This window comes from Oryctolagus cuniculus, chromosome X, assembly GCF_964237555.1.
Source record: "Oryctolagus cuniculus chromosome X, mOryCun1.1, whole genome shotgun sequence".
Taxonomy (NCBI): domain Eukaryota; kingdom Metazoa; phylum Chordata; class Mammalia; order Lagomorpha; family Leporidae; genus Oryctolagus; species Oryctolagus cuniculus.
The window spans coordinates 17,169,529-17,313,707 of NC_091453.1; the positions used below are offsets into that span (position 1 = coordinate 17,169,529).

The 144,179-nt window shown below is 41.4% G+C and overlaps 1 protein-coding gene across 14 annotated transcripts; it reads left to right on the forward strand.

Annotated features, from left to right (window-relative positions):
- Positions 1-8,145: 8,145 nt before the first annotated feature.
- Positions 8,146-87,202, forward strand: GK (glycerol kinase). 14 transcript variants are annotated; one of them, XM_008272484.4, is made up of 22 exons: positions 8,165-8,434; positions 18,443-18,516; positions 21,976-22,082; positions 30,874-30,951; positions 41,655-41,738; positions 44,999-45,075; positions 47,299-47,436; positions 50,635-50,744; positions 51,173-51,239; positions 52,331-52,348; positions 54,377-54,412; positions 54,808-54,875; positions 62,522-62,564; positions 63,745-63,825; positions 75,922-76,000; positions 77,122-77,218; positions 78,069-78,153; positions 79,841-79,961; positions 80,072-80,215; positions 82,704-82,784; positions 85,147-85,233; positions 87,001-87,202. In XM_008272484.4, the coding sequence occupies exons 1-22, from the start codon at positions 8,357-8,359 to the stop codon at positions 87,009-87,011; spliced, it is 1,764 nt and encodes a 587-aa protein (XP_008270706.1). In that variant the 5' UTR covers positions 8,165-8,356; the 3' UTR covers positions 87,012-87,202. The 14 variants fall into 14 exon arrangements, 11 of the variants coding, with proteins under 11 accessions (XP_008270708.1, XP_069923523.1, XP_008270710.1 ...); XM_008272486.4 differs by lacking the exon at positions 41,655-41,738 and having other exon boundaries at positions 8,146-8,434; XM_051827652.2 differs by lacking the exon at positions 85,147-85,233 and having other exon boundaries at positions 8,151-8,434.
- The last annotated feature ends 56,977 nt before the right edge of the window (positions 87,203-144,179 follow it).

The window sequence follows — 144,179 nt, forward strand, 5'->3', positions numbered from 1 at the left end:
CATTTTTAAGATTTATTTATTTGAAAGGGAGAGTTACAGAGCGAGAAAGAGAGACAGAAAGAGATCTTCCATTCACTGGTTCACTATCCAGATGGCTGCAATGGCCGGGCTGGGCCAGGCCCAAGCCAGGAGCCAGGAGCTTCTTCCAGGTCTCCCATGTGAGTGCAGAGGCCCAAATGCTCGGGCCATCTTCCACTGCTTTCCCAGGCATATTAGCGGGGCTCTGGATTGAAAGTGGAACAGCTGGGACTCGAACTGGTGCCCATATGGGATGCTAGTGTCACAGGCTGTGGCTTCTCCACTATGCCACAATCCTGGCCCCGTAAATAAATTTTTAAAAATATCTATTCATCTATTTATTTGAAAGGCAGAGCATGAGATGGAGAGACAGAGAGACAGAAAGAAAGAGAAGAGATATGCCATTCATAGTTTTACTTCCCAAATGATCTCAACAGTCAGGGCTGGGCCAGCGTGAAGCCAGGAACCAGAAACTCCATCCTGGTCTTTCATATGGGTGGCAGGTGCCCAAGTACTTGGGCCATCTTTTACTGCCTTCTCTGGAGACTTAGCATGGAGCTGAATTGGAAGTAGAGCAGCTGGGACTCAAATTACCATTCTGATATGGGATGTTGGCATTGAAAACAGTGGCTTAACCTGATGTGCCACAACTCCAGCCCCTAAATAAATTTCTTTTTAAATTATTAAAGTGGTAAGCTTACTTACCATGGTGCCATGGTACATCAAGAAATACCATGGTACATCAAAAAGTTATCAGAAGGGCTAGCGTTGTGGCTCAGTGGGTCAGGTAGCCACTTGCAATTACAGCATCCTGTATCAGAGCACAGTACAAGTCCCATTTGCAAGACTTTCTGTGAAGCTCCCCGGTAATGCATCTGGGAAAGCAGCAAAAGATGGCCCAAATTTTTGTACCCCTGCCACACATGTGGAGACCAGCATGGAGTTTCTGGCTCCTGGCTTTTGCCTGGCACAGCACTATCCACTGTGGCCATTTGGGGAATAAACCATTGGATGGAAGATCTCTCTCTCTCTTTGTCACTCTACCCTTCACATAAAAAAAAATTCACAGAAAACAGAATTAAAAGAAGTTTATTTTGATATGAAAAATTGAAATCCATGAATAGTTTTTTCATATTATCTATTTTTTTAAAAAAAGATTTATTTATTTATTTGAAAGGCAGAGTTACAGAGAGGCAGAGGCAGAGAGAGAGGGGGATGGGGGGGTCTTTCATCCACTAGTTCATTCCCCAAATGGCTGCAATGGCTAGAGCTAGGCCAATCTGAAGCCAGGAGCCAAGAGCTTCTTCCGGGTCTCCCACGTGGGTGCAGGGGCCCAGGGACTTGGGCCATCTTCTACTGCTTTCCCAGGCCATAGCAGAGAGCTGGATCAGAAGTGGAGCAGCCACAAGTTGAGCCAGTGCCCATATAAGATGCTGGCACTGCAGGCAGTGGTTTTTTTTACCCACTACACCACAGCGCCAGCCCCTCATAATATCTATTTTCCAAGAGCACTTTTATTATTATTAATATGCATGGATTTCTATCTGTTTTTTTTTTTTAAGATTCATTTATTTATTTGAAAGAGTTAGGCCGGCGCTGTGGCTCAATAGGCTAATCCTCTGCCTGCGGCGCCGGCAACCCGGGTTCTAGTCCTGGTCAGGGCGCCGGATTCTGTCCCTGTTGCTCCTCTTCCAGTCCAGCTCTCTGCTGTGGCCCAGGAGTGCAGTGGAGGATGGCCCAAGTCCTTGGGCCCTGCACCCACATGGGAGACCGGGAGAAGCACCTGGCTCCTGGCTTCGGATCGGCACAATTCGCCGGCCGCCAGCCGCAGCGCGCCGGCCGCAGTGGCCATTGAGGGGTGAACCAACGGAAAAGGAAGACCTCTCTCTCTCTCTCTCTCTCTCTCTCTCTCTCTCACTGTCCACTCCGCCTGTCGAAAAAAAAAAAAAAAAGAAAAAGAAAGAAAGAGAGAGAGTTACAAAGAGAGAGAGAGAGAGCCTTTGTCTGCTGGTTTACTCCCCAAATAATTGCAAAGGCCAGGGCCAGGAGCTAAAAGCCCCATGATTAGAAATGTAATGTGTGAATAATTGTGGTTAAGGCTTCATTTTTTAAAATCAGTATCCAAGGCTGGCATTGTAGCATAGGAGTAAAGCTGCCACATGCAATGCCGGCATCCCATATGAGTGCCGGTTTGAGTCCTGGCTGCTCCACTTCTGATCCAGCTCCTTGCTAATGCCTTGGGAAAAGCATGGGGAGACGGCCCATGTTTTTGGGCCCCTGTACCCATGTGGGAGACATGGAAGAATCTCTTGGCTCTTGGCTTAGGCCTGGGTGTTGCAGCCATCTGGGGAATGAACCAGGAGATGGAAGATCTCTATCTGTCTCTTCTCTCTCTGTAACTCTGCCTTTCAGATGAAGTAAGTAAATCGTTTGTAAAAATCAGTAGCCATATTTTTTACTTCTTTACATTCAGAGGCAAAAGGCAGAAAACAAAAAAGGACACCTTTGTCTCCCTTCTGTTAGCCACTGAAGGCTTTGATGTGGATATAGAAAAATGAAAGAAAAACAAGCACACATAGAAAGAGGAAGTATGAAGAGAACGAGAGGAATGTGAGACTGGAATGCCAAAGGGATGCTGAAGTAAGGAAATTAACCAGACAAAGTGGCCAGTGGCCCCACCTTAAGCACCACCTTGCCCTTAAGACATTCCAAGTGTCTCCTTGAACCAGAACCTTATCAGGAACAGATTTTTAGGCAAACTGAAAACAACTTGAACCAAACATAATTGGAAAATGAGATAACTTGTGAATGCTCATATTTTCATTTTTCTAAATGACCCAGTGCCTTGGTTATAACCAAATGTCACCATAAATAAAATTATGAGGAATAAGGATCACACCAAAATGAACCAATTGGGTTATTTATCTGCTGCTACATAAAAAATGCCTCCAAGGAGAGGGCATTTGGAGCAGTGGTTATGACGCTGCTTGGGATGCCCACATCCCACATCGGAGTGCTTGGTTCAAGTCCTGGCTCCACTTCTGAAACAGTTTCCTGAGAATTCGTATCATGGAAGGCAACAGATGATGGCTCAAGTACTGGGTTCCCTTCTACCATGTGGGAGCTCCAGATGGAGTTCCTGGCTCCTGGCTTTAGCAGATATGTGGGGAGTGAACCAGTGGATGGAAAAAAATCTCTGTGCCTTTCAAATAAAATTGGAAAAAAAAAAAAACCACCAAAACTAGATGGCTAAGTGCAACAACTGTTTACTATTTCTCATGAATGTGGACTAATTGGCTCAGCTGTGCTTTTTGTTGTTGTTGTTGATATTGTAGGTGATGTTGACTAAGGTCATTGATTCTATTGGGCCACTTGCTCCATGGCTATAATCAGTGGAGAGCTCAGCTGGGGCTGAAATATTCAAGATTTATTTCACATATCTTCAAGTTGTTGGTGGTCAGCTGGGGTGCTTTAGTTCTCTGCATGGCCTCTCATCTGCTAGCAGGTTAGATTGCCCTTTCTTATAGCATGGCAGCTGGGCTCCTAGTGGGAAAGGCTCACTTCTGCACATTTGCCTATCAAATCTCCACTTGAATCATGCTTGCTAACATCCCATTACTCACGCAAGTCACACAGCCCAAGCCCAGGGTCGACATGGGAGGGCACAACAGAACAGTATTATTAGTAGATGCCATGAGTCATCAATGGTCACCTATGTAGCAGTCCACGATTTTCATTCCTTCAACAATCACGTATAGAATATCCAGACTATCTGAATAAAATAATTATCAGGACAAAGTCCCTGGCATCAAGGAGTCCAGCTCATTGCATTTAGGGAGTATCAAGATAGGAGACAGTGGTCAGGAAACTGCATCCTTTACAAGCACCCTAGGCGATTCTGACATAAACTAATGTTTGAGAACTTAGCAGCAAGCCTTTATCTACCAGCACTTTAAGTGAACTACTTGATTGTTAGCAGAGATCTATGATTTGAGAGAAACGGGCACTAGCAACTCATGAAACTGAGTTCCTCTACCTCATGGTTTTGCTGCGGCTTTGTCAAACTCCAGAAGACTTCAGGTTCCAGCACAAGCATAGCCCAGTGATTCTCAAAGTGTGGCCCCCTGTACCAGAAGTATCAGCATCACCTGGGTACTTATTAGAAATGTGAGTGATCAGAACTCACCTATTCTAAACAAAAAATTCTGGAGCTGAGGCCCAGAATAAACAAATCCACTAGGTGGTTCTAATGCAGGTGAAGCTTGAGATTCACTGCTACATCCTAACCCTATTACAATCACAACATTGCATATAAAGAGACACACAATTTTGAGTTACACTTACATTATTAATATGCATGTGAGTGGATTTTTCAATTTGCAGGGGGAAGAGAATTTTTATCAGGTTTATTAAATATCGATATTAAATACCAGGGGCTTTTTTAATCAAGTATATTTAAATGCCTAATCTGTCATTAATTCCCTCAGGAATTAGGCAAATAATTTCATATATCTGGTTACATCATGCCAGTGTCATAAAATAACAAAGTGTGCCTGCTTTTTATTGTAATCCTTTTAGTATTAATTTCTCATTTTATACTTTCTGTATCCATGTCAGTACATATTCATGTAATCATTATAATAGCAAGAAGAAAATGAGGAAATGCTAGCTTTACTAATAGATTAGACTTGGGGCTGGTGCTGTGGCATAGTGGGTAAAGCTATTGCCTACGGTGTCAGCATCCCATATGGGCACCGGTTTGATCCCTGCCAGCTCCACTTCCAATCCAGCTCCCTTCTAATGAGCCTGGGAAAGCAGCAGAGGATTGTCCAAGTACTTGGGGCCCTGTATCCATGTGGGAGACCCAGAAGAAGCTCCTAGCTCCTGGCTCCTGATCGACCTTGCACCAGCCATTGCAGCCATTTGGGAAGCGAACCAGTGGATGGAAGATCTCCCTGTCTCTTCTTTTTCTGTAACTCTGCCTTTCATATACAGAAATAAATACTTAAACAAAGAGAGAGAGGGAAGAACATCTTTACAAAAAATAGACTAGACCAGAAACAATAAGGGCTTCTTCTCAGGCAAACATTAAGACAAGAAGTCTTATTGGGTGGAAAAAAAGACTATCTAGGGAAATGTAGAATTTCTGGTTATGTAAATTCTGTGTAAGTTAACAAAGAATAGGAAAAAAACAGGAGAAATAAGTGAAACACCTAGAGATTCTCTAAAAGGGGTTGAACTTTGATTTCCTGCTTTACCAGTCAAAAATCACCACAGTAGCTTTAGATGACTCAAGCTATTTAAATCATTTGCATGAAAGAGCTTAGTTTTCACCTCTGGGTTTCTTTGGTAGAAACAAACACAACAGTGAGACTGCATCTTGGCCTTTCATGATTAACTTCGGCTTGTACAGTGCTTTCCTAGTCATTACATCATTTCAGTGTCGCATTAACCATCAGCGTCAGTGTCAGTGACATTTTCTCTATTTTACAAACGAGCAAAAAGAAACCATGGGAGGAAATAAGTTACTCACATTTGTAAAAATTAAGTGCTGAATAGCAGGGCCAAAATCAGACCAAGGTCTTTACCTTTCCAGTCAGTGTTTCTTCTACTACTTTGCCATCAGATCTGAGGTGGGAGGTAGGGAAACCAAGGTGGACCAACATCCTCTTTTCTTTCTTTTTATCTGTTTTCCTTCCTAGTTTCTTTCACCTTCCACTCCCTCAGGCTGCTGTAAAGGGGGCACTAGTCCCGTATGTCACTTAGTCTCTCCAGACTGTGGATGCCCCCATTGTTACTTCCAACTCTTTCTCAATGATAGGAAGAAAAATGGAATCTAAATATTGAATGGGTTGATTTCTATATTCATACAGAGTTTTCACAATGTGGCTAGGACTTGAAGGGGTGAGGAAGGGCAAGGAACAGGGAGTAAATCTACAAGGGTAAGAGAAAATAGACCTGTGAGAGTTCAGAGTAAATATTTAGGGTATGGATTTGAGGTAGACTGAGCTGGACTCTCCCATGTGGGACCCTTCCTCTGTCCTTCCCTAGTCTCTAAGAAGGCGCTTAGAGGTGTGTGACTCCTGAAAGCTCAAGCAGTTTTTTTGCGTTTTCAGTTTTGTTTGGTGAAAGGAATGAGGATGTGAAATACAAACTGTTGTAGGAACCACTGGATCAATAGATTTAAGACTCTCATGTACATCTAGCCCTACTTTTTCTGAAATGCCTGAATTCTGATCCCACTGTGCTGCTAAAAAAAGTAATTTGGTGTAGTTAGAATCTGACAGTCAAAGGTGTGTGAAAGTTCAAACATGGTTAGCATTTTTTTAATGGATCTACATGGTAGATTTTTTTGGCTTTGTTTTTACTGCCTTCCAGAACCAAGGAAATTCTTATCTCAATTAATGCCTTTCACAGATGTTAAGAGATAAGTTGGCCTAGATCCTTAACATTTGCCTATATGCCTGTTTCTTTCCCTCTTCCAGGAAATACAGAAGTACTGACTCAACTGCACTCCTATATTAGAGCAAGTCAGTTTATCAATAATTATAAAGGTCAGCCTCTCCATAAACCAGCCTTATCTGGGATACCAGAATCTAATCTCCAAACAGTATAGGAAAATTTGTTTCCAGGGGAAGTGTGGTAAAACTATATACAGAGATGGACAAGTGAAATAGTGGAGAATAAGGCAAGATCAAGACACACACAGAAATGATGTTCCAACCAATGAGAGATTTGAGAAAGGGAGTAATTAAAGAGTGGGGAATAGTAGAGTGCTTTTGAAATTGATAGCATGGTTATTTACAAAGTAAACTTAGTGATTTTTAAAAAAGATTATTTCTTTGAAAGGCAGAGTTGGGGGTGGCACACAGAGAGAAATCTTGGATCTGCTGGTTCACTCCCCAAATGGCCACAAAGGCTGGAGCTGGGCCCATCCGACCAAGGAGCCAGGAGCATCTTCCCGGTCTCCCACGTGGGTGCAGGGACCGAAGGACTTGGACCATCTTCTACTGCTTTCCCAGGTGCATTATCAGGGAGCTGGATTGGAATCCGAAGTGGAGCAGCTGGGAATCGAACCTGCACCCCACATTAGATGCCAGCACCACAGGCGGCTACCCGCTATGCCACATAGCTGACCCCAGTTTAGTGATTTTCAACCAGAATTTTAAAAATCGACATGCCTTAGAATACAGACAGCTTAGAAAAAATAGATAAGCACTGTTTTGGAAACGTTTAAATATATGTTTAGATATAAATATTTTATGTGTTCATATATAAAAACTGTGCATCATGTCCCATAAGTTGTTTTGTAAACTGTTTCACAATGTGGGTCTTCTCCAAAATTTGAAAGCCCCTATAACACAGGAAGTTCAAGGTCAGGGAAGAGTTCCCGTTTCTTTATCTCTGCGCCCGGAGCTTTTAATGGAGGGAGGAAATGGCGTGTGGGGGAGGGGACACCAGCGTGAGGGCAAAGAGGAGCAAGGGCGCGTCAGGACGAGTAGGTGCTGAGTGCCTTCTGCCTGGATGGTCAATTGAGCGATTTGAGGTTCATTGAGTGCTTTCCTTCAATCCTAAACCGAAAGAACTTCCGCTTCCTTCTCCCTGAAAAGCCTATAAAAGAAAGGGATTCGCGCTGCTCCCTGAGGTGACCCCATGTGGGTCAATCCTTACAGACCAGATTATTATTAGCATTATTAGGAGCCAAGTGCGGAAGAGGTGGGAGGAGCGTGGGAAGCGCGGGAAGGCCAGGACGAGTGGGTCCGCACAGCGACCCACGAGGTGCTCTGCTCAGCCCACCACAGGGAATAAGCAGTTCTGCACTTTGGGAGGAATCCGCGGGCGCGAGCCCAGGGCGCGGATGGAGGTGTACTCTTCCCGCGGGCCAGTGGCGCTCCCTTGCCAGTGGGCAGCACCCGCCTCCGCCCCCGACGTTGCAGCAGGCTGGCTCCGCCTGAGGCCCGTCGGCTCCGCCCACGTGACCTGCAGCGCGGGCCAACGCCTCCGCCGCGCCCAGGCCCCGCCCCCGTGACGTCTCACTGCCTTCTGATTGTCCGAACCTGCAACCCCTTTCCGCCTTCGCTAATTGGCTGACCCGGCAGACAGCGCCCCCCCTCGCCACGCCCCCGAAGTCGTGGGGAACGCAACGGGGGGAGGGACTTAGTCCGGAGGGGCGGGGTGAGAAGGTTCCGCGCGGGTAAAGGGGCCGCCTTAAGCGCGGTCTGAGCTTTCAGCGGACTCGCGCTGTCTGGCCCGCCGGACTCACCGCCAGCTCCTCCCCCGTCCGCCGCCGTCACCCGGGAAACCGGCCGTGCTCGCCCGCCGACCTGAAGCTGGTTTCATGGCAGCCACGAAGAAAGCAATTTTGGGGCCGTTGGTGGGGGCAGTGGACCAGGGCACCAGCTCGACGCGCTTTTTGGTGAGCCTGGGGTGACGTTTAAGGAGGCGCAGAGCTGGGGCGGGAATCCAGGGCTGGGGGTACTTCGTGTCGCGTGCCCATCTCTCGCCTCTTGCGGCCCTGGGCCCCGGGCTCTGGGCACCGGAGGGAGGCCAGAGCGCGACCTGCCACGCTGGGGCTGCCCCTCCCAGGCCTCAGGAACCTCGGCCTCACGCGACCCCCGCGGCCGAGTTTAGCTATCTCAGTGCTGGTGGTGGAGCTGGGTCACGTACTAATGGGGGACTCTTCCCAAAAAGGGACCTAGAACTCTGGAGCATCCGTGCAGAGCCACCCGCCTGCAGAGGGGGACAGGTGGCCACATTGACCGCCGCAGCGGTCTTCCCCAGGAGCATTTGGCCTGCCAGGCACAGGACGTCCTTGGATGGGGGAAAGCTGTGTCACGGCTGTGGTAGCCTAACCGCGTTCTTTGGAGCAGTAGAACGAAGAAAGTATTAGCGTGATGATGCGTTGTCATCCTCTCCCACAGGAATTGCGGAGAGTAGAATTACTTGGGGAGGGGGGAGCGCAGAATACATTAGGAAACAGTCGCACTACATTGCTTTCATCAGAATCTTCGTTTAATTTTGAAGACTTGGCAAATTTCAGTTGTGATACTTTGCTCATTACGAAAAAATGATTGTCTTCTGTGCTTCCCAGCATAATGTGACAGAAATTCTGTTTCCCTTTTTGTTCACCATATTTGATAAAGTTTTGCCATTACAAAGTGATATTTAAGTGACCCTCTGATGATATGTTTTCTGTAACTAGGAGACTTATAAAGTGATCTAGCACTGAGTTCAGTAAGATAATTTAAAGCTAAGTTAGATGAATTTGGGTTGATAAAAAGACCATGCTTTCAATGGACATTTGATTAACTTGGCAAGTTGATGTAAATACATAGTGATTCTTTAGCTCCCTCATTCCTTCCTTACTTAAAATTCCTTTTTTCCTACATTCTTTTGTGCATATGATAGACATATACATATGCTTATTTGTATATATACATATACATATGTGTATATTTTTAAGTTTTGTTTAGCCAACACCTGACTAAAAATTGAATTTGAGCTTTAACCTTGACATTTTTGTCGTCTAAAGTGAGATACTTTCAGTCCAGTTTTAGTTCGAATCTTATTTAATGACTTACCTTGATTTGAGCTGCCATGATATATTCCACTGTCTCTTGCATTATCTTGTGCTCACTCAGGGTAGATTTCACTTTGTCTTATCCATATAAACGTTTATAAAGTAACCCTGAATCAAAAGTTAAAAAGTCTGCTTAACTGGATTTTATTACTATATGAAATACTTAATCATCATTATCATCTTCCCACCATTTTTAGAGGATTTATTTATTTATTTATTTAGTCAGAGCTACAGAGAGAGGGAGAGACAGAGTGATCTTCTGGTTCACTCCCTAGATGGCCACAATGATGAGGGCTGAGCCAGGCGGAAGCCAGGAGCTTCATCTGGGTCTCCCACAGGGCCCCAAACACTTAGGCCATCTTCTGCTGCTTTTCCAGACCATTGCAGAGAGCTGGATCAGAAGTGTAGCAGCCAGGATACAAACCAGCGCCCATATCGCGGCTTTACATATGCCACAATGTTCGCCCTCATCTTCCCACCTTAAGAACATGAAGACAGTTGTACCAGTTAACTGAGTTGATTTTTAAAACTGTGCTCAAGAATTGCCCACACATATGTCTACAGGGCTCAAGCACATAGAAGAGGGACAAGCAGTCTGGAGAGCATACTCAAGCCAAGGGAGCAGCCAGTAGCTGCCACACAGGAACACAAGTCCAGTGCTACCTGACCTTCAGATTCTTTAAGAAAAACTGTAGTCTAGAGTTTTCAGTGAAATCTCTCAATTCTTACATGTTGACAGTCAGTTCATAAAAACACTGAGGGCCAAACCAAGCACACTGATTCTTTTTGTATGTTGGTTTTGTTTTTTAAGATTTATTTTATTTTATTTGAAAGAGTTACAGAGAGAGGTAGAGACAGAGAGAGGTCTTCCATCTGCTGGTTCACTCCCCAGATGGTCACAATGTCCGGAGCTGCACCGATCTGAAGCCAGGAGCCAGGAGCTTCTTCCCGGTTTCCCATATGGGAAAGGACTTGGGCCATCTTCTACTTCTGTCCCAAGCCATAGCAGAGAGCTGGATCAGAAAAGGAGCAGCCAGACTAGAACTCAGCGCCCATATGGGATGCCGGCGCCACAGGCGGAGGATTAGCCAAGTGAGCCACGGTGCCGGCCCCAACAAATGCCTTTATTTTATTGAGTAGACTTTTATTTCTCTTTAATAGATAAACTGAATTTGAATCTTTATTTTCTTTCTTTTTTTAAAAAAGATTTATTTATTTATTTTAAAGGCAAGGTTAGAGAGAGAGGGGAAGAGACATACAGAGAGAGGGAGAGAGAGAGAGAGAGGCAGAGAGAGGCAGAGATACTTCATCCCTTGATTCACTCTCTAAGTGACCCCAATGGCCGGGGCCAGGCCAGCCAGGAGCCAGGAGTCCAGAACTCCATCCAGGTCCCCCACATGGGTGGCAAGGCCCCAAGCAGTTGGGCCATCTTCTGATGCTTTCCTAGGTGCATTAGCAGGGCACTGGATCTGAAGTGGAGCAGCCAGGACTCTTAACTGCTGCCCATATGGGATGCCTGTGTCTCATCCTGCTGTGCCACAATACCAACTCTAGGTTTTCCTTCTTAACTTGCCAAAAAAAAAAGTTTAAAAACTTTTTGACTTGAGTATGTGTGATTATTTTATTTCTATTTTATTAGTAGACCTGCAGTTTTAGAACACATTTATTTTTCTGTCAAGTTGTCAAAGATTTCATCTTGGGGACCCTCTGCAAATACTTTATACTAAAGGAAAATTTCCAGTTTGTCTGAAAGGAAAGTGTCTGGGGGTTGGCACATGGTTTTTCTGATTGCAGAATAGGAACTTCTTGGAAAGAGTGTTAGTATAACAGGTTTTAAGGAGGGGCCATTTCTTTATGACACAAAAGTTTCAGCTTAAACAGTCAACTTCCTTCTTTGATTTGGTAACTTAATTTTTTTTCTCATTAAGTTGAATGTTTTTTTTTTAAAGGTTTGGAATGTGTTGTGACTTGAAGTATGCCAGATACTGTATTGAAGACTTTTCCAGCATTTTCTTATTTAATTGTCATAATAACTCTGTACTATAGGAAGTATGAGAAAACTCCTTTACAAAGATGATTAGCTTGTGGCTGAACGTTGCCTCCAAAGTTACTACTGAGTTAACCTTCAGCGTCCCTGGCTGCCTTGAAGACTGTGAAGGCAAGATGGGAGAATGGGAAAGGCCACCTTACTATCAATCAGATGTCACTTCTGATTATGGTCACAAATAAATAAATCTTCACCAAGAAAAACATACATAGAAATTGGTTCCACAATGTATACAAAATGTTGCCTTTGAATAAATGTTGCAGATTATAATCATTTTGTGACTTTCAGCAGGTTCTGGGCAGGGCTCAGATGTGTCACCTTGCATAATGATTGCATAATCGTTTTATTTCAACAGCCAGTGTATATGAAGAATGACTAGAATTGTATTTCCATGTTTGTTTTGGCAAGAAATGTTGCCTTGGATGCAGTTGGCTCATCATACTTAGAGATCTCATAAGGCTTATGGATGAAGTTCCGCTTTCTTTCATTTATTTATTCAACACTTATTTATTAAACCCCATTATGGGCCAGAGACTAAGGAACAATAAGTTTGGTGAAAATTAATTTGGCTCATAGCTAGAATGAGACCACTCTTTTTTTTTTTTTTTTTTAAGGAGATCTATTTATTTGAAAGGCAGAGTTACAGAGAGAAAGGAAGAAACAGATTTTCCATCAACTGGTTCACTCCCCAAATAGCTGCAATGGCTGGGCTGGGCCAGGCTTAAGCCAGGAGCCTGAACCTCCATCCAGGTCTCCCATGTGGGTAGCGGGGTCCTGAGCACTTGGGCCATCATTCACTGCGTTCTCAGGAGATTTGCAGGGAGCTCATTTGGAAGTAGAGCATCTGGAATTTGAACCAGTGCTTGTATTGGATGGTGGCATTGCATTGCAGGGGAATGATAACCTTCTGCCACAATGCTAGCTCTTGTTTCTTTTGTTATATATTTCGTCCCACTGCATTGGCTGTTTTCTTTCCCATCATATAATGCAAGTAGCATGAATGCATTCTCATCAGAGATCTGCCATTTGCTTCTGTCTTGTCTCTCTCAAGCCTTAGTTATGAGCTTTCAATTTTGAGCTCTTTGAGAGGCAGAGCCGTGTCCCTTTTTTCTGCCAAAGCATGTGGCAGGTTCTCATTGTGTGAATCAACTTCAGCAGCAAGGAACTTACAAGGTTCAGATGTGTTAACCAGGACTCTTGGATTATAAGAGTAGGAAGGCAAAACTTAGAGAATCTTGGCAACTATAGCTGTGTTAGATGTATGCAGATGCTGTTTAATACAATTTCATTTAAAGAAGAATATGACATTTGCTATGTTTTTACTTCAATGTCTTGTTGGAAGATGCCCCATCAGCCCTTTTCTGGTCAAATTAGCAATACAATATACGTATTTGTAGGTAGTATTTTTTTAGTTTCAGTCTTTCAAATATATGAACTGTCATGGTATTTTCAAGAGGGAGTTTACCTTCCTGAATAAAGTCTTATCACATAGCAAAGTTTAGTGTGCCATAAAAGAGTAGGCTTGTGGGGAAGTCATGTGGGGAGGGAAATGAATGTGCATGTTTATGATGGGACAGCTGAATTAGCCATAGGATGAGTGAGGGAAGCCTCAGGACAGTTACTTAGTAAGGGAGGGCATTTCATGTCTCTGTGTTGCTCCTTGTTATAAGACGGATAATGCATATGTTGTTTCAGAAGGCTGCTTTTCAACATTGTTAGAACATTTTTCCTTGTTTCTTCAGTTTTACTCTCTTCCTCCCAATCTAGAAGTAAGTCATCATTTAAGCATTGAGGTGATCCTAGAACTGTTGATTTCTAATTCTAATTCTACCACTTATAAATAATAGTAATAATAATAATGTAGTAGTAATAATAAGTACAGTAGTGGTTAACATTGGGTGTATACTGTGTGTCTGCACTGTGTTAAATTCTTTCCCAATGTTAATTTTCCTTATTGCTTCCATTTTAAATTGCCCTCTCCCCAAAGCAAAATCTGGAATTGAGACATGGTTTGGGCTTAGAGATGAATACTGAACTGGCGATCTGTAATCATAATTCTATCACCTATGGGTGATAGTGATGATAGCAGTAATAGTAGTACTAATATTGATAAAATTAGTAGCAGCAGCCATAGTGGTCACAGCTTGTGGATTCATATTATGCCTACCCTGTGCTCAATACTTTTCCTAAGTTACTTTATTTAGTCCTTTTGTAGATGGAAAAGTCAAGGCTCAGGAAAGTTAAAAGACAGCTGATGTGGGCAGGACTGGGGCTTGACCTTCTGGGGTCTTCTGGGGTCTGTGCTCTTTGCCTCTGCATTATACCAAACATGAATTTCTCATCTACCTTTCTGGCCCACAAAAAATTCTGAAAACAGATCTCTCTAACTGTTTGCCATCTCCTCTAAATTTCTCTCCATACTTCACTTTATTTTTCTTAACTCATGCTGCTTCTGCCCTTCTAGTGGAGCCCTCCACTGGTCTCACCTGGCCCACAACAGGTAGCTGTCAGCCACTCTCCCGGCCCCTGTCTCACTTACCTTTGATGTTTTCTCAGCAGTACTAGCACCATGCACCTTCGCCCACCTGAACGCCTATACTCCCTGTCCAACCTGAAGTTTTAGTTCAGAAATTGCCTCTTCTGAGGGCCCTTCTATGACTCCCACAAGTCTGGGTTAGGTTAGCCTTTGTCCTCTTTATAGCCCTGGCCCTGTAATGGATGATTCACTGCCACTTAATGGATGATTAAGAAATCATGTTGGTATCAGTATGATTTCAAATTGGAAAAGCACTGAATTGGTGTTCACCAAACTTGAGAGTTTAGTCTTGTTTGTCAGTATTGTCTAGTCCCTGGGCTCTCCCCTTTGTAAATATGAGAGCATTACATTAGGGCCTTGGGGTTCAGTTGGTGGTGTTTACTTTTCATCTTGGAACTCATTGTTAGCCTCATTTCTGGAAGAGTTTAAATGTGGAAGCTGAAGTCAAAATGTGAACTGTAAGCTGGGGCATGCTCCTGGGACTTGGCAGCGGTTCCTTGTCCCTCTTGCAGCTTCTGAAGGGTCCTAGAGAGGAGGGGAACACATTTGGCAAATGCTAGGCCAGAGGATCTCTAGCACAGTTTCCAGTGCCCATACACTCAGTGTGTCTTAAATATTCCTTTCAGCTTCTTAAAAGTAGTTTTCTATACTGTGCAGTTGTGCATCAGAAGTTTAGCAGGCCTTCAAGTTAGGTGAATTTCAAACTTGAAAGCGAGAAAAAGATGAGGGAGTATCTATAATTTGCCGCTGTTTGCCCCGTGCCCTTCAAATAATTATTGAACAAATGACCACATTAGTTTATAAAAGCAAGCTATACAGCCCCTGCCATCATTAATTGGCAATAGTTTTTTTTGAGATGTACTTGAAAATAACCTACTAGTGGCTGGCGCTGTGGCACACTAGGCTAATCCTCCGCCTGCGGCGCCGGCACACTGTGTTCTAGTCCCAGTCGGGGCACCGGATTCTGTCCCGGTTGCTCCTCTTCCAGTCCAGCTCTCTGCTGTGGCCCGGGAAGGCAGTGGAGGATGGCCCAGGTCCTTGGGCCCTGCACCCACATGGGAGACCAGGAGGAAGCACCTGGCTCCTGGCTTCAGATCAGCGCAGCACGCCGGCCACAACATGCTGACAGTAGTAGCCATTTGGGGGGTAAACCAATGGAAAAAGGAAGACCTTTCTCTGTCTCTCTCTCTCTAACTCTGCCTGTCAAAAAAGAAAAGAAAAAGAAAATAACCTACTAGTGTTCTTGTAATTGGGCAGTATGTTCTCATGGGGAATTAGTTACTCTCCACCATAGACTATTGCCTTCTTTGTACCTTTCTCCATCCACAAATGGACAGCCAAGAGGCTTCATTATGATTCTTGACATGAACCCAGAGGGAAAAAGTATTCTAAAATTCTGCTGTCCAAGATGATAGACACTAGTGATGTGTAACTGCTGATCAGTTTAAATGTGGCTAGTCTGGATTGAAATAGATGTAAGTATAGATATGTACCAGATTTAAAAGACTTAGTATTTAAAAATAAAAGATCTAATTAATAATTTTTATATTTATCACATGTCAAAATGATAATCTATAGGTATAGGCTTAAATAAATAAAGTGATATTAAGCTTATTTCATAGAAAATTTAAACAACATGGTTTGCTTTATATTTCTGTTGGACAATACTGTACTAGGAAAGTTGCAGATTCCAAAAATATTAAATCTGGAAAGTATCCCCAAAATTTGAGGGTGATGCTAAGGATCAGAGCCTAAATACCTACAGGCAGTAGCAATCTTCTCAGGTTCAGGGCTCTAATGAATTAGGAGGTTCCGAACTCCATCCTGGTAGGTCCAAATACTGTGTAATGGGATGGCTTCACTCTGTATTACATTCAATAGAATTTACCAATATCCTTCCCTTTGCATAATCCAAGATCTATGAATCCATTTTTAGAATGAGGGCTCAGAAGTTAGCATAGTTAAAACTTGGAAGTGATCGAAGAAGAATCCCACTCCATTCGTAGCCCCAAAGATCTATTGTTGAAGTCTTTATCAATCCAGCCAGCAAAAAGGGACACCTTGTTTTTTTTTTTTTTGTTTTTTTTTTTTTTGATGGGCAGAGTTAGACAGTGAGAGAGAGAGACAGAAAGGTCTTCCTTTTGCGTTGGTTCAACCCCCTAAATGGCCGCTACAGCCAGTGTACTGTGGCCGGTGCGCCGCGCCGATCTGAAGCCAGGAGCCAGGTGCTTCCTTCTCGTCTCCCATGTGGGTGCTGCAGGGCCCAAGCACTTGGGCCATTCTCCACTGCCTTCCCAGGACACAGCAGAGAGCTGGACTGGAAGAGGAGCAACGGGGACAGAATCCAGCACCCCAACCGGGACTAGAACCCGGTGTGCCGGCGCCGCAGGCGGAGGATTAGCCTAGTGAGCCATGGCACCGCCCGGACACCTTGTTTTTTAACCCAGATTCCTTTGGAATCTGTGAGTGGCAGGAGATTGGCAATAATATGAATAATAATATTATAGCTTTACTTTCTTATTGAAGTTTTTGTCACATAATTGTTTCTCATTTGATAATTTTTCTCCATTAAGTACCTATAATAGGCCATACATTTTAAGACATTCAAATATTTACTGAGTCACTCTGTGCCAGGCATTAGGGATACTTTAGAGGAAATGGTATAAATGGAGCTGACATCCTAGACATATATTGTAATGCTGATGTAGCTCACATCCTGGAGATATACCCTAATGCTAAGTTATAAATCACAGGATATTGCAAGGATTCTGTCAAGTGTCTTCTCCTCTTTATGATGTATCAAGTTAATCTTTGACTTGTTATATATTTTATCTCCCTAAAGAACTTCAGAATTTGCCCTCTTCTATTATGGTTACTGTTTTCTCTAGAAAAGAAGGTACATGTGATATGGAGAGAAGAAAGGAACAAGTCATAATGTTTCCTCTCTAGTTGCTGTCTCTTGTTTTATATATATTTTTTCCTTTCTCTTTTTTAGTCTGCATCAAACCAGGTACTTTTCTCTGACAAGAAACCTAGTCATGGAAATGCTTTTTAACTAATTGGAAATGACTTTATTGCTGCAATCATAGTGACATTGGAAGTAAACTTTAATTAAATATTCTTACTCTGAATAAGTTCTTTGGTAATCAAGTATAGATATTACCAGATGGAAAACAATATATATGAAAAAATGTTGCAAAGTTTTAAAAAGTGTTATTTAGTAGAATTAAAATTATGCAGGATTATACGGCACTTTTTTTGTTAGTTTTCATCCCTTGATTTCAATGTTTTATATCAAATATCAGCAATTTACAGTGTCAAAGAGAGTATTCAAATGAATGTGGCCAAGATACACTTTTGCTATGGACAGGGCTCTGGTTTGCTTCTTATGAGAGATAGATTCATTCCTGTAATTACCTTCAAAGGAATTCACACAGTACTATCCCTGTCTGGGCATCTATTTTGTGTCTCCATATTCAAGATGAATGGGGAGTAGAACCTTATGCCCTTGCTCTTATCCCTATGTCAGGTCTCATTTTTTTTTTCCTTTTTTTTTTTAACTTTTATTTAGTACAGGTCTCATTTTTTTCTTGATTTTTCCGTTCTCTAAAAAAGAATCTGTACTATTGAATGTGTTAACTTGAATACAAACAAAGAAGCATTTTGGGTTTTTAAAGAGTAAGTGATTGTTGGGGCAGGCTCTGTGGCGCAGTGGGTTAAAGCCCTAGCCTGAAGCGCCAGCATCCCATATGGGCGCTGGTTCTAGCCCCGGCTACTCTTCTGATTCAGCTCTCTGCTGTGGCCTGGGAAAGCAGTAGAAGATGGCCCAAGTCCTTGGGCCCCTGCACCCGTGTGGGAGACCTGGAGGAGGCTCCTGGCTCCTGGCTCCTGGCTTCGGATCGGCACAGCTCCGGCTGTTGCGGCCGTCTGGGCAGTGAACCAGCAGATCGAAGACCTCTCTTTGTCTCTACCTCTCTCTGTAACTCTGTTTCAAATAAATAAAACAAATCTTTAAAAAAAAGAGTAAGCGATTGTCCCTTCCTTTATTTTTGTCTTCAGTAGATTTCTGTTTACTTGAAAAGGCGTTATTTCTGATGCTGTCATAATTTTTATGATTCCACATGAAGAGAATACCTTGAATGGCATTTTATCTGACTGTACTTGTTAAATTTATGAATGAGAACTTCAGTTGCTAAATAATTTTAAATATCTTTGATATCTGCATATATTTTATACAATAATATTGCAATATGTTTTCCAGGTTTTCAATTCAAAAACAGCGGAACTACTTAGTCATCATCAGGTGGAAATAAAACAAGAGTTTCCAAAAGAAGGGTATGTTTCCTAATTTAATACATAAAGACACATCAGGTTTATTATTTCGTCTCACCCCACCTGCACTGTGGATTTGTAAAGTAAACATGACCAGACACACCCTCCTGAGAAGACTTGAGGGACTGGTATTAGTCAAGAAAAGAAGCAATAACTTGGTAGCTCAGCAAAAACATGTGAGTATTGATGGCTTAGGAATTCAGTGACAGAAAAAGAAGGAATAAAGTAATTTTAAAAGTATTAAATTTCAGAACTTCTGCATTGATTTTGAGGTCATTTAGCTGTATTTTCATCACTGCCAAAGTGCTGTTTTGCTGATATGAGAGCAAGTTTTTTAAAAATAAAAATGTTTACTAAAAAAAACCACACTCATATCTAATGCTAAATTCATCCTTTTTGGGAATAGCTCTCATGTAGTAATTGTGACTAAATATAATCTGAAGTATATTTAAAATTTAGTGATTTTTATGAAAAACTTTTTTTTTGACAGGCAGAGTGGACAGTGAGAGAGACAGAGAGAGACAGAGAGAAAGGTCTTCCTTTACCATTGGTTCACCCTCCAATGACCACTGCGGCCGACGCACCACGCTGATCCAAATCCGGGAGCCAAGTGCTTCTCCTGGTCTCCCATGAGGGTGCAGTGCCCAAGCACTTGGCCCATCCTCCACTGCACTCCCGGGCCATAGCAGAGAGCTGGACTGGAAGAGGGCAACAGGGACAGAATCCGATGCCCCAACTGGGACTAGAACCTAGTGTGCCGGCGCCGCAAGGTGGAAGATTAGCCTATTGAGCCGCGGCACTGGCCTATGAAAAACTTTTGAAAAACTAAGTTTCTTGTATAGTTAACTATACACCTGCTGTGTTCCACTCTTAGGAATTTGTCTAAAAGAAATGAAAGCAGATATCCAGAGAAGGACCTATATTGAATGTTTTTTAAAGATTTATTTATTTATTTGAAAGAGTTACACAGAAAAGGAGAGGCAGAGAGAGAGAGAGAGTGCGCGCGAGTGAGCTTCCATCTGTTGGTGCACTCCCCAATTGGCTGCAATGGCCAGAGCAGTGCTGATCCAAAGCCAGGAGCCAGGAGTTTCTTCTGGGTCTCACGCGGGTACAGGGACCCAAGGACTTGGGGCCATCTTCTACTGCTTTCCCAGGCCCTAGCAGAGAGCTGGATCGGAAGTAGAGCAGCTGAGTTTTGAACCGGCGCCCGTATGGGATGCTGGTACTGCAGGCGGCGGCTTTACCTGCTAGCCACAGCGCCAGACTCATATATTCAGTGTTTATAGCCACTTTATTCACAATAGCCCCAAACTGGGAACAACACAGATGTCTGTTACCAGTAGAATGGATAACAATGGAATATATTCAGCGTTTTTTAAAAAAGTTAAGTGATATATAAAACAGCATGGATAATATCATTGATATTATGGATGGTAAAAAGAAAGATTCTTTATCTGAGAATCAAAAATAGGTGAAATTAGCTTAGGGTGATAGAAATCAGAAAAATGACTTCATATGTGTATGACTGACTTGAAAAGGGGCCCTAAAGAACTTTCTGGGTGATGGAAGTATTCTGTACCTTGGCTGGGGTATTGGTTAGATAGGTATGTAATTTGTCAAAACTCAGCAAATTATACCCTTTAGATCAGTTCATTTCACTTTAAGGGTAATCTCAGTTTGAGAAAAGAGAAATTAATATGTTTCCAAATTGGTATTGTTTTCTTCACATGAAAAATCCTTTTTTTTAGGAATTCTTTTGTTTAATAATAAATCATTGATATGTTAGAAACATTAGAATGACTGTCCCACAGGCCTGAGTCCCATGCAGTTGGGAAAGAGGATACCTGGTCATGGAAGGATGAAAATTAGAAGTACATGGAAGGAGGTCTGAATTTTGAAAAGAAAGAACACAGAAAGCTCAGAGCTCAGGAAAGGGAAGCATTAAGCTAGGCGTGATGAAAGCGGAGAATGAAAACATTTTGAATTCTCTTGCTACTTGCAGATCGGGCTAGGATTCCATTAGTTTGTGTCATTTCTACTTTTGGGCTTCTGCATAGTGCCATTTGTTTCTCCCAGGCTTCATTTCTTTCTCATGTATTACCATTATTATTATTATTCTTTATAATTATATTTTGATTTTTAAAAATTATTTTATTTTATTTATTTGAAAGACAGAGTTACAGAGAGAGGTAGAGCCAGAGAGAGAGAGAGTGAGGTCTGCTATCCTCTGGTTCACTCCCCAAATGGTTGCAATGGCCAGAGTTGAGCTGATCTGAAGCCAGGAGCCAGGAGTTTCTTCCGGGTCTCCCACCCGGATGCAGGGACCCAAGGACTTGGGCCATCTTCTACTGCTTTCCCAGGCCACAGCTGAGAGCGGAATCAGAAGTAGAGCAGCTGGAACTTGAACTGGCGCCCATATGGGATGCTGGCACTGCAGGCCAGGGCATTAACCCGCTGCGCCACAGCACCAGCCCCACATTTTGCAGTTTTAAAGATTTATTTGAAAGGCAGAGTTACAGAGAAACAGGGAGAGACAGAAAGAGAAAAAGAAGAGAGAGATCTTCCATATACTGGTTCATCCTTCAAATGACCACAACGGTCAGGGCGGGGTAAAGCCAAAGCCAGGGGCCAGGAATTCCATCTGGATCTCCTACGTGGGTGCAAGGGCCCAAATACTGTGGTTCTCTTCTGCTTTTGCCAAATACATTATTAGAGAGCTGGATCAGAAGTGGAGCAGCCGGGTATTGAACTGGCATCCAAATTAGATGCTGGTGTCACAGGCCATGGCTTAACCCACTGCGCCACAATGTTGACCCCCTTCTCATTTATTATTAGCCTTTCATTCTTTTGAGGCCATGGGACCTTACCAGAATTATACTGTGATTGGCTCTGAACTTTGACTAATCACTTGTCAACATGAAATAATTATTAGAAGAAGTTTAATTTTTCCCTTCAATTTTCACAAAACATTTTTTGGGGAAAAGTGGCAAAAGAGATTAGTATACTTAATTGACTTTTCAGAATTTCTCTTGCTTCCCCAATATCTAATTCCTAAGAGTAATAAACATATTTCAGTCTACTCAAAAATAGCTAGTACATGTTGAAACCTGCAAATATTTTATCAAAATGTATCAAATGCTCCAGATATAAAGAATTGGAGAACTCATTTCTTTCTTACTGGACCTGAAAAATAATTTAAAAATAGGCAGAATATTTGTTGTCTATAGCCTTCTATTAGTGACCCTCTTTAAAATGATTAATTACTCTATGAAGAATAATAAAAATGTAAGGGAAATCGACTTTTCTTTAAATCATTTTTTTATAATGTGGGATATCCTTTGCTTGCCTGATTTCCTTTAATTTAAGAATCAATCACCCTTACAAGTTAATATTTCTATATAGATAGGTTATATTTGGATTGATTTCTTGTAGACTAACCAAATAATATTCTTTTGTTCAAAGATGGGTAGAACAAGACCCTAAGGAAATTCTGCAGTCTGTCTATGAGTGTATAGAGAAAACGTGTGAGAAACTTGGACAGCTCAACATTGATATTTCCAACATAAAAGGTATTTTTAATAGAATATTTTATTCACTTGGTATGACTCTGAATCAAATTTGTTCATCCATTCTTTCAGTTCACAATTGAGTGCCTGTTGGACTATTGATCCTATGAAGGATCATAAAATGAACATGGAGCCTTTATTTTGGTGAAGGTGAGAAAAACAATAAGGGAAGAAAAATACAAGCTAATTTCTTGTTAAAATATTAATTTATTTTCATTTTTATTTGAAAGGCAGAGAGAGTGAGAGAGAAACAGAGAGAGATCTTCCATTTGTTGGTTCACTCCCCAAATGCCCTTAATAGCCAGGGCTGGGCTAGGCTGAAGCTAGGAGTCAGAAAATCCATCCAGGTCTCCCACATGGGTGGCAGGAGCCCAAATACTTGAGGCATCACCTGCTGCCTCTCAGGATATGTGTGAGCAGGAAGCTAGATTGGAAGCAGATTGGGACTTGAACAAGGTACTTTGATATGGGATATGGCCAAACAGCAACATAACTGCTGTGTGAAATGCCTACCCACAAGTTTAACTTCAAATACAAATAAGGCCCATGCAGAATATAAAAACCAAGTGATATGGTGGGTTTGCCTAGAGGGGTTTACTTTAGATTGGGTAGCCAGGGAAAGCCTATCTGAAGAGGTGCCACTTTGGCTGAGATCTCATAGGCCAAAAGGAACAAATCATGCAACTATCTAGGGGAAGAATATTTGAGGAAAAGGAAGTAGCATATGCAAATGCTCTTAGATGCGAAGAAGTATGGCACATTATTGAGTCAGAAAGAAGTCCTGCATGTTGAAAGCAGAGTGAAAGAAGGTTGAAGGGGAAGAGTGGGTGGGCAGAGGGTTTCAGTAGGAGCTGAGATCAGGCAAATGGGTAGGGCTTGTCAGCCATAGTTTGGACGTTATTCTTTTTTTTTTTTTTTTTAAGATTTATTTATTTTGAAAGAGTTAAACAGACAGAGAAGGAGAGGCAGAGAGAGAGATGTCTTCCATCCACTTGGTCACTCTCCAGATGACCACAATGGCCGAAGCTGCGTCGATCCAAAGCCAGGAACCAGGAACTTCTTCTGGGTCTCCTGTGCAGGTGCAGGGGCCCAAGCATTTGGGCCATCTTGTACTGCTTTCCCAGGCCATAGCAGAGAGCTGGATTGGAAGTGGAGCAGCCGGGACCCAAACTGGTGCCCATATGGGATGCCGGCATTGTAGTCAGTGGCTTTACCTGCTACGTCATGGCACCGGTCCCTGGACATTATTATTATTTTTTTAATTTATTTGACAGGTAGAGTTATAGACAGTGAGAGAGACAGAGAGAAAGGTCTTCCTTCCGTTGGTTCACTCCGCCAGCTATGGCTGGCGCTGCGACGATCCGAAGCCAGGAGCCAGGTGCTTCTTCCTGGTCTCCCATGCAGGTGCAGGAGCCCAAGCACTTGGGCCGTCCTCCACTGCCCTCCTGGGCCATAGCAGAGAGCTGGACTGGAAGAGGAGCAACCGGGACTAGAACCCGGCACCAATATGGGTTGCCGGCGCCGCAGGTGGAGGATTAACCTAGTGAGCCACGGCACTGGCTCCCCTGGACATTATTCTTAAGATTCACAGGGAGCCTTGAGAAGATCTTAAGGTGAGAGAGAATGGCTTTCTGTTTGAAGACAACTTTCTGGCTGCTGTGTGGAGAGTGGGCCATAAAAGGCCTAAGTTTGGACAGGGAGACCAGTGTGGGGCTGCTGTGGAAGTCCTGAGAGGTTGGTGGTTTGAACGATGGTGGTGGCAGTGAAGGTGGAGAGAAAGAGTCAGTATCTGCTGATGGATTGGATGTCAAGTACTAAAGAGTAGTAAGGTGAGGGGAAGAGATATGTCCAAGGTGATTGTTGGCCTTTTGCTGAAGCTCCTAGATGGATAAGGATGCCTTTTATTGAGGTGAGAAAGACTGTAGAGGAAGTAAGGATTGGGGAGGAGTGTTTGGAATCCAGACACTTCATTTGTAAAATTTCCCTGGAATAATTGCCTGAGATGTTAGATAATGAAAGATCTCTCTGTGAATTCCTAGTAGTTTTTTTGAAGAGCTTGATATTCTTTTAAATATTTATTTTTTTGAAAGAGTTAGAGAGAGAGAGAGAGAGAGAGAGAGAGAATCTTCTATCTGCTGATTTACTTCCCAATTGGCTGCAATGGCTAGGGCTGGGCTAGGCTGAATCCAGGAGCCAGAAACTCCATCTAGGTCTCCTTGTGGGAGGCAAGGGTCCAAGTACTTGGACCATCATCTGCTGCCTTTCCAAGCACATTAACAGGGAGTTGGATGAGAAGCAGAGCAGCCAGGACTCTAACTGGTGCTCCAATATGGGCTGCTGGTATCATAGGCAGTGTCTTAACCTGCTGTGTCACAACACCAGCCCCTTCCTAGTAGTTTCTTTTAAAGAATGATTTATTTATTTGAAAGGCAGAGTTAGAGAGACAGAGATCTTCCATCTATTGTTTCACTCCCCAAATGGCTGCAGAGCTGAGCTGATCTGAAACCAGGAGCCAGGAGTTTCTTCCAGGTCTCCCACGTGGGTGGCAGGGGCCCAAGCATTTGGGCCATCTTCTATTGCTTTCCCAGGTGCATTAGCAGGAAGCTGGATGGGAAGTAGGACAGCCAGGACTCAAACATGTGCTATGACATGGGATACCTGCATCATGGGCTGCAACTTAATGCACTGTGACACAACACTGGCCTTGACATTTTCTTATTGACAATTTTTATATCCTGTACATATTAATCCTACCTTCCTTTTACTCCAGCATTGTAATGGAAATGCTTCAAACTTGTTTTAGAACTGCGATCACAAAATTTTAGATTACTTGTACATCAAAGTGATTGTTTTTGGTCATTTCTTTGAGATTATCTCACAGCTTCCAGTCTAAACAGTGTAAACAAATAATAGACATTCAGTAGCACCCTCTGTTATCAAAATATTCATTACCAACAATATAGGTATTTCAAGAAGCATAAAGCCATGTTCAGAATGTAGAATCCAGGTAGTTGTGTTATTGTTCTATCTCCCACACAGGTAAGGTAAATTGTGACATATTGCAGGGGGATAGGGTGAGAGAAAGAAAGAGCAAGTGATATCTTCTGTCCACGGTTGATTCCCCAGTTAGACACAACAGCCAGGAATGGGCTAGACCAAAGCTAGGAGCCAGGAACTCCATCCTGGTCTCCCACATGGGTGACAGGGGCCAGAGTACTTGGGTCATCTTTTGCTGCCTTCCCAGGTGCATTAACAGGAAGCTGAATGGGAAGCAGTGTAGCTGTGATTCAAACAACACTGTATGAGATGCTGTTGTCACAAGTGGCTTAACCCACTGTACCACACCAGCCCTGTGATTTGCCTTCAACTTGTACTAGCTAGTTTGCAAGAACTGAACATGCTGTTCTCTCTACTTCTTTGTGTCTTGCCATTGTGAAACCCATACATGAGCTAAAGTGACCTAGCACGTCCTTCTCTACAACCTCTAGTTTATGGCCAAGGAAGAGGATGTTCCACAAGCCCAATGCTAATTGTTTTTCCCAGATAATTTGTTGAATTGGCATCACCAAAGGCCAAGCTTTTGCTTGCTTATAAGAACTCTTTAGATCACATACTTCAAGCTGTAAAGAATCTGTAGTCTGGGGCCAGCATTGTGGCACAACAAGTTAAATTACCATCTGCGATGGTGGCATACCTTCTGAGCACTGGTTCAAATCCTGGCTGCTCCCCTTCCAATCCAGCTCCTTGTTGATGTGCCTGAAAAAGCACTGGAAGATGGCCCACGTTCTTGGGCTCCTGCTACCTAAGTGGGAAACCCTGATGGAGAGTTTCAGGCTCCTGGCTTTGCCTCTGGCCCAGCCCTGCCCATTGCAGCATTTGGGGAGTAAACCATTGGATAGAAGATCTTTCTCTTTCTGTCTCTCCCTCTTTCTCTGTAACTCTTCCTTTCAAATAAATAAGTAAATATTAAAAAAAATATGTCTGGAGTCACATAGACCAGCTCCCTCTTGCTGTGTATGAGAGAAGGGATTTATTGCAGGTCATGTAGCTATGTAGTGGTAGATAACATTAAATTACAGCTCCCTTGTTTTCTAAGCCAATGCTTTTTTTTTTTCCTGAGATACACTGATGATAATCTCACAAATCACTTCAGGCTTTATTTCTTGTATGGCAAGTAAATTAACCTTGGCATCTAAAGAGTGATATCATTTATAGTCCTATCTGATAATCATTTACAGACTTAATCATATTTAGTTTTATTTTTTGACAAATTCCTGTTTTATTGGTTTTAGTTGTCCTCATCTATCAGAAACTTTGTTGATTGCAAGTCACTATAAAACATGCTTCATCCTGATCTCCCAACCCTGCTTGGGTGCAGGGGCCCAAGCACTTGGGCCATCCTCTGCTGCTTTCCCAGGCACATTAGCAGGGAGCTGGATCAGAAGTGGGGCACCCAGGACTTGAACCAGTGCCCTTATGGGATGCCAGCATCGTAGGTGACAGCTTAATCTGTACTGCCACAACACCGGCCCCTTAAATATTTTTGAAAGATTTATTTTGAAAGAGTTACAGCAAGAAAGGGAAAGACAGAGAGATCTTCCACCTGGTTCACTCTCCAGATGCCTTCAATGGCTGGTGCTTGGCCAGGCTGAAGCCAGGAGCCAGGAGCTTCATCTGGGTCTGTCATGTTGGTTCAGGGTCCCAAAAACCCAGGCCATCCTCTTATGCTTTTCCCAGGCCATTATCAGGGAGCTGTATTGGAAGTAGAGCAACCAAGACACGAACCAGCACCCATATGGTATGCTGGCATTGCACATAGCAGCTTTACGTACTATGCCACAATACTCACCCCTTATTTTTAAATTTTACTATCGATATTCAGTGTAGAGAAAAACATTTCCTAAGAAAGAATGTATCAGTAAAGTATGAGCTTGCTAGATACAAGAGCAATACATGGGGTTTTGTATGTGCTAATGGTTATATTTGTAACTAAAAGACTTCAAGGCTAGGAGATGTGTGTTTTATGTCTGTACCTTTGATGTGCTCCTAAATGGTGCAGTTGAACTAAGATGAAGAATTCCGGAATCTGAATGTGCTGTTTGGGGAAAGAGGGAATTAGAATTTGGAACTATTAACAATGACACATGTGTTGGGATTAGCAGTCAGGAAAGTTTGCTTTAAAAAACATACTGGATTGTAGGGTAAAAATGACAAGAAGTTATAACATTGAAAATTCTCAGAGACATTGCCTAAATGACCTACAAGCCCTGAGGAAGACTGGTGATTTCGTGGCTGGGACAAAATCCTGAGAAGCTGTTTACTGGACTTTGTCTACAAGAAAAGCAATTTTACTTGGCATGAAGCAATGGACTTAAGATGGAGGAGGGGCTGGCGCTGTGGCACAGCGAGTTAAAGCCATGGCCTGAAGCGCTGGCTTCCCAAACAGGTGCTGGTTCAAGTCCTGGCTGCTCCACTTCCAATATAGGTCTCTGTTATAACCTGGGAAAGCAGTAGAAGATAGCTCAAGTCCTTGGGCCCCTGCATCAAGGTGGGAGACCCAGAAAGAGCTCCTGACACCTGATCTTGAATTGGTGCAACTCCGGCCCTTGTGGCCATCTGGGGAGTGAACCAGCAGATGGAAGACCTCTCTCTGTCTCTACCTCTCTCTGTAACTCTATCTTTCAAATAAATAAACTAAATCTTAAAAAAAGGAGGAGAAAGAAGGAGTGGTCAGGGACCAAAGAATCAGATTGAAATAGCTCTAGATTCCATTCTGATTACAAGTTAGAATGAGCCACTAATGAGAGGTAGCATGATTAGTGTAGAATAGTAGCTTAAGGACTGTTGCTAAGGGAGCAGCTGGTTTGTTTATAGGAAAATTAATGCATTGAGCAATAGGAGATTTCAGTGCACCATGAATTCATTATGATCCCACATTGCGAAGTTGTCACTAAAAAAAGTATCATGTTCAAAATATGCCACTTGAGGGGCCGGCATTGTGCCATAGCAGTTAAAGTCGCTGCCTGTGCTGCAGGCATCCCATATGGGTACTAGTTTGTATCCCAGCTGCTCCACTTCCAATCTAGCTCCCTGCTAATGGCCTGGAAAAGCAGCAGAAGATGGCCTAAGTGCTTGGGCCCCAGCATCCAAGTGGGAGACCCAGATGAAGCTCCTGGTTTCAGCTTGGCCCTGCCATGGCCATTGAGGCCCTTTGGGGAGTGAACCAGCAGGTAGAAGATCTCTCTCTCTGTCTCTCTCTCTCTGTAACTCTTTCAAATAAATAAATAAATCTTAAAAAAAAAAAAACAAAGCAATATGCTAGGGCCAGCACTGTGGTGTAGCGGGTATAGCCGCCACCTGCAGTGCTGGCATCTCCTGTGGCGCCAATTCAAGTCCTGGCTGCTCCACTTCCGATCCAGCTCTCTGATATGGCCTTGGAAAGCAGTAGAAGAAGGCTCAAGTCCTTGGGCCCCTGCACCTGCATGTGAGACCCGGAAGTTGCTGGCTCCTGGCTTCGTATCAGCTCAGCTCTGGCCATTGCCATCATTTGGGGAGTGAACCAGCAGATGGAAGCCCTCTCTCTCTCTCTCTCTCTCTCTCTCTCTCTCTGGCTCTACCTCTCTCTGTAACTCTAATAAATAAAATAGCTCTTAAAAAAACAATATTCCACTTGAGCAACCTGTTGCCATTGCTCCCCTGTTGTCCTCACAGAGCTTCTGGGAATTCTTTTGTTTGTCTTGCTTAATTTAGTCCCATTCTCTGAAACTGTTCTTTACTCTTTTTTAAAGATTTATTGTATTTATTTGAAAGGTAGAGTTAGAGAGAGACAGAGAGGGAGAAACAGAGAGAGAGATCTTCCATTCATTGGTTTACTCCCCAAATGGCCACGACGGCCAGGGCTGGGCCAGGCTGAAGCCAGGAGCCAGGAGCTTCTTCCAGGTCTCCTATATGGTTGCAGGAGCCCAAGCAGGTACTTGGCTGTTTTAGCTGCTTTCCCAGGCACATTAGCAAGGAGCTGGATCAGAAGTGGAACAGCTGGGACTTGAATCAGTGCCCATATAGGGTGTTGGTGTTGTAGGTAGTGATTTTTACCCACTACACCACAGCATCAGCCCCTGTACTTTACTTTTTAAAAAAAAAATGTTTATTTATTTATTTATTTGAGAGGTAGAGTTACAGACAATGAAGAGGTAGAGACAGAGAGAAAGGTCTTCCAACCGCTGGTTCACTCCCCAAATGGCCACAATGGCTGGAGCTGCACTGATCTGGAGCCTGGAGCCAAGAGCCAGGAGCTTCCTCTGGCCGGGTCTCCCACATAGATGAAGAGGCCCAAGTACTTGTACCATCCTCTACTGCTCTCCCAGGCCATAGCAGAGAGCTGGATCAGAAGAGGAGCAGCCAGGACTAGAACCGGCGCCCATATGGGAGACCTGCGCTGCAGGTGGAGGATTAACCCACTGCACCACAGCGCCGGCCCCTGTACTTTACTCTTTACTCAACAGTAGCGATGACATAGGAAGCATCAGGTAACATTTGTTGACAACTTACTGTGTGCCAGGCATGTGTTTTAATATATACTGAGTCTGGGATTCCTTACTGTAACCCTGTAAGTTGGGAACTTTTATTCTCCATCTTCCAGGAGACAAAACTGAGACCCAGAGTCACTGCTGGGAAGCTGAGAAACTGGAGTTTGAACCCCAGTCATCTGGCTTCAGGACCTGAACTCTACTGAATAGTTCCCCAAACTCTTGGTCTTAATTTCACACGGCCCACTTTCAGCGGATAACCTTGCCTGTTACTTCACAGAGAAAGTTGAGGCTCAGGGGCTTTACTTCCTCCATTTCCACTTCTGTGCATAATACCCGGATCTCCTGCTCCTTCTCCTTCATCACAATGGAAGTAGGAGCCTTCTGTATTTAGCTCTTCCAGTATGCTCCATATCACATTCTCCTTTCTCTATTTCTACAAACATTTTTGTATACTTCCTTAAGAAGTTTTTTTGAAGATTGATTTATTTGAAGGAGACAGAGAGAGAGAGAGAGAGAGAGAGAGAGAGAGAGAGAAAGACAGAGACAAGTCTTCCATCGGCCGGTTCGCTTCCTGAATGGCTGCAATGACTATGGTGCTGGGTCAGGCCAAACCCAGGAGCTGAGAATTCTGTCCTAGTCTCCCAGTTGGGTGGCAGGGACCCAACTACTTGGGCTGCCATCTGCTGCTTTACCAGGCACATTAGTTGGGAGCCAGATCAGAAGCACAGTTAATGGAACTCAAATTGGCATTTCAGTATAAGATACTGGCATCGCAGGTGGTACCTTAACCTGCTGTACCACAATGCCAGCCTCTGGGTATTCATGCTTGCCCACATCCATATAGGAAAGGGAATTTCTTGTAACAGTTGGCAAATAAATGAATGAGGTGATTGTTGGTCTGTTCAGAATCATAAATCGAGTATTATAAATTTGGGAAGTAATTGCATTCCTTAAGGCCACCTAGGAGATTTCATTTGGGTATTGATCTGGGTCCATGCCATTGTGTGCTAGCAGTGAAGCAGGAAGGAGTGTGTAGAAATAAAAGGAAAAATTTGATAGTGTGTTCATTTTCCCTGGGGCCGCTCAGGGAAGATAATTTAAATACTACTATGAATATTCCAGATGTTTTTTTTTTAATTGTTACATTTGGTTTGTGTGTGTCTATGTGTGTGTGCCTGTGTGTGTTTGTGATTGTATGACCTGTTCTCCCAAGGTAGTTCTCTATTTAATTTTCTGTTGTCTCTCATTTAACTTTCTCTTTAAAGCTATTGGTGTCAGCAACCAGAGGGAAACCACCGTAGTATGGGACAAGTTAACTGGAGAGCCTCTCTACAATGCTGTGGGTAAGTTGTCATGTACCAAGGTCAAATACAGGGCTTTTCTCCACTTGCAAATGTGTTCATACTAGAGTATCTTGCTTTAAAAGCATGCAGTCATGTTTCCATAATCATATGGGATGGGGGAAGTCTCCTAAGAAATTATTGTGTATCTATTGTATACTTACTTTTTTCAGACCATGTTTATTCACATATTGATTTAACTTTCTCCCATGTTCTGCTCTTTTGCTGATTATTTATATTACACAAATGGATGAATGTTGCCAGAACTGTTTTGTAATCACTGTGTTTCTGATTTCTAAAAGATATCACTTTTTACTCTTCTTACCCTGAGAATCAAAATTATAAACATTCACAGTATCTATCTGTAAAGTGCTTGTGAACTTGTTCTTTTCATCTACAAATTTCAGTGACTATTCTGAGATTATAAAAATTATCTGATGCAAAATTGACCATGAGTATATGATAGCATTCTAGATAGGATAACTGTTGAACAATAAATGACAGTACCATCTCCTAAGAAGAAAAAGTGTGTCCTAAATCTGCAACCAGTATAAATCTTCATTCTGTCAGAAATAGCAAAGTATTCTTTTTTCAATAAAATACCAAGTTCTGGGGGCACAATGGAGCCAGAAATTTTCAGAGATGGGATGATTTATAAAATGAACTAGTTTGCTTTTTAGTTATTTTAGTAATATAATTATTTTAGTATTGCTTAGAAGAAAGCAATATTAACACTAAAAACACAGGAAACACATGAAAAAGGTACATTGTAAGAGTATCATGAATTATTTGGGAATAAACTTTATAAAAATTAAAATATTTAATGTATAAGAAAACACTTAATACAAAGTTAAATCAAAATATTTCAAAGCAATTGTATTATACTAAAGCAAATTGTATTATATACAAAGCAACTGTATTATACTAAAGTACATCTTTTAAATCTATTTTGGTCTGATGCTTATTTATTATGAATATAATTAAGACTGCAACTGCAATTTTAATGACTAGTATTTATGAGAGTATTCTTTGTTAGATTAATGTTAAACTTCTTGAAGTAGTTAGTGTTTGTTATCATTTAGGATCTTTAAGATGGAGAACACCCCTATAATAACTGAGAGACACAAGATGGAAGTAAAAATTTTGTTACTTACAGGTCTTGTTGGGGGAGTGGCATGCCTAGAGGCCACAGGCAAGGAAGCCAGGAAGCACAGGCAGGAAAAAAGTCTGGCTTGTAGGCCAACACCTTTATTGAATCTGAGGCATTGTATATACAGATTTCCCATGGGTTCTAATTGATAGATTTAAAGAAAACCCAAGTTCCAGGAGGTCTTGCTGGGACTTATAGGTTTTTATTGTGGCCTATCTGGATGGATACCAAGGCAATATAAACTTTTAAGAATGCTCTATTTGGTTTTACTTTTTCCCTCTGTGAAAGGAAGGGCCTACTCAAGGAAACTAGAATGTTCCTTTGAAGTTCCAAACTTTGAATCATAAAAATAGGCCTTTGGACTTTGAGTTGTCATTTTAAAAGAATTCAGCTTAGGTTAGTTGAAGTTACATTCTCAGTGAAGTATTCAGTAAATATTTTACAGACAATCTTTCTGTGATATGCTTAGTTAACTTATCTCCTTTTTTCCTACCTTGTTCCTCTGCATCTCTCCCCTATTCTGTGTGCTTTGGGGTGTTAATTCAAATGTACTTGTAGGATATGAAGAACTTTTTATCTACTGAGAACTTCTTGTGGTTTTGATGCTATCTAAGGTGTTGTAGAGGATACAAATTATATTGATTATTTTTGTAACCACTTTATAATCATGTGTTGGAAGGAGTCTAGCACAAAATTAGGAAATAGTTGATAAATTGTGTACAACTAAGCTCAATAGGAATTAGAGCAAGTACAAAATGAGTGTGGATTGTGAACTTTGAGCATGCCTTTCATAGTGGAAATTGCCCCTCATTTGGGCCTTGAAGCATGTGTTTGATTAAATAAGGAATCAGGGGAGTTGAGGAAGGTGGAAATATGTACACTTTTTACCAAAGAGCAAAGAGATTGGATTGGAACATAGATTGATTTGCTTATTGAATTTAGTGGACCTGGCAGTGATAATAATGCTCAGTAAGTGCTAGCTGCTATTACTATGGAATTGTAAATACTTTAACCACATTGTTTATTCTCAGTGACCTGTGAAGCAGGTTTTACTAAACTTATTTTATTGTATTTATTTGAAAGGCAGACAGAAAGACAAACATATCTCTCATTTACTAGTTTACTCCTCAAGTGTTGCAACTGCTGAGAATGAACCAGGCAGAAGCCAGGGGCTGAAAATTCAATCCAGGTCTCCTGGCCCAAGTACTTGAGCCATTGTCACCAGCTGCCTCCTAGCGTGTGCAATTCAGGAAGCTGGAATTGGAGTGGAGCAGGGACCCTAACCCGGCACTCTGATAAACTTAGGGCAACACAGATGGTCCCATGTGGTGTCTTAAGCATTATACCAAATGTCTACCCCATTTAGACTTACTATAAAAATGAATTATGGAAAATCTGTGTAACTTGTCTAATTTCATGTAGCTATAAGTAGAGGTAAGGCCACAATTTGAACATAAACACTCTCCAATCTGAAAGCCTGTTTTGTAATTTGAATAGATAGGGTTTAGTAAGGTTATAGAGCATACTGAAAGTCATGAAGCATAGTGTAGACTTGATAAACCTGTGCAGCTTGGGATAAACTGATTATAAAGGAGTTTGGTATCCCATAATGGTGGAAAGGGGTCTCTCAAACACAACAGTCTATTGAGAACTGCTTAAAAAAAATACTGAAGGTCTTGAAGGCCACCAAGATAGTGAAGAACTGTGGGACCAAGATCAAGGAGAGAAGGAAAGCCCAGAGTTAAGCCTGGCATTTGGTGTTACTTACTCTCTAAAGATATCCGGAGGTTCTGAAAAGAGTATCAGAGTAGCTAGGCAGCACTTTATCACAGGTAGGGAGGCAAAGGTAAGGAGGCAAAAGGTAGAGTCAGAGGCTGCCAAGAATGGGGATGAGTATTGGTCAAACAGTGGGTTTGGGATTGGTACTATGAAGGGCTAAAAATCAATACAAACAAGTAACGTTAGAAACAGACTCATAGGAAATCCAGATATTAGTGTTATCCAGACATTAAAATAACCAAAATTAAAGTGTTCGAAGAATTAATTGACAAGATTGATAATATTGACAAAGAATTGGAAATTAATTTAAAAATGGAAATTCTGTAATTGTATTAAGAACTCAGTTGACGAGTTTTACATCAGTGTACACATAGCTAAAGATAAATTAATGAACTGAGAGATCACAAGTAAATATCCAGACTAAGGCACAGAGAAAAAAGGTGTATAAAACATAGGAAAGAATGTAAGAGAAATATGGGATGGATGAGAAGGTATGACATTTCTGTAATTGGTGTTCCAGAAGGAAAGGAGAGAGAATGAGGTATAAATAATATTTGACAGATAATGAGAGGAGGTTTTCCCAAATTGATGGGTAATATCAAGCTACAGATTCAGGAAACATTATGATCCCTAGACAAGATCAATATACAGAAAACCACACATAAACATATCCTGGCATCTGAAGATAGAAAAATGTTAAAGTAGCCAGAGCAAAAGATAGATAGATAGATAGATAGATAGATAATCTTAAAGAGAATAGTACTAAAGTACTAAGACTTTCAGCTAATTTCTCAATGAAAGCAAAGTACGTCAGAATGCAATGTCATGAAAATTTTAAAGTGCTTAAAGAAAATAATTTCTGCCTTGAGTTCAAAATCCAGCAAAAATACGAGTGTTCTTAAGAAATGAAGGTGAGATATGAAAGCAAAGACAAAAATGCAGAAATTATTACAAGTCAAGACCCATTGTCTTAGTCAGTTCAGGCTGCCATAATAAAATACCTTGGACTGGGTAATTTGTAAATAACAGAACTTTATTATTCATAGTTCTGGAGCCTGGGAAGTCTAGGATCAATGCCCTAGCAGATTCAGTATCTGATAAGTTCCTGTTCCTCTTAGATGGCACCTTCTATGTGTGCTCACATGGCAAGTGGCAAGAAAGCTTCCTCCAGCTGCTTATAATGCCATTCATGAGTGTTGAGCCCTTATGAATTTTTTTATTTTACAGATTTTTATTTTGTTTTTATCTGAAAATTACAGAGAGAGGTAGAGACAGAGAGCAAGGTCTTCCATCCACTGGTTCACTCTCCAGATGGCCGCAATGGCCAGAGCTGCACCGATCCAAAGCCAGGAGCCAGGAGCTTTTTCCAGGTCTCCCACTCAGGTGCAGGGGCCCAAGGACTTGGGCCATCCTCTACTGCTATCCCAGGCCATAGCAGAGAGCTGAATTGGAAGTAGAGCAGCCGGAACTAGAACTGGCACCCATATGGGATGCCGACGCTTTAGGCCAGGGCTTTAACCCACTATGTCACAGCACAGGCCCCGAGCCCTTATGACTTAATCACTTCCCAAAAGCCTTGCCTCTTAATACAATCACATTGATTATTAGGTCCCAACATGAATTTTATGGGACCTTGACATTCAGATGATAGCACCCAGTAAACGAAAAGCTAAATTGTGTTTTTTTCAGCCAAAGAAAAATGTCATGGTATGGAAATTTGGTAGTGCAGTGAGGAATGTAGAGCCTTAGAAAGGGAAAACACATAGGTCAATCTGGAGGAATTTTTACTGTATAAAACAGTAATGTATTGTGTTGTTTAAGATGTATTAAGAATTGAAATACATGCTAGTACATGAAAGGAGTCTGGGGTAAATGAGATTTAAATATTTTGAGATAACTCATTAAGGAAGTGTGTTGTAAGTGGTGAAGGAAGAATAAAATCATTTATAATTAATGAGCTTATAAGGGAGGGACAGATTTTTTTTTAAAAAGAAGACAAGGAAGGGAAGGAAAATGAACATGAAATAGGAAGGAAGGAAGGAAAATTGAAAGAATTGAAATCTAAGTATGTCTTAACTGATGCACCAACTGTCCTAAAATCTAACTATTTAAATAGTTATATTAAAAAGGATTAGATTCTTCTCTCCAGTACAATGTAGCAAAGGAGACAATTGGAACTGCTAATGAATTGCTGAGATTAGTGCAATGACAATGAAGAGAAGACCAATTCGCAAGACCTTTCATAGGAAAAAAGTATAATCTGTATGTTTGTATATTGTATAGAACATAAACATTAAGGGAAAATAAAGGCTGAAGATTTTCAGCCTGAGTAAACAGAAAGAAATGAAATATTTAAGGAGTACCAACCCAGTAGAAAAAAAAATGACTTTTTGTTTTGGATGAAGTAAGTTTTGGACCTGTGATTGAAACTAATTTCTGGGAAGTTATAATTAGGTTGTTTAAAGCGTAGAATTGATACCTGATAACACAGATGTGATAATCTCAATATATTATTCACAAATTCATCGTAGTAGTGAATGTAGAGTTCAGTGAGATTTTAGATGCCTTTCTGTATTCCAGGCTGTGTGATGATGCCTGGGCATATAGCAACAAACCAAGCAGGCCTGGTGCTTGTATTAGTGTCACAGAAGCTAAGGATAGAAATTTGAAAGCTAGAAGCAGAAAGGGAAATAGAAAAGGAAGAGCAAGCAGTGATGAGCTAGGAAGAGAAGGCATTAAATATTGACAAGAATTGATGCTATCTCCAAGTTTATTTCATCCAGGAAAACACTAAGGTATCATATCTCCATGGAGGTCTTTGGTTGAGAATATCAACATAATATAAAATCTTTAGCAACTTTATCCTAAAGCAATACTAGGTTGGATTAATGGAAACAGAATAAGATTTTCAAGTATATTTGTCTTTGAGCTTTTTTGGTTTTGTTTATTTCTCAGTCAGTGGGTTTTTTTCTCTTTAAGGTACCAAAAATATCATAGAAAGGTGGTTTATTCAGCTGTATCTCTCAACAGTTATAGAAGCTGAAGTTTGAGATCAAGGGGCCAGCAGATTGAGTGACCTGGTGAGGGTCTGCTTCCTTGTTTGCAGATGGACAATCTTCCAGTTATATCCTCATGTGGAGAGAGCAGAGAGAAAGAAAGCAAGCCCTCTCCTGTCTTTTTATAAGGGCAAGACTCCCATTCGTGAGGGTTCAAACCTCACAATCTAATTGCATCCCAAAGGCCCCACCTCCAATGCCACACATTCAGGGTTAGGATCTCAACATAGAAAATTTGGGAAGACACAAGCCTTCTGTCCATAGCCCTTTCTTTGTATGTTTTATTTCCTTCCTTGTCTGTCTTTCTTATAAATCTCTGTCACTCTAAGCCTATCATTTTCCTCTTCATTTTTGTCTGCCTTTATGTACTATGTTTTATAACTGATGAGAAATAATTTTTTAAAAATTTTTTTATTTTTTTTTTTATTTTTTGACAGGCAGAGTGGATAGCGAGAGAGAGAGACAGAGAGAAAGGTCTTCCTTTGCCGTTGGTTCACCCTCCAATGGCCGCCGCGGCCGGCGCGCTGTGGCCGGCGTACCACGCTGATCCGATGGCAGGAGCCAGGTACTTTTCCTGGTCTCCCATGGGGTGCAGGGCCCAAGCACTTGGGCCATCCTCCATTGCACTCCCTGGCCACAGCAGAGAGCTGGCCTGGAAGAAGGGCCACCGGGACAGAATCCGGTGCCCTGACTGGGACTAGAACCCGGTGTGCCGGCGCCGCTAGGCGGAGGATTAGCCTAGTGAGCCGCGGCGCCAGTGGAGAAATATTTATTACAAACAAATGAGAAGACTGTTTTATTTCTCTTTTTATGTAATAATTTGCTTTATGTGTTTTTTTATTGCTCTAGGGTACTTGATAAGCAGTAAATTCACTTATCTGCAGTACAGTAACAGAGAAACCAAGATAGGAGAATTACTGGTTACCATTGGTGGCCGTGGCATAGGCTTATTGGAGGAGTTAAATCCTGAGAAAGGCTATTGCTGCTTGCAATAAAGATGTGTTTGTTTACTGACATCTTTTCTAACAGTTATAAGCATAGAGAAAAGTTGCAGTGGGTCCATTGAATGAGGCACTGATGGTCTGTTTTAGAAGTCTCATGTATATTAGAATTTACAAAGTTTTAATTCTGTAATTAACAAGGTAAGCATTATTGTGGTATCTAAAATAAAGAAGTGACACATTGAGTCACTGCTTCCCATCTACTGTGCCATGACACAGCCATTTACTCTGATGACCTCATTGGTGGATTGGTGAGACCTTTGTGGCCCTGAATCTGAAGCAGGCCTTCGGCTTCTCTCGCCTCTCTTCAGTTATCCTTGTTCCCCTAGTGCTTTTCTCTCTCCCTTTTAGCATTCTCTTCATCAGCATTCTTTTCCAAAGGGAACTCCATTCACCCATTTTGCTAAGCATTTTCCTTCCGAAATCAACTTTTATTAGTGGTGTACATGAATCACTGAGTTCTAAGTATTATTGAAGGAGGTTTGAGTTTACAAATAAACCATAGACCACACTGATATTCATTTGGAGATTGAAGGAAGTCTTGAATCATGATATTTAATATGTTTATACATGTTTTTCAGTGTTGCTACCAGTAAAAATAATGTAGCCTAACCAGGATGACCCAATTGTTTTCCCCCCTTCTTGGCTGAGTTGCAGTATGACCCTCACTTCGGTAGCTTTTATTTACAGCACAATCCATGATTTAATATAAAAAACACCATTTGTAATAGGTACTAATATCTAGTGAGGCAAGTTATTGGTTTAAGACTTTTAGTATATTAAAGAAAGGTACCCACAAAACTCAATTCTTTGTCTATTAAATTTTTTTCTTATTGAAATGGTATTACAATTTTTTTCCTAAGGTGTTGGATTAGAATTCTTTATGACATATAACTCTTACTGTCGAATATTACCATTTTAAACATTGATCTTCTTTTTTGCCTCTTCTTTGTTAACATACTGGTTAACCTTGCACCAAAGATTAAACTTGTGTAATCATCTGTTGAGATCTGTTGAAGGAACCTTGAACTCAGTTGTTTTGTCATTTCTGGAACTGGGTTATCAGTTCCATGCTGGGAATCAGCATGTACGAAGAACAATAGGTGGCATATCATCTAGAACTCCTAAGTACACTTGGCTTTAAACAATAAAAGCATGGGGTTTGTTGTTTATGTAGAAGGGAGAATTTTTAGTTTTGTAAAATCTAAAATACTCAGCTTTATCAGGACCCACTTATACCTCAGTATTTCAAGTCTTTTTTTAATTTTATTTTTTTCAAGATTTATTTATTTGAAAGGCAGAGATACAGAGAGAGAAGGAGAAAGAGAGAAAGAGAAAGAGATCTTCCATCCACTGGTTCACTCCCCAAATGATTGCAATGGTCAGGGCTGGGCCAGGTTGAAGCCAGGAGCGAGGAGCCTCTTCTGGGTCTTCCACATGGGTGCAGGGACCCAAGTTCTCAGGCCATCTTCTACTGCTTTTCCAGGCACATTAGCAGGGAGCTGAATTGGAAGTGGAGTAGACATTTGGGATGCTGGCACTACAGGGGGAGGCTTAACCTTCTGTGTCACAGCACTGGCCCCTCAAGTCTTTTATTACACAGTTCTTTGAAAGCCTTATAGCTCCTTCAATCCTGGGTAAAGAAACAGTGCTGTATTTTGCAGTGATTGGATTATTCAACTCTGGTTAGTTTAAGTAGAAAGAAACTGACCTTGATTTTAACTTTCAAATTTCCAATATTTAATATTTTTATCCCATTTAATAAAGACTATTAATTCATAATGGTTGTACTTACATTGTCAAGGTTTTTTTTTAAAGATTTAATTTATTTATTTGAGAGAGATAAGTTATAGATATTGAGAGGGAGAGACAGAGAGAAAGGTCTTCTGTCTGCTGGTTCACTGGTTGGATGGAAAGAGGAGCAGCCAGGACTAGAACCAACGCCCATATGGGATGCCGGCACCACAGGCAGAGGATTAACCTACTGCGCCCCAGTTGTCAAGGTTTAACTCTGGATTTAGACCCTGGGTTCAAATACTACCTTTTCCACTTCCTAGCATTCTGTGCATATTCCCTTGACAGTTAAACTGAGGAAATTAGAAGTATGGTCCTCATAGGCTTGAGGTGAAGATCAGTGAGTTAAGACATGTAGAACCCTTAAACCAGTGCCTGGCGGACTATAAGGCTTCAGTGTCAACCACAGCCAATTTCTGAATTGATGATAGCCTTTTTAATCCGTAAAGCCAGATGAAATGATTGATTTATGCATGACAGGTGTTCCTAGGGAAAATGCAGAGTCTACCTAGGGTCACCCACTCTCAGATCAGTTATTGACAGGTTGGCAGTTGTGTACCTGTGAGATAAAATAGGTTTCAGTCCACACCTTTAGGTGTGCATGTGCCTGTGTGTATACACACACACACACACACACATGAATAATGGCTTTTTAACTTACTCATTCTTGTCCCACTCTCCATTTTTCATTTTAACCCACCATTTTCTGAAAATGTCATCAGGTGAGGGGCAGTCATCAATGTAGCCTTTTTCCTCTTGCAAAGAACCTCTTACCCAGCTTAATTAACAGTTTAACTTTTGGCAAACTAGTAAAACACAGTAACTAAACGTGTTTTACTATTATTAAGTCTCTTGTGGGGGAACAGCCCCATAACACTTTGTGTGACTATCAGAAGTCCTTGCTTAGGATGTGTACGATAGCCTGGAGTGTCAGCTTTGTCTCAGTTCAATTCAGACTAGAAGCTCCTCACGAAAAACCATCTTATAGGAGATTCATTATTTGCCTTTGTTTCTAGTCAACTGGAAATAATTTAGATGGTCTCCAGTGGCATTTTCTTTTAGTTTTTATTTTGTTTCTTAGATGCTTTCTCTTTCTATTATGATTATCCAAAAATGGTGCACTTTTGTGAGGTGTAGTTATTCTAAATATTCTCACAATAATGTCTTCCTTTGTACTTTTACTACATCACTAAACAAACCCTGGTCCATGGGGGTTGAGGGGAATACATTTCTCTTTGGTCTTTAAACGTTATTCAGAACAAACTAAGTTTATCAGACATATTTTGGATGTTATTTTATTTAATATAATGAGATTCAGATTATTCAAAAATTTTTTTTTACCAATTTGTTTGATGGTCTGGACCATTTAATTTCAATTTACTTGGTCTGCATAACAGGCCCTATAGTGTTCCAGATCACCTCTAGACTTGCAGTTCCTTTCTGCGGAAGTGGCTTTTACCTCCAGCCACCTACCAGCAAAGTGCTCTCTTTGGGTCTTCCCAAAGCAGCTCGTTCATGTCTTATTGCAGATGTCCACAATTCAGTCCTTTCTAACATCCCCCTAGGGATATACTCCCTCCATGCATTCATGCAACATTTCCATTCAGTGGCTGAATGAACTGCCTGTAGTTAATTGAGGCACTTTTCTAAATAGGATGCATAAACGTTGACAAGTAGCAAAGAGTCATTGTGAACCAGAAGCAGGTATTTACCTGGCCTTCATCCAAATGCCAGAGATTCAGATTGGACTTCCTTCATTTCCCCTTCTACTCCATGTCTCTTCCTTTTCTTTTTCTACACTCAAATATTCATTCTGGTGAACTCGCCCAAGGGATCTACCATTTCTTAAGTGATCAACAAGAATACATAGACCTTTTATCTGGCCATCTCTAGTATGAATTGCCATTATTTCTCCTAATACTCCAGCTGCTCCAGTTTCTCCTGGCCCTTCAGTTCCAGTTGCCGTTGTTCGCTCTGGCTCTTCAGTTCCAGCTGCTGGTACTTCCTCAGGTATTGGTGCTCTGGCTAACAGCTCACTTCCCAGCCTTCCAACTCAGACATGTTGGGGGAAATTGACCTCTGCTTCTGGATCTGGACCTGTCACTTCTTTTGATCTCCAAAATTACACACACAAGGGGCTTAGTCCTTCAGCTTGTGGTCTTCTCTTTGGCTTTTGGTCTCTTATTCTGCAAATCTAATTCTGCTGTATTAGCTTCTTTAATGAGTTTTCTAATTTTTTGTTCTTAATTCAATTAATTTTGAGCATTTGTGAATTGCTTGTTAGTGTACCAAGCACTGACATTTTTCTCTTTGGCAGTTTTACTAATTCATTCCATGTATTCTAATTGCCTTAAATTCTTTGGCTTAAAAAAAGGAACTATCTTAAAAGGCTTCTGTGATCATGGAACAATGGAAGGAGAGGGACTTTCAGGCCATATAGTCCAGCCTCCTTACTTACTTAATATTTAGTAAATCCAGGCCATGAATGATGAGATGACTTGCCTATGTCATGTAGCTGTTGGTGACAAAGCCAAACATGGAACTTTGGTCTCCTAATTTCACATCCAGTGTTTTTATTCATTGTGGTGACATTTTAACTCTGTGGATACTGCTCTGTGAGTCATAATTGCAAGCTTTCAAGTAAAGAATAAAGAGCTCAATTTTCTAAGGGGTCCTAATCGAGGAGCGGTAGTGTCACAGGGCCCCTAGGATACAGGAAGCACCTGGTCATTTTTTTTTTTTTTTTTTTTTAGTTTTGTTTTTAAATAAATAATTAGAATGCCTCTACTGTCCTAAAGAACATGCCTTAGAAAAGAGGTTCTCAAGTTTTAATATTATACTGAATAACTTGGGGTACTTTGAGGTTCAAACCTTGCATAGATAGACAAAGAATCCTGCAGAGCAGAGCCAGGGTGTGCGATTTCAAAGTTTTCCAGGTGTTCTTGGTATGCTTTCTAGGTAAGAACCATGGCTATGGAGTCTAGCAGTATTTCTCAAAGTGGGGCACCTATTTAAAAGGCAGCTTTTGGTGCCCCATTCTCAAACTTGCTAACCAAATATTTGGGGGGTTGGGGCCCGTTTTGAAGTTCCCTAGCAAGTGTTATGTCCCTTAAAATGTGGAAAAAAATGATCTAGAAGGATTTAAGTCATTAAATATGAAGCCAAGAGTGTGGCTTTCCAATGGATTTGTTCATGTCCTCTGATTAAAAAATGTTTTATGTCATGATTCTGCAAGCCCATATAAGTGAAACAAAAGTTTTACAAGTCGGTATTTATCTTACTGAGTGCAGCAAACTTCGGTATTACCATCCGAATCCATCCTGTTTCATTTTTTAAAGTGGGTAATCAAAACTCATTAAATTGATCTTTAATCTCAGCTCATTGTGGTTTGATAAACAGGATTGACATGTGCTTGTTAATTCTGTCACAGATTTAAAACTTTTCTCACTAGTTTTTCTTCGTTTTCCAATTACTTTTGTTAAACCAGTAACACCTGCTAGACTTTCTTGCCTGTGAGGAAGGTCCACTTTTGTCATAGTCATTCAGTACTGTCACTGGTAGAAAGTGCATTGCCTTTGTTCCCTGAACATGGGAGATTTTGCCATCTCCATGATGATGTCATTATTGGCTTGCATCAATCACAGTGTAGGTAATAAAAAACTCCAAATAAATGGAGTTTTTTTAAAAAAGGAATTGGTTTGCTTATGGAATTGGTGATCCAACGCTAGCTGATTTCAAATTTAGACGGTGTCCTCTGGGTCCCCTTCAAGTCTTTTTTGTGCGATGGCTCCAAATATGGCAGATTTAGCTTTCCCTTCATGAGGGGCAGTAAGTCCACATACTGCCAAGCTCAGCTTAGAACAGGTCTCCTGCAGACTTAGTACACTTCTCGACTGGGCTTGGGTACCACATACTGATTCCTCAAACGGTTCTGGGATCTGAACCTAATACTGGCACTGCAAGTAGTCTCAGATCTCGGGCAAACTCCATGATTGAGGTAGAGGGAGGGCTGATTTCCTAAGGAAAGTTTGAGGTGCTGGGCAGCAAACACAGATGTCAAGTGTAGGCCATCTGTTTTTATGGTTGTCTTCTTTTTTCTCCTCCTCTTTTGGCTGTGATGAGCCTTTTCTTGCTGCTTTTTACATCTACAAGAAAACATTATTGTGTTCTGAAGTCCTCAATTTAAATCTCCTGGGAAGTAGCCACTGTCATAGTCAAACACAGGGCCCTTAAGGGAAATGACACTTTAAGTAATTAGGAGGAATTGATTAAATTTCATTCCAGGAAAGAACTGGTTTTTAAATGAAGAGAATAGAATAATATAGTTAAGAGTGAGCCTTACTAGACAGTAATTGCTAGCATTGAGATGTGAGTGGGCAATCTTATATAATCTTCCCTGAGGTCTTTACACACACTATGGGTCTGACAGGTCTTTCAGGAGGCATCTGTACAGTTTGTGTTCTAAAAATGTCAAGTGACCACTCATAGATCAAAAGTTACAAAAGTAAAGTACATAACTGAAAAATAAGAAAGCTCAGCTTATTCTTCTGTTGGTTACCATTCACAATTGCTTTATATACTAGTTCATGCTTTTGCTTCCTCAACCCTTCTGTCATTAAGCAAAACAGATATTTTCTACTAGGTTCTCAGAAAGCAAACAATGGCTACTTAGTGGAAAACAAGTGTTGAATCATTAAAATGGGGATTTTTTTCCCTCTCACAATCCAGCATAGAGAAAGAATGGCAACTTCCAAGGAGTCTTGAGTCTAGCATACATGGAAGACTGAATCTTTTGTTTCTGCATTAATAGGATCAGGTTCTCTACTTTGTCTTTGTCACAAATTACTCCCAACTTTTCTAAGATAACACTTTACACATTGCACAGTGATTCTAGGCTGTGCATTTTGCCCTGCTATTTACCCGATCTAGTTTTTAGATCTCTGAACTCATGTATACTAACAAAATCTGTATTCCAAATATTTTTGTGGATTTTTTTCAATAAAAGAATTATAAAATAAGTACCCTAAGGTTTGTATTGTGTTTCCTAACTTGGTCCATAATTTTGCATAAAAACCTTAAATTCTTCCTCAAATTCATTCTCTTCTAACAATATGCCCATTCATTTCTAATTTCCTAATTTCTGTCCTTTGAAACTCTAGCATTTTAATTACTTATGGAAACTAATCAGTATCCTGTCCTTGGTAGAGATTTCATTAAGTCCTTATTTTTAATGAAGTTTTTCATGTATATTATTATATTTCGGTTTATAGTGTGGCTTGATCTAAGAACCCAGTCTACTGTTGAGAATCTTAGTAAAAGAATTCCAGGAAATAATAACTTTGTCAAGGTAAGAAAGAGATCTCTTAAACTATATTATAAGAATGTTTATTTCTTTAAAAGCTTATAAATTTCACCAGAAAGATTATCTGGGCACCACATCTTATGGCACAATAGTTATATGATGCAATTTATAGACTATTTCCCACAGACATTGTTCTTGTCCTGTGGTGAATTAGGACAATAATATCGCAAAGGTTATAGACTGGAGAGATTAAAATGTGTCCCATTGGCGTAAGCAGTACTCCCCCAATGGGTGCTTTCTGTAATTCAGCCATGATTTCTAAATTCATCCCTATTATTTTCACTGCCACATGAAGGAAGTTCTGAGGACTTGGGAGTTTTTAGGAAGCTGGATTCAAGGAAGAAAGTAGAAGACACTCTTAACTCTGTATTGAACTCTCTTCCACTTTCTTTATATGAAGAAGCCTAATAAAAATTTCCTCATTTTCAGTCATATAAATTTCTCTTCAGATAGATGAAGAGGAAGACAACTTTTGAAATAGGCAAGGCACTTTCTTAGCAAGATCAAAGCCAGATTCTTGTAGGACCCAAAAGGAAGTTCCCTGTTTTGTTTGTCAGTGGGATGCTCTTGGCATTTTCTTTTGGTCCTTGGTTGTGAAACTAGTTCACATCTCATTACTTGCAACAATGTAACAAATCATTCCCTGTTCCCTACCCCACCAACTTAAGGCTTATCCTGAATAAACCCTTAGGCATTCTCTATTCTGTTCTCTGTCACACTGCTAACCCTCACCCCTACCTCTGGTTGCACTTTGCTTCAAGGGATGCATGTTTTTCTCTTTGGTGCCATTTCAGGGATCTATCTATATCATGAAAATAATATATTATGTACAGCCCACTATTGCCTCTGTGGGATCTCCAAATCAATTAAGATTATTTCCATAAATTATTTCCTTCCATTTTTTGAACCTTTTTTTTTCTAGGATAAGAAAGTTAGAAAACCTAGTGTTAAGATTCTTAATTTACAGGTTGCATTAAAGTGTTAAATCTTTTGGGTTGAGTTTTCTTGCGAAACATACTCACCTGAGATAAGAAGGAAAAAGATATCAAGTTTTATAGCTGAGTGATAAATGGGAGTAGGGATCAAGGAGGGAAAAGATAGTTGCATTATTTTTATATATGTGTATTATGTTAACCATTTTAATTAGGCTTTATAAAAATATAGCATTTAATTACTACCATAACTAAGAGTTGGACCTAACCCATTCTCAAGAAAGACTGATAAGCCTTATGTGTTTCATTTTCACCCTATAACCTTTATTCAGTGCACTTCCCTCTGTTCAGTGTATTTGCTAAATTTAGGCACCTGCTTTCTTACATAGAACAATTTTGATTGCTTTAATCTGGCATGTCTTTGAGCTCTGCTTTCGTCTACAATAATTTCATAGTAGTTATGTTTGAATATATGTGTGCACACACAAAATATATTTTTAAAGGTTTATTTTACTTATTTGAAAGGCAGAGTTACAGAGACAGAGAGGGAGAGATAGAGAAGAAGGGGTCTTTCATCCGTTGGTTGACTATCCAGATGGCCACAATGGCCAAGGCTGGGCCAGGCCGAAGCCAGGAACCAGGAGCTTCTTCTGGGTCTCCCACATGGGTGCAGGGGCCCAAGCATTTAGGCCATCTTCCACTTCTTTCGTAGTTACATTAGTAGGGAGCTGAATTGGAAGTAGAGCAGCCAGGACTCAAACTGAAACCCACAAGGGATTCTGACATTGTTAAGATGGCAGCTTAACTCACTACACCACAATGCCAGCCCTAAAAAATATATTACTGTTTTGAAGACAAAATTTTCTGGCTGTGGTCATGAGTTTATGATTTGATATGCTCCCTGATTTATCATTGTTTATCACTTTCATGAAATATAAAATAAATAACAGAGATTCAGGCTAGGCTCTACACATAATACTAAGTTATTGCAAAAGTTAGCATGTACATTGTCACTGTGTAGTTGCAGGACATTGTGTCATTAATTTTCTCTTTGCCTTCTTACGTGGATGCTCTTTGATCTGTAAACATACTGCTTTGATCTTTGTGCATGAACATTCTTGTGTCATGAAATAGAAAAAATATTTTCTTTCATAATACAATGGGATTGCCTTTGGACCACTGAATGTTTTGTGTTTTGTTGAATTTTTTGACTTTGTGATTTTGTTTTAAACTGTAATAAAGTTAATTTGCTGACCGAACTCCATAACTGTTTTAGTCCAAAACAGGCCTTCCACTTAGTACTTACTTCAGTGCAGTGAAACTTCGTTGGCTCCTTGACAATGTGAGAAAAGTTCAAAAGGCTGTTGAAGAAAATAGAGCTCTTTTTGGGACCATTGATTCATGGCTTATTTGGGTATGTATAAGTACAATTCATGTATGGAGAGTTTTCAAAGAAGTTATTTTAGACTGCCTGACCTATTATTTTCTACTAACAGTTCTAAAGTTTTAGCACCATTAAGAAAAACCACTCAAGAAGGAACAAAATCATTTCAGCCTCTATTTGAGAGGTACCTTTGCCTACTTCCTCTTTATTTTTTCTTGATTTATTTCAGTGAAAACCACATCTCATACCTGCTATCTTTGGGATAAGTAATGTGGGTAGCCTTTTTCTTGCTTATCATATACTTCTTTCCCACTAACCATTTTTTAGAAGAGATAATTATTTTTTTTAAAGATTCATTTTATTTATTTGAAAGACAGAATTAAAGAGAGAGGTAGAGACAGACAGAGAGTTCTTCCATCTGATGGTTCACTGCCCAGATGGCCGCAACGGCCAGAGCTGCACTGATCCGAAGCCAGGAGTTTCTTCTAGGTCCCTCACGTGGGTGCAGGGGACCAAGCGCTTGGGCCATCTTCTACTGCTTTCCCAGGCCATACCAGAGAGCTGGATCAGAAGTAGAGCAGCCAGGTCTCGAACCGGCACCCATATGGGATGCTGGTGCTTCAGGCCAGGGTGTTAACCCACTGCACCACAGCGCTGGCCCCAGAGGAGATAACTATTTAACAGGACAAAACGCCTAGGATACTTTTATTATGTGGTTTCAGTATTAAACAGCTGTCTCTTGTGTAATAAAATCATAATGGGAAACTAAGTGATAGTGGAAATTTCTCTTAGATAATCTTTTTGCCTAAGCAGAACAAAAATGAGTAAAAACTTAACATTTCAAACCTTTCCAAGATACATCTTAAAATTACTATCCTGTGGTGCCTCTCTCATATTCTCTCTCTCTGTTTCTCTCTCTTTCTAGATCTCTAGAACTCTGGATTTCAAGCTCTCTAGATCTGTTATTTTTACAATGACATTTTCCACTGTTCCCCATAGTAGAGGGAATAGTGCAGTTAACCTCTTTCCTGGTGAGCCACATCCATTGATCATCAACCTATGGGCCACTTTGTTTCAGCTATACTCACATACTCTCCCCTCACAGATCATTTTAATGCAAATCTCAGACATAAAATTTCATTTGTAAATACTTCCATAAGTGTGTGATGATCTTTCCAACATTCCAGGGAATTTGAAGGGAATATTGTCCCTGTTCTCACTTGCCAGGTTCACAGATCAGATCTCAGAACCATTCCCAGGAAGAGGCACCTTTGCCACCCTCCCTGCTGCGCTTGGCCAGGGAAGGTTTTGGTTTGTGCTCCTGAGCAGTCATTTTCACATCTGTCAGTCACAGTTGGTGATTAGCTCAGACAACTGTCTTATGTGAGAGTGTGGCAGGATATAGGCAGTGTGAGCTATAGGAGACTAGAGGAAAGACTTTTCAGAGCTCACCTTTGTCTACCTTTGTTCTTTCTTAGCCTCTTGGTGTCTGCAGTTCAGGTAGGAAGGTGTTAACATGAGAGAGGTAAAAACTCTGCTTTCAGAATATATGCTTGGGCAAGTATAGACATAGCTCAATGCAGACTGTTAATCAAAAAATAAAAATACAACAAAAGGGGAGCAGTATTGTGGTAAGTGGCTTAGGCTGTTGCCTCCAAAGCCACATTCCATGTTGAAGCTCTCTGCTTCTGATTCAGCTTCTTGCTGGTACACAAGGGAGGGCAGCCGAGACTGTCCAAATGCTTAGGGCCCCTGCCACCTATGTAGGAGACCTAGATGAGATTCTGGGCTTGTGGCTTTGGCCTTGCCCAGCCCCAGCCATTGCAGCTGTTTGGGGAATGAACCAGCAGATGAAGGATCTCTTTCTCTGTCTCTCCCTTTTTCTGTGACACTCTGCCTTTCAAATAGATAAGATCAATCTTTTTAAAAAGATAAAAATAAGGGGCCGGCTCTGTGGCACAGCAGGTTAATGCCCTGGCCTAAAGAGCCGACATCCCATATGGGCACAGGTTCTAGTCCCGGCTGCTCCACTTCTGATCCAGCTCTCTGCTATGGCCTGGGAAAGCAGTGGAAGATGGCCCAAGTGCTTGGGCCCCTGCACCCACGTGGGAGACCCGAAAGAATTTCCTGGCTCCTGGCTTCGGATCGGCGCAGCTCTGGCTGTTGTGGCCATCTAGGGAGTGAACCATCGGATGGAAGACCTCTCTCTGCTTCTCCTCTCTCTGTGTAACTCTGACTTTCAAATAAATAAATGAATAAATCTTAAAAAAAAGAATAAAAAAGAAAAAAAGATAAAAATAAAGTGAAGGGATAATACAAGGTGCTGTAAAATTTTTAAGAGACAGGCATCTCAATTTATTTCATCTTGCCAAATTTAATAAGACTTTAAAATTTCTAAAGATCAGAGGAAGAAAACAAAAATATCTTATCTAACCATAAATTAACTGGAATTGCACTAATATGGTAGCCACTACCCACACGTGGCTGTTGAGTATTTGAGTCTGAATTGAGATATACTATGAGTATAAGATATGTACCAGATTTCAAAGACTTAGTACTAAAGAAAGAAAATAGAATTTTTTTTTTGACAGGCAGAGTGGACAGTGAGAGAGAGAAACAGAGAGAAAGGTCTTCCTTTGCCGTTGGTTTACCCTCCAATGGCCGCCGCGGCCAGCACGCTGTGGCCGGTGCACCACGCTGATCTGAAGGCAGGAGCCAAGTGCTTCTCCTTGTCTCCCATGGGGTGCAGGGCCCAAGCACTTGGGCCATCCTCCACTGCACTCCCTGGCCACAGCAGAGAGCTGGCCTGGAAGAGGAGCAACCGGGACAGAATATCTGGTGCCCCGACCAGGACTAGAACCTGGTGTGCTGGTGCCGCAAGGTGGAGGATTAGCCTATTGAGCCGCGGCGCCGGCCATAGAATTCTTTTAATTTTGGTATTGAGTACACATTAAGATGATATTTTATATATATTAAGTTAAATAAAATATACCATATTATTAAGGTTAACTTTACATGTTTGTACTCTTTTAATGTAGTTACTAGAAAATTTTAAATTACTTGTCTGACTCATTTTATTTTGGTTGGACACTGCTAAAAACTTTAAAAACTAAATAATTGAAATATTCCATTCTTTTCTTCTATGTGCTGCTTGTTATGGGTTTTAATAGTATGTAAATTAAGTTGCAAATAAGTATAAATATAACCTGTCCTTTTTATTCTGTGTAGAGTTTGACAGGAGGAGTCAATGGAGGTGTCCACTGTACAGATGTAACAAATGCAAGTAGGACGATGCTTTTCAATATTCATTCTTTGGAATGGGATAAAGAGCTCTGCGAGTGAGTTGGATTTTCCCTTAAGAATAGTTTCCCCATTATGTTATCTGTTTATAAGCTAAATTTTACTGTTTTCAGATGTCAATGGAGTTGATTTACCAACTGCAATATGCAAGTCTATACTGTATTTTATTAAAGAGTTTGTTATTGCTTGTAATAAACAGGCCAAATTAATTATTCCTTATGGATAGGTTCCTTTAGAAAAGTACTTTGATTTCTGTGTGCTTTTTCATTTTTATTAGTTTAGTGGCTTTATAAGTTGGAGTGTTGAATATCCAAGCATACAAACTATGTTCTTCTTATTTAAGTATTTACTGTTTATACTCAAATATATCTATGCTTTGTTATTTACAATGTTATGTTTAAATACATGTAAATATTTCTACATATTTATTAATAGTCTTAACATACCATATCTTGTTGTTTTTCAGATTTTTTGAAATTCCAATGGAAATTCTTCCAAATGTCCGGAGTTCTTCTGAAATCTATGGCCTAATGGTAAAAAAAGAGAAAGAAACAAAAGAAAGAGGAAAACAGAAAGAAAAGAAAAGTTTTGTTTGTTTTTCATTTAAACATTATTCAAAATTCAAAGCTCAATTGTGTTGTTTTTCATAGTTTGGGATTAGTGACTTCTCTATGAATGTTGATAATATGTAAAATAAGAATTTAGTGTTCAAATAGTTTTATAACTTAAAAGCCTTATAGTCTTTCTTACCAACTGATTTATAGTTATAACATTGATTTGGTTTTTCTTTTAATATCATTAATTTTAAAGTAATACTGGCATAATCTAACTCTAGATGATGGTGTGGGAGTGTTTGAGCCAGGTTATTCTTTCAGTCCTGCTGATTAGTTGTGATGTCTGCTTTGATTTCAGAAGAGGGACTCTTTAACATTTTAACAGTGTTCTTTTTCCTTTCGAATCTCTTTTTGATCAAACTATGTGAATATATTATAGTCTTTGTCAGCCTGAGCAAAATTTAGCAAAGGAACTGAAAACAAAGAGTCTAATTTTGGGATTTCTAATTAAACTGATTTCCCTTTTTATGACTGCTGTCATTGAAACCCAGGAAAAAAAGTAGTTTTAGCAAAAAATATACCTAGCATCACTGAGAGTCTGTGATTAAACACCAAGAATGGAAAACCCCTAGGAAGATGTGAATCCATTTTTGAGCATAAAAATCTGGAATTCATGATATAGCTTATGAAAAAAAATCTAAGAAATTACAAAAGAATATTTTAGACACTTGATGAAAAATATTAAAAACATTACTTACAGAGTTAGTAATAATTAAGTTGAAGACCAAGTGCTCTGAATAAAGCTTGAACAGAAATTTTCAACTATTTCATTTATAATAAAATTTTTTATGGCAATATGGAGTTTCTTAAAGGAGACATAGTCACTACTTAGAATAAAAGTGCTTTGGTAATTTCATAGCTATCAACATACTGACTTGAATCAGGGAACAAAACTTATTCTTGAGAAACAGTATCAGAGGATAGTTGAAAAAAAATTTAACTGATCTAGATTTCTCCTGAATTTAAAATATTATGCTTCTGTCCCTCTTTTTCCTCCTTGCTGACTATAGAAAATCTCTCATAGCCTGGTGAGTAGGTTGCCCAGCAATTATGTTACCCATTGATTTGGAAAAGATACAGTGCATTTCCATTTATTTTGAGACAAGCAAAAGTCAATTTGCTAAACAGATGTTTCTGGAATTTCTATGACCCTCCAAATTACTATTAAACACTAGTCAGAGTTTTTTCTAAAAAACTGTGATCTTATTTGTCTCCATAAGACTGGGAGTGAAGTTTCTAAAGTAAAAGATAGTTTCCTGGAATGAGAGCTTCTGATGGTGCCCATTACGAAGTACTGTTGTGATGTGCTTTGGGCTTTAGCATAACAGGTAATTAGACATAGTTTTCAAAAGTCTTAAATGTCTATCGTAAATGATATCTTGACCAGCCTTTCAGACCAGTTAGTTGGAAATGCACTGAAACTTTTTCTGCATGCTTCATCAGAGGATGCTCCAGGAATACTCCAGAGGCCCCTCCCAACGAAGGAAAAGGAGTGCTTTATGTGCTGAGCACACATAGTAGATCTTACTGATAGTCTGATCATTTCAAAACTATATGAAAACCTTCCTTGGGTATTTAAATATATGAATATATACAGAATCTAGGTTTCCTATTGATTCACTCTAAGCCTTTTGTGAAAGTTACCCTTTACTTCATGTCTGTCTAGGTTCAGTTTTTCAAAGAATATATACAATAAGTAAAAATAGCAGATCTTGAATTACCTTAAACATGAAATAAAATAATAGAAGCTATCAATTTTATGTTTTGTAAAGAGTTTCCACATATCTGCTATTATTTCCTTATCCTCATATCCATGTGAGGTGGATTCTTTTTTTTTTTTTTTTTTTTTTGACAGGCAGAGTTAGACAGTGAGAAAGAGAGACAGAGAGAAAGGTCTTCCTTTTCTGTTGGTTCACCCCCCAGATGGCTGTTACGGCCGGCGTGCTGCGCCAGTCCGAAGCCAGGAGCCAGGTGCTTCCTCCTGGTCTCCCATGCGGGTGCAGGGCCCAAGCACTTGGGCCATCTTCCACTGCCTTCCCAGGCCACAGCAGAGAGCTGGACTGGAAGAGGGGCAACCGGGACAGAATCCGGCGCCCCAGCCGGGACTAGAACCCGGTGTGCCGGCGCTGCAGGCGGAGGATTAGCCTTGTGAGCTGCGGCACCAGCCAAAGTGGATTCTTTTCTTACCCACAATTTAACAGATAGGGTACCTAAAGCTCCTAAAGCCCAGGAGGCAGGCTCACAAATGGTGGACCAAGGAGCTAATCCAAAGCTTTAGTTTCATGCTCTTCACAGTGCATCGCCACTATTTTAGAGGTCACATTCCTTAATTTCCCTGGTTCTATAATATCAGTAGAAATTGCTTTGCATTATTGTATGTTCTTTTTTTAAATTAAGTTTGTAAAGCCCACAATCAGCCACTTAAATCTCGTTTTTCTTCCTAGAATACTGGCCATATTGATCAAAATAAAAACCACTCATTATGACGTAAATGAACTGTTATCTATCTAAATTAGAAGAATGATGTTTGCCAATACCAGAACACTCTTGTGTTTTTTTACTTAAGAGCAGCTTGAGTAGAAAGAAGAGTTGATAAAATACAGCCTTCTTAAATAAATATGTTCCATACTGGTTTGATAGCTATTCATAAGATATGTTATTCATTTTTTTAATAATGGCAATAATAGCCAAGCACTAATAGACTTGGCAATCATGTAGCCTAGTCTTCCTTTTGTTCATTAATAAATTGAGGTATATAGAGGTTTCAGCGGCCTGCTCGTGGCATAAATACTAACTAACCAGGAGCAAAGTGTATGTCTCCTGACTCCCAATCCATTGTATGTGTTCATTCTCCAATACCGTGTACCTTCTTGTCATTCTAGGAATACTACTAGAATCTGTCTCTATACTACTCACGTAGTTAAGACACTTGCTTTGTCTTGTCTGCTTACGTTCTCTGGCACATCGCTATTAATGTGCATTTCTGTTGCGGTTATGTTAGCAGAACTAAAAGTTTGTGATTATTCATAATCTTTTTTAAAAATTTCATTTATTAGAAAGCTGGGGCCTTGGAAGGTGTGCCAATATCTGGGGTAAGTTTTATCACCAAACCTCTCCCTGCCACCTCCTCATCCCCACCCGCTTCTGTGTTACGACTTTCCTCGTTTACCTCAATTGATTAGTCTACCCCTTCCTAAACAGGGGAATATAAGTAAGAGCAGCAAAATTGCCTTATTTTTGTTCTTACGTGAAACTGCGAGTCATTGAGAATCTTTTGAGTTAATTAATTCTAACTTTCCCTTCCCATACCTTCTCTCTTATAGTGATATTAACAAATAGAAAATATGACCATATGGAGAAACTTTAAGAAACAGACAATTCATCCCTTGATAAATAGTAAAGGAAAAGTAAAACCTGTTGTTCTTCTAAAAATGAAATTAATAACATTGTCTTAGTCCATGTTCATCATTGTCATTTGTATTCTCAGTGTTTAGGGGACCAGTCTGCTGCATTGGTGGGACAAATGTGCTTCCAGGATGGTCAAGCCAAAAACACGTAAGTTTAAGAAACACATAAAAACTAGTGCTTTTCCCCTTAGTGCTTTGAAGCAGAAACACCTTTTGAAGTTTATCTAGGCCAAAATCCAATACAGATATATGCGTTTGTTAACACTGTTTTTTCTTCATCCCTCGCACATAAAATATATTATACCATATGTAGACATACTGACCATCATTTATAAAATTCAGAACTTTTCTTTAAATATTTTATTTATTTGAGAAATATAGTTACAGACACAGAGAGGGGAGACAGAGAGAGAAAGGTCTTCCATCCACTGGTTCACTCCACAAATGGCTGCAATGGCCAGAGCTGGGCTAATCCAAAGCCAGGAGCCAGGAGCTTCTTTTTGGTCTCCCACATGGGTGTAGGGGCCCAAGCACTTGGGCCATCCTCTACTGCTTTCCCAGGCCATTAACAGGGAGCTAGATTAGAAGAGGAGCAGCCAGGACATGAACTGGTGCCCATATGGGATGACAGCATTACAGATGGAGGCTTAGTCCACTGTGCCACAGCACCAGCTTCAAAATTCTATACTTTCTTAATTCCAGAAAATAAATTTTGGTTGAATGTAATTTTGGCTTTTCGGGGGGGGGGGGGGTTGGTGGGGGAAAGGAGGAGCCCTAGGAAGAGGTAAGGAAGAGCCTTCTAAAGTACAATTTTCAGCTTGTTATTCCTGCCCAAGTCCTTTTCACTATAACTATAGTTGTATTATAGTTGTATTTTTGTGGGATTTTAGCAAATGTTTGCTTGTTTGTTTCGAAAGGCAGAGAAAGAGACAGACATGGTTCTTCCATATGTTGTTTCATTCCCCAAATGCCCACAGTAGCTAAGGCTGGGCCAGGCAGAAGCCAAGAGACAGGAACCCCATCTGGGTCTCCCACATGAGTGGCAGGAACCCAAGCTCTTGAGCCATCATCTACTGCCTCCCAAGGTGCACATTAGCAGGAAGCTGGATCAGAAACTAAGGCTGAGCTCTGACTCGGGCACTTTGATATGGGATGCAAAAATCCCATGTGGTGGCCTAACCCTCTGAGCCGCAATGCCTGCCCCTTTTTTGGGGGAATTTTTAAGGTTATTTTCTTGGTACTTTGTTTTTCTTCCAATTATCTGAACTTTCACTTTTAACAAGAAGCTTTAAGAAAGATCGAATTACAGAAATCAGGAGCACTTGAGTTAGCATGAGCCTGGAAATGTATTCTTTCAATTTGGGTTCCAGTCAGCCAAATCAGGAATTAAGAGAATAAGGTATAAAATGAGGCTATTGGCTGGCGCCACGGCTCACTAGGCTAATCCTCCGCCTTGTGGTGCTGGCACACTGGGTTCTAGTCCCGGTCGGGGCGCCGGATTCTGTCCCGGTTGCCCCTCTTCCAGTCCAGCTCTCTGCTGTGGCCCGGGAGTGCAGTGGAGGATGGCCCAAGTGCTTGGGCCCTGCACCCGCATGGGAGACCAGGAGAAGCACCTGGCTCCTGGCTTCGGATCAGCACGGTGTGCCGGCCGCAGCGGCCATTGGAGGATGAACCAACGGCAAAGAAGACCTTTCTCCCTGTTTCTCTCTCTCTCATTGTCCACTCTGCCTGTCAAAAAAAAAATGAGGCTATTTTTTCCTTCTTCCCTTCTATGCCAGGAATAATACTCCTGGTAAATCAGATGCTATCTGTATTGACATGGTATAGAGTACATGGTAGGTCCCCAGCAATCTGCTTTTCCTCCTCTTTCTACTCCCTTCCTCCTGAAACATTATCAGCCGAGTCCTTAAATGATGGATGTAAGTTAGGGAATGCTTGTTTGAGCATTTCTGGCACTGCTGAAGATTGGAAGAGAAGATAACAAATTGTCAGGTCTTTGATCCCGTATTTCTCTCCTCAGGGAGGAAGAACACAAGAATGCAAGCGGTCATGTGTAAATCAGAACTTACCATAAGAAACTTTGAAGTGATGCTGTTTGGTTTCAAAGGGAGGGAAGAAAAACCACAAGAAATTATGTTAATAATGAGATCCTTTGAAGAATAAGCAATATTAGAAGGTGGAGGGAGCATTGAACAAAGACATACGTAGGGAAATTGAAGACTTTGGAGAATGTAGGGACCATTAGGGTAGGGAAGTGGTCAAAAATAAGGCTACAGTCATGTTATGAAGCCCTACATTTCAGGCTGAGAAGTTGTTTTTTCTGATAGGTGGTAGAAAACGTCCACAGGTTTGTGAGCTGGTGTTTAGCAATGACTGGAATATTATGACCATAGAGGAAGCTATTATGATGTTTCAATAATGAGAACATCAACTTCGAAGGACAGAGAAGCTGTGGGTGGCCATGCATGGCTGCAACAGGGCAAGGGAGAAGAAGTGGGTATGGAGTTTAGGTACCTAGACACAGTGGTTAGCTTAGCCAAAGGAAGGAATAGATATGAGTAGAAAAATTTGTTTGGGGCTATATTTGTTTGGTAGGCTATATGTTAAACACATTTGGAAATGTGGAATGAATTCACTACAAAAGTAGAGATTGTGAATTTCCCCTAGATAGAGGTGATTATTGAAGTGATAAGAGTAGATGACATTACCAAGATAAAATATTCAGGTAGAAGAGATATTTAGAAAAAGTGGGAGCCACTGGAATAGAGAAATCAGAAAAACAGATTGCAGTTGCCATTAGTATGGAAATCCAGGGCACAGGTTATTTAAGAGGGAGGTGTGATCAGCAAGGCAAAATAATAGAGAGAGGTCATGGAGGCTGAAGACTGAGACCAGACCATTGTATGCAGAAATTAGGTCTTCATTTTGTGACTCAAAGAATGAAGGCTTAATAGAATGATGAAGAGAGAAGTCAAGTTACAAATGGTCACAAAAGATGTGGGTGGACATAAAAATAGAGTAAGACAGAATATGCTTTACAAAAATGTAGCCATCCAGGAATGGTGAGGGAAGTAGGGTTTGTGAGGTTAACAAGCTCATGTAACACTTGGGGAATTTTGTTTGTTTTTAAGTTATGGTAAGACTAGAGAATGTTTGGAGTTTCAGTAAAGAACAGATGGAAGTTGTAAAATCATAGGAGATGGGCAGAACACAGTCCTAAGAGATTGGGGATTTAGGATTGAGAATTTAATCTCTTCCCAATTTTAGCAAGGAGAAAATGAGCCAGCTCAGAATTCAATAGAGGGGGAAATGTGTGGCATAATGGGTTAAGCTGCCACCTGCAATGTTGGCATCCCATATGAATGCTGGTTCTAGTCCTGGCTGTTCCACTTCTGATCCAGCTCCTTGCTAATGCTCCTGGGAAAGCAGCAGAAGACAGCCCCTGCCACCTATGTGGGAAACCTGGATTGGATAGAGTTCTGTGTTCCTGGCTTCAGCCTGGCTCAGCCCTGGTTGTTGCAGCCGTTTGGGGAGTGAACAGCAGATGGAAGATCGATCTTTCTCTCTCTCCCCCTCTTTTCTTCTTTCCCTCTCCTTCTTCCTCTCTCCCTCTCTCTTCTCTGTAACTCTGGCTTTCAAATAAAATAAATAATCTTTAAAAGAAGAAAAATAATTCAGTAGAAAACCCATCTCTGGTTCAGATCATGGATGTTTTGGGTTTTCTTTTACTTTAGCTGTATTTTCTAATTTTTTTCTAGAAAGAACATGGATTATTTGAACATTAAATTTCATTGTTTAAAAGATTTTTTTGAGAGACAGTCACAGACAGAGAGGGGGAGACAGAGAGAGAGGTCTTCCATCCATTGGTTCTCTCCCCAAATGGCCACAACGGCCCAAGCTGGGCCAATCCAAAACCAGTAGCCAGGAGCTTCTTCTGAGTTTCCCGTGTGGGTGCAGGGGCCTAAGCACTTGGGCCATCCACCACTGCTTTCCCATGCACAGTAGCAGGTAGCTGGATCAGAAGTGGAGCAACCAGAACACAAACTGGCACCCACATGCGATGCCAGCACTTCAGGCGGATCTTTAACCTACTATACACGACAGCGCTGGCCCCTAAATTTCACTTTTCATAAAGAAGACCTCAAATAGCTGCCTCATATCCCCAGGGGCATTGATGGGGTGTAATAAAGTCTTTTACTTCCTTCCCAGCTTTGCCAAGGGCTACCTGCCATGCCCTTGTGTGCTATCTTTGGCACATCTGTCAAACTGCTCAGCTATGATCTGATAGTCATGAAAGATAGCAAGCAGCCTCTACCTTCGCAGAGGTCAGAAAGGTCAGATATCTTTTCTGGTATATCAGAACACAGTACAATATAGAGGCAGGTTAGGTAGAACACATAAATTCTTAAAGTCTTTTTTTTTTAAAGGAAAGAGTTTATTGGGGGAAACTTGACAGACCAGAGAGAAGGGGTGAAGAAGGAAAAGGGGGAAAAGGAGAGCATAAGAGAGAGATCCAGAGGCAGAGAGAGAGAGACAGACAGCTCATGAGACGGAGAGAGAAAGAGAGCCTGTTCAGGAACAGGTCCTTTTAAAACTTTTCCAGGAGGCTGGCAGGGAAGTAGGAGCAGCGAATCCCATTAGGATGGGGGTGGGGCTGACACCAGTGGTTGGGCCATGTGTCCACCTGGCTTCCAGCAATGGCGGTGGGGCCTAGAGCCTAGGATGAGAGACAGTTACAGACAGAGAGGGAGAGACAGAGAGAGGTCTTCCATCCATTGGTTCTCCAAATGGCCGCAACAGCCCGAGCTGGGCCAATCCAAAGCCAGTAGCCAAGAGCTTCTTCTGGGTCAGGACTGTGCCATTTTACTAACATTCCCCCCTTTTGTTTTTTATAAAGCAGGAGTTGTATGGGATTACATTAGCCCAAAAAGTGCAGGAGGGGTAGAGGGATGATGATCTGTCTTTAGAGCTACTTCCTGCTGACATGGGGCGATGAGGTACTCTCTGCTGGCATGGGGCGATGTCTCAAGCCACTGTCTCCTGGGTGGGGAGCCGAGTATATCCCTGTAGCAGCATTTGGTTGACCGCCTGGTTGTTGAAGGCCTAGTAGAACACATACATTCTTTTTTTTTTTTTTTTTTTTGACAGGCAGAGTTAGACAGTGAGAGAAAGAGACAGAGAAAGGTCTTCCTTTTTTCTGTTGGTTCACCCCCCAAATGGCTGTTACAGCCGGTGTGCTGCACCAATCCAAAGCCAGGAGCCAGGTGCTTCCTCCTGGTCTCCCATGGGGTGCAGGGCCCAAGCACTTGGGCCATCCTCCACTGCCTTCCCGGGCCACAGCAGAGAGCTGGACTGGAAGAAGAAGAGCAACCGGGACAGAATCCGGCACCCCAACTTGGACTAGAACCCAGGGTGCCGGCGCCACGGGCAGAGGATTAGCCAAGTGAGCCGCGGCACCAGCCAGAACACATAAATTCTGAAAGCTCTTTGTATGCTTGAAAACTGGAAAGAAAAGATAATAAAATTTCAGAGGAAAATAATTGCCTGTGTACTGCTCTGAAAGCTGTGGCCTAAATGTAGCAATGAAGTCATCTTGATGCATTGATTTATGTGCATTAAGTACTTACTAAGTATACTAATTTAAGAATTTACTTTTGTTAAGTGTCTTGAGCCTTCTTAACAATTTTTTATTTTAAGACTGTATATGGGGCAGGTACTTGGTGCAGTGGTTAAGATGCTGCTTGGGATACCCAAGTTCCATATCATAGTGGCTGGGTTTGAGTCCTGGCCCTACTCCCAATTCTAGTCACCTGCTAATGTGCATCCTGAGAAGCAGTGACAATGGCTCAAGTAATTGAGTCCCTGTCACTCATGGGAGACCTGGATTGAGTTCCTGGCTCCTGGCTTTGGCCTGGCCCGGGCTTAGCTGTTGTGGGCATTTGGAGAATATAACAGTGGATGGGTGATCTCTGTCTTTCTCTGCATTTTAAATAAATTTTAAATATATAATATGTATGTGTGTGTGTGTGTGTGTGTGTATGTATTTGTACAAAGCCTCTCAGTATAGAGAGTATTTATTTGGGCACTAACTTGGTACAGCTTTCTCCTGTAAAAAGCATAATTAACATCCTTTTAATGAAAGATAGCCCTTGAAAGGTATACATTTGTCAGTGTTGTAGCAAGAAGGTATAGGGAGTTAGGTGCTTTAGCTTACAAACCTGTGCCTATTGTTATTTGACACTTTACAAACTTGAATATGCATTACTCTGCCACTTTCTGAACTTGTCACCTGTTTATCAAGCAGGCCAAGGATAATGTGGGTCAGAAGATACAGAGTATCTTGGACTAATCCTTATTCAGAATAATGATGCCTAGAAAAATGTTTATCAGAAAAAATTGTCCTAGGCTTGTATTTGTTGCACAAGATAAGTGTAGCTGATAGGATCTGTTGACTAAGTGCTGAGTGGTAGTAGGTTCTTCTGGGATCCTTCTGCCTGCTTCTGGACTGAGCACTGTCCCTTATCCCCCCTGCTGGAATGTCACTAACACAGTTAGAACCAGGGGCACAGAACACAGCAGCAAGGCCTCTGGGGAAAGAAAATGAACTTAAGCAGAGCCAAAGAGGACATAACAGCCTTGTTATCCCAACTCACTTTAAAACTGTTTCTCTGTGACTCTTATTGGTATCAGCTTGGAATGCTTATCTGTCTGGCTCAAGTCAAAAGTACGCATTAATGTTCAAGTGCTAGACTTGTTACAGAGTCCAAAGATTATAGCAATAAGGCTGCCACAAAATAAATTCAGTTCTTCCATATCAGCTGAATTACATCCTGGCTCTTCCCGCCACCATTATACTCACCTATTCTGCAGAAAGAATGGGAAAGGTAGGCCTCCAATAGTCTTTCCCCTTTATGCCACTCTAGTCTGGGCTACACTCTCTCAGCATTCTGCACCTAGCCTCCTCACCGGCTGATGGTCCTAAAACTTCACTCCACATGCATTGATAGTAAAATCACTATGACTGAACATGCTCCACAATCTGAAACTTTTTGAGTTCCTGCAGGATGATCAAAAAGTTTTGGTTTTTTGGATTAAGGATACTCAACTGGTAAAATCTATGCAAACAGTCCAAAATCCTAAAGCTCCCAAATCTAAAACACGTTCAGTCCCAAGCATTTCAGATGTGGAATATTCAAATTGCACTTTATAAATACAGCCCTGGGCTGTGACTGACTAAATGCTAATTTCCATTAATGTTATACTAAGTACATTTTTGTCTAGACTGATTTCTTTCTAAAAAAAAAATACTTATTTATTTGAAAGAGTTACGGAGAGAGAAGGAGAGAGAGAGAGAGGATGGCTACAACAGCCAGTGCTGAGCCAAGCTGAAGCCAGGAGCCAGGAGCTTTATCCATGTCTCCCATGTGGGCATAGGGACCCAAGCACTTGGGCCATCTTATGCTGCTTTCCCAGGCACATCAGCAGGGAGCTGGGTTGGAAGTCAAGCAGCTGGGACTCAAACTGTTGCCCATATCGAACGCTGGCATTGCAGGATGCGAATTTACCTGCTATATCCCAGAACCAGCCCCTTTAGGACTGATTTCTAAAACATTCTTCCATAAAGAGTGTATTATGCTTGTTAACTTTTAGTACTTTTCCTAAACTTTCATATAATGCCTTTTGTTGTAGTAAATTGTGTGTCAGTTTAGATCATTTGTATTAATATTTTATCATTTGCTTTCAATAAATTTGTCATACTGTTCATTTTCTCTCTCCCTCCTGACCCACCTACAGGTACGGAACAGGTTGTTTCTTACTATGTAATACAGGTCATAAGGTAGGTTTTTTTCAAATTTAAAGATTGATGAGTATCTTTTAAGTTTGTAAATACTATTTGAGCATAAGTTGCTATAAGTTACTTTTGAGTCTAGCTTTTTCTTAGTCTTTATGAAGTTTTAATTGAGAGCTCAATAACAATGATGAAAATCATAAGATTTGAATGATTGTCTATATTTTCTTGATTTAATCTTGGTAGGTTATATGAATCCAGGAATTTACCCATTTCTTTGAGATTTTCCAGTTTATTAGCATATAGTTCTTCATGGCCATTTCTTATGATCCTTTGTATTTCAGGGGTGTTAGTTGTAATGTCCCCTTTTTATCTATAATTTTATTTGAGTTTTTTTCCCTTTTATTCTTTGTTAGTCTGGCTAGAAGTTTATCTATTTTGTTTATCTTCTCAAAAAAACCAACTTTTTGTTTTGATCTTTTTTTTAGTTTCAATTTCCTTGATTTCTGCTCTGATTCTTATTTCTGTCACCTGCTGATTTTGGGTTTGGTTTGTTGTTTTTCTAAGTCTTCAAGATGCATCATTAGATCTTTAATTTGAGACATTTCTCTTTTTTAATGTAAGCACTTAATGCTATAAACTTCCCTCTTGATAGTACTTTCCTGTATCCCTGGGAGCTAAAATTTTTAAAAATTAACAAAAAAATAAATGTCTGTGTATATCAGTATTGCTGCAAATATAGTTTTGGGAGACTTTTATACCTTTGTCAAACCAGTGGTTAAGAATGTTATGCTACTATAGTTTTAATGATCTGTGATTACTTAAAACTTAGTATATATGGGTGAAATGGTCATTTTTCCACTTAATTATTATTTATACTATTATCTATATTCCCATTAAACTAGGGTCTCTTTGTTTTTTGCTTGTTAAACTTATTTGGTAAAGTATTAAGCCTTTTTCCTGTAATGTAATTTTAAAATATGTTATCTCAAAAACTAAAAAAATAAAACAGAAAGAAACAAAGAAGAAAAGAGGGTCGACGGGAGAGAAGAAGGAGGAGGGAGGAAGGAAGGCAGGGAGGGAAGAAGAGAATATCATTATGTTCTTAGAATTGTATGTGCAAAGCACATTGAATCTGTTAAAAACTAATTAAAACTTAAAAATAACAGATTTATTTTTAAACTTTTTTTAATGCATTCTTTCATATTTATGTTTTGTCTTTCTACAGTGCGTATTTTCTGAACATGGCCTTCTGACCACAGTGGCTTATAAACTTGGCAGAGACAAACCAGTATATTATGCATTAGAAGTAAGTTCTTTTCAGTCAATGTGGATAACACAGCAAATATTCAAAATTAATGGGAAATTACAGTGTTTTCAACACCTTTTCTGGTAAATCTTAATATATGGGACTCAAACAATTGCATTTTCTTCATATCAGTTGAGTGGAATGAACTGGGTCTCAGATGGGGGTCAAGACTCCCAGGAAACCTGGATTATATTGGTTCCTCGATTCTTGTACCAGTTACTTGGACACATTACTTGACCACTCTGCAATGTAAGGTGCTCTATCCCTAAAGTGTTATGAAGATATTGAATTTCTCTCCAATATTTCTTTCAGTTTGGAAATTCTGAATTTTATAACTAAAATACTTCCAGTGTTCCACAGGGAAACACTAGACACAAGAAAGCAGAGCAAGTCTTCACTTGTCTCCCCATAAAAATAAATTTTGTGTCACTTTTTGTTGTGGGAAAGAAAGTGAGGAGATGGATGCCAGTTATCACTAGAAACACTTTTTTCAAGCCTGTTTGTAAATTACAGTAGTCAGCCCAAGTTTATAGGATATGGTAAGTTTGTATTAGAAGCATTAATTTATAAAGTCCAAGAAAAAAATCTCATACATTTCTTATAAGCATTTCTGTACAATAAATTTTGAAATGGCTACCATGCAATGTGCAAGGACATAATTGACCTGAAATTTACTGAAGCTCATTTCCTGGAGTGCCTGATAACAATGTGATCACTCACTTTATTAGCTGTTATTCCTAGAGCATGAAGAATATTAGTTATTTCAGTCCCTCCCATAACTACTGTAATGTGCCTCTTTTCAACCCCTTTTTGTGTGGATAGAATCATTTGTGGAAAACTTGGTCTATGTATTAAAACATCTTAACACTTTCAGAACTTAGAATCCTATGAGCCTTTGGCTGGCGCCGTGGCTCACTTGGCTAATCCTCTACCTGCGGCACCGGCACCCCGGGTTCTAGTCCCGGTTGGGGCGCTAGATTCTGTCCTGGTCGCTCCTCTTCCAGTCCAGCTCTCTGCTGTGGCCCAGCAAGGCAGTGGAGGATGGCCCAAGTGCTTGGGCCCTGCTTGTCTCCGCATGGGAGACCAGGAGGAAGTGCCTGGCTCCTGGCTTCAGATTGGCACAACGCTCCGGCCCCAGTGCACTGGCCATAGCGGCCTTTAGGGGGATGAACCAATGGAAGGAAGACCTTTCTCTCTGTCTCTCTCTCTCACTGTCTAACTCTGCCTTTCAAAAAAAAAAAAAAAAAGAATCCTATGAGCCTTCTTCCCCTCTGTATATCCTTCTCTGGAGAGTGCTTAGCACAGCACTAGACACACAGAATATGCACTTAAATGTTATCTATAGTAGTAACAGTAGTAGTAGTAGAAGTAGCAGTAGTAGTAGTGGTTAACTATATATAGTAGCAGCAAGGTGCTCTCTTTTTCCTTACCTGGGAGAAAGTTAGTGGTTTAGAATTGTAGGTATCTCAGACCTGAAAAAGTCCTCAGGGACAGAAGTCACTGGGTCTTAACTTCTACCTGATGTGAAAGCCTTTTTTTGTCTCCTTTTTTTTTTAAAGATTTATTTGTTTATTTTATTTGAAAGACAGAGTTACAGAGAGGTAGAGACAGAGGTCTTCCATCTGCTGGTTCACTCCCCAGATGGCCACAATGGCCAGAGCTGGGCCAATCTGAAGCCAGGAGCCAGGAGATTCTTTCAGGTCTCCACATTGGTGCAGGGGCCCAAGCACTTGGGTTATATTCTGCTGCTTTCCCAGGCCATAGCAGAGAGCTGGATCAGAAATGGAGCAGCTGGGACTTGAACCGGTGCCCATATGGGATGCCAGCACTGTAGGCAGCAGCTTTACACACTACGCCATAGCGTGGGCCCCTCTTGTCTCCTTTACCAATAGCTTCCTAACTTCTGGTTGAAGATAGCTCTCAAAATTGCTTTTTTTTAAAATTGATTTATTTCCTTGAAAATCAGAGTTCCAGAGAGAGAGAGATTCTCCATCTGCTGGTTCACGCTTTAGATGGCCGCAACAGCCAAGGCTAGGCAAGGCCAAAGCTAGGAACCAGGAGCTTCTTCCATGTCTCCCATGTGGATGCAAGCCCCCAAGTACTTGGGCCATCTTTGACCACAATGGCCAGGGCTTTGCCAGGCTGTAGCCATGATGGCAGAGTCCCAAGCACTTGGTTCATCTTCTGCTGCTTTCCCTGACTGTTAGCAGGGAGCTGGATCAGAAGTGGAACAGCAGGGACTCAAAACAGGTACCAATATGAGATGCCGATATTGCAGGCAGTGGCTTTACCTGCTCTGCCACAACACTGGCCCCACAATATTCTACATGTAATCTGACCTGTGCACACTAGTATGATTCATGCCTGTCTTCCTGTAAAGCACTGCTTCTGCTACTCTGGTCTGAGAGTTCATTCATTTAGTCCAATAACCCCTTCATTCTATTGGTCCATGGAGAATATGCTAAAAACCTGGCTTTTTTTTTTAATCAGACCAAGTCTGCTCTTTCCTACATTTGTGTAGAATATTTTTTCTTAATCTAAATTCAGGTCTTTATTTATCTCTGTTTAACTTACGATGGTGATTTTTAGCCTATGCTGATGTAGTTTGATTTTTTTCATTTTTTAAAAGATTTATTTATTTATTTGAAATAGTTACACAAAGAGAGGAGAGAGAGAGAGAGAGGTCTTCCATCCGCTGGTTCACTCCCCAGAGGGCCACAATGGCTGGAGCTGTGCCAATCCGAAGCCAGGAGCCAGGAGCTTCTTCCGCGTCTCCCACATAGGTGCAGGGGTTCAAGGACTTGGGCCATCTTCCACTGCTTTCCCAGGCCATAGCAGAGAGCTGGATTGGAAGTGGAGCAGCCAGGTCTTGAACAGGTGCCCATATGAGATGCCAGTGCTGCAGGCCAGGTCATTAACTCGCTGCACCACAGTGCCAGCCCCGTCTTTTTCATTCTGTACTGTTATTAGTCTTTCAGTTTTGTCTCGTCTAGAGACACAACAAATATATTCTCTGTGACTTAGTTGCAATTCATGTCATTTTTGTTTAGATTCATAAAATTTCAAGCTGAGAGAAGGACATTAGATCATATGACAACATGACTGGTTAACCCTCCATTCCCTGTGTCTTATACATGCAGAGATTAGAAAAATGAAATTAGAGTCACTTGGCCAAGATAACTTTTGGCATCCAGTAAATAGCAAAATGAGGATGCAAAATGCAATTTGTACATGAAGGCCTCAATACCTAGGCATGCCATGGTACCATCTCCTTGTAAGTCTGGATATTCAGGGTTCCAGTGTTGGAGTCTGGCGGTGTTTTCACTGTGTCTTCTTTATGTCCTGTTTTTTGTCTGTTAACATAGCAGGCTGAGAGGCAGCAGCAGCAGCAACAACACAGTAATATGCTAACATGTTACCCCCTGCTGTTTATATTTTCTTAATATTTTTTGAAACTAACAAACATTAAAAAACATTAGGAAGTTAAACCAAACCAAAAAATAGGGTGGAGAATAATGCTAGACTAGTAAAAGTTCTCACTAAGTTCATGCTGATTCCATTTGCTCACACTAATTCCCCAACACTTTTTTTTCCTTTTTGTAAATGCTACATAGTATATATTTAATAACCATGACTTTAATTGACAGATTGTTGTTAGGATTAGAAATCAGGGTTTTCTTTTTTTTTGCTTTCTATTCTCTCTCTCTCTCTTTTTTTAAAGATTTATTTATTTATTTGAAAGGCAGAGTTACAGAGAGGCAGAGGCAGAAAGAGAGGTCTTCCATCTGCTGGCTCACTCCACAGATAGCCACAACTGCTGGAGCTGCTCCGATCCGAAGCCAGGAGCCAGGAGCTTCCTCCAGGTCTCCCACGCAGGTGCAGGGGCCCAAGGACTTGGGCCATCTTCCACTGCTTTCCCAGGCCACATCAGAGAGCTGGATTGGAAGTGGGGCTGCCGAGATTCAAACCAGCACCCATATGGGATGCCAGCACCGAGGCGGCAGCCCCACCCACCATGCCACAGCACCAGTCCCTCTATTTTCATTAAAACCTGAAATTAGTATCACCTATCTTCATTCTTTTAGTCTTCTTTCATTCTCCCTGTGTTGATTTTGAGTACAACATAATGTCATAATGCACTTCTTTTTTTGTGTGCGTGCGGGTATCTTTAAATTTTTTTAAAAATGTATTTATGTGAAAGGCAGAGTGGCAGAGACTGAAAGTGACAGATTGAATGAGAGAGATCCTCCATTTGCTAGTTCACTCCCCAAATGACCACAATAGCTAGGGCTGAGCCAGGTGGAAGCTGGGAGCCTAGAACTTCATCCGGGTCTCCCACGTGAGTGGCAGGCAGGCCATCATCCACTGCTTCCCAGGCACATTAGCAGGGAGCTGGATTGGAAGTGGAACAAAAGGGACTCAAACCAGCATTCTGGATATGGGATGCAGGCACCCAAGAAGTGGCTTAACTCACTGTACCACAACACCTGCCCTTTAAATATTTTTCTATCAGTGTGTATAGTTTAGTGTGCTTAATTTACAAAGCATGATGAGGACTTCAAATATTTTGCTACCACCACCTTTACCAGCAATCATTTTATTTCATTTAGCTTATATTTTTCCCTTTTTACTCAATATACATAAATTAGTACATTTTTAAAATAAATAGTGAATCATATTTATTGACTTAACTGTATACACTTCTGTGTTCAGTATCACTTCTTTGGTCCTACATGTTTTATTTCCCCACTCAGATTTTATTTTCTTGCTGAAGGACATCCTTTTATGGTTGTTTAGTATGAGTATGAGATGGTAAGCCTATTCTTTTTAGATTTGTCTTTGTTTTGCCTTTACTCTAGGAGTGGGTATAAAATCGTAGATTAACAGTTGTTTTTCCCATATGCCTCTGGCCATTGTTGACCTCTTTTGTCAATCTAAATGTGGTTCCATTATAGATAATTTGGTTTATTATCTGGAAGTTTTTAACATTATCTCTTTATCACTGATATTCTATAGTTTTACTGTTATGTGCATGGGTTTGGATTTATTTTTATTTATCCTGTTAGGTACTTGGATCCAAGTCTGTCTTCAGATCTGGAAAATTCTCAGCAATTATCTCTTCAAATATTGCTCCTCTACCATTACCTCCATCCTCTTCTGGAATTGCTATTGGATGAATATTGGACACTTTCAGCCCATCCTCCATGTCTCTTAACTGCCCTTTTATGTTTTTTTAATCTCTTTGTTTCTCTGTGATGCATCCCTGGTGAGTTTCTCAGTATCTACCTTCCATTTCCAAATTCTCTTTTTGAAACAAACATAACAAAACAGAACAAAAAAACCCTTTTTTATGTATCATGAAATGTAACACACATACAGAAAAAATGTATTGAACGCTAATGACAAATTATTATAAAGAGAAAACCTATGTAACTTATACCTAGGGCAGGAAATGGAACACTGCTAACACCCAGGAACCCCTTTCTGCTCCCCCAGCCCCATCAGAGCCTCTTCCTTCTCCCCTTGACTTTCATTACAATCACTTCCTTATTTTTCTTTGTAGTTCTAACACTTGAATGACCTCAAACACCAGGATTCAGCTTTGCATGTTTCTGATACTTGATATATATTTAAACTATAAAGGAAAGAGAGAAAGAGCTAGCGCGTGTGTGCATGTCTGAGTCATACAGTTTGTTTTCTTTATCTGGCTTCTTTCACTCAACATTATATTTGTGAGATTCATCCATGGTGTTAGATATAGCTGTCTTTTCATTTTTTCACATTGCCATATGAAATTAACACAATTTAGTATTTATTCAACTGTTGATGGCATTTGAGTTATTTTCAGTATTTGGCTATTATGAAAAATGGTGCTATAGCCAGTTTTTATATCTTCGGAATTATATGTGTACAACTTTCTGTGGGAATCGAATTTCCAGGACATATGTTGTGTATCTTCACTTTGAATAAATAATGCAAACTATTTTTCACAATAGATGTAGCAAGCAGTGTGTGGAAACGTTAATTTTCTCATCGTCTCTGTCTAGGATTTATCCAATTTATTACATTTTTAAATTTTATTCATCATTTTTGTTTTCAGGATTCTTGTATGGTTATTTTTCATGTCTACCTGATTTTGTTGCATTTCTCTTGTGATTCAAAATTTCATGTTTTAATGGAAATGATGCCTTAATTTGCCTCTTAGAACAATTTCAGCATACGTAAAAAGTCTCTCATCAAACAAGAATGAATTTTATTCCAGCTGTCAAGTTTTGTTGGCTGATTTCTTAATATAGATTTCTCCATATATTTTGAAGTTTTTGCTTCTAGCCCCATCTTCCTTTAAGACATACATTGCCTTACTCAGCAAGCAAATTGCTTTCTTTTTCCAGATCCCTACACAAGTAGAAAGCGCCACCTAGCCTCTGGCTTTAAGCCTTCAGCCTGATTCTATTCCCTGTCTGACACAAAGCATTTAGGACATCTTTGCTTTGGAGGACCCTTTTCCTGGCCACCACCCCTACTCTCTGACATAGACAGACAAATAAATGAGGCCATGTTGGTGGACTCAGTCATCTCTGTTGGGCATTTCTGCTTCTGGCCATGTAAACATTATTCTGTATTTGAGTCAGCATGTGTTGTTCTCATTTTCTCTTTTATATTTCGTTTGATATTTATTCTCTGTGTTCACAACAAATGAGGATTTTTAAAATACAAAATCACTATCTCTGGTTTATAGACATCAGCATCCTTTTTCTCACTCAGAGAACTTTTTTTCCCTCTCTCAAGCCCCCAGGAGGTTGTTCTAGGCCAGACAGTTAAAAAGTCTCTGAGTTCTTACTTTTGTTATCTGTAAAGAGGAATTGGAGCACATGATCCCTAAAGTGTTCTTCTAAGTTTAAACTTGTATTAAACTGCTAAACTTTGTCTCACCCCTACTACTTGGAAAACTTTTCTTGGTGATAGAAAAGACTGGAGCAAAATAGAGCAGTTAAGTGGCTCTGCCATCCCTGCATTGTCTGTGAATAGTACACTGTCTTACTGAAGTGGTGCTTCTCCATTTCTTTGTTCCTCTTCTTTTTCTAAATCTGTTTACAAAACAGAAATGCTAGAGGTAGGGTGGGGGAGGCTTTACTATGATCATGAAATTGAGCTTGTTCAGGATTTGAGACTTCCATGTTCTATATTCTGTCACTAGGATATCAATTTCCTGAGGCCAAGGTACTTGTTTGTCTTGTTTACTGAATGCCTAGTTGGCTGGCAGATGAATAATAGACCATACATATTGCTTAGATATCAAATTCTATGTTATACCATTTTTCTTTGTAATTGTGAACTTCCAAAAGAGTTCCCTCTATGGCACATTGGTTTCTTTAAATGTTTCTTCCCCATCTATTCTTTGGAGTGATTTCTGATTATAATAGTGTTAAGATTTCTTTTGTAGAGTTTTTCATACTTCTTGAAATAGATATTGTCTTATAGTACAAGCCTGTGTTGTAGTTATATATTTCTTTTCTTTTTTCTTTTTTCTTTTTTCTTTTTTTTTTTTTTTTGACAGGCAGAGTGGACAGTGAGAGAGAGACAGAGAGAAAGGTCTTCCTTTTGCCGTTGGTTCACCCTCCAATGGCTGCCACTGCCGGCGCGCTGCAGCCGGCGCACTGCGCTGAATCGAAGGCAGGAGCCAGGTGCTTTTCCTGGTCTCCCATGGGGTGCAGGGCCCAAGCACTTGAGCCATCCTCCACTGCACTCCTGGGCCACAGCAGAGAGCTGGCCTGGAAGAGGGGCAACCGGGACAGAATCCGGCGCCCCGACCGGGACTAGAACCCGGTGTGCCGGCGCCGCTAGGTGAAGGATTAGCCTATTGAGCCGTGGCGCCGGCCTATATATTTCTATATAACATAATGACATCAAATTTAAATGGGTTAAAATAATATACACTTTGGACATTATACAGTGTATACATGTATGGCAACATTGCATGGCACCCCATAAACATGCACAATTTGTTGATATGTCAGCCACATTTTATTATCTGTCAGTTCCAGTGGGTTCAGAGTTGAGGCTGAGCTCAGGTAAATTCTGTCCAGGGCCACACAAGACTGCGTGCTCAGTTGAGGCTCTGTCTGCTCCCGAGCTTACTCAGGTTGTTCACAGAATTTTGTTCATCATGGTTGTAGGACCAAGGGCTTGGGTTTCTACTGTTCCTTGCTACACAAGGGTCCCCAAAGTGGCCCTCTGCTTCTTCAAGGTCAGCAAGGGAAGGAGAGTGTCCAGTGCAACAGGAGCAGTACTCTCATGTAATGTGACATGCACACAAAATTGCATGTATCCTGTCACCTTTGTAAAAGACTGTCTACCAGACTGTAAACAGTGTATATGGGCTTTTTTTTTTGACAGGCAGAGTGGACAGTGAGAGAGAGAGAGAGACAGAGAGAGACAGAGAGAAAGGTCTTCCTTTTGCCATTGGTTTACCCTCTAATGGCCGCCGCGGCTGGCGCATTGCGCTGATCCGAAGCTAGGAGCCAGGTGCTTCTCCTGGTCTCCCGTATATGGGCTTTTGTAACGTGCTTTCTTGAAAATTATACCTTCTGAGCAATATATGCTTGTAATATAACTTCTCTAACTTATTACTGAAGAATACTGAGTGAAATGTATTATGTTCCAAACATAGTGTGGCTCAACTGTGTTCCCTTTCCCTCTGACATTAAAATGCGTTTGTATCAAATATTTACAAATTAATTACAGTATAAATCATACAGGCATAGATACATAATACTATAGTATGCATAAAACTATTTACTGTGCCTCATGGATATTTTAAGCAATTTACAGAAAATCTTTGTTTTATGATTTTTCTCCACATCCATCATTTTTAACATAGCTGCATTTTTAAGATACAAATCCACTGTATCCTAAAATGGTCTCATTTGTTGGTGGCAGTGGCAACCCCCAGGGTGCACATTAGCAGGAACCTGAATTGGAAGCAGAGGTGGGACTCAATTCCAGGCACTCTGATATGGGACACAGGTGTCTGAAGCACAGCTTAACCCCTGCACCATAAACAGCTGCCCCCATAGCCTGTTTCTTAATCTTTCACTTTCTAGACATGAGTATAATTTTTAAATAATTTATTCCTCTTGTCCTTTTATCATTCAATTTATTCTTCTTTATACTTTATCTCCATAGTGTCTTCTTTCAGTGAGCAACTATTTGTCTTGGCCTGTACCTCTTCCAGAGAGCCATGACTTACAGTTAAGGACTGACTTATCCATATTATATTTAGGATGTAATTTGTGGTAATTTAATTGATAATAAGTAGACCTTCTGTCTGTAATTTTAGATTTCCATTCCTGCACACTTTTCCTGTCCAGTTTTGAAGAATTATACCACCTTCCATTTTATCTACTGCTTCTGAATTCAGAAGACCATGTCTTCTGTGAATTTGTGGGTTTCTCTCATTTTATTAATTTCTTTAAAGGCTAAATAATACTCTGTGTTACATCCTTTAGCAAAACTAAGGACTTCTTTCAGATAAGTGTGGTTATCTACCTTTTATTTTCTTATACTGAATCTATGTCTTCAGTTTCAGTAAAACATTCCTGTTCATTCCTGATGACTGAAGTTAAAATAATTTTCTTCTGGAGCCCCAACAGTGGCTTGGGTGTTTTTTCATTTGTTTTAATTGAAATAATGCCCTCTGGTTCTCAACCTGTATTCAAAACTTGACTTTCCCATTGCTGAAACTATATTGCTTCCTCTCAAAATATAAGAATTGTCTAAGTGTGTGTAGCATCCTTCTCTTTTCAGTGCAAGCGAGGTACATCAGCAGTTGGTTTCCCAGAATTGTAGCTGATAGCCACAAACCACTCTCCTCCTGTATTTCTAGTACAGTGGCTTTTGTTAAATTCATAACTTCTACTCACCTAAAACTATTGAAAATATATATGGGTAGCTGCCATTTAGGGACAGTGTCTTTTGAGAGTATAAGGGAAAGGGGCATCTGTTTTTTTCAATTAGATCTAGAACTGTGCTATCCAGTATGGAAGACATTAGCCAAATGCAGCTATTGAGCTTTGGCTGTCCTGAATTGAGCAATGTTATCAGAGTAGAACATATACCAGAATTCAAAGACATAGGTACAAAACAACTCCATAATCTTAGTATTGATTATATGCTGCAGTAATATATATTAATATATTGATTAAATAAAATATAATTTACCTAATTCTTTTTGCTTTATAAAGGGGCAAAACTTTGAATTATATATATGGCTACATTATATTTCTTTCAGATAGCACCAGCCTGTCAGAAACTGATACATATTTACTAGTTTTTGGTAGCTCCTATCTTTGAATTGTCTGCTTCCTAAAAAAGGTTCTTAAGGCTCTTTTAAAAAACTTATTGTTTTTCTGAATGGTCTCACTAAGTGCCAAAATATGTAAAGATATCAGAGTTAGGAAGTGTTTTAAGAGCTTTTTAATGGAGTGGGAATGGGGCATGGTAGGTTAGAGTCCTTCATAAGGTATTTGTTGAATTATTTTTCCATTTTTAAAAGCTTTGTTATATTTGCATAGCTATAAACATCTATTCCTGCAATAATTTTTTATAGTTTTAAAAACAGCCATTGAATAAATAGAATAATCATGGCATTCTGCAGCTTTGCAGTAATTTACAGTGACTTTTCTTATAACAGCTATGGATGATAGAATATATCAGAATGTTCATATTCTAGTTTTTTGCATCCTAACAATTAACAGCAAGAAGATGTGACCATTTGTAATTCAGTTCATTGAGTTCAGCACAGGTTCCTACATTTAAGATCACAGGCCATTTAAATTGATAATTTATATCAATGAAACATCAGAGCAAAAGTTTGTTTTGGGAATTGCTAATGGCTTGTGCTCATAATTTTCTTTTGTTCTGAGTCTTTTAATAATAGCTTTATTGAGGTACAAATTATAAACCACACAATTCACTCTTTTAGGGTATGCAACTCAATGGTTTTAATGCATTCACAGATTTTTACAGCCATCACCACAGTCTATCTTTAGAAAATCTTCGTCATCCCAAAGAGAAATCTCATAGCCTAAACAAACCTAAGCAACCACTCAGCTACTTTCTGTCTCTATGGAGTTGCTGATTGTGGATATTTCATATAAATGGAATCATATCATGCAACATGTGGTGTTTTGTGCCTGGCTTCTTTCACTTTGCATGTTTTCAAGGCTCATCTCTGTTGTGGCCTCCATGAGTAGTACTTCATTCCTTCTTGTGGCCAGATAATATTCCATTGTGTGGATATTGCACATTTTATTCATTTGTCAGCTGATGGAGTTTGGCTGATACATTTTTAACACTTAAAAAGGTAATGAAGTTAATACATTCAGTAAGAACTTTCACATATGTTCTCATACTGGGCCTTACAGCGTGAGTTTAGGTGTTATAGTTAACATCATTTTATGGTTGAAGAAGTGAAGGCTCTTTAGAAAGCTCAAGTAATTTGCCTATGATACATAGTAATTAAATATTGAAACTGGGATTCAACCCAATTTATCTGACTCTGAATCATATGTTTTCATCCTTATTGCCACAGCCACTCCAGCCAATCCCTTGGTGATTTGGTTTTAAAAAATAACTACTTAGTAGCCAGCTTCTTTGCTATCGTTTTGTTGTTTGCTTGATTTATTATGCTATTAGATATTGGAAATAAACTTGAAAAAAACCTTTAATGTGACCTTTCCCAGTAACTTTGTGGATAACATGAAAATGTATTTTAGATGGACATATACCTCAGTAGCTTAGCAACACGTAGAAAAATTGTACAAGAGGTGAATTGCTCAACAGATTCATGTCCACTTAGACGAACATATCCAAGGGTATGCTGGAGGACTCACTACTTTTCCTTATCCCATGAAAAACTTGTTAGTGACCTAGATAAATCTATGTTTGCATTAGAAAACCTAGTTTGTCATATTTGTAAGAATCCCAAAGTTGAAATCATTTGAATTTTGTCTATCAAATAGTGTCATACATTCAATAAAAACCTTATGTAGATACAACATATATTCTATCTTGGATTCCTTTTTTTTCCCTTAGGGTTCTGTAGCTATAGCAGGTGCTGTTATTCGCTGGCTAAGAGACAATCTTGGAATTATTAAGTCTTCAGAAGAGATTGGTAAGTTTGTCCTAACATAAGGTTAAAAAAGCTTAAGGGTGAAAAATTGTAATATTTTCCCTCTACAGCCTGTAAATACTTAATGTTTTGCCCCAAATGTGATCTATGAATTATATGGATCCCTGTTGTGCATTTGGCTTATACAAAAAGGGCTGCCTGTTTTGTGAAGATTGATAAAACAGTGAATTGACATAATTAGTGGTAGTTATTAATAAACTGGCATCATGGGGCATAAAAATTACCCAAGTGTAAAATTGAACACTGGAGATTGCCAGAATCTGCAGGTAAAGTAGTCTAGTTAAATTTATCTGTTCGGAAAGAGGTTTAACTCCTAGATTGAACCTCTGACACCTATAATTTTAAGTATTAATATGACTTATTTTCAGTATGTAGATAATTAGCTTGAGCTCACATACTCATTCTTCCACTTGCTTAAGTTTGCCTGAAGGTAAGACAACCCGAAATATATTTCTGATTAGGGACACAGTAGAGACAGTTCTTCATCTCTTAGTCAGCAACCTTAAAAATGGTGGAAATGGGCCGGCGCTGTGGCTCACTTGGTTAATCCTCCGCCTGCGGTGCCAGCACCCCGGGTTCTGAACAGTCCCGGTTGGGGCGCCGGGTACTAGTCCCAGTTGCTCCTCTTCCAGTCCAGCTCTCTGCTGGGGCCTGGGAGGGCAGTGGAGGATGGCCCAAGTGCTTGGGTCCCCGCACCCGCATGGCAGACCGGGAGGAAGCACCCGGCTCCTGGCTTCAAATTGGCCCAGCACTGGCCGTGGCAGCCATTTAGGGAGTAAACCAATGGAAGGAAGACCGTTCTCTCTGTCTCTCTCTGTCTCTCTCACTGTCTAACTCTGCCTGTCAAAAAAAATGGTGGAAATAAGCTAAAATACTGTAAGGAAACAAATCAGGTTCCTTAATTTCTGGGTTACATTTTAGTGGAGGTGTTCAACGTAGAGAAAATTATTTTAGTTTCTCCTAGCATAGTGCTGTAGTTAGGAACATTTTGCTATACCAATGAATTAGAAACCCAAACACTGTCCTAACTTTTTAAATGGGCATGTTTATTCAATAAAGTAGGATATTAATGTGAGTTTTGTTTTTCTTTCTTTTTTTGTTAGAAAAACTTGCTAAAGAAGTGGGTACTTCTTATGGCTGCTATTTTGTCCCAGCGTTTTCAGGGTTATATGCACCTTACTGGGAGCCCAGTGCAAGAGGGTAAGTGTGATGAAAATATGGTATGCGTTTTAGGGTTTGATTTACTTACTAAATTAGTTGAAAATTAATTAATCACTTCCTGTCTATCAAATGATTTTTAAAGCTTATGAGGAAAACCTTTTCTATTTGGAGAGGAAAATTTCAGAACCTTTCGGCTCCAAGTAGTTATAAATCAGTTGACAGTAACCCCTACCATGGCTCTATTCATGATCTTCAAAACATCTGCAAGGTGTATTGCAAAGGGACATCATCCGAATGAATACTGATTGGGTTTTATGTTACAGTTATCTTTTCCTATGGATCATGAACTTTTTCATATGTGGATGCAGCATTGTAGAGTATAAGGACATTCCAAGTCACTAAATAATTCTGTGCAATATTCTTTCCCTGTACATTTATCTTTCAAGGCAAATTGACAAAGAAGGAGGAACACACAAACACACACACACACACACACACACACAGAGATCCTCCATCTGCTAGTTCAGTCCCCAAATGGCCAAAATGGCTTGGGCTGGGCCAGGCCAAAGGCAGGAGCCAGGAATTCCATCCTAGTTAGTCTCCCACATGGGTGTCAGGGACTCAGCTGCTTGAAGGGCCATCTTCTACTGCTTTCCCAGGCACATTAGCAGAGAGATGGATCAGAAGCAGAGCAACCAGGACTCGAACCAGCACTCTGATACGAGATGCCAACCTTGCAGGCAGAAGCTTAACCCACTGTGCCATAACACTGCCTGCCCCTCCCTGTACATTTCTATCTGTGAAATTCATCCTTTTCATATTCAGGACATTTCAGATCAATGACTCATTTATACCACTCTCATGTGAAAATCTTTCTCTATATTTTTAGGATAATCTGTGGACTCACTCAGTTCACCAATAAATGTCATATTGCTTTTGCTGCATTAGAAGCGGTTTGCTTCCAAACCCGAGAGGTAATGAATATGGGCTTGTTTTCTCAATGTTAATCCACTTTTCTTTTTCTTAATCTACTTTTGTCATTGTTAAGTCATATGCTACTCCCTAGCATTTGTTAAATACTGAAAATGTACTTAATCAAAAAGTAAGCCTCCTTCAGTATTAATCTAAATACGTATGTTTCCCTTTACCCACCTGTTGTTACCTTCCAAGTACCTGTTATCTGCCAGACCGTGGGCATTTTAAGATTAGAGGGAGGCTGAGTAGTATACAGGGTACTTCAAGTAAGTTTGTAGAAAATTTGAATTAAAAGATAAGTTTATTTTGGTGCAAAATTGGTTTTGAAAGTCATGCACAGCTTTATCATGTGCATTTTTCATGAACTTTTTACATATTTGGGGGTTCAAAATTATGTTATACCAAAATCTTTTTTTCTTTATAATGTTAAGCTTTTTTAAAGGTTTATTTATTTGAAAGGCAGAGTTAAAGAGAGTCAGAGGCAGAGAAAGAGAGGTAGGTCTTCCATCCACTGGTTCACTCCCCAGATGGCTGCAACAGCTAGAGCTGCGCTGATCCGAAGCCAGGAGCCAGGAGCTTTTTCTGGGTCTCCCATGTGGGTGCAGGAGCCCAAGGGCTTGGGCTTTCCCAGGCCATAGCAGAGAGCTAGATCAGAAGTGGAGCAGCTGGCACTCAACCTGGCACCCGTATGAGATGCCAGCACTGTAGGCGGCAACTTTACCCACTATACCACAGTGCCAGCCCCTTTATAACTTTAAATACTTATTTATTTCAATTTCTTTGAAAGGAAGACAAGAAACAGAGACACAGAGATCTATCTGCTGATTCATTCTCCAAATGCTCACAAGATCAGGGGCTGGGCCATTCTGAAGCCAGGAACCTGGAACTCAATATGAGTCTCTCACGTGAGTGGCAGGGACCCAAGTGCTGCTGCCTCCCAGGGTGTAGGAAGTAGGGTCAGGACTCTGATATGATACAAGACTTCCAAGCAATGTCTTAATTTCTTAGGTCAATATCTGCCCCTGCACCAAAACCTTTTAATTAGTTTTTTTAAACAATATTTATTTATTTATTTGAAAGGCAGATTTATAGAGAGGCAGAGGTGGGGGGGCTTCCATCCGCTGGTTTACTCCCCAAATGGCCACAATGGCCGGAGCTGTGCCGATCCAAAGCCAGGAGCCAGGAGCTTCTGGATCTTTCAGACGGGTGCAGGGGCCCAAGGACTTGGGCCATCTTCTACTGCTTTCCCAGGCTATAGCAAGGAGCTGGATCGAAGTAGAGAAGCTGGGTCTTGAACTGGTGCCCATATGGGATGCCAGCACTGCAGGCGGTAGCTTTACTTCCTATGCCACGGCACTGGCCCCATTAATTCACTTTTCTACAAACTTGTTGAAGTACCCTTGGATTAGGCAGAGGAAATAGCAGAAACAGTGGTATTAAGGCGGGAAATCAACATGCAAAATAGAGTTGTTTGGCTTGGCTGAATATCGGGGTGAATGTAGAAGTGTAGTAAGAGAGGTTTATGTTGACCAGATCAAGCAAGGCGTGGAAGACCAGAATACGATGTCCCAATTTTGTTCTGCAGACTTTGAGAAGCTCTTGAGGGTTCTTGAGTCAAGGATCGCCATTTGCAGAGATATTACCATGACGTAGATTCATTACGCTAATTGCATTGTTTTCTTTAAGATTTTGGATGCTATGAATCGTGACTGTGGGATTCCACTCAGTCATTTGCAAGTAGATGGAGGAATGACAAGCAATAAAATTCTGATGCAGCTACAAGCAGACATTCTGTATATTCCAGTAGGTTAGTAAACATTTGCTCCTTTCAACTGCAGGAGCAGTGTTTCTTTTGGAAGAACTAATTCTCTAGGAATATGCAACTAAAAAAATTGTTGATGTACCCTCTCTCCTCAGTCAAGCCCTCAATGCCTGAAACAACTGCACTGGGCGCTGCCATGGCAGCTGGAGCTGCAGAAGGAGTTGGTGTTTGGAGTCTCGAACCCGAGGATTTGTCAGCTGTCACAATGGAGAGGTTTGAGCCTCAGATCAACGCTGAGGGTACATTTAAAGAATGACACTTTTAATGGTGTACTGTGAAAGGGACCTTAGTGGAGGGGAGTTTGCCTTTCTATTTATCTGTTAGTTCAGGAGCAAAGTAAAAATTGCAAATGTTACTGTTGTTGCTCACTTGGCTACTCGGCATATATTGGGCTATGCTGAATAAGTGTGATTGAGAGATATAGTTCCTTATGCAAAGCTTTCTAAGATCACTTTTAAAAATGATTTATTTATTTATTTGAAAGAGTTACAGACAGAGGGAGAGCAAGAGTGAGAGAGAGACCAATATTCTATCTGCTGATTCAATCCCTATGTGGCTGCAATGGAAAGGGCTGAGCTAGGCTGAAACCCAGATCCAGGTCTTCCATGTGGATGCAGGGGCCCAAGCATTTTGGCCTTCCTCTGCTGCTTTCCCAGGCCATTAGCAGAGAGTTGAATCAGAAGTGGAGTAGCTGGCACACGAATTGTTGCCCATATGGGATGCCAGTATCACAGATGGCAGCTTTACATGTAATGCCACAATGTCAGCCCCTGAAGATTACCTTTTAAAACTATTCACTTTTGCTCTTTACAGGCCTTTCAATGTAGAAGAATAATGTTGCCACACTGTCAGTTGTACTTTGTGAGAACTGGCTTTTTATTTTTTTCTTTTCAACTTTTATTTAATAAATATAAATTTCCAAAGTACAACTTTTGAATTATAGCAGCTTTTCCCCCCATAACCTCCCTCCCACCCATAACCATCCCATCTCCCACTCCCACTCCCATCCCATTCTTCATAACAATTCATTTTCAATTATCTTTATATACAGAAGATCAACTTCGTATATACTAAGTAAAGATTTCAACAGTTTGTACCCACACAGAAACACAAAGTATAGAGTATTGTTTGAGTAATAGTTTTACCATTAATTCTCATAGTACAACACATTAAGGGCAGAGATCCTACATGGGGAGCAGGTGCACAGTGACTCCCGTTGTTGATTTAACATTTGACACTCTTATTTATGACATCAGTAATCACCTGAGGCTCTTGTCATGAGCTGCTAAGGCTATGGAAGCCTCTTGAGTTCGCCAACTCCGATCTTATTTAGACAAGGCCATATTTGAAGTGGAAGTTCTCTCCTCCCTTCAGAGAAAGGTACCTCCTTCTTTGATGGCCCATTCTTTCCTCTGGGATCTCACTCACAGAGATCTTTCCTTTAGGTCATTTTTTTTTTTTTGCCACAATGTCTTGGCTTTCCATGCCTGCAAAACTCTCATGAACTTTGTAGCCAGACCCAAATGCCTTAAGGGCTGATTCTGAGGCCAGAGTGCTGTTTAGGGCATCTGCCATTCTATGAGTCTGCTGTGTATCCTGCTTCCCATATAGGATCATTTTCTCCTTTTTAATTCTATCAATTATTTGCAGACACTGGTCTTATTTACGTAATCCCTTTGACACGTAATCCTATCTTTTTGATCATTTATGAACTTAAACTGATCACTTTAACTAGTAAGATGGCATTGGTACATGCCACCTTTGAACCATCCCTGCATACCAGGGATAAATCCCACTTGGTCTGGGTGGATGATCTTTCTGATGTGTTGTTGCATTCTGTTGGCCAGAATTTTATTAAGGAGTTTTGCATCTATGTTCATCAGAGAAATTGGTCTGTAATTCTCTTACAATGCTGCATCTTTTTCAGGTTTAGGAATTAAGGTGATACTGGCTTCATAGAAAGGATTTGGGAGGATTCCCTCTTTTTCGATTGTTCTGAATAGTTTGAGAGAATTGGAGTTCTTCTTTAAATGTCTGGTGGAATTCAGCAGTGAATCCATCCTGTCCTGGTCTTTTTTTTTTTTTTTTTTTTTTTTTTTTTGTTAGGAGAGTCTTTATTACTGATTCAATTTCTGACTCGGTTATAGGTTTGTTTAGGTTTTCTATGTCTTCCTGGTTCAATTTATGTAGGTTGTCTGTGTCCAGGAATCTATCCATTTCTGATAGGTGAGAAATGGCTTTTTAAAAGTGAGAAGGAAGACCAGGAGTCTTATCAGCCATCCACCCCTTATGTCCATACCCGATCATCATTGGGTGTGGATTACCCAGCTTTAGAACGTGATTTAGTGGGCCTCTGAGACACCTGGTAACTGTTAATTACAGCAGGTTGCAGCAACAGTTTAAGTAAATGAGCATTAAGTATCTGATTAATAGTACTAAAATACTAAGCTAAGCTATAAGGTCTGATTAACACCTTAATAAAATACAGTGACAAATCTCCTGAATTAATATGAGAATGAAAAATAAGGTATCATATGTTAAATTTGGTTTTACAATGTTTAAGAAACCTATGCAGGGCCAGCACTGTGGCATACATGGTGAGGCCTCACTGCAGTTTAATGTGGGCCCCAATTTATCAAGAATGCCAAGTGATCCTAAGTGTGATAACTTTGAACATGTCAGCAAACTACCTTTCACATGCATGTGTTTCCTACTTTCTAATTCTAGAAAGTGAAATACGTTATTCTACGTGGAAGAAAGCTGTGATGAAGTCAATGGGCTGGGTCACAACGCAGTCTCCAGAAAGTGGTAAAAGTGTTTTTATTGTCTCTTACTGACACTTTTTCTTAGTATACTCAACAGTTTAACTATCTAGCCACCTATACATAGTCAAACTGATTATCATATGTCCAAAGTTTCTCACATTTTGAAAACACTTTAAAGTTCTAACCATAAAATGGAATTTAACAGGTTACTCTACATACTTTTAATTCTGCCCTGCCGTATTTTTATTCATGAGTTTTTTTTTGGTACTTCCAATTGATAACTGAGTTTTCTAAAAATAAAATTATTTCGAGTTTCTTCTTAATGATAAAGAAATCACCTAGAGTCCTCTCTCGCCTTTCTCTTTCTCTTTCTCTCCCTCTCCCTCCCTCCCTCCTCTGTTTTACTTTGCCTTTTTGGGGGGCTGTCTTTATGACCTGAACCATTCAAATGCTATATTAATCTCAGAATATATTCCACTACTTCCTAGGCTGGTCCAAGTACTTAGGAAATGTACATAATGGGAATTTTTGGAATCAGAGAGGAAGAAATGTATCAAACACAGTAAATTAGAAGTATCATTAAATATTGAGAAATGCTCTTGACAGAAAATGGGGGACTGTGTTAGTTTTCAATTGCTTAGGTAAGAAGGTACTCAATATCAGTAAACCATTTAGGTTTAAACAGTCTTTTTTTTAAAAAAACATTTTACTTTATTTATTAGAAAGAGTTACAGAGAGAGGTAGAGACAGAGAGAGAGGTCTTGCATCCACTCGTTCACTCCCCAGATGGCTGCAACGGCTGGAGCTGTGCCGATCCAAAGCCAGGAGCTTCTTCTGGGTCTCCCACATGAGTGCAGGAGCCCAAGCACTTGGGCTTTCTTCCACTGCTTTCCCAGGCCATAGCAGAGAGCTGGATCGGAAGAGGAGCAGCCAGGACTAGAACCGGTGCCCATATGGGATGCCGGTGCTTCAGGCCAGGGCTTTATCCAGCTGCGCCACAGCGCCGGCCCCTTAAAAAGTCTTAAGTTGTCTTTAGTAGGGTATATATTGTAATTTTTGCTGAATGCAAGATTTGGAGCATAATGAATAGAACAATGGCTAATAACTTATTAAAGCATATATTTTAATAGAAAAGAGTTTTCAAAGGAAATCATTGCTGCCTTCCAACCCCAAAGTGAGTATAGAACCACTTTTTAAAGAAGCTTCTACCATAAAATACTGTAATCTATATTTTTAGTAATGGATGTTCCTACTTGAAGCTTTTGGCTTTTTTCCTAAGTAAGCTTAATATCCTTTTTCTTTAAATTATTTGAGACTCAGATTTCTTTTCAAAGATAATGTCAAAGCTGCTCTAAGACTATGCTTTTGAGAACCTCTACAATTAAACCTGTCAATTGTAACTTTTTTCTAACACTGCTAGTTGCTGTGTAAAATAAAATAAACATGGGCTCTGACTTCTTCCTTTTCTAGTTGTGCTTAAGTAATGGCTGTGGCGTAGTGAGTACAGCCCTGGCCTGAAGCGCCAGCATCCCATATGGGTGCCGGTTTGAGTCCTGGCTGCTCCACTTCTGATCCAGCTCTCTGCTATGGCCTGGGAAAGCAGTAGAAGATGGCCCAAGTCCTTGGATCTCTGCACCTGCATGGGAGACTGGGAAGAAGTTCCTGGCTCCTGGCTCCTGGCTCCTGGCTTCAGATTGGCCCAGCTCCAGCCGTTGCGGCCAATTGGGGAGTGAACCAGTGGATGGAAGATCTCTCTCTCTCTCTGGCTCTCCTTCTCTCTCTGTGTAACTATTTCAAATAAATAAATCTTTTTAAAAAAGTATTCTTTAAGGAAGGGATTTCAAGAGAATTTGGTTTAGAAAGTAACAAAAAATAATCATGTTCTCAGGTGATTTTTAAAATATAAATGAAAACAGTGTAGTTTTTCAGTTGGAGTAATATTGAACCAATATTTCAGCAAAAACAGGGTTTTAAATTCATTTTCAGTAGACTAATATAACTCTTCTCTGACAGCCAAAAGAGCCTGTATATTGAACTGTAGGGCAACTGAATTGCTCATCTAATATTTTGGGGGAAAGAATGAAGATGAAAGCTAAAATCAGCAGCCTCCCAAAAAGTTCTCCATAGCCTCTCTTTGGTTTTGCCAGTGGAAGGCAAATGTTGGTCTGTACGTATTATGTTCTTGACTACTTGTGGCATGCTATCTGTATTGTTTGTTAACTGTCATAAGCCTTCAATATTGATTATATTTTTGATTTGAAGTAATAACTCTTTGCTAGCTTTTATGAATATTACTGTTTTATAACTTGTTTTGCTATCACGTGATTCTTAACACAAATATTGTAATTATGTGTCTCTCTTTTGGTTTGCTTGACTGGAATTCCCTTCTGCTTGGATGACCACAGGTGACCCTAGTATCTTCTGTAGTCTGCCCTTGGGCTTTTTTATAGTGAGTAGCATGGTAATGTTAATCGGAGCAAGGTACATCTCAGGTTAGTTACTCTTTAAATTAGACAATTTTGTTAGTTAGTATTAATGTGTTTGTGTATAACTCAGCAGAAAGCTCCCATTGTTTTTTATTCTTCCTATGTTTAGGAACCTGGAAAATCAATTGAAGGTCTAATTAGTTAGACCACTTAATGTTTGGGGACAATTAGAATTAAGGACTGTGACTGTGCTGTATGTTTTTTTTACTTTTAGTAGATGATAATGTTTTTGAGGGGCTGCATTTAGCTGTTAGTTGCAGCAATAAGCAAAAGTGAGAGTACAGATGTTAATATTTACATAAAAGGACTTTCAGCGTTACTAATAAAAGTTAAAGTATAATTTTGACATCAATTAATTGGCTTTCAGCTGTATATAAATTGGTTCTCATACTCTTGAAAATTTGCTTAAGCAAGTCTTAATGTTTTAGTTTTAGAGTTCTAGAGGTCTTGTAAAATTTTAAAACTGAGGAAGATTTATATGCATTTTTATTTTAGTTAAAAGAATTCATTTCCTGAAGTTTTTTTTAAAAATCATTGCTGAAATAAATTGGTTAAAATGAAAACTGAATTATTATTTTTGCATATTAACTTCTACAGATATTCTTACAAAAGTAAAATGGTGCAGCATGTTGTAAAATGGTACTCTGTAATCTGGATTAAATCCAGTAGCTGTCATGGAAGCTGCTCCTGATGGTAGCTCAACTGGCTTAAATAGAAATGACTTGTTTCTTGTTCCATATGTTTCCATGAAAGTGAAACTTTTAAAAAAAACTTCATGGTTAGTAAATGATGTATTTTAATTAATAAGATGATGAAATGGTTTGAAAATATTAAATTTAACCTTTATTGTTGTGGGGGAGAACATCTGTGGAAATCTAACAAGAATTTATTCAGCTTGGTATCATCTGTCTAGTGTGATATATAAATAGAGAATGAAAATTATTTATATCAGCAGAACATTAGATCTTTTAATGAAAAATTTGGATCATTTGCATGAAAATTGAAAACTAGATTATCTTACCTTTTTCTATATTCCTTGTATTCAAACATGTTCAGGAAAAATTTGTTCAAAAGTCATCTGCTAATAATAATAATACCTTATTTTGGTATTCATGCTTTATACTTAAGGGCTTCTGTATCCATAAACTTATATGGAAGTAGCAAATGTCTGCTCTGTTTGTACTTCTGGGAGTGTTTGGTGAAAGACTAAATATTCCCATGAGAACTGTAATTGAAATTTATAAAGATACATACTGTTTCAGAAAAAGTTCTGTTACTTTCCATTATCCTAAGTACTTGTGGCTGCCTAATGATGATCTGGAAAAGGAAAGAAGGAAACAATGCAGCTGAAAGTTTTCATTGATTTCCCCCCCCCCCCCCCCCCCGTTTCTCTTTTGGTACCATGACAACATGAAAAGGCACGGTCTCCATGAAAATGGAGCATCTCTCTAAGCTAAAGGATACAATATGTGTCCAAACTAGTAAGGCTTCTAAAATATATATGGTCATCATCTTTAGGCTCTCCCTCTCATAACGTTTGCTGAGATTTCAGAGCAATGGAAATTGTTTGCCTTGATAAACAATGAACAACAGTGGTAATATTTGCTGATTTTGGAATTTGTCTAGTTATTTTTTGGTTTTTAATTGTGAGGCATTATTTAGAAATCCTAGGGAATTTCTAGCTCAATAAATGATTAAGTAATCTTCATTGCTATAGCTCCTAAATTGCATGTTTGTGTGATTGACATATATGGTTTTTGTCCCCCATTTTAGGTATCCCATAATTAATAGAACTGACGGATTCCCAAGATGCAAGCTTTTTATGTAATGAGAGAATCCAGCAATTCTATCTCTTAATGTGATGACACTATTCATAGACTCTGATTTTATTTATAAGCCACTTGCTGCATGACCTTCCAAGTAGACCTGTGGCTTGAAATAAAGAAAATGCAGCAGAAAGAATGCTGTGGAAACATCTGGTGTGTTTTTTATCATCAACAGTTAAGGATGGGCCAGCCACTTTTGGGGCTGACCCCTCCCATTGCCATAACATGCTGCCCTTTTCCCTCTAGGAGCTAGGACGAATTCAGATCCTGCCCACTGGAATCTTTCATCAAACACATTCAAATGCTAATAGACCAGGATTTGATTCCCTGTACAACACATGCTTGATGAAGCCAGGACTAACCTGCTAAAAATGAGTAACATTTTTTAGCAAACCCCCAAAGTCATCTTTTCTACCTATTAGAAGACCACAATGTCTTCACTGAATGTTTAAATGGAAATCTCTAGTAAATTATTAAAATGGAAATTTAGTACTCCCATAGCTTGGATGTTTTCTTTGAAAAGCATTTGAAGTTCCTCAGATATTTTACATGGTCTCACTAATTACAATGAAATTCTGCCTGTATCTTACAAGGAAGGACACTTTCTTTTTCTTTATTTTTTTTCATCTCTCCTTTTTATACATTTTATTTTGTATGTATCACATACATGCCTATATATATTTTGTATACTGTGAGGGTAGCCCATTTATAAATTAAGAGCACATTGTATTCAGGAGGTTATAACAGGGCTGTTCTTAAGTGGACTACTATGTATATAAATATTTTGGGAAAAACAGCTGTATACATTTTTGGGCAGTAGTTAGGCTTATTTTTTAGGAATGATTTTTTTTAAAGAGCCAACATTCAAAATTTATATGTTCTATGTGAATAAAAGAAGATGTACTTTATCGTGACTTCAACTATATTTCTTATATCACAACTTTTTATTTAATTGTCTTAGCTGAGTACATGCTACAAAAAGAAGAAAGCCTTTGGAATAGTGTAATAAATATTATTTTCAAACGCAAGCACTAGTCCAAATAAAATTTTTCCTTTGAATTATTTTTCACATATTTGGGATCCTTTTTAGAGGCTGTGAAAAGAGTTAAAAATCTAAACAAAGAAAAATTTAGCAACAAGGAATCTCTTTCAATCCAAATGTTATCAATTAATAAGAAATCATTATTTCTATCTAGGATGACAGAATGATCTCTGCTTAATATCATTACAACTAAAAATGATCATTAGAAATGCTTTCTTATAAAAAGAATTTTTCAAAATACATATTACATGTTCTTAAAAACTCACCTAATCTAGCTTCTTAGCATCAATTTTTAAAATATCATACAATTAATTTGTTATATAATAATAATACCTCCTAATTATTTTCTTTAATTAGTGTCAAATGGGAAAATATATATATGTTAATATAAAAGGTTTTGTTTTGTTTGGAACTGATGGTAGCCTGTATTTACTGTTCTGATGGTATTTATAAATTTTTGTGTCTGCTGGGTTTTATTCATGCAGTTGCCACTTAAGGGACATATTATAGAAAGGTACTGTGACATTACCACTTTGTGGAAACTATTATAAAAACTAGTTATGTTTCTACATAGGTAGGTTAATTGTAAATAGTGAAAAATCACTGTTCAAATAATTTCAAGATTGCATTGATTTTTCTATAAGTTGCAGGATTTATAAATGTTTGGAATTGTACACATTGATAATTAATGGCAAATTTACAACAAATAAATTGACCCCTGATTCTTACTAGCATTTCTCATTTACAGATTAGAACTTAGACCAAGTTAAATTAAGAACAATGTTGCAGAAAAGGTGAAACTCAGCTGCTAGCACTTGATCAGGCACATTCTGAAACATTATCCAACCGCCAAAGAAGTAGTTTCTGAAGTGATGAACACTTTACTCATTCTATTAGAACAGATTATACTTTTCCATCTCAGATTGCCAGAAAATATCTTGGCAAGATCAACAGCCATTATCAGTAGTCTCCCATGGCTACCCATGACCTTCTACTAGGTTCATTCTGTGCTTCAGCTTCTTTCTACCTGAGTTAGTGGAGTCTAGTACAGCATTGTTATATCAACTTCATAGCCAACACCTCAATCTCTTGTTCTCCAGCTATCAGTAAAAGTAATAATGCATCTTTACTTCCATAATAATAACTTAGAATTTTTTTGTGTTTTTTTCAAGTGCTCCAAACCCAATTATTTGGAAAGTTTATGGGTGTTTTATATCCTATGTGAATAAAGAATAATACTTATTTTGGAGAAATCACCAAATAAAAGTTGTCATAGCACAGAGACTAATGGCATTGACAATAGGGTAGGTAGTATTTACCATGTATTGTTTACCTAGTAGTAAATAGACGTATGAAATTTATTTTTAAATGTGCCTTTTTAATAGATTGTTTTAACTATAATATGTAATTAATGATGTTTACTTGATCCTTTGCTCTTTCAACTTAACATTCATAAGTTCACATAATAGTAAAAAACAATGACTTTTTAAACCAATTTGGTTGTTACTTTGTACTTTATAGGAACATATATTAATTCTGGCCTTATAATTAAATATAAGATGTGCAAATACAATAGACAAATACTCTCATAAGTACTTACTGAGAGTTCCTTGTCATCAAAGTTAATGGAAATGGCCCACTAAATTGAACTTCAGGACTATAAAGATAAATTTTCAGAAGATAGGTTAAAAACAAGTTGCTCAACTTGACTAATAATTTTAATTGCCAGTTTTCATTCTATTTCAAATAACTAATTGTACCTGACAACATAACAGTTGAGGGGAAGACAATTTTATTTTAAAAGGTAGCCTCAGGTCTTTTCTCATTTTCCTGTTTGGTATTAAAATTAAGTAGTTTGCTTTACTCATTATTACACCTGATCATATTTATCTCATGGTTTCTTACTATTGTATGCTAGTTTTATAAGTTTTAAAAATAGCAAATCATTTGAATCATCACCAAAACATCTGGCAAAAGGAGATTCATTGAATGAACTGTGATACAGCTACCAATAGAAAATCTGTACCTTTAGAAAGGAATATGAACACAGTCTAAAAATATATTTGTGAAAACATAGTTTTTTCATAATGTGCATTTCCCAAAAACTTTTTGAAGACTTCTCTAATAAAAGTTTGTGAGGAAACAAATTATGCCCTTTTGTTCATCTTCTCAAGGGCTTTTCTGGGCTGTCCCGTATAATACACTGATACTAGGGATGCCTAAGGACTTGATAAATGAGGAGCCAATCTTCTGAAAATCTTCACCACAATATATTACCATCATTATCAGTGATACAACTTTTCCCTAAGTGGAACATTTTAACTGTGCTGTTTCTTAATTTTCTTAAAGGCTTAACTTCCATCTGTCATCATCTCCCCAACCTCAGTTGAAATCTTCAGTCTTAAATTAATTTACACCACATCCCCTTTTTTTCTACAAAGCTTATGGGAGGAAACGAGGTTTGCTTGTAATCTGCTGTTTCAGTTAATTGTGAACTTTACTCGAATGGCAGTGAATATGTGCAAATTCACATTCTTTATCTTTGCTTGGAAATAAGAGTAATTTACTAGTAGACAATTTGGAAAAGAAAACAGGTTAGAAAGAAGAGTAGAAAATCATCCATAGCCTAAAATAATGCTCATCATTTTTCCCCCCAAAAAAAAATTTTAAGGGATTATTTCATAAGTGTTGAATGTTCATTAACTGTACAAAAAATTTGCACATGCAAGATCATATGTGTAACTTATGTGAACACATGCACATGAACTACAAGTATGAAAAATGCTTAGATACTGAATACCAAGTTTAGGGCAGTACTTACCTCTGGAAGTGGGGGGAGGGAGTCAGGGAAAGGGGGTTCCTAGGTCCTGAATAGTTTCTTTCTGAAAAAAAGATAAGAGATAAAGAAAAATTTGAAGGTTTGGCACTGATACAGTTGTCTTTATTCTCTACATTTCTGTATGCTTAATACATTTGATAACAAAAAGGTGCGTTGCCCTCCTGATTGTATGAATCTAAATCCACTATGCACTGTCCTTGGGTATAATTTTGTTTTGACAACCTACTCAATTAAAAAGGTTGGAACTTAATGATCTTGGTTTCTGGCAGAATTATTTTGCACACCTCTTACAAAGTGTCATTATGCAGAAGAAATGTGTAATGGGGGCCAGTGTTGAGAGTTAAGCTGCCGCCTGTGAGGCTGGCATCCCAAATCAGATACCCCACTTCCTATCTAGCTTCCTGCTCATGCACCTGAGAAGGCAGCAGATGATGGCCTGAGTACTTGGGTCCCTGCCACTCACCTGGGAGACCCAGGTGGAGTTCTAGGCTCCTGACTTCCCTGGCCTTTGTGGCTATTTCGAGAGAGAACTAGTGGATGGGAGACCCCTCCGTCTCTCCCTCTCTAACTCTGCCTTGCAAATAAATAAATCTTTCAAAAAGTGATGTGCATTAGAATAACATCTTTACTTCAGAATTACCTTTTTATGAACTGAATTTCAGAGATTTTTAAGTATCTATTTGTATTGTTTCCGATATACACCTTCCGTGAATAAAGTTCTATTTATCTGCACATGCGCCATGATGACAGGTCTGGGGCCCTGAGCCTGGGGTCAGGCCTCCCCCCACCCCACCCCGCACCGGGAGTTCTTTGACCCCTGGGGGCATGCCGCGCAGGGCATCCCAGCTGGGCGGTGCCTCAGAATGGGCCACGGAGCCACGTGGTGCCCACTCCTCGGAAGTCCATGCGTTTGGGGTGGGGCACGAGTCAGCGCCGAAGGCGGGAGAGCCCTGGGATGCGAGAGCGTGGGCAGTGTGAGTTAGCCTCAGCAGGCAAGGAGACTGCCTAGCCTATTCTGGGACCTGGCTGAGGGGATGATGTGCCACGGCTGCCAGGACCTTGGCATGGATCTTCAGCTCTCTGCTGTGGCCTTGGAAAGCAGTGGAAGGTGGCCCAGGTCCTTGCGCCCCTGCACCCACGTGGGAGACCCGGAGGAAGCTCCTGGCTCCTGGCTTCCGATCGGAGCAGCTCTGGCTGTTGTGGTCAATTGGGGAGTGAACCAGCAGATGGAAGACCTCCCTCTCCCCCTCCCCTTCCCCTTCCTCTTCCCCCTCCCCCTCCCCCTCCCCCTCCCCCTCCCCCTCCCCCTCCCCCTCCCCCTCCCCCTCAGCAGTTGTTTGAGCTAACAGATGACAAAGAGAACAAAAGACTAGTATGTGTTACCGTGTCAACCTAGAGTACTGAAGCCCTCCATGAACAGACTGATTGCAGTTAAAGCTCCAGCAAAAACAACACTGGATGTCCTGGCTCCTGGACAAGGATTTCAACAGGCATTAGGAGCACCATGGTCACGTACTTGTTTGAAGTGGAACAGGATCACTCAAGTAGTGAAACATCTGGCGGTGTGGGGCCTCTTCCAAAAGCAAATGTCCAGAACGCCCTGAGAAAGAAGAAAATCTTCCTTGGCAAGCTGAAGAATTGCTTGAAGTGAGCAACTGATTGCATTTGTGAATTCATCTATTGTGCTGTTTTTGGAACGTCCTAGGTGGATTAATTATGCCTCAGGTCTGACTCAGCAATAAATTGTCCGTGAAGTGTGCTCAAAGTACAGCGTTAAGGCAGTAGTGTCGCGGAATAGGTCGCTACCTAGATTCCTGAATAGTTATCGTTTCTGCATTTAAATACAACTCTTTATAATTACTCAGTGCTTTTTTACCCATGAGGTAGAGATCTTGCCTCCTGAAGTGTTCATCATAAAGAGTATGGTGAAAACAGACCATCAGGCCTGAATAGATGGTTCTCCATGGACACTCCCCTTCCCATCAATGATTATGTCATCCATCGAAAATTGCTTTAGACCGGTTCATGTTTGTGCTTAACTGCTGTACATTGGAGAGGTATACATATGAATCTAAATGTGATCTTTATATATATATATATATCTGTGTAATGTTTAGATGACTTATGACCCATGGTTAAGTGACTCTTCTCACCCTTTTATAGCCAAAAAGCCAAAATAATGTGTATATGGAAAGTGATAGACAAATGCTCTCGCTTCTTGGGTATCTATAATTTACAGAAATCCTCTGGGCAAGGGTTATAGGAGAGTTTTTCTTAGCTTCTACATGTAGAAGTATCATGAATGTGTGAATCAAATTCATGGACTTAAGTACTTTAATATAGTCCCCAATGCTAAAACGAATCAATACTTCTTAATCTCAGGCAGTCTACAGAATTACTGTGTCCCAGCAGATTGGTGGCTTTAGGACAAGGATAGAAATGTCATCTGGTAATAGTTTAATTCATTGTGACATGAATACAGTCATGGCAAAAATTGGAAATGATTTAAGCTTTTTTGCAGGCAAGTTGTTTTGTTTTGTTTTGACTATGTTTCTGTATGCAGCCTTGCTTTTTAATTAAAGAGGTTTTATGGTCAGTGATACCCTGCCCTCTCTCCAGCTCTGGTTCTGCATGTCCAAGTACCTGACTATTTCTACCTCACTGGGTAAGTCCTTTATCACTCTGTGCCTTAGTTTACCCAGTAGTTTACCATTAGACTGTGAGCTCCTTGAGGGATTTTTTTTCATACTCATTGTTATATTCCAGTGTCTTCCAGTATGCCTGGCCCATAAAAAGTGCTGGATAAATGTTTGAACGAGTCAGTGAGTGGATTGTAATATTAAGACTAGTAATACCTGGCTTGTCTATAATACAGGATTCTTGAGAGCTTTATTTAAATTCACATTTTAAGCCTCTCTTGCTTTTAAAGAAAGATGTGAAACAACTTGAAGTGAAACCCATATATTAAAATGTGGAAAATTGTTATTTATGTGCTTGAAAGGCAAAGTTACAGAGGTAATATTTAATCTGCTGGTTCACTCCCCAAATTCCTGCAACAGCAAGGGCTGGACCAAGCCGAAGCCAAGAGCCTGGAACTCCATCCAGGTCTCTCATGTGGGTAACAGGAACCTAAGTACTTGAGCCGTCATCTGCTGCCTCCCAGATACATTAGCCGAAAGCTGAACTGGAAGTGAAGGAGAGAGTATCCCAGGCACTCTGATATGGGATACAAACATCTCAAGTTTGTATTATGGTGGCTTGACCTGCTGTGCCACAATGCCCACATTGTGAATTTTGATAAATAGCTGCATATTTGCAAGCACACCAAATTCATGTTTACATGTTAAAGCTAGAAAATTTCTGGACAAAAAAGTTTCGATTGTAGGGAAAAAAAAAAACACTGTGATTGTCATATTGGACTTTAAGTTAGGCCCAAGGACTGTTTTATTGTATTCCAGCTTCTAGTTCATTACAATCTAAGAAAGCACTAAATAATAAAGTAGAATAAAATTTATTTCCTTCTGAATGTGTGTTTAAAAGACTACAAAGACGTGTAAGATAAAAGCCATGATTAACTCTTACTATTTAAGGGAAAATTGGGCTCAGAAATGAAACAATTATCCAGTTTCACCTATGATGTTTTATTAATTATGGTTTGATATGTGTATTTTAGTTCTCTTTGCTCACACTCAGGGAGATGTTACTACTAATTAGTTGCTTTAATAGATTTTTAAAATGTATTTTTAAGGAATTTATTAATTAGATTTTCAGGGTTACAGCAATTGCATGATATTACTACCATACAATTTTCATCAATTCTCATGTTAATGTAATATTAATACAAACAACAGATTCAATGTAGTTCATAGTTACAATTCTTTTTTTTAAAAAAACTATTTATTTGATAGAGCATGTACCCACTCACTGGTACCCATAATAATGGGCTGGGCCAGGGCAAAGCTGAGAGCTGTGAACTTAATCCAGCTCTCCCATGTGGATGGCAGGAACCCAATTGAACCATCACTTTCCCCCAGGGTGCACATAGCAGGAAGTTGGAGTACAGAGCCAGAGCCTGGTATCCAGTATAGGCACTCCAATGTGAGACATGGGCATCTTCACCAGTGTCTTAGTCACTAGGCTAAATACTCTAAAAAACGTAAAAAATCAACCCTGCAGTTCCTGAACTTAAATTTTTAACTAAAAAAAACACCCCAGAATACTTTTTTTTTTATAATACCTATCTCCATGTTATAATACCAGTGTTCAGTGGGGAACACACTTGCAGAATAGGCAAGAGGGCTGTGAGCAACCTCTAGCTCAAGTTATCTCAGACACACCTTAGTTGCTAGTTAAAAATGCAGATTCCTGGGCCACCTTCATGTCTTTATGAATTAGACTATGTAGGCATAGGAACTGAGAATGTTCATTTTAAACATATTGTCAGAGTAAGTTTGATAACCCATAGATACAATTCTAAGAATATAAGGACACTTCCTTTCCTCCCTTCCTCTCTTCCTCCCTCCTTCTTTCAATCTTTCTTTCTTTAATTTTTGAGATAACATTTCTAATTTACATTATAGTCAAAGGCTTAATGCCCCACTAAATAAAGAGTTCAACAAGTAAAAGACTATAGTTTAGCATGAATATATAGGGTTATAAATAATAATGAAATGTAAAGATATATATTTTATCCATATACAGTAATTTTTAAAATAATCACAGATCATTAAATTATAGTAGTATATCAATATATTTTAGCTACCACAAATAATAGAAAACATGATACTTTTCTTTTGGAGCTTGGCTTTATTTCAGTTAGCATAATCATCTCCAGTTGCATCCATTTTGATACAAATGTCAGTATTTCATTCCTTTTTTTTTCTTTGGCTGATATTTCATTGTGTATATATGCTACATTTTCTTTGCTTAGTCATCAGTTGATAGGCATCTAGGTTGGTTCTATGTCTTAGCTATTGTGAATTGTGTTGTTATGAACATGGGAGTGCAGGTAACTCTTTCATATGCTGCTTTATTTTTTTTGGATATATTCCTAGGTATGGGATAGCTGGGTTATATGGTAGATCTATTTGTAGTTTTCTGAAGAATCTCCTTACTGTCCACCATAATAGTTGTACCAGTTTATATTCCCACCAACAGTATATTGGGGTATCTTTTTCTCCATCTCTTTGCCAGATTTTTTAAAATTTTTGGATGGTAGCCTTTCTAACTGGGTTGAGGTGATACTTCACTGTGTTTTTTATTTGCATTTCTCTGATTGCTAGTGATCCTGAGCATTTTTTCACATGTCTGTTGGCTATTTGGATTTCCTCCTTTGCAAAATGCCTGGTATATCCTTTGCCCATTTCTTTCTCTCTCTTTTTTTAAAGATTGATTTATTTATTTGAAAGGCAGAGTTACAGAGAGGCAGAGGCAAAGAGAGAGATGTCTTCCATCTGTTGGTTCATTCCCCAAATGGCCACAATGGCTAGAGCTGAGCTGACTGGAAGACAGGAGCTTCTGGGTCTCCCACGCGGGTGCAGGGGCCCAAGGGCTTGGGCCATCTTCCATTGCTTTCCCAGGCCACAGCAGAGAGCTGGATAGGAAGTGGAGCAGCCGGGACTCAAACTGGGGCCAAATGGGATGCTGGCACTGCAGGCAGCAGCTTTACCCACTACACCACAGTGCCAACCCCTCCTATGCCCATTTCTTAACTGGGCTGTTGGTTTTGTTGTTGTGTTTCTTGAGTTCCTTATATATCCTGTATATTAATCCTTTATCAGATGCATAGTTTGCAAATATCTTCTCCCATTCTGTTGGTTGAGTCTTCATTTGATTGTTTCCTTTGCTATGCAGAAGCTTCTTAGCTTGATGTAATCCCATTTGCCTCTTTTTGCTTTTATTGCTTGTGCTTCTGGAGTCTTATCCAAGAAATCTTTGCCTATGTCAATGTCTTGCAACATTTCCCGTATGTTTTTGTCTATTACTTTGATGATTGAAGGCCTTAGGTTTAGGTCCTTGATCTGTAGTGAGTTGATTTTGGTATAAGGTATAGTAGGGTAGGGGTCTTGTTTCAAACTTCTGCATGTGGAAATCCAATTTTCCCAACACCATTTGTTGAAGACACTGTCCTTTCTCCAGGGAGTGATTTTAGCTCATCTGTCAAAGATTAGTTGCTTGTAGATATGTAGATTAATTTGGGTGATTTTTATTCTGTTCCATTGGTCCACATGTCTATTTTTGTGTTACTACCTGGCTGTTTTGATTGTAACAGTCCTGTTGTGTCTTAACGTCTTGTATTATCATGCCTCTGGCTCTGTTTTTATTGTTTAAGATTGCTTTGGGACCAGCACTGTGGCGTAGCTGATAAAGCCGCTGCCTGTAATGCCAGCATCCCATATGGGTGCCAGTTCAAGTCCTGACTGCTCCACTTCCTATCCAGCTCTCTGCTATGGCCTGGGAAAGCAGTAGAAGATGGCCCAAGTGCCTGGGCCCATGCACCCGCGTGGGAGACCTAGAAGAAATTCCTGGCTCCTGGCTCCTGGCTTCAGATTGGCCCAGCTCCAGCCATTGCGGCCATTTTGGGAGTGAACCAGCAGATGGAAGACCTCTCTCTCTGCTTCTGCCTCTCTAACTCTGCCTTTCAAATAAAATAAATAAATCTTAAAAAATATAAGATTTCTTTGGATATTTGGGGTCTTTTGTGTTTCCATATGAATTTTAGGATTGTTTTTTCTGGGTCTGTGAAGGATGTTCTTCATATTTTAATTGGAATCACATTGAATTTGTGAATTGCTTTGGGTAATATGGACATTTTGATGATGTTGATTTTTCCAATCTATGAACATGGAAGATTGTTCCATTTTATTATGATTCTTCTATTTCTTTCATTAATGTTTTGTGATTTTCATTGTTAGATCTTTCACATTCTTGCTTAAACTTATCACAAGGTATTTAAATTTTTTTTGTAGCTATTGTGAATGAGACTGATCTTACAAGTTCTTTTTCAGCCAGAACATTGTTGGTGTATAAGAATGCTATTGATTTTTGTGTGTTGATTTTGTATTCTACAACTTTGCCCAATTCTCTTATGAGTTCCAGTAGTCTCTTAGTGGAGTCTTTTGGTTCCCCTAAATAAAGGATCATGTCATCTGCAAAAAGGGATAATTTGAATTCCTCCTTTCTGATCTGTATTCCTTTGATTTTTTTTTTCTTTCCTAATGGCTCTAGCTGAAACTTCCAGATCTGTATTGAGTAGTAATAGTGAAACTGGGCATCTGTGTCTGGTTCCAGATCTTAGTGGAAATGCTTCCAGCTTTTCCCCATTCAATATGTGCTGTTTGTGGGTTTGTTGTATAGTGCCTTGATTGTGTTGAGGTATGTTCCTTCTATACACATTTTTAAAGTTTTTTTTTTTATCATGAAATGATGTATTTTATCAAATGCCTTCTTTGCATCTACTGAGATAATCATATGGTTTTTTTTAGCCTTCATTCTGTTGATGTGATGTATCACATTTATTGATTTGCGTGTGTTGAACCATCCCTGTATCCCTGGGATAAATGCTACTTGTTTTGGGTGGATGATCTTTTTGATGTGTTGTTGTATTCAATTAGTATTTTGAATATTTTTATGTTTATCAGAGATATTATTCTATAGTTCTCTTTCTCTAGTTTTGAAATTAAGGAAATGCTGGCCTCATAGAATGACTTTGGAAGGATTCCCTCTGTTTCAATTGTTTTGAGTAATTTAAGAATTGAGATTAGTTCTTCCTTAAAAGTTTGGTAAAATTCAGCAGTGAAGCCATCCAGTCCTGGGCTTTTCTTTATTGGGAGGCTGTTTATTACTGATTGAATTTCATTCAGGTTATTGGTCTATTTGGGTTTTCTATGTCTTCCTGCCTCAATTTTGGTAAATTGTGTGTGTCCAGAAATCTATCCATTTCTTCTAGATTTTCTAATTTGTGGTCCTGTTGCTGTTTGTAATAATTCCTAATTATTCTTTGTATTTTTTGTGGTTTCAGTTGCAACAGCTTTTTAATCTTTTATCCCCAGACCCCTTTTTTGGTTAGTTGAGTCAATGTCTTATCAATTTATTTTTTCAAAATATCACTTCTTCATTTCACTGTTCTTTTGTATGGGTTTTAAATTTCTATTTTGTTTATTTCTTCTCTAACTTTTATTATTTCTTTCCTCCTAATTGGGGGTTTGATTTGTTCTTGTTTTTCTATGTCCTTGAGATGCATTATTAGATCTTTTGGTTGATACCTTTTCAATTTTTTGATGTAGACATTTATTGGTATAAATTTTTGTCTTAACACTGCTTTTGCTGTATCCCCTAACATTTGATAATTGTGTTTTCATTTTCATTACTTTTAAGGATTTTTTTTTAATTTCCCTTTTGATTTCTTCTATGACCTACTGTTTGTTCAGGAGCAGGTTGTTCAGTCTCCATGTGTTTGTATCTTTTCTAGAATTTCTTTTGTTTTTAATTTCCAGCTTCATTTAATCGTGGTCAGAAAAAATACATGATATGGTTTCAATTCTTTTTAATTTGTTGAGATATTTTTATGGCCCAGTATATATGGTGTATCCTAGACAATGTTCCATGTACTGATACAAAGAATGTGTATTCTCTGTGGGATGAAGTTCTATAGATAGCTTTTAGGTCTGTTTGGTCTATAATGTGGATTAGTTCTGTTGTTTTATAGATTTTTTTTGTTTGATCTGTCCATTGATGAAACTGGGGTGTTGAGGTCTCCTACTGTTATTGTGTTGGAGTTTATATCTCCCTTTAGGTCTATTAACATTTGCTTTATAAAACTGGGCGCCCTGGCATTAGATGCTTATGCATTTCCTATAGTCACGTATTCTTGTTGAATTGCTCCCTTAATCATTATATAATGACTTTTTTTTTGTCTCTTTTAACAGTTTTTTCTTAAAGCCTATTTTGTCTGATATGAGCCTAGCTACTCCTGCTCAGCTTTTATTTCCATTTGTGTGGAATATCTTTTTCCATCCTTTCATTTTGATTGTGTATCTTTATTGGTGAAGTGTGTTTCTTTCAGGCAGCATATAGGTGGGTCTTGTTTTAATCTATTCAGCCAATCTGTATCTTTTTAAAATTTTTTTAGCTTTTTTTTTTTTTTTGACAGGCAGAGTGGACAGAGAGAGAGAGAGAGACAGAGAGAAAGGTCTTCCCCTTCCATTGGTTCACCCTCTAATGGCCGCCGCAGCCTGCGCGCTGCGGCCGGCGCACCATGCTGATCCGAAGGCAGAAGCCAGGTGTTTCTCCTGGTCTCCCATGGGGTGCAGGGCCCAAGCACTTGGGCCATCCTCCACTGCCTTCCCGGGCCACAGCAGAGAGCTGGCCTGGAAGAGGAGCAACCGGGAAAGAATCCGGTGCCCCGACCGGGACTAGAACCCGGTGTGCTGGCGCCGCTAGGTGGAGGGTGGAGGATTAGCCTATTGAGCCGCGGCGCTGATCTTTTTAGCTTTTTTTTTTTTTTTTTTTTTTGACAGGTAGAGTTAGAGAGAGAGAGAGAAAGAAAGGTCTTCCTTCCATTGGTTCACTCCCCAGATGGCAGCTACAGAGAGAGAGAGAGAAAGGTCTTCCTTCCATTGGTTCACTCCCCAGATGGCGGCTACAGTCGGCGCTGCGCTGATCAGAAGCCAGGAGCCAGGTGCTTCCTCCTGGTCTCCCATGTGGGTGCAGGGCCCAAGCACCTGGGCCATCCTCCACTGCCCTCCCGGGCCACAGCAGAGCTGGACTGGAAGAGGAGCAACCGGGACTAGAACCCGGCACCCATATGGGATGCTGGTGCCACAGGCGGAGGATTGACCTAGTGAGCCACGGCGCCAGCCCTTTTTAGCTTTTTTAAAATCTTTTTTCCAAGGATCCATGCACTAGCAGACCCTAAATAAAGTGACACTGACAGCAAATAAAATAAAATAAAATAAAATAAAATAAAATCTTTTTTAAAAGATTTATTTATTTTTTTGAAGGTCAGAGTTACACAGTGAGAGGAGCGGCAGAGAGAAAGAGAGAGAGAGATGGGTCTTCTATCCGCTGGTTCACTCCTCAGTTGGCTGCAGTGGCTGGAGCTGCACCAATCCGAAGCAAGGATCCAGGAGCTTCCTCTGGATCTCCCATGTGGGTGCAGGGGCCCAAGCACTTGGGCCAATTCTACTGCTTTCCCAGGCCATAGCAGAGATCTGGGTCAGAAGTGGAGCATCCAGGACTTGAACCGAAGCCCATATGGGATGCCAGCACTACTGGTGGCAGCTTTACCTGCTATACTACAGTGCTGGCCCCTAAAATATTTTTTTAAAAAGGTTTATCTTATTTATTTGAAAGACAGTTACAGAGAGAGGAAGAGACAGAGAGATCTTCCATCCACTGGTTCACTCCCCAAATGGCCGCAACAGCTGGAGCTGGGCCAATCTGAAGCCAGGAGCCAGGAGATTCCTCCGGGTCTCCCACGTGAGTGCAGAGGCCCAAGGGCTTGGGCCATTTTCCACTGCTTTCCCAGGTGCATTAGCAGGGAGCTGGGTCAGAAGTGAAACACCCAGGACTTGAATTGGTACCCACTGTGCCACAGCGCTGGCCCCCAGTCTATATCTTTTAATTGAGAAATCTGCTGTTAGTCTGATCCGAGATCCCTTTAAGGTGACCTGGCATTTCTCTCTTGCATATTTTAGGATATTAATTTTTGGTTTTACTTTTTTAAAAAAAGATTTTTATTTATTTGAGAGGTAGAGTTACAGACAGTGAAAGAGAGAGAGGTCTTCCCTCCGCTGGTTCACTCCCCAAATGGCCACAATGGCCGGAGCTGCGCCAATCTGAAGCCAGAAGCCAGGTGTTTCCTCCTGGTCTCCCACGCGGGTGCAGGGGCCCAAGAACTTGGGCCATCCTCTACTGCTTTCCCAGGTCACAGCAGAGAGCTGCACTGGAAGAGGAGCAACCGGGACTAGAACTGGCGCTCCTATGGGATGCCGGCACCACAGGTGGAGGATTAACCTAGTGTGCCACAGCGCCAACCCCATGGTTTTACTTTCAAAAGTTAGACTATAACATGTCATGGTGAGGATCTTTTCTGATCATGCCTATTTGGGGTTCTATATGCATCTTATATTTGCATGTTCATATCTTTCTCCAAATTGAGGAAATTTTCTGTTATTATTCCACTGAACAAGTTTTATAAGCCATTCTTTTTGTTTTTTCAATGTCTTCAGGAACTCCTAACACTAATATATTTGGTCATTTGATGGTATCCCATAGATCTCAAACACCATTTTTTGGTCCAAATTTTTCTTCTTTTTTTAGCCTGTGATGTCTCAAAAGACTTGTCTTCTAGATAAGGTATTCTTACTTCATCAAGTATGTTGCTAATGTTTTCCACTGTATTTTTAAATTTCACTTATTGAATACTTCATTTCTAATAATTCTTTCTTATTTTTAGTATCTCTATCTGCAGAATTCCTCATTCATTTCATGTGGGATTTCCTTTTTTCATGTAATTGTTTCTCTGTGTATTTGAGTAACATTATAATCATTCTTTTTTTAAGATTTTATTGATTTGAGAGGTAGAGTTACAGACAGAGGGAGAAACTGAGAGAGAGGTCTTCCATCCTTTTGTTCACTCCCCAAATAGCAGCAAAAGCTAGAGCTGGGCCCTTCCGAAGCCAGGAGCCAGGAGCTTCTTCCAGGTCTCCCACATGGGTACAGGGGCCCAAAGACTTGGGCCATCCTCTGCTGCTTTCCTAGGCCTTAAGCAGAGAGCTGGATCAGAAGAGGAGCAGCCAGGACATAAACTGGCACCCATATGGGATGCTGGCACTGCAGGCAGAGGTTTAGCCCACTGCGCCATAGCGTTGGCCACACATTCTTTTAAATTCCTTTTCAGCCATTTCATCTGTCTCCTCTTCTTCGTAGTCCAGGACTAATGTATTTTTGTGTTCCTTTTGAGGCGTTATATTGCCTTCCTTCTTCGTGTTGCTTGTGTTTCTATGCTAGTTTTTATACATCTAGGTAATCACTTGTTATCTCCTCTGAGAGTGGGCTTTTTTTAATTGATGGCTTTATTCTTGGAAATGTGCCAGTCTGGGTCAGTGGAGTGCCTGAGATGTGTGCTGGGTGGGGCCAGGGAGCGCTGGCCACTATTTGTGAGTTGGGTAAGAGTCCAGATTGACAGCCAAGTTAGTCATGTATAGTCAGTAGGGAAAGGGATGATGGTACTCACTATTGTGTTCACAGTGCTAGCGCTTCTCCGTGCCAGGGTGAATTTGTGGCCTAGACTGAGCTCATGGTGCCTGTGCACCTCAGCCACCATACAGAACACAACCTACCTTGTGGTGTGTCCCCAGTGCACAGGGGACTGCGAGTTTCCACAGACCACGAGGGTGCACAGGATCCCTGTCACAACCCGCATCCCTCTCAGCCCCCTGGCCTGTGTCCAGAACTCTCAGAGTCACTAAGTGCAGGGGGTCTTCTCTCCACCCTGCAAGCTGCCCTATCCCCGGTGCCAGCCACCCACCACTCCCAGAGTTAGGAGCTGTGGCTCCCCTCAGCAGATGAGACAGATGTGTTGGAGGGAGGAGGGGAAAGAAGTGATGTGCTCTCCCTTCATGGAGTAAAGTAGTTGCTCATCCCCAGACCGGACTCAAAGACTGTGAGGACTGTAGAATTCTCCCTCTGTCAAAGCCACCAGTGGCATGGGCTGTGGCACCTTCCTCTCACCTTGCCTAGGAAGATGGCACTTCCCAGCCTGGCGCCAGCCATGAACATGCAAGAGTTGTTGGTAGCACACGACTGGCAGCTGTATGTCTGTCCTCTCTCCTCACTGCCCCATGGAGTCTCTGTTCCGTACTGTCCATTCGCCACCAGAAATTTCTCTCAGTAAGTCCCCTGGAAACATGGTCCTTCCTTTGTTTTTCTGGTATCTGTCTGTGACTAAAGTCAATGTACCTTCTCCCTATTCAGCCACCTTAGATATTGCTTTAATAGATTTTAAAGAAAGAGAAATTACTAATGTCTGAAACTAAGTTGTTGGGAAACTTCCAAGACTTTCAATGTCATGTTAATGTATCCATCCCACAGATTAAGTTAGTTCTCTAATTCCAAATGTTATTATAACATAATAATACATATAACATTATATATGTAATATATAAAGATACTTCAAAAAATTCATAGAAAGTACATATTTTATGAAAAAACTATTCAGGGATTTCACAGGTTTTTTGCACCAAAGTACTTATCTTTTATTTAAAGTTTTTATTTTCTTTTATTTATTTGAAAGGCAGAGTGAGAGAGAGATTTCCCATCCACTGGTTCACGCTCCAAATGCCCACAACTGGGTCTGGGTCTTGCTGGAGTCAGCAGCCCAGATTCCATCTGGATCTCTTACATGAGTGGCAGGAACTGAAGTAATTGAGCCAACATCTCATGCCTCCCAGGGTGCATTGTAGCAGGAAGCTGCAGGGTTCAAACCTGCATGGGATGCATGTATCCCAAGTGGAATCTTAATCCCTGTGCCACAATGGGCTGGGTCACAATGCCTACCCCAAATCTTTTAATCCCATTTTCTACGAACTTTCTTTTTGAATATTTTTTTTTATTTTTTTAATTTGAGAGGGAGACAGACAGCTTCAATCAGCTCATTAACCCCCAAATGCTCACAACAGCCAGGTGTAGGCCAGGCCAAAACCTGGAGGCACAAACTCAATCCATATCTCCCACTACCTTGAGCCATCACTGCTACCTCCCAGGGTCCCCATTACCAGGACGCTGGAATCAGGACCAGAGCAAGGAATTGAACCTTGCACACTGATATGGGATACATGCATCTTTTTTTTTTTTTTTTAATTTATTTGACAGGTAGAGTTATAGACAGTGAGAGAGACAGATAGAAAGGTCTTCCTTCCGGTGGTTCACTCCCCAAATGGCCGCCACGGCTGGCTCTGCACTGATCCGAAGCCAGGAGCCTCTTCCTGGTCTCCCATGCGGGTGCAGGGGCCCAAGCACATGGGCCATCCTCCACTGCCTTCCTGGGCCACAGCAGAGAGCTGGACTGGAAGAGGAACAGTTGGGACTAGAACCCGGTGCCCATATGGGATGCTGGTGCCACAGGAGAAGGATTAACCAAGTGAGCCACGGTGCCAGCCCCAGATACATGCATTTTAACTGTTATCTTAAATGGTAAGCTAAATGCCTGCCCTTTTTGCAGACTTTTTAAAGTGCCCTCATATGTGTATCCTACATATTCACCCCTCAGCATATTCAGAGTACATTTTTTTTTTGACAGGTGGAGTGGACAGTGAGAGAGAGAGACAGAGAGAAAGGTCTTCCCCTTCCGTTGGTTCAACCCCCTAATGGCCGCTGAGGCCGGCCGGTGCACCACGCTGATCCAAAGCCAGGAGCCAGGTGCTTCCTCCTGGTCTCCCATGTGGGTGCAGGGCCCAAGCACTTGGGCCATCCTTCACTGCCTTCCAGGGGCCACAGCAGAGAGCTGGACTAGAAGAGGAGCAACCGGGACAGAATCCGGCGCCCTGACCAGGACTGGAACCCAGGGTGCCAGCGCCGCAGGCGGAGGATTAGCCTACTGAGCCACAGCGCCAGCCCATTTTTTTCTTTTGAAACTCAAATCTGGATTTTTTTTTAAATGGGAGTTCTTGCCATACAAAAATTCAATTTAAGAACTAAAAACAAATTTTAAATATTGGCACTAGTTCCATGAAACACAGACAAGCCCATTGCCTTGCTGTGACTCAAGGTCACTACCTTTAAAAAAAAAAAAACAACACAACAACTTGGGGCTTGTGCTGTGGTGCAGTGGATTAAAGCCCCGGCCTGTAGTCCCAGCATCCCATATGGGTGCCAGTTGAGTCCCAGCTGCTCCACTTCCATCCAACTCTCTGCTATGGCCTGGGAAAGCAGTGAAAGATGGCCCAAGTCCTTGTGCCCTTGCACCCACATGGGAGACTGGATTGAGTTCCAGGCCCTTGGCTTCAGCCTGACCTAGCTCCGGCCATTGTGGGCATTTGGGGAGTGAACCAGTACATGGAAGACCTCTTTTTGTCTCTACCTCTCTCTATAACTCTGTCCCTCAAATAAATAAATAAGTAAGTTTTATTTAGTTGGAAAGGAGAAAGAGAGATCTCCCATGTACTGGTTCACTCCCCAAATGCCCACAATGGCCGGAGCTGGGTCAGGCTGAAGCCAAGGGCCTGGAACTCAATCCAGTCTCCCATGTGGGTGCAGGGGCACACCTTCTTGAGCTGCCACCTGCTGCGTCCCAGGGTGTCACAGGCAGGAAGATGGAATCTTGAGTGGAGCCAGTTTCTTAGCCCAGGCACTCACACAGGTATATGGATGCCTTAACCTCTAGACCAAATGCTTACCCTGACATATTTTCAGGGTAGGTTCAGACAACACAGTAATCCCACCAGCGGGGCACTCCCCACGTGTCTCATGTTAGATCTTTAACTGAGGGAAGGCAGGCAGGCCTGTGCGGCCCCACCTGTCTCGTGCATGGTCGCGCCCCAGGTGTTGTCTGTCCCCATCACCGCCCGCAGGTGGGCGTGGTGAGTGACTGGAAGGCGGAAGGCAGAGCAGAGCCTCACCCTGGCGGCTGGTCCTCTCCCACAGAGTGCATATTGTTATTCAATATAATCACGTGAGTATAAGGGAGATTTTCGATGTTTTCTATTAAGTATATATATTTAGAATAAACCGAACCAGGGCTATTCTGTGTGTTACAGACGAATAATAAAACTTATGGGAGCTAATTTGGCAGAGCTGCAGGGTATATAGATGTTCATTAGAAACATCATATCCCCCTTCCCTCCCGCTCAGAGAGAAGCACAGGTGTATGTCAGGCCTGGGCACGGTCATGCCTATGACATGCCAGGCTTGATATACTCAAGCCTGTTGCTCCTTATGACCATCTTCTAAGTAATGCCAGTGACCATGTTTGGCTAGTTGAACTGTACTCGCTGGTTACCACATGATCCTCCCCAAAGAACAATTGCCCTTATAAACTTGGAAAATCCTCACTCCATACCCAGTCCCAGATTTTCGGCTTTTGTTGAGCAATTCTGTAGTTAAGGATTTCTGTCACCAACTCAGAAAAGAACTGGTGAAGATTTCTTTCATTTGATCATAGTAGGTGGGACTTCCAATTTAACAGTGATTGCTTTCTACAGCGAGTCATATTTTAGACATCAGAATGCCAATATTTAGTGATTTTCAACATGGACAGATGCTGAAATATGTCAAATATCCAATCACAACTTACTAAGGTACATAAGGTGGGAGGTATCATTATGTTCTTGAATCCATATCTATGAAATAGATGAAATTTGTATACCTTAAACAAAATTTTAAAAAAGAAACCAAGTGCAGCACCCCAGTTGAAATGAAAAGGAAAGTAGACAAGATTACAGATCCTGATAATAGTTATATGTAACTGTTATATTTCAAATATAATTAATTTATATTCATGTCATAAAGAAGGAATATGTGCCATACAAATTTCCTTATTTTTTGTAAGTCTGTCACTTGTAGTCTTAAGTATTGCCTCTACTTCTGACTGAGGTCCCTGCTAATGTGAACGCTTGGAGGCAGTGGAAGATGACACAAGTACTTGAGACCCTGATTCCCGCATGGGAGACCTGGGTGGAATTCCTGGTTCCTGACTTTACCTGGTCCAGTCCCAGTTGTTGCAGACAGTTGGGGAGTGAATCAACAGGTGGACAATCTCTGTGTCTCTCTCTTTCATTCTTCCTTTCAAATAAATAAAGTGAATAATAAAACATTAAAAATTATATTATCAGCTTGCTAAAAGCCAGGGATCATAAAATCCATTGATATGGCTACCTTTTGAAAAGCTGGCTTCTTGGGGCCAGCATGGTGCTACAGAAGGTTAAACTGCCGCCTGCAATGCCAACATCCTTTCTGGGTGCCTGTTCAAGTCTAGGCTGCTCCACTTCCAATCCAGCTATCTGATAATGCACCTGAAATAGCAGCAGAAGATAACCCAAGTGCTTGGCGCTCAGACACCCACATGGGAGGCCTTGATGAAATTCCAGGCTCCTGACTTCAGCTTGGCCCCGCCCTGGCCATTGCAGCCATCTGGGGAGTGAACCAGAGGATGGAAGACCTCTCTCTCTCTCTCTCTTGCTCTCATTCTCTGTTTCTCCCTCTCTCTGTAACTCTGCCTTTCAAATAAATAAATAATTCTTAAGAAAAAAAGTAAAGAAAGAAAAAGAAAAAGCTGGTTTATTGTAGGAAGCAAATTATACCACAAGGTGGTGCTGCTCTCCTTAATTGAGCTCTCAGGCATCCTTCCCAGGAGCAGCGCGAACTGCTGAGGCTGTTACTGTACTGGGTTTTGGTAATCATGATTAAATGAAAACATCGTAGTGATCATGGGAGATGTACAAGGTGCTTTCATTCTAGGAAAATAAAACTAAAAAATTAACTACAACCATCAATCCATTTACACTTTCCTGCACGTTTGATTTTCCTTAGACTTCTCAGCTCATCTTAAAAGTCTGGTTTATGGATATTTCCTTCATTAGTTACAATTCAACATTTAACAATGAGAATCTCTGCTAATTACACATTATATGTGTTCCTAAATTAATTTAATTACAAACAGATTCTTAGTTACAGTCTATTTTCTTTAAAACAAAAAACACCCCTGTTCACAATTGACTCTTGGGATAACATGATAGAATCAAGCAATTCCAAAGCCAAGTTGTGCCCCCATTGCTTTCCCAATACAAACCAAGTTATTCTTAATTCTCCCATATTTTATCATTTTTGTCTTTAACCTATTTTGTTCTAGAAAATTATAATGAAAAAGCAATCTCTAACAATACACAAAGATGCTCAGATTGATAAAATCGTGGGGTCAGTGTTGTGGCACAGGGGGTTAAGCTACCACCTGTGATGCTGACATCCCATATGGGTGCCAATTTGAGTCCTGACTGCTCCATTTCCGAACCAGCTCCCTGCTAATATACCTGGAATAGAAGCGGAGGATGGCCCAAGTGATGTGGACCCTGCCACCCACGTAGGGGACCCAAATGGAGCTCTTGTCTCCTGGCTTCAGCCTGGCCCAGCCCTGACTGTTGCAACTGTTTGGGGAATGAACCAATGGATGCAACATTCATTCTCTCTCTCTGTCTCTTTCCCCCTCTCTCTGTAACTCTGCATTTCAAATAATCTTTTTCAAAAATTGTATGATAGGTATTTAAAATGTGTTATCCAATTCATCATTTTTTAAAAGATTTATTTGAAAGAGTTACACAGAAAGGAGAGGCAGAGAGAGAGAGGTCTTCCATCCGCTGGTTCACTCTCCAGTTGGCCACAACGGCCAGAGCTGCACTGATCCGAAGCCAGGAGCCAGGAGCTTCTTCCGGGTCTCCCACACGGGTGCAGGGGCCCAAGGACTTGGGCCATCTTGTACTGCTTTCCCAGGCCATAGCAGAGAGCTGGATTGGAAGTGGAGCAGCCAGGTCTCAAACCGGCGCCCATATGGGATGCCGGCGCCTCAGGCCAGGGTGTTAACCTGCTGTGCGACAGCGCCGGCCCCAACTATATTACTTTTAAGAGAATCATAAACTACTTTGGATTTGAATAAGTCAAATTATTATCTATGAAAAGCAATAACATTTCCCTTTGCATTATACAAGTAGTAGAGATGCTAAAAATATACAGTCATAAAGGATAGTATAGTCAAAGAGATTTTCTTCCACACTTCTTGGAGCTCTCTTTAGCAAGCCATCAAAAAGGTTTTTATCCATAATATGTGACTAGAATGTTAACTTGAAATAAAGCGAATGGCCTCAGGGCTGTACTATTTCTTCCTCTGCTCTCAGATTTCTAGGTTAAGGAATAATGAGTTTTGTTTCTAAATATTGCTTTAACGGAGATAATTTTAGTCCCCTTAAGGGAAGAGATTGGACAAAGAAAGGTACCATTTTTCTTAGTGTGCTTTGGTGTACACAAATGAACTTGGCAATTTTAACTGTATATGATGAAGATTTTTTTGAAATTATAAGGAAAAGGATCGGAGGCAAGCATTTGGCCTAGTGATTAAGATGCCACTTTGGATGCCCTTGTATCATATCCAAGTGCCTGATTCCTGCTAATGCATAACCTGGAACACAGTAGGTGATGACTCTAGTGACTGAATACCTGTCACCCATGTTGGAGACCTGGATTGAGTTTCTAGATATTAGCTTTGGCTTGGCCCAGTCTCAGCCCCAGCCCCAGCCCCAGCTGTTTCATTATTTGTGTAGTAAGCCAGTTGATAGGAGCTCTCTCTCCCTCTGCCATCTATCTCTCTCTTTTTGCCTCTCAATTTTTTTAAAGATTTTATTTATTTATTCAAAAGTCAGAGAATTACACAGAGAGAAGAGAGGCAGAGAGAGAGAAGTCTTCCATTCAATGGTTCACTCCCCAATTGGCCGCAATGGCCAGAGCTGCACCGATCCGAAACCAGGAGCCAGGAGCTTCTTCCGGGTCTCTCACGTGGGTGCAGGGGCCCAGGGAGTTGGGCCATCTTCTACTGCCTTCCTAGGCCATAGCAGAGAGCTGGATTGGAAGAGGAGCAGCCGGGACTAGCACCGGTGCCCATGTGGAATGCTGGCGCTTCAGGCCAGGGTGTTAACCCACTGTGCCACAGCGCCACCCCCCCTCAAATTTTTTTTAAAAAAAGGAAAAAAGTCTAATTCTTCCATCAAGCATTTGGTTATTATAGTACGCTATACTTAGATTGTTAACAAAAAGTAATGTAAATATTTTCTCAAAATAATGAATAACAAAAATTTTTGGCATGAAATTTTCACTTTAGGGTAGTTAGAATTTTTAGTACATACTGATCTGGGTGTATCAGTTATCTATTCCTGTATAATAGCCAACCCCAAAACCTAGTGAGTTAAAACAGCAACCATTTTATTGATCACAATTCTGTAGTCCATCAATGTGGCCTGGTCTCACGGAGGGCAGTTCTGCTGGCCACACTTGTCGCTCCCTGTCTTCGTGGAGGAACGACACAGGACCCTGCGCTGTTCTTTTGTCTGCTCGGCCCTCCCCAGGTTTGCTGCTGGTTCTTCCCGGGTTGGCTACCGTCCCTTCCACCTCCGTGGAAGGGCGGTTCCCCCTAGCCACTTTCCCCACTTCCGCGGGGGAGTGGCACACCGCCAGCCGGCTCTCTCGGGGGCTGCACAGGTGTTCCTTCAGATAGATGTTCCCCTTAGATGTTCCTGGTGCATGTTGTCTCTCTCCTCCTTTATAGTCCTCTTCCACCAATCCCAACTCGGCTGCCCACACGCCGAGTACGCTGCTCTCCTCCAATCAGGAGCAGGTCCTGCTGTTTATTGGTTGAACTGGAGGCAGCTGTGTAGAAGCTGTTTCCTCCTCTCCCAGCGCCATATTGTGGGAGAGCAGGTGCATAGAATAAGTCTTAATTCCAGTAACTTAGTCTAGTCCGAGTTGTTCCCCACAACACTTGGGTCATGCCTGGGCTTACAGTTGGTGGCCCATTGGCTGGAGGCTGGCTGGCTCTGGTTGACCTTGCTTACACATCTGGCAGTGTACTGGGGCTGGTGGCCAGAGCACCATGTTACCTATCCAGTGGGATAGCATCAAAATCTTTCCATGGTGGCTGGGTCCCATGAGAGCAAGAGTAGAAATTGTAAGGCCTTTTGAGGCCTTGGCTTTAGCTGTCCCCCAGTGTCACTTCAATTGTTTTTTATTGGTCAGAGCAAATCATAAGACCAGCTTAGATTAAAAGAAAGGGCGAATGGACTCCATGGCTTTTGTTTTTTTGAAAGGGTGAGAGAGAGGGAGAGAGGGAGAGAAGGAGGGAGGGAGGGAGAGACAGACAGACTCTTCCAGCTGGTTCACTCCATAAATGCTGGGCTGGGCCAGGCTGAAGCCAAGAGGCTGCAACTTAATCTGAGTCTCCCACGTGAGTGGCAGGAACCCAAACACTTGATCCATCACCTGCTGTGTCCCAGAATGGGCATCAGCAGGCAGCTGGATTGGAAGAGAAGCCAAGACTCAAACCCTGGCACTCCTACTTAGGAGTGGACATCCCAAGTGGAGTATTACCCACTGCACCAAATGCCTGCCCTCTTGCTAGGACTAGTTTGTGGCCATATTTATCTACCATACTGTTATTCAGATCAACCTTCTCATTGCAAAATGGCAAAACAACACATTAAAAATATTGAAGGAGGGGACTCGTGCTGTGGTATAGCCAGTAAAGCTGCTGCCTACTTCTCATCCAGCTCCCTGCCAATGCAGCTGGAAAACCAGCAGAAGATGGCACAAGTGCTTGGGCCCCTGCTACACACATGGGAGACCTGGAAGAAGCTCCTGGCTCCTGGCTTTGGCCTGGCCCAGACCTGGGCATTGTGGCCATTTTGGGAGTGAACCAGCAGATAGACAATCTTCCTCTCTCTCTCTCCCTCTCCCTCTCTCCCTCTTTATGTAACTTTGACTTTCAAATAAATAAGCAAATTTTTTTTAAAAAAGTATTAAGGGACTAAAAAGACAGTAAGTGAACTCCTAGGACAACTTTTAATTTTCAGAGAGATGAGCTGTTAAAGCACCAAAGACAAACAGCCTTCTACTTGGAATGCAGATCCAGGAGCCCAAGACCAGGATGTACTCAAAAGATAGGGGGTCTTGTAGGAGATTCTCCAGTATCACCCAAGGCTCCAACAAGACTGCACCTCCAAGATAAGAACTGGACGTAAAACTCCAAGTCCTATTTTGGAGACTACAGAGAAGGCTACTTTGGATCTGAGAAGCAGTAGAAAAGAAGAAATAAAAGGAAAGAACCCCTAAGAGCCTATTGCTATGTATCTACCCTTATGCAAATTTGCACCCCAGGGACTCAGCCAGCCTTGAACTTGGTTGATGAACTGGAACTGCATCTAGCTGTTGACCAGGTCAATCACAAAGCTACCCTTTCCTATGCCTTTGGAGGCCATCATAAATGATTGTCTAAAGGCAGTGGCCAGTATAGAGTCAAAGATAGCACCAAGAAACAAGGCATCATGAGTGAGAACATGCTGAAATCATAGCTGAACAATATCTTGACACTTTCAGATATTATGAGACAAGTGCCAAGAAATAAATGACAAGCCTGAAAGCATTTGGAAGGCAGAAAGCTATAAAAAGCAGCATGGTAAGTTTGAGAAACCTACTTGAATTTCTAGGAATTGAAAATTCAGTAACCAAAATTAAGAAATGCAGTGGTTTCTTGGGGCCGTCATTGTGGTGCAATGAGTTAAGTGGCTACCTGAAATGCCAGCATCCCATATGAGTGCCAATTCAAGTCCTGGCTGCTCCACTTCCAATTCAGCTCCCCTGCTAATGCACCTGGGAAAATAGCAAGAGAAAATGGCTCAAGAGCTTGGGTCCCTGCCACATGGGAAACCTGGATGGAGTTCTGGGTTCCTGGCTTCAGCCTGGCCCAGCTCCATCTGCTGTGGCCATCTGGGGAGTGAATCAGTTAGATGGAAGATTTTCTCTCTCTCTCTTTCTCTCTCTCTCTCTCTCTCTCATTCTGCCTTTCAAAGAAATAATACATGAATCTTAGAAAAGAATGCAGTGGATATATTGACCTATAGATTGGGCATATCTTATTAAATATTCTAGTTTAATTAACAAACCAGAAGATAGATGAGGATAAATTACAAGGCACTGAACACAGAAAAATAGGAAGGTGGAAAACGTCTGCCATTGTAGCTAGAAGTTTTTTACTGCAGATTGCCTGTTAGAGGAGTCCCACACTGGACAGAAGTGGCCAGACCCCAGCTCAAAAACTGATGGCCCTGAAGGGGCTAACAGCTGGACACATATGAGAATATAGGTACTAATACTATTAAAATGCACAGGAGTGATTAAAGTAGAAGTCAGGACAGTGGTTACTTCTGGAAGTCTGTGAAGGGTTGTCGTTAGGCAGTAACGTGGGAAACTTTTAGGATGTCAGTTGTTCTAGCCTGTGATTAGAGCTGTGGGCACATGGGTGCTAACTTTACAAAAACCAGTAGATAATGGGGTAGGTGTATGTCCTAATGGTTCAGACACATCCTGAAGTAGTCTGATCTGTGCTCCCAGTTCTGACTTCCTGCTAAAACACACCCTGGGAAGCAGCAGGTGATGGCTCAAGTATTTGGGTCCCTGCCACCCACATGGGAGAACAAGGACTGAGTTCTGGGCTCCTGGCCTGTGCCTGATGCAGCCCCAGCTGTTTTGGGCATTTGAGGAGTGAACCAGCAGATGAAAGATGTCTCTCTCTCTCTCTCTCCCTCCCTCCCTGTTTCTCAAAAAAATAAAAAATAATTTAAAAATTCTAAATCAATTGTTTTGCTGCATATTTATATTTTATGTACTTTTCTGTATATCAATTATATCACAATTAAAAAGGCTAAAACATTAAATGTATAAGAGAGACAATAGACAATATCTGAAATGGGAAAAAAGCAAGAGCAGCAAAATCACAAGCTTTCCCAATACTCTTTCCCTTCAACCTGGTATTTTTCCTCCACAGCGCTCATCACTACCTTATACACTGTGAATTTTGTAAAATTACTTTGTTTGCTGTATGTTTCCTTATTTGGTTCTAGAATATAAGCTCTATAATGGCAGGGATTTTATTGTTTTCAAATTCATTTTTAAATTTAACTTATATTTCAAAAGTGGAACACAGAGAGAGGAAGAGACAGAGAGAAAGAAGTCTTTCATCCACTGGTTAATTCCCCAAATGGTCCCAACAGCTGGGATTGGGCAAGGCTAAAGTCAGGAGCCTGGAACTCCATTCAACTCTTTCACATGGGAGGTAGGGGCCTAAGTCCCTGGGCCATTGTCCACTGCCTTCCCAGTCACATTAACAGTAAGCTGGATCAGAAGCGGAGCAGGTGGGATTCGAACTGGCACTTCCACATAGGATGCAGACTTCCCAGGTGGCAGCTTAACCTACTGCAACTCAATGCCTGTCTGTTTGTTGTTGTTGTTGTTTAGTTTCCAGTACCTGTGAGTGTGCTGCACATGGTAGGCACTAAGTCCACAGCTGTTGAATAAATGAGTAACTGAAACAACAAGTGAATGGATGAAGAGTATTCTGAGACTTTTACCTTTAGCTGCATGACAGACTGTTGTGGTAGACTGTGAGTGGTATTTTAGAATGTGAATTTATGAATGAATGAATAAACGAATGGATTATGAGTTTCGAACATGTGTAGGATGGTCACTGGAGTTAGGTTTGAAGGAAAGCCTATTAGCCATTTTGTCGCCTAAAAGTTGTACCTGTAGTCACTTTTCTGCTTCCCTTTCCTCTTTAAAGGTTGAGGCAAAGTGGGAGAAGCTTAACAGAAATTACCAGAACTTGAAGCACAATTCTGGACATAGTTCCTGCATATTATGGTTATTATAAATTCCATGATACTGGTTTTCTCCTATTATGGTCATTGTGGTGTAACTGGATAATGCCATTGAAGTTCATAAGAAATGTCTTTATCAAGCTATTAATGGTGGATTATGGGAAAGGGGACTTTATGCTTCTAATGTGTAAGTATATGTAAAGATATATGTGTACCTATATAACTGCATTGTTTGACTTTTTAACAGTTTTAGTGAAGACTCACAACTCTGTAGAAAACAACATTGAATGAAAAGCAAATCACAACTCGCAGGAATCCTGAAGTGAAAGAGAACACATTTTAAAGCATCAGAGGAAAACAATGGGAGACAAGAACATAGTAATTAATCTTGGACCATCTGCCTGGGTTTGACCCACAATATTTCACTATGTGGCCTTTGTTTAATTGTTTAACTTGTTTGCATCATTCCCTCTCTAGAAAATAGAGAATAATTATTGGTAGTTCTTACAGTTGTGAAGATTAAATGAAATTGTAATATAAATTGCTTAGAATGGGGTGTCACAGAGCAACTGACCAGTAAGTATTAAATAGTAGTACTATTTCATAGGTAGGGAAAATAGTGATGATGAGGAGGAGTTACAAAAGGAAAGGAGATTACTAGGGTTTTTCCTCTCTCCTTTGCATTCTCTGGTCTTTATTCCCTATGCCCATGTCTAATGTCCACAGAGGCCTGTCAAGAGATGTAAAGAGGAAAAGAAGACAAGGAGAGACAGAAATCTGTAGAAACAGATATACACATACATGTATGTGGATAGAGAGAGAGAGAGAGATAGATAGAAAGAAAGAAATCTCCTGTGTGAAAGGGGATTTGTCCCCCAAGGGGATGCAAGTCCCTGCTGCAAGATCCACACCAAGTAGACATTGGGAAATAAAAGTAGACTACATTCATTTTATAATCTCTTGGGAGATAGAAGAGATTAACCAAAACCTGTAAAATATCGCATGTCCTTGCAAAGGAGGAGCTAGATTTTGACTCTAGATATCTTGCTTCAAAGTAAAATGCCTAAGGGGTTTTATATGAACTAATGACCCACTGATTCCTAAGTTGGTGTTCAAGCAAGGTGATAAGCAAGCAGTAAGAATAATATTTATTGAATTGTTACTGCATATCCAACTTAAGTGCTTTGCATACTTCATCGTGCATTGCTTTTCATAACCACCATTTAAATTAGTTATTATTTCCACATTGAAAACTTATTGAGTTATTTAAATGTGTTTTATTACTGCTGTATTTTTTCCTTTTACTACTTTGAGAACTTTATATTGGGAGGAGAGGAAAGAGATAATGGCAGTAAGTAAGGGTAGAAGGGATAGAGGGGCGGCTCAGGTTCTGCCCTCAGGCAGCGCTCTCATGGGCAGGATGAAGTGAGGCAAACAAGGAGGTTGATCTTAGAACTAGAATTTTCCCAGGAACAGATAAGTTTCCTGCATCCTTACAGGCAGCTCAGAGAAGCTGACTGATTTGCCCAAGGTCAAAAAGCCAGTGAGTGACAGAACCGAGAGCCAAACCCAAGTGTGTCAGGCTGTGAAGCCAAAGCTCCTAACTGCCCTGTCAAACTTGTTATGATCAGTGACTCTCTTCTGATCCTGATCCACTCGTGTCCTGCCACAATGTTTCTGAGGCCAGAACTTGGGTGATGTACACGATCAGAAATATTACTCAAAAATGGTAGTGAGATAGGATGTGGTCATGTACAATTCATTCACCTGCCTTGAAATCCTGTTAGGTTGGGTTTGATTCCATGTTTTTTTTTTTAAACTTATTTTTTTGTTTTTGTTTGAAAGGCAGAGTGACAGAGAGAGAAGGAGAAACAGGGAGAGAGGAATCGTCCATATGCTGGTTCACTTCCCAAATGGCTGCAATGTCTGAGGCTAGGTCAGGCTGAAGCCAGGAGCCCAGAACGCCTGGTGACAAGGCCCACACCATCTTCTGCTGCTTTCCCAGGCGCATTAGCAGGGAGCTGGATAGGAAGTGGAGCAAGCCAAGACTTGAATCAGTGGTCTAATATGGGATCCCAGTATTGTAAATGGTGGCTTAACCCACTGTGCCACAAACCAGGCCCCTTAAGTGGTCTTCATGTCCAATGCCACTGCACTTCACTATATGATTTGCTTCATCTAACGAGAATGGTAAATGAGAGGCAAGCAAAAGCTGGAGAAATGACAGCACTTCGGGGCTGGATTTCTCTTGCTGTTCTCTGGAGCTCTGACACCATTGCGTGAAGAGGCCCGGCTTATCTGCTGGAAGATGGGAAGAGCATGTGGAACAGTCAATAAGCCATCTCAGCTGAGGGCTCGTAGCTGCCCTGCCGGCTAACTGCTCACGTGAGTGGGGCAGCAGCAGAGCCACGCATCTGAATACCACCCAAATTGCCACGTCTCAGAATTGAGAGTAAACATTGTCATTTGAAACCGTTTCGTTTTGGGGGTGGTTTATTACACAGGAAAAGCTAGCTGCCACACCATGTGAACAACCGCACAAGCCTTTGTAATTTTTATCCTCCCAAAAAAGTGTGGATTGTTTCTACCTCTAGGAAGTTGGCAGAAACCTTAATAAATGTATCATGAAACCTTTGGAGGATCTAGAAGTCAGCTTTGACATACTCCCTGTCCCTCAGCCTGCTATTCCCACCACTCAAATCTGAAACCTGTCTCCTTTTCTGCATTTCTCCTGGCACCATCCGGGTCCACAGAACCTGTCTCATAACTGACACTCAATACATACTTGTCGAATGAATGAAGACTGCTGCTATGCAGAGTTGCAGTTGTACTTGGCATACAAAATATACTCAATAGACATTTGCTGAGTGAATAAGCAATTAATAAGTGTCGGATAAGGAGGGGCTTTGAATTAGAAATCTTCTCTTACAAGGAGTTTAGCATTGTTCCTTGCACATAATAAGCCAAATAATTATTTTTGGAATGAATGAATAACTAGAGGATTTTGAAGGGATAAATAGGAATACAGAAAAAAAGAAAACATAAAGTTGTTTTCCTTATACTTGAAATAATCATGAATTATGCTCTGCTTTGTGTAGATATGGAACTAATTTGCAAACAAAAAATAAATGCAAACAGATACTCCTCTGGATGTGGATCTCTCAACAGTAGGCAGTTCCTATGGTACAATACCTTGTAGTTATAATTAAATAACACTTCTATAAAAGCTACAAGATGAACTTTCTAGGTTTGTGCAACACTAACATCTCCCCAGCAGAGAAATGAGCATGAACTATAGTTAGCTGTTCTTAAACATAAATAGAAATCAAAACAGAACATACATATTAGCTGACTCCCTGACTGTCCTCATTAACCTTGTTTAAAGCCTCATCATCTCTTGAATGTAAACAAATGGAAAACAATTACCAGGGCCATAGAAAATCCACCCACAAGTTTTAAAATAACTCACAAGGAAACTCTCTACTGTAGACTGCTGCAGTAATGGTCTCCAAGTGTACACACTCCTTTCTGAACACACATTTTGGACTGGTCCTCATGTGCACTGACTTAGGGCTTTTTTATTTTTATGTTTCATTTTATTTGATGGGGGGGGGGTTGGGGAGAGGGAGACCAAGAGACAGATAAAGAGAGCTCTTTCATCCGCTGGGTACACTCCCCAAATACCTGCAATAGCCAGGACAGGGCCAAACTGAAACCAGACCAACGCCAGGATCCAGGAACTCCATCCAGGTCTCCCACATGGGTGGCAGACTTAAGCATTTGAGCCGTCATCTAATTTCTCCCAGGGTACACAATAGCAGGAAGCTGGATGGGAAGAGGAGTAGTCAGGACTCAAACCAGGCACTCCAGTATGGAGTATGGTGTCACAAGCAGCAATTTAACACCCGCACCACGTGCCTGCCTCAGATTCAGGACTTTACCTATGAATCGTGAGCAATAAAATGCATTTTAGGCCTCTATATTTGGGTTCTTTTTGTTGTTGTTGTTTGTTTGTTTTACACAGCAAAAACTAACTGCCCCGGTCTTGCCACTCTAATGGAGTTTTGTGAACGTGCATCTGATATGTCACTCCTTGGGCTACAGTAGTGGCCCCGAGGAAGGAACCATCAACTCTGAGGGGCCAGAAGCTGGATGAAGAGGTCTCTCTCAACATTCAAGATTCACTAAGGAGTTTGGTTAGACGTGTGTGTGTGTGTGTGTGTGTGTGTGTGTTTCAGAGGAGCATAGAAAGAAAGGCTCAGTGGCCATGAAATTACCTGTTTCTGTAGAGTCTAATCTAGCAACAAGTTCTAAATGTATTTCAAATTTTCGAAAAGACTCTAAAATATGAAAGCAGAGGTTGGGATTTTTTTTTTTTTTTGCCATATATGACACTGATTGAGAGTCCTAAATTTTAGGGAAAGAGAAATGTTGGCAGTCATTGTTTTCTTGTTGAATTTCTTTTTGATGCATACTCAGCACGTTAGGGCAATACCCTGGCTAGGATGCAACCCCCTTCACATTGTTAAACAGTGATAAATTGACCCAGATGCTTTACTTTAAAAGGACATTTGAGTTAATGTTCCTTGAGGAGAAGCAATAGTAAGCAATGTTGCCCATTTGTCTGGTCATTCTGGCCTCCAGATGGCTTCATCAATGCTTGGGGAAATAGGACTGTTTTATTGAGCTGGGAGATTAATATGTGCTGAGCCACCGCTACCACTTTCAGAGGGGTTTTAAGTCTAAACCTGCAGCATTTGTGGCAACAGTCACATGAAGTGTGACAAAGTAGTCAGAACTGCTCTCTCTTGCAACAGGATGAGCTGTTCTTGTCTTTCCCACAACCAACAGTGTACTGAACTGTCTCCACCTACTAGCGAAAAAGAGCTTCAGAGGATTATGGACAAGTGTCGCTCCCCCTCTTCGTGGAGGAACGACACAGGACCCTGCGCTGTTCTTTCGTCTGCTCGGCCCTCCCCGGGTTTGCTGCTGGTTCTTCCCGGGTTGGCTACTATCCCTTCCACCTCCGTGGAAGGGCAGTTCCCCCTGGCCGCATTCCCCACTTCCGCAGGGGAGCGGTGCACCGCCGGCCGGCTCTTCTCGGGGGCTGCACAGGTGTTCCTTCAGCTACATGTTCCCCATAGATGTTCCCCGGTGCATGCCGTTTCTCTCCTCCTTTATAGTCCTCCTCCGCCAATCCCAACTCGGCTGCCCACACGCCGAGTACGCTGCTCTCCTCCAATCAGGAGCAAGTCCTACAGCTCATTAGTTGAACTCGAGGCAGCTGTGCGGAAGCTGTTTACTTCTCTCCCAACGCCATATTGTGGGAGAGCAGATGCATAGAATAAGTCTTAATTCGAGTAACAGTCTAGTCCGGATTGCTCCCCACAGATCCCCCTTTCTTTTTATTTTTTGGCGTTGATACGCGCCTGTCTTCGGTGTCCCGCGGCACACACTCTGCTCTACTTGCTAGAGTTGCCACAGGCTCTTACAAGTCCTATCAATCAGGAAAACCGAATCCGGGTCCTCTCTTCGCCATTGTGAGGAGGTTTTTAGGCGCTGATGCGTGCCTGTGTTCGGTGCCCTGCAGCGCATGCTCTGCTCTGCTAGAACTGCCTGCAGGTGTTTACAAAACCTATCAGGCAAACCGAATCCAAGCCTTCTCATTGCCTTTTTGTGGGGAGGCCTTACTGATGTTAATTCGTGCCTGTCTTCGGTGACCTGCGGCTCATACTCTGGTCGAGCTGGTTGCTGGCGCTTACCGCCTTAAATCAGGCAGACCGAATCCAAGCCTCCTAATTGTTGCATTGTGGGGAAGCTTTACTGATGTTAATTCGTGCCTGTCTTCGGTGACCTGTGGCGCATAGGCTGCTAGCCGCCCAGGTGCTCATCGCCTCACTTAATCAGGCAGACCGAATCCAAGCTCTCACAGTGTAGTGTTGTAGGGAGGCCTTTCTATTTCTCTATTTCTCTATCTCCGGGCATTCCTATTTCTCCCATTTTACTTCTATCTGCCAACATTCCTACTTCTCTCACTTTACTTCTAAAACTTCTGTTTCTCTTATCCCCGCAGCTTTCCGGCACCTCGCCCCGCCGGCGGGTTCCCGGCTCTGCGCCGCTTCAGCCCGCACGCCTCTCTCATCTGCGCAACTTCCCGGCTTTGCGGGGCTCGGCTTCGCGCGCTCCGCGGTCTCCACGCTTAACCCTTTCGCGTCTGAACCACGGCCTACGCCAGCGTTCCCTATCTATTCACGCCCTGTGCTCTCTCTGCACGCGGCGGCTTCCGCGAGTAACACAGCGTAGCTTGCGTCTCCACCACTAGCATTCAATCCAAGTTCCCCGGGCTAGCCTGGCGAATTCAACCCAGCGTACGTCTCCGCCCCACGATTTGGCTTCCCGTCCTTTGCTCCCCGGGCTAATCAGACGGATCCCAATCTGGCTTACGTCTCAGCTTCTGGTTTCAACTTTTCGCCCCCTATTCCCGGGCTAACTTGAGAATCCCAAAGTGGCTTTCGTTTCCGCCTCAGCCTGCCCCCCGCGGCTTCAATTTCCCTAACATTTTTCTCTACCCGGTATGTTTTCCCAAGCTTTCCTCCAACAATACTCCTCCCTCATTTCTCCTGGCCTCTCCCCACAGTCCGCGTCCGAGTCTGTTTGTTCTAGCTTTCACTTTCGCTTTCCACCTTAGAGATTTCTCCCAGCTTCCCCCCGTAGTCCGTATCCGAGTCTATGCCTAGGCTTTCAATAGCTTCTTCCGGCTCCTTTTTCGTCCGGCTTTTCCCTAGGCTGTTTGCTAGTCTCTCTCTCCGATATTAGCCCATTTCTTCCCGTTTCTTCCCTCCTAAATTTGCTATCCGTGCTAGGTTTCCTATCCGAGCTAGGTTTCCTATCCGAGTCATTTCTTCCCTCCTAAGTTTCATATCCGTCCTAGGTTTCCTATCCGAGTCACGGCACCATTATGTCGCTCCCCCTCTTCGTGGAGGAACGACACAGGACCCTGCGCTGTTCTTTCGTCTGCTCGGCCCTCCCCGGGTTTGCTGCTGGTTCTTCCCGGGTTGGCTACTATCCCTTCCACCTCCGTGGAAGGGCAGTTCCCCCTGGCCGCATTCCCCACTTCCGCAGGGGAGCGGCGCACCGCCGGCCGGCTCTTCTCGGGGGCTGCACAGGTGTTCCTTCAGCTACATGTTCCCCATAGATGTTCCCCGGTGCATGCCGTTTCTCTCCTCCTTTATAGTCCTCCTCCGCCAATCCCAACTCGGCTGCCCACACGCCGAGTACACTGCTCTCCTCCAATCAGGAGCAAGTCCTACAGCTCATTAGTTGAACTCGAGGCAGCTGTGCGGAAGCTGTTTACTTCTCTCCCAACGCCATATTGTGGGAGAGCAGATGCATAGAATAAGTCTTAATTCGAGTAACAGTCTAGTCCGGATTGCTCCCCACAGACAAGATATGCAAATAAATGAGTTTCAGGAGAATTAGAAGAATGATATAAATATATGTTTCTGAGATCATTAATTAAATATCCTACCCAAAGTCCTTTGAAATGGAACTACCCTGTTAAACTGCCAGTAGGAGATGGCTTTGAAGTCACTGTTGGCTTAAACACGTGAAATGTATTTCTTGTAAAGTTTGCCTGAGTGGTCATTGAGGGCTCCTGTGGCAATGAGATGTAATTGTAAACACTATTCCACAGTGACATTTAGAAATTTAAAAGTTTGTCAGTAATTGATCACAAGTGGTAGGAACCCAATTTGAATTAGCTGTGGTTAATTGCATACATGGCCAGAATTACAGAGAGGGAGAGGCAGAGGCAGAGGCAGAGAGGGAGAAAGAGGTCTTCCATCCTTTGGTTCATTCTCCAAATGGCTGCAATGACCAGGGCTAGGCTGGGCCGAAGCCAGGAGTTTCCTCTGGGTTTTTCCCACGTGGATGCTGAGACCCCAGGACTTGGGCCATCTTCTGCTGCTTTCCCAGGTGCATTAGCAAGGAAGTGTAGCAGCCAAGACTTAAACAGGCACCATAGGCTGGTGCCCATATGGGATGCCGGCACTGCAGGAGGCGGCGTCACCCCCTATGCCACAGCACTGGCCCCTCCTTTCCTTCTTTCCACAAGGTGTAGTCTATTTCTCTATCCTGTGAATCTGGGTCGGCCACATGACGTGCTTCAGCCAATAAGATACTAAAGCCTATGATGCAATCAGAGGCTTGAAAAGTGCTCGCACGTTGAGGTGTGCCCCTTATAGAAGCCGGTGGAACCCTCTAATTGCCATATGGACAAGCTGAGCTGGCCTGCTGAGGATAAGAAAGCACATGGCCCAGTCACTTCCACAGCACCCCAGCCAACAGTCATCTCATTGAGGTCACCTCTGGATCATACAGCTGCCAGCAGACCATAGATACATGAGCGAAGCCAGGTGAAATCAACCACGGTGGCCCAGCCCAGAATTATCCAGCTGACCCACATTATCAGGAGCTAAATCAATGCTGGTTTTAAGCCAGTGAGGCCTGCAGTTGCTGTGTAATAAAAACTGACTGCTACAGAGCTTAAGCCAAAAAAGATTTGCCGGAGGACTCTTGTGTGTTTTGAAGCTGAACCAAGTGGAAGGATGAGACACACTCGGGCCCATGGGACAGCGAGAACCGAGGACTTGAACACCGCAAAATAACTCCCCGTCTTCTGAAGTGGAGACGCTCTGGGCGCTCAGACATCTGGAAAGCAACACGGACTCAAATATTGACCCGCATAGGAGTCCAAATCCATTTTTCGTGTACCCTTTGACCTATATTTCCCCGTTTCTTTTTGCTCCCTCACAACTGGTGTTTCGTCCTCAGTTTCTGTGTATTAAATTCTATTTTTTGAGATCCCATGTAGAAGTGAGATTATGCAGTATTTTTCTTTTTGTGTCTTAATTATTTAGCATGATGTCTGCTGGTTTCATCCATGTTATTACAAATTGCAGGATTCCCTTTTTAAAGGGAATGCTCCTTTATCCATGTTTGTGTGTATCTATATATGCCACAACTTCATTATGCATTCACTTATTGATAGACACTTCAGTTTTCCTATCTTGGCTGCTGTGAATAATGCTCACATGAACATGAAAGAGAAGATATCTTTATGAGGTGGTGAGTTCCTTTCCTTTGTGTATATACCCACAGGAGGGATTGCTGGGTCACACAGCAGTTCTGTTTTTAATTTCTTTAGGCACTCTCATTGTTTTCTGTAGTAATCGCACCAATCTACATTGTCACCAACAGTGAGAATGTATATTCTTGCCAACATCTGCTATTTCTTGATGAAAGCAATCTTAACAGGTATGCGATGATACATCACTGGTATTGTGTATTCCCGTACTGACTTGTGATGCTGAGTAAATTAAACACACCTGTTAGGGGCAGGGGCCGACATTTGGTCTAGAGGTTAAGTGCCTGCACTCCACATTGGAGTGCCTAGGTTCAACGTCTGGCACTGGCTTCTGCTTCATGTTCATGTGTACCCTGGGAGGGAGCAGTGATGGCTCAACTAACTGGATTGCTGTCACCCATATGGGAGACCTGGACTGAGTTCCGGATTCCAGGCTACAGCCCCACCGCCACCACTGTGGGGATTTGAAGACTAACCAATGGATGGAAGCTCGCTGTCTCCCTCCTTCCCTCCCTCTCCCACACCCCCACCCCCACATCTCAACTTTTTCTGCCTCTCAAATAAATGAATATACTTGTTGTGGGGCTGGCATTGTGGCACAGCCAGTTCAGCCACAACCTGCAGTGCCGGCAGGTTCCAGTCCTGACTCCAGTCCTGGCTGCTCTACTTCTGATCCAGCTCTGTACTAATGCACCTGGGAAAGCGGCAGATGATGGCCCAAGCGCTTGGATCTCTGCCACCCATATGGGACACCTGGAGGTTAGTTCCAGGTTCCTGGCATTGGCCTGGCCTAGCCCCAGATTTAGTGGCCATTTGGAGACTGAACTCATGAGTGGAAGATTCTTTGTGTCTGTCAGTTTCTAATTCTGCCTTTCAAGTAAATAAATGTTTTAAAATATATATTTGGCCATTTTTTTCTTCAGAGGAATATCTTTCTATGTTGGTCCTCTATTTTTTAATCAGCTTATTTAGTTTATTGCTGTCCTTACATGAGTGAGTGCTTTATATATTTTGGACTTTGAAAAAATATTTGACATTAACCCTTTATGAGACATGTGACTCACAAATGTTTTCTTCTGATCCATAGGTTGCCTTTTATTTTCTGGAATGATTCCTTGCTCTGCTGAAATTTTTTTAGTTCAATGTAATCCTCCTGTGTATTTTGGATTTGGTTACATATGCTTTTGGTGTCATGACCAAAACATCATTGCTAAAAACTGTTCAAGATTTTTTCCCCTACGTCTTCTTCTAGGAGTTATACAGTGTCAGGTCTCTCACATCTAAGTCTGTAATCCATTTTTGAGTTGACTTTGAAGTTTAGATATTAGTTCACTATGAAGCAGTTACAGAAAGTATTTACAAAGTGAAAGATTTCAGAACGTTAGTGAAATGGGCAGCTTCAGGTGATACCATTTCAATAGCGATTTACTTTATATATTTGCCAAGAACGTCACCATCTCTAAATTAAAAATAATACCAGGGGTCACAGCGTTATGGCATAGTGGGTAAAGCTGCCACCTGCAATGTCGGCATCCCACATGGGTTGGATGGCCTGGGAAAGCAGCAGATGATGGCTCAAGTGCTTAGGCTCTTACTGCCCACATGGGAGACCTGGACAAAGCTCCTGGTTTTGGCTTAGCCCAGTCCTGGCTGTTGCAGCCATCTGGGGAGTGAACCAGTGGATGGGAGGTATCTCTAACTCTTTGAAATAGATGGGGTGTGTGTGTGTGTGTGTATGTGTGTGTGTTAAGTAGTTGTAGATGACAGGTACTTAAGTACTTTCATATTCTCAACTTAATCTCCAACTTTAACACTAACTGGTTGAATCTCTTCACCCTTCTCTTTCGAGCCTGATCCAGCAGGTGCTACTGCTGCTTGTACAACTTTGTCTTGAACTTGTCCTTTTAAAAAGTTTTTAAGATTTATTTGGGGGCCAGCACCATGGCATAGGGGGTTAAGCTGCTGCATGAAGCTCTGGAATTTCATGTGGGCACAGATTCCATAACCAGCTGCTTTACTTCTGATCCAGCTCCCTGCTAAGGCACCTGGGAAGGCAGTGGAGCCTGGCCTAGGTTCCTTGGCCTTTACACCCACATGGGAGACCAGAATGAAGCTCCTTGCTTCGGACTAGTCCCGCTCCAGATTTTGCGGCCATTTGCGGAGTGAACGAGAATATGGAAGATTCATGCTCTCCACCTGTCCTGTCTCTTGCTCGCTCTACCTCTCCGCGTGCTCACTTGTTCTCTGACTTGCTCCCTCTCCACTTCCCCCTCCTCGCTCACTCGCTGCACCCCTCCAACCCCCTCCCGCTCGCTCGCTTCACGTCTGCACTTACTCTCCCCACCTCTAAGATTTGGGTCATATTCCACTGGTTGCCTAAGTGCGTTCGCCGGAATCTGAATTGGAAGTTGGACAGCCAGGTCTCCAGCTTAACCCACTGTACTGTAATGCCTGCCCCCTACCTCCACCTGCCAGGAGATATATTTACTTGAAAGGTAGAATGACCTAGGTCTATTGGCCAGTTCACTCCACAAATGCCTGCAACAGTTCAGCTGTGCCGGGTCTAAGCCAGGAGCTCAGAACTCCATCCAGGTCTCCCATGTGGTCAACTTCTGCCTTCCCACGGGCATTTGCTGGAAGAAGCGGAGTGCTGGGACTAGAACTGGCACCCAGCTATGGGACGTGGGTTTCCCAAGCAGTAGTTTAACCCACTGTGCCACAGTGCCTACCTCGAGTTTTCTGGAAACATAATGCCTCTTTTGGGTATAGTTTTGGCTGTACTTCATCAACTAATAATCTATCAAAAAGGGAACTGTATTTCTTAATTGCCTGTCCATCTGTGACTCCCACTGCCATGGCTTGTATTAAGCTCTCATGCCACTACTGTCTTGAGTTGACTTTTGTTATTTGTACATGATGTAAGGCAGGAGTTCATTATAATTTCTTTTGCATGTGGGTATCCAGTTTTCCCAACACCATTTGTTGATGAGACTATCGTTTGTCTGTAGTATCCTTATTGAAAATTAGTTGACCATATATGTTTGGATTAATTTCTGAGCTCTCCACTCTGTTTCTTTGCTCTGCATGCCTGTTTTCATGATGGCACCATACTATTTTCTTTTGATTGCTAGAGCTTTGTAGTTCTTGATTGGGTAGTATGATCCCTCCAGCTACTTTTTGCTCAAGATTTCTGTTTTTTATTTCTGTGAAAAAATGTCACTGGAATTTTGATAGGTATTGTATTAGATATATGGATAACTTGAGGAAGAATAGACATTTTCAGAATATTCTTGCAATCCATTAACATGGGATATATATTTCTTGGTCTTCAATTACTTTAATTAATGTTTTATAGTTTTCTGTGTACAGATCTTTCACTCTTTTAGTTTAACTTATTCCCAAGTATCATATGCTACTGTAGATTGGATTGTTTCCATGATACTTGATATTCTTTTTCATTCAGGTCATTGTTCGTATATAGAAATATTACTGATTTTTTTAAAGGTTTATTTTATTTATTTGAAAGAGTCAGAGACAGGGAGAGAGGTCTTATATCCACTGGTTCACTCCCCATCTGGGGAGTGAAATACTGTCAACCTACCTACACAATCCTTTTGTATCTTTTTAAGATTTATTTATTTAATTTACTTATTTGAAAGAGTCAGAGAGATGGAGAGAGTCTTCCATCCTCTGGTTCACTCCCCAGATGGCTGCAACAGCCAGAGCTGTGCTGATCCAAAACCAGGAGCCAGGAGCTTCTTCCAGGTCTCCCACGTGGATGACAGGGAATCAAACACTTAAGCCATCTTCGGTTGTTTTCCCCAGGCCATTAACAGAGAGCTGTATTGGAAGTGGAGCAGCTGGGACTTGAACTGGCACCCATGTGGGATGCCAGCACTGCAGGCAGTGGCTTTACCCACTACGCCAAAGCGCTGACTCCCCTACTGTATTTTTTTTTAAAGATTTATTTGAAAGGTGGGGGGGGGAGCATGTGCATGAGTGAGAGTGCACTTTAATCCACTGGTTCACACCCCAAATGACCAGGGATTGGCCAGTCTAAAATCGGGAGCCAGGAGCTTCATCCAGGTCTCCCACGTGGATGCAGGGGCCGAAGGACTTGGGCCATCTTCTGCTTTCTCAGGTGTATTAGCAGGGAGCTGGATTGGAAGTAGAAGAGCCAGGACTTGAGTTGGCACCCATATGGGATGACGCTTCTGCAGGTGGTGGCTTACCTTCTATGCCACAGGCTGGCCCCAGAACTTATCTTTAAACATAATTGGTTTCTTGTGTATCAGAGCTTGCTTTATGAGAGATCTTAATGGCATGAATAGCAAGTCAACAAGTAGAGTTAGGTAAAAATTGCTAAAGATGATCTCAAAAAGTTTGCTTATTTGTTAGAATATATTATTTTTTAGTATACATTCTTGCCTACTAGTATAACACAAAGTATTTGAGGGCCCAGCAGTGTAAAACGGTGAGTGGCAGGCTGCAATGCTGGCATCCGCTATGGGCGCTGGTGTGTGTCTCAGCTATTCTACTTCCAAACCAACTCCCCACTAATGGCCTTAGAAAAGCAACAGAAGATGACCAAAGTGTTTGGACCCTGTCACCCATGTACGAGACTCAGATGGAGCTCCTGGCTTTGGTCTGGCCCAGCCCCAGCTGTTGTGGCCACTTGGGGAGTGAACCAGCAGATGGAAGACCTCTTTCCTTCTCTCTGTAATTCTGCCTTTGAACTCAAACACACACAGCATCTGAAAACTGCATGTAAAAATCACTTAAATACTGGGTTAATTTCATACAATAAAAATTTGAATAACTCACCATAGGTATTGCTTTAACAAGATTAGAAACAGAAAATTGTAAATTCCATTGATTTCTGTTCACCCAATATTAGCTGTGTAGTAGAAACTGAATTGATGAAAGTGACCAGGTTTAGAAGTAGTTGCTGGCCAAGTACTTAATAAAGTCAAGGCAATATTCCAGTATAGCTCTAGTTCAGCAATTTGCCTCTTGATCTCTTTTCTTTAAGGTACAATAGAAGGCCAAAAATAAAACAGCTGGGAGAACATGATTACAAGCAACTAACCTTGGAATATCAAATCTGATCTCATAAATATTTGGTCATGCACTGTGACCATAGACAAGAACAAGAAAATAGAATGATGTCTTTATCATAAATTGACCAAAAAGTCCTCTTTGTTTGCTTTAGCAAATTATTCCTCTAGTAAATATTCTGGAATTGCACATTGTGTGCTAATAAATAAATAAATCTATTTAGTATTAAAAGCATAATAAACTACTGAGTTTATTAATGAGCTAAACCACTGTTGTATAAAGTAGCACTTGATTACTCTGAATGTTTACATTAAATGAAAAGCATTTTTATTTGCTACTTAATATAGTTTAAAATCTGTGATTGTGATTTCACTCAATAAGCTTGTCTTTTTTTTAAAGCAGGCAATTTGGTTTCACAGGGCATTTTCATTTGCATACACTATGCTACCAATAAATCAAACTTTGGCCTCTTTGATATACTAATATATATTAACATACAAGAAACTTGTTTTTCTACCTCAATTGCTTCCAGATGGTTTTATTCCTATTTTTGTGTGGCTCTCATCTTTATAGATGATATTAGTGCTTTATCACCTAGGTAAAATATCATACAAATGTTATTTTAAAAATGAGCTTATAGAGGCCGGCACTGTGTCTCACTTGGTTAATCCTCCACCTGTGGTGCCGGTTCTAGTCCCGGTTGTTCCTCTTCAAGTCCCGCTCTCTGCTGTGGCCCAGGAAGGCAGTGGAGGATGGCCCAAGTGCTTGGGCCCTGCACCTGCATGGGAGACCGGGAGGGGGCACCTGGCTCCTGGCTTCGGATCGATGCAGCACTGGCCGTGGCGGCCATTTGGGGAGTGAACCACCAGAAGGAAGACCTTTCTGTCTCTCTCACTGTCAAATAAAATGAACTTATAATTTCCTTGATTGAATCAACACATTTTCAAGTTAGTGCATAATATATTATGAAAGTTCAAATTGTGTGTATTCACACATTCAGGAATGTTAAATATTTCAAAGATCTTTCACTGACATGTTTGTGCATAGTTATGAATACAGTATAATTCAGTACATGTATAGAATGTATAATCAAATTGGGACAATGAGCATTTCTGTCTATTCAAACATTAACCATGTCTATGTAGTTAGGAACCTATGTACTTTTTTTTTTTTTTGATAGGCAGAGTGGATAGAGAGAGAGACAGAGAAAGGTCTTCCTTTTGCCGTTGGTTCACCCTCCAATGGCCGCCACGGCTGGCGCGCTGCAGCCGGCGCACCGCGCTGATCCGAAGGCAGGAGCCAGGTGCTTCTCCTGGTCTCCCATGGGGTGCAGGGCCCAAGCACTTGGGCCATCCTCCACTGCACTCCCTGGCCACAGCAGAGAGTGGCCTGGAAGAGGGACAAGCGGGACAGAATCCGGCACCCGACCGGGACTAGAACCTGGTGTGCCGGCGCCGCTAGGTGGAGGATTATGAGCCACGGTGCCGGCCAGGAACCTATGTATTTTTTCAAAAAAAGATTTTGAGAGGCAGAGTTACAGAGAGGGAGAGACAAAGACCTTCCATCTGCTGGTTCACTCCCCAAATGGCTGCAATGGCTGGAGCTGGACCAATCTGAAGCCAGGAGCTTCCTCTGGGTCTCCCAGGTGGGTGCAGGGACCCAAGCACCTGGATCATCTTCCACTGCTTTCCCAGGCCATAAGTATAGAGCTGGATCAGAAGAGGAGCAGCTGAGATATGAACTGACACCCATTTGGGATGCTGGCAATATATTATAACAGTTTATGGAGGTGGTGATAGAATACTTGGCAGTGGATATAAACTTTGAAAGGCATATGACTTGTGGCATAGGGTTTAAGACACGACTTGGGATGCCTTCTCACACAGCAGTGCCTCGGTTCAAGCCCTGGCTCTGCTCCCGATTCCAGTGTTCCGCTAGTGCACACTGAGAGGCAACAGGTGATGGCCTAAGTAGTTGGGTCCCTGCCACCCATATGGATGATGTAGATTGAATTTCTGGCTCCTGGTTTCAGCTTTGACCAGCCCTGACTGGTGCAAACGTTTGGGGAGTAAACCAGCAGAAAGGAGATCTCTCTTCTTCCTCTGTCTCTTTCTGCCTTTCTTTAGAAATATGGAGGCTGAAATTAGATTATTTTTTTATTTTTTTTATTTTTTGACAGGCAGAGTGGACAGTGAGAGAGAGACAGAGAAAGGTCTTCCTTTGCCATTGGTTCACCCTCCAATGGCCGCCGCGGCTGGCGCACCGCGCTGATCTGATGGCAGGAGCCAGGTACTTATCCTGGTCTCCCATGGGGTGCAGGGCCCAAGTACTTGGGCCATCCTCCACTGCACTCCCTGGCCACAGCAGAGAGCTGGCCTGGAAGAGGGGCAACCGGGACAGAATCCGGCGCCCTGACTGGGACTAGAACCCGGTGTGCCGGCGCCGCAAGGCGGAGGATTAGCCTAGTGAGCCGCGGCGCCGGCCTCAAATTAGATATAAAAACTTAAATGCAAATGTCCTCAGGACCTGAGGAATTGAGTGAAAATCATGTTGGAGTTTGTGACAGTAGCAGCTGTGGTTCTGGTGCAGTGGGATGTGACATGGACTGTCCCCTGGTACTGCTGGGGTAATGTAGATGACACCAGAAGTTTCAGTGCCAGCAGACAGAATCCTGGGGTGCAAGACACAGAAGACAGAACTTTTCCCAGGTCCTATGGGAGGAGTGTCTGACACTGACACTGTGGCACTGGCTGCTGCAGTCCCAGAGCTGTGGGATCTGGATGGGCGCATCTCCAGGTCCCGTGGGGTGAGCATAATGCTGGCGTGTGTAGTTCCAACAAGCCATGGCATGGCTGCAACCTGCCTCAGATCCTGCAGGGCAAGCACAGGTGAATCTGGGTCTTGTAGAACTGTGGGACATGAATGAGACTGTCCCCAAGTCCCATAGGGCAAGTGCAGGTGATGCTAAGGCTTATGACGCTGGCATCTGTGGTCCTGGAGCTGTGGCTTGTGGATGGAACCATCCCCACATTCGATGGGGTGAACATGGGCTATGCCAGGGCTTAGTGCACTAGTAGCCATGGGCCCTGAGCTGTGATACGTGAAGGGACGATTCTCAAGTCTTGAGGGATGAGCGTGAGTGATAAGGCTTGTGGTGCTGGCAGGCATGGTTCCAGGGCTACAGGATGTGTTAGGCACATAGGCTCTGTGGCTTGTGGCAGGATCTGGGGCTACCTTCTTTACTGTGAGACAGAATGGAGCAGCCTGGGTTCTAGGGGTGGGGGAGGGGCATTCTGTGTTTCTTTGGAGCAAAGCAGTCACTTGAACCCCTTTCGGTTCCCAAAACTAGATTTAAAACCCGTGAGGACCATGAAATTCTCCTGTGTTTGGAGCTCTGCTGGTCTACAGTGATGATGGAGTTGCTGGTGCTTTGCTGCACTGTGGAGTTTCCCCAGCTGAGGAGCCAAGGCACAGTTGCGGTGTGCTTTGTTCTCTATCTGATGTCTTTCCAAGTCTCTGGCTATTTGGAGTTCCCATCATTTTCCTCCTCATTTTGGAACTTCTGTCAGTCATTCTCCGAATGCCATCCTCCCATTGTTGCCCCAGTTGTCCTTTGTGGCTGAGGCTAGATCAGGGCACCTCCATTCAGTTATCTTGGTTCCATCTCCTAATGACTTTGTGTCTCTCTAAGCATGAATATTCTCACTGTTAAACAGAAACACCCCCATTTCTTTCCAAATAACTTACTCGAAAAAGCTTAAGGGTGGGAATTGCTGTTGCCTAGTGCACTTTCTATGGCCAGAATTCCAGAACACCATTTAAAATACTCACAAATTTTTATATTCATTGCAATGGAAAGATCAAACTAAAGATAGAGCAGAATTCTATTAAGTCAATTATCCAACCAGTAGTAGAGCTAGATTCGTGGACACAAGGGCATCAGTGGCCTTGCTGGAGGCAGAGGTTGCCCCACACAGAGGAACATCTGAGTTAAAGGCTCTGGGCACCCATCTTTGCGTTGTTTCAGCCAACAGGGAGGGAAAACTTCCTTTTGAGCTGCAACCCAGAAGTCAATATGGGAAATTTGGCCCAGCTGGAGCCAAGTATTCCTGCTTTGACTATTGATTGTGGATAAGGGGATGGAGAGACTACAGTGGTAAATTCTAGAATCTCATGTATGAGATGAAGGAGGAGCAGTTCTCTAAAGATACAGATCATTGTTCTATCAAGATAGCTAATAAGTGTCCTGTAAATACTGCAAACTAGTTCTGATCATGGAGCAAAATACAATGCAAAAAGCCTTACAAAGTCTACAGAAATGGTCAGGAAGTTCTGGTTTTCCAAGAAACTATAACACTTTTAAACTTTGATGCATATAACAGCAAACTTGTAATTATGCAGAATAAAAATGATAAATGTGAGGCACGGTGGGTTAAGCTGTCACTTAGGAGGCTCACATCAGATGGGAGTGCCTGGTTCAGGTCCTGGCTGCTCCGTGCTTCCCATCCAGCTTTCTGCTAGTGTACTGAGGAAGCAGCAGATGATGGCCCGGGTGCTTGGTTTCCTGCCAACCATGTAGGAGACCTGGATGGAGCTCCTTACTGCTGGATTCAGCCTGGATCTCTCTGCTCTTCTCTCTGTTGCTCTGCCTTCAAATAAATAAATCTTTAAAGTAAAAAAGAAATATGAGGATAAATGGACAAACCTGTAATCCTAGTGGGAGATACTAATGTATCCTTCTAGTTTAATATATCAAAAGGATAAGTCACTGAGGATATAGACGATTTGAACCACACAATCACATTTGATCTAATTGAAAGAAATACTACACCCGAGAGTAGCAATATGCATAATCTTTTCAGACAAACAAGAAATTGGCCCATAAAACAAATACCAGTGTTTTCCAGAGAATCGGCATCATACAGATCATACTCTCCAGGCAAGTGCAGTTCGGCAGGATTTCTACTTCCAGTGTAATTGAGGAGGCTCCTGATTGAGTGACCCTTTACTACCTAAAGGTTCCAGGGAGTGAACCAAAGCAGGCATATTTTGGATGGGAGTGAAACTTGGAAGGAATTTGCCCAGAATGTCTTAGCTATTTATGATCTTTTACCTTAAACTTAAAAAAAAAAAAAAAAACAGGGCCAGCATTGTGGTACAACAGGTTTAAGCTACCATCATGATGCTGGAATCCCATATGAGCACTGATTTGAGTCCTGGCTGGTCCTCTTCTGACCCAGCCCTCTGCTGATGCACCTGGGGTAGTAGAGGATGGCCCAAGTATGTGGACCCCTGCCCCCACATAGGAGACCAGGATGGAGTTCCAGACTCTTAGAGGCCTGCCTAGCCCTGGCCATTGTGGCCATTTGGAGAGTGAAATTAGAGGATGGAAAAACTCTCTCTCTCTAATTCTGCCTTTCAAATAAAAGGTTCTTAAAAATTCCTTCCAGCACAGGCAGTCAAAGCCAAAATTAACATTTGGGATTGCATCAGATTGAGAAGTTTCTGTACTGCAAAAGAAAAAGAGGCAACCGACAGAATGGGAAAATATTCGCAAACTATGCAACGGATAAAGGATTAATAACCAGAATCTACAAAGAGACCAAGAAACTCCACAACAACAAAACAGCCCACTTAAGAGATGGACCAAGGACTTCAATAGACATTTTTCAAAAGAAATCCAAATGGCCAACAGACACGTGAAAAAACATTCAGGATCACTAGCCATCAGGGAAATGCAAATCAAAACCACAATGAGGTTTCACATCACCCCGGTTAGAATGGCTCACATTCAGAAATCTACCAACAACAGATGCTGGCGAGGATTTGGGGGAAAAAAGGGATACTAAACCACTGTTGGTTGGAATGCAAACTGGTCAAGCCACTATGGAAGTCAGTCTGGAGATTCCTCAGAAATCTGAATATAGCCCTACCACAAGACCTAGCCACCCCACTCCTTGGAATTTACCCAAAGGAAATTAAATTGGCAAACAAAAAAGCAGTCTGCACCTTAATGTTTATTGAAGCTCAATTCACAATAGCTAAGACCTAGAAGCAACCCAAATGCCCATCAACAGTAGATTGGATAAAGAAATTATGGGACATGTACTCTATAGAATACTATACAGCAGTCAAAAACAATGAAATCTGGCCATTTACAATAAAATGGAGGAATCTGGAAAACATCATGCAGAGTGAAATAAGCCAGTCCCAGAGGGACAAATACCATATGTTCTCCCTGATTGGTGACAACTAACCAAGCACCAAAATGGAAACCTGTTGAAATGAAATGGACACTATGAGAAAGTGACTTGATCAGCCCTTGTCCCGATTGTTGATGTACAACTTAATACTTTATCCCTTTTAGTATTTTTTGTGTTCTACTTAATACTATTCGTTGAACTCTGTAATTAACACAATTATTCTTAGGTGTCTAACAGGGATCACTTTTCAGTTAAATTTAAATATAAGAGTGGGAATAAGAGAGGGAGGAGATGTACAATCTGGGACATGCTCAATCGGACTTGCCCCAAATGGAGTTAGAAACGTGCCAGGGGATTCCAATACAATCCCATCAAGGTGGCATGTACCAATGCCATCTCACTGGTCCAAGTGATCAATTTCAGTTCACAATTGATCACACTGATAGGTCTAAGAGTCAAAGGGATCACATAAACGAGACTACTGTCTGCTAAAACTAATAGAATTAAAAAGGGAGAGAACGATCCAACATGGGAAGCGAGATACACAGCAGACTCATAGAAGGACAGATGTCTTAAACAGCACTCTGGCCTCAGAATCGGCCCTTAAGGCATTCGGATCTGGCTGAAGAGCCCATGAGAGTATTTTAGGCATGGAAAGCCAAGACACTCTGGCCAAAAAAAAAAAATGACCTAAATGAAAGATCTCTGCGAGTGAGATCCCAGTGGAATAGAACAGGCCATCAAAGAAGGTACCTTTCTCTGAAGGGAGGAGAGAACTTCCACCTTGACTATGACCTTGTCTAAATATGATCGAGTCGGCGAACTCAAAAGGCTTCCACGTCCTTGGCAACTCATGACAAAAGCCTAGGGAGATTACTGATGCCATAAACAAAAGTGTCAAATTGTTAAATGAACAGGAGTCACTGTACTTACTCCTCATGTAGGATTTCTGTCCTTAATGTGTTGTCCAATGTGAATTAATGCTATAACTAGTACTGAAACAGTATTAAACACTTTGTGTTTCGGTGTGGTTGCAAACTGTTAATCTTGATATGTACTAAATTGATCTCCTGTATATAAAGATAATTGAAAATGAATGCTGATGCAAATGGAATGGGAGAGGGAGCAGGAGTTGGGAGGTTTGCGGGTGGGAGGGAAGTTATGGGGGGGGAGCCATTGTAATCCATAAACTGTACTCTGGAAATCTATATTAATATAAGTTACAAGAAAAATTCCTTCTGGGAAAATGCACATTTACATAGACATTACAGAAAGGTGACCTAAACCTTCATGATGGGGGAAGTTAGAATGCGCTAACCTTTGTCTTTGTCTCATTCTTCATTTCTAATACATCAGTGAGATGTTTAATTCTTCTAGAATCATCCTGTTACATTAGTAGTGGGTCACTAAATTAATGATGATTGATAATTAGGTTCAAGTTCTGTGACTTGCCCGTGTTGCTTTTTCAGCCAAACTTACAGCCTGAGTAACGAAATAGAAATCTGGTAAGCTGAGCCAACATACATTGATAGGGATCGTGCATATTTGTCACAGTTACAAGTGAGAAAGACCCCAAGGATGGACCAATACACTTGCTAATAGTACTAAAAGAAAGTCGCTCAGAAGTTGATCAGGACAGCTAAATAAAAAGAACAGGTAAAAAAAGAAACCAGAGTCAGCTGAAAGAACAGAATATGGTCCGAAAAAAAAAAAAAAAAAAAAAAACTCCTTCAAAAAGGTAGAGGCCCTTAGGCACCTGCTTTTCATTATTGCATAGGAGGAGTGCTCTTGACAAACCGCCTTGGTAATGAGTTAAGTAAAGGAAATGTTTTTGATTATATGAAGAATTTCTAAAGAGAATGAAAATGGGACCTCTTTATTTATAACTTGTCAGTAATTGGAAGTTTTATGGCTGTGACTTGTTTTCTGCCAAATAAGCAAGTGAATGTTTTTCTATCTCCCGGCGATCCCTCAGTCACCATTTCTGGCATTCTACTAACAAAGATTAAATGGCATGTCAGTCAGTTGGGTTTTGTTTCAACACACAACTGTTTTTAATAAGTTTAAAAGTGGGGAATAGTTAAATCCATTTGTTCTTTTCAGAACACTTTTTCACTTTCTTGGAAGCTATAAATATGATGGAAATCCATAGGGAAAGGATTGAAGAGGAATCTGCTGAAATGTTAAAAGTGGTTATCTCTTAAAAATGGGATTTGAGTTGATTTTATTTTCCTCTTTGCACTTCCTATTTTTCTACCATGAATATCTATCAAAATTGGGAGGAAAAAAAGACATCCTAATGAAAACCAACTTTGACAAAGGTGATAGTAAAAACCAGTACCTTTCTCGGGGAAGTTCTTTTTTTTTTTTTTTTTTTTTTTTTTGACAGAGTTATAGACAGAAAGGTCTTCCTTCCGTTGGTTCACCCCCCAAATGGCCGCTACAGCCAGTGCTGCGCCAATCTGAAGCCAGGAATCAGGTGCTTCTTCCTGGTCTCCCATGGGGTGCAGGGCCCAAGCACTTGGGCCATCCTCCACTGCACTCCTGGGCCACAGCAGAGAGCTGGACTGGAAGAGGAGCAACCGGAACTAGAACCGGCGCTCATATGGGATGCCGGCACCGCTGGCAGAGGATTAGCCAAGTGAGTCATGGTGCCGGCCCCCAGGGAAGTTCTATAAATGGCAGATAGTTAATGACCTCTTGTCTACCTTTACAACCTCCACAGTTCCTGGTAAGGAAACATTACAAAGGATTTAAGTTGAACACTGAGCATTGCAAGAGATAGAGGAGCATGTAAATGAACATAAATAATTTTAACTAAAATTAATCATGTTTACAAGGATCTTAATAAACAGTATTTTTTTTAAAAAAGATTTATTTGAAAGAGTTACACAGGAAGGAGAAGCATTGAGAGAGAGGTGTCTTCCATCTACTGGTTCACTCCCCAATTGGCCACAATGGCTGGAGCTGTGCTGATCCGAAGCCAAGAGTTTCTTCTGGGTCTCCCACGTGGGTGCAGGGGCCCAAGGACTTGGGCCATCTTTTACTGCTTTCCCAGGCCATAGCAGGGTGCTGGATAGGAAATGGGGCAGCCAGGGATTGAACCGGTGCCCATATGGGATGCTGGCACTGCAGGCGGCGGCTTTACCTGCTATGCCACAGCACCGGCCCTACAGTATCTGTTTTACATATATATACTATCTCAGTGACACAAGTCACTTGCCCCATGTCACATAGTCAGCATGTGACTGAGTGAGATTGTTTCAGTAATAGCCCCTGCTGTGGTTTGGATGTGGCTTGTCGCTCAAGTGTTCACGTGTTGGAGGCTTGGTCCCTGGTGTGGTAGAGTTGAGAGGTGGTATAATCTCTAACAGGGGGGCCTAGTGAGAAGTAGGTGGATCATTGGAAATGCTGTCCTGGGAAGAGATTAAGAGTTCTCATGGGAATCATAGCCGGTTCCCACGGAGTGAGTTGTAGAAGAGCCTCCCTCCTCCAGCTCTCTGTCTTGCCATGTGCTTTCTCCCTCTCCCATGCACTCGTGTTGTGATACCATCTGCCGTGATGTGATGTGGTCAGATGGGTTCTCGCCGGATCCTGCACCCCACTGCTGCCTCCAAAACTGCAAACCAAATGCACTTAATTTCTTTATAAAATAGTCGGCCTTCAGTATTTTTATAGCAACAGAGAACTAAGACCCCAAAGAAGGATATCTCTTAGGGGTGTGACTTGTCATCAAATGGGACATTAGCAAAGAGCACACAAGTATTTGGAAAATGTTTGCATACTGGGGTCTACCCTCTCTTGCTACTCTTGGAAACCCTGAGTCTAACCTATGAAGAAACCTGGGCTAGCTTAGTGGAACCACAAGACATACCAGCCTAATAGTGGTCCACACACATAAGTATAGCCACAGTAGACCTTCCAGTTTCCACAGTAACCAGAAATCAAGTGAGCTATTTCAAACCAGAACTTCTCAGAAGACCCAAAAGAATGGTGAGGCACAGTGAGTACTTGTTATTAAGATTTGAGGTTTTAGAGTGATTTGTTAGGCAGAAAAAGCTATAATAGTCAATGACAATATGTGAATTTGATGTCTCACCATCTGAAATTGACTTTCCCTATTAACTGCTGACTACCAATTCCTTATCTTATCAAACAGATGAATGGGATAGACCCAACCCAAATGACTAAACACAAAGGGGCCATGTCATATACATAGGCAACTTATATTCAACTAAACTTACTTGGCAAAAAGAGGTAGGGAAAAGTCAGCACATGTAGTTTAATCATACTCAGTGGAAATTGCCCTTAAACATGTAAGTTTCAGGCAGAAGGTGGCAGAATGATTGCAAAGGCCTTGAAGGAGGTCAAAGATGGGCTTAGAGAGGTAGGTAAGAGCCTTACAGACTCTGATGGAGTAGCCTTGTTCGACAGAGGCAAAAACCCAACAGTGGGGTTTTAACTAATAGGAAAATAACAGATGTCCGTCTCTAGGCAAAACTGTAGAAAGAAGCAAGGTGGTGGCCACATGGATGGAAAGGGGGCACCAGAATCGGAGCCTAATGTGGACATGCGGTCATTAGTACTTGGTGGCAGAAAAGATGTGGAAAGTGAAAAACAAAAACATGACTGAATTAACTTTTTGAAAAGCATATGGAAGTAGAAGTAATTTTTTATACCTGCTGTGTGCTAAGCATATTACACTTGGTTTTGCCTTTAATTTTTACAAAATCCTGAATGAGGTGAATACTATCTTCCACAGTGTACATAGAAAAAAAACTGGAACTGGAGACAAAAATGGGCCAGATTTCAAGGGGTGGTGAAGTCAGAACTTAAAGCCAAGTCTGTGTGACACCTAGTTGGCTAAGAATGGTGGCATCAGGTGTGAACATGGGACAGTCTGCAAGAAGGGCTTGACACCTGCATCTGAGGCACTGGAAAGCATTCAAGATGTTCAGCCTCTGGAGAAAGAGGAGCTACAGAGGCTCTCGGGAGAGGCAAGAAAGCAGATTGGGGTCAGCTGTATTTGACTTGCCTGATACACTGCTAGTAGTATTAAACAACTTAAACTTTAGTGCTAAGTTAAAGCCATGCATATCATTTTGTATTCTAAGGAGGTTATCTGAAAACTTCATCCAAGCTAACCAGATCAGATCTTTACCTTTTTGAACAGGATGCATTTTCTCTCTAAATAGAAAAAAATAACCTGCCTGTTAGTTAAAGCATCCTTTTAATGTTTGCAAGGCAACAGTGACACGGAAATCAAGGTCTTATATTCCTTGATGTCAACTTACTGTCTGCTGAGTTTGCAGAAAGCAAAAAACCAGCAAGTCAACTGCCAGTAAAACATCTGGAGGACAAAATGAAATAGCAGTCATCTGCACATTAAATAAACATTGTTCTTTCACCCCTAGATAAGGAGTTGATAATTTGCTTTCTGTAAAAGGCCAGAGAGTAATTATTTAAGATTTTGCAGGCTACATGGTTTCCATCACAACTGCTCGCCATTGTAGCAGGGAAGCAGTCACAGAGGATATGCAAACAAATGGGCATGGCTGTTGCCCAGAAAATGTTATTTACAAGAACCTGCAGCAGGGCTGGAGTTGGCCCACAGGCTGCAGTTTGCTGACTCCGCTTTAGATAATTATGTCAACTGATAGGAATCGTTGCTGGTGTACATGTGCCTTCCAAACCTTGTCTTGAAATGGATATTGCCCTAATCCGATGGTTAAAAATTAGTATTTTATAGATTACTTATTTGTAAGGTAGAATGCCAGGGAGGCAGAGACAAAGGCTTTGCATCTGCTGGTTCACTGCCCAAATGGCCCCACTGGCCAGACCCAAGCCAGGAGTTTGGAACTTCGTCTGGGTCTCTCATGAGTGGCAGGAACCCAAGACCTTAAGCCTTCCCAAGCACATTAGCAGGGAGCTGGGTCAGAAGTGGAGCAGCCAGGACTCAAACTGGTGCCCATATGGGATGTTGGCATCACAGGCAGCGGCCTAACCTGCTGCATCACAGCACCAGCCCCTAAAAATTTTGTGATGATTCAATCCGAACCATTGGTGATCATTCAGATTTTGAGGGAAGAAACCATTTGATATCTAACTCCTGTACCTTATTTGGTACATCGCATACGTTGAAAGTTGAGTTCATGAAGCTGGGCATCCAACCCTTTCTCAGAGGTGAGGTTATGGTCCCACTGGAGAAGTGCTGTGGCTAGTAGTAGATGCTCCGATGCAGCTTGTACTTCTGATTATGGCTGTGACCAAGTTCCTACAAGTTGCTGGCCTTTTCTGTACCTATCTTTATCATCTGTTAAGCCAGAGAGTTGGATTGAAACATGCTGTATTGAGTACCTGGATGCCTTTTTTTTTCTTAAAAAAGATTGATCTTATTTATTTAAAAGGCAGAGTTGCAGAGAAGAGAGAGAATTCTTCCATCACTCCCCAAATGGCTGCAATGGCCAGGGGTGGGCCAGGACAAAGCCAGGAGCTACATCTGGGTCTCCCATATGGGTGCAGGGGTCCAAGGATTTGCACCATCTTCTGCTTTCCCAGGCCATTAGCAGGGGCCTGGACTGGAAGTGGAGCAGCCAGGACTTGAACCGGTGCCCATATGGGATGCCAGTGTTGCAGGCGGCAGCTTAACCTGTTAAGCCACAACATGTGCCCCCCCCCTTTTATTTGAAATGCAGTTAAACAGAGACAGATCAATCTTCTATCCACTGGTTCACTTCCCAAATGGCAGAAATGGCCAGGGCTGGGTTGAACTGAAGCCAGGATCCAGGCGCTTCATCCGGGTCTCCCATGTGGGTGGAAGGGGCCCGAGCTGGGCCATCTTCTGTTGCCTTCCCAGGCACATTATCACGGAGCTGGATTGGAAGCAGAGCAGCCAGGTCTCAAACCGGCACACTGATATGGGATGTCTGCATTGTAGGCTGTGGCCTACCCTGCTGTGTCACAATGCTGACCTCACCCCAGCTACCATTTCTAGTCTCCTTCCTTGCGCATCTCCCTGTAGAGCCTGAATGTGCCTTGTTCTCACTTAGCAAGTCTCCTGTGCAGTCCGAATTTGACCCAGCTTTGGCCAGTGAAATGGAAAATGATAGGAGCCTTCTGAGGAGGACTCCTTTCCTCCTGTGAAAGGGGCGTGGCCTGTAGGGAGAGTTCCTTTCTTTCCCACTTTGGAACCCTGTCATTTGAGGGCACAGGGCCTGCAGCTGTGGCAGCTGTATTGTATCCATTAGCCCCTAAGCCTTTAGGAAGCCGTAGATAGCTCTGGCTTGGTGTTGTTGATTTTTTTTTTTTTTTGCCAAATTAACCAATAAGATGATCTTCAGGGTGCCTTTTAGATCTGTGAGTAAGGTCATATAAGCAGTTGCTTAAAGAACTGATCATTGAACTCATTTATATAATGCACGTGCTTTTACTAGTACATGAATATACTTTTTAATGTTCCATTTTAATTCACCCAATCACTTTTAAAAATGTAGTCATTCTCTTACACAGACATCAATGCCTTTTTGAGGACTATCAAGCAAATACTATGAACAGAGATAGGCCTCAATAAGAGCTGAAAGATTTTTTTACCCTTTTCCAGATGTGTGGACCAACAGAAAAATTATGAATGATGTTTTAAAAATTTAAGGTTGGGGCCGGCGCCGCGGCTCACTAGGCTAATCCTCCGCCTTGCGGCGCCGGCACACCGGGTTCTAGTCCCGGTCGGGGCACCGGATTCTGTCCCGGTTGCCCCTCTTCCAGGCCAGCCCTCTGCTGTGGCCAGGGAGTGCAGTGGAGGATGGCCCAGGTGCTTGGGCCCTGCACCCCATGGGAGACCAGGAAAAGCACCTGGCTCCTGGCTCCTGCCATCGGATCAGCGCGGTGCGCCGGCCGCATCGCGCTGGCCGCGGCGGCCATTGGAGGGTGAACCAACGGCAAAAGGAAGACCTTTCTCTCTGTCTCTCTCTCTCACTGTCCACTCTGCCTGTCAAAAAAAAAAAAAAAAAAAAAAAAATTTAAGGTTGGGGGACTGGCACCATGGCTCACTTGGTTAATCCTCCACCTACGGCACCAACATCCCATATGGGCGCCGGGTTCTAGTCCCGGTTGCTCCTCTTCCAAGCCAGCTCTCTGCTGTGGCCCGGGAGGGCAGTGGAGGATGGCCCAAGTGCTTGGGCCCTGCACCCCATGGGAGACCAGGAGGAAGCACCTGGCTCCTGGCTTCAGATTGGCGCAGCGTGGTGGCCATTTGGGGGGTGAACCAACGGAAGGAAGACCTTTCTCTCTGTCTATCTCTAACTACCTGTCAAATAAAAAATAAAAATTAAGGTTGGAAAACACTGAGCAGTGTTATTTAATATTTGATGAAAACCAAACTGTTCAGTTCTAATTAGACCATACAGAACACTTCTACATTAGTTTAAAAACTAACAAAA

Bases quoted from the DNA above. Each gene is read 5' to 3' on its own strand.
- GK (XM_008272484.4), top strand. From the start codon at position 8,357: ATGGCAGCCACGAAGAAAGCAATTTTGGGGCCGTTGGTGGGGGCAGTG. The intron at 76,001-77,121 runs GTAAGTTTGTCC...TTTTTTTGTTAG, and splicing joins TAAGTCTTCAGAAGAGATTG to AAAAACTTGCTAAAGAAGTG. The intron at 78,154-79,840 runs GTAATGAATATG...GTTTTCTTTAAG, and splicing joins TTTGCTTCCAAACCCGAGAG to ATTTTGGATGCTATGAATCG.